This window comes from Uloborus diversus, chromosome 3 (assembly GCF_026930045.1).
Source record: "Uloborus diversus isolate 005 chromosome 3, Udiv.v.3.1, whole genome shotgun sequence".
Lineage (NCBI taxonomy): Eukaryota > Metazoa > Arthropoda > Arachnida > Araneae > Uloboridae > Uloborus > Uloborus diversus.
The window spans coordinates 190,302,540-190,446,718 of NC_072733.1; the positions used below are offsets into that span (position 1 = coordinate 190,302,540).

Consider the following 144,179-nt stretch of genomic DNA (forward strand, 5'->3'; position numbering starts at 1 on the left):
ACAACAAAAAATTTATTAAGTCGTTATCAATGTAACTAAAGGGCTACGTATACGCTACAGTAATTTGACGATGGAAGGTAGAGCGCAGTAACGATAAATTTTTCACTTTTCTTTTTCTTTTTGCATTTTTGCCATGTATTTCACTTTAGCTTTATTGTGCAAGCTTGCTTATTTGGTTTCCGCTGGAAAAAGAAAAAAAAAGCAAAAGAAAAAAAAAAGTCCCAACATTTCCCTGTTAGCTTGGAATCCAAATATTGCTCTTTACCTTCCCAGTAATATACATTGAGTCATTTGAAGAAGATTATGTAATTATTACTTTGAATCAATGTTTTAAGCAGGTTTGTTCAGTTGATCCATTTTAAACTAGTTTGATTATACTACAACTTATCAACTTGTAGTTTGCAACTAATCTGTTTCTTTTTGATTACTTATTAAAGATCGTATTCCAGAGTTTACATTTTTTTTCTCGATCAGTTCGCAAATTAACAGAAAGCAGGTTTGAAAAATTTGAGTTAATAACATAACATTTGTATAAAGAGCAGTAAAAAATTGGAGAGGGCTATGCATTAGCTCGAATTAACCAATAATTCTCCTTATCCAAGTTTGAATTAGAAAGAGTACACTACATGTTTTTACCCTTTGTGTTTAAAGCCTCTCTTTCCATCTTTAAGTTAGCATTTTCATTCTTTTCTTACAGAATAAGCATTAAAATTAGTTTTCTTCATATAGAAATATGTTGAGGTCGTTATGTTATGTTGATTGTCGCAGTGTCTCCGAAAATACATAAAACAATAATAGTAAAGTATAGAATTAAAAAATTAGAATAGAGAGGGACGGGACCACTGGATTTATGCCTAAAATAAAGTTTCTAATTTCTTTTTCTTCCACCAACTGGAATAATCATAGCGCCATAATTGCTACTTTAAATAATTGTTGCTGCAGGGTTGTGAAAAATTAATTTCAGAAACGACTGTTTTATATCGCTAAAAATAAATAACAACACTTGTTTTTCAATGGAAGTTTTCAATCTCAATCAAGAACATTAATACCATTGATTCGTGTTTTGAATGGGAATTTGAGTCAAAATGAAATAGTTAAGATTATTTACAAAATGGTGAACACCTCTAAGAGCAAGGCCACACCCCCTAAATACTACAAAGAACCACCAAGAGCGAGACCTCACCCAAAAAAGCGAAATTCCCGTTAAAATACCCCCCTAAAAATTTCCACAGCCCAGTCTGTGCCCCCCCCCCCCCACCCTTAAGTGGACACTCCTAACTAACATTTTTGTCAATGAACAAATTAGATTTTTTTAAAGTTACATAAAGTTACGTTATATAAAGAAATAATAACTCATTTTGTAATTAATCTTGCAATGAAAGATTATTGTTCATTTCTGGCAGTAAATTTGTAAAGAAATGTGGGACAAAATGAAATAGCGGGACAAAGTGAAGTGGTGAAATATTTACTTAGAGATCCTATATACTAATAGAGATTGGACAACGGCCTCGTCGATCTCCGCCATGTTTAGTCCAAGTGTTGTGAATGTTTGTGAATTTTTAGCTTTTCCACGGAATATAGGGCATGAAATTTTTAAAGAACAGACTGATTTTTTTCTCCTCGTATTTTCATTAAGCGGAATGAGCACCAAAAGTCTGACAATTCGGCACCAATCGTTTCGCATCGTCATAGGGCGTACAAAGATTTTTTTTTTCCCAAAAATTTGTTCATAAAGTTAGAAAACAAGCAGATATTTGTGATCTGCACATTGCATTTCATAATATCATAACTAGTTTCCAACTTTTCCGATGCAATTTACAGTGATATTTGGGGCAAAAGATGCATTACGGTCTACGGCGAGTGAGCGTCTTTGGACATAAGATGGCCGCCGTTCCGAAGTTGTCCAATCTCTCCGTATTTAGGATCTCTATATTTACTCTGCTTTTAGCGCCACCTATGTGATAATATTTTAGCTATGTAGTTGCATATATAGTCTATTCCAGTCAAGAAAAGAATACCACCAAAGATTAAAGTATATAGTAATGCAGGGAATTTAAAATAAATTGTTCCTCGTATTGTAATATTTTGTTGTAAATCAAAAATTGTTTTTGTTATCATAAAACGACAAAGTTCTTGTTCTTAACACTTTAATAATTAATAGAGAGCTTCTAATTTTCGGCTTAATATTTCTTATTTAATATTAAGCTTATTTGTACTTCAAATATTTTGTGCGATTAATCAAGTACATGCGAGGCAAAGTGGATGGGGCAAAGTGAAATATTTCACTTCATTTACTCATTCAATCATTTACTAAATCACTTTGGTATTTATTTATCAATTAATACCTTTACATTCCTTCATTTCGTAATTCACTTATATTTATTCATTCATTCACTAGTTTTCTTATTCATTCACTCTTTTATACGCTCAATTATTTTTCGTAATTAATTAAATTATTCGTTTATTGTTTCATTATTTTTCATTGTATCTTTCAATCCTTTATTTACTGATTCATTTGATCAAAAATATTTTATTTTTTACTTTGCCTCATGTAATATATATATATATATATATATATATATATATATATATATATATATATATATATATATATATATATATATATATATATATATATATATGTATAATTTCCATTTTTTTAAGGCTCAAATTTACTGCCAAAAATAACAAATACTGTTTCAATGCAAGTTTTATTTCTAATACATTGTTCTTACTTTACATACTACAGTTTTAAAAACAAATTTCCAATTTGTTTATTTTTAAAAATTCAGTCATCTTAACTATCTCACTTTGCCCCACATTCCCCTACTTAAAAAAATCACTTGGCCTCCTGCATGGGGTAAAGGGAAAGGCAAAATAATTTTGGAATGAAATATATTTTCTATCTGATAGTCAAAAACATTTTTCTGTGAATAAATAAATAAAATAAATGAATAAATAAATAGATAATGAAGCATTAAAGGAACAAATTAATTAATTAATGTATGACAAAATCAAAGGATGAATAAAATAGTGAATGAATTTGAAAATAAGTAAATTGATGCAATGAATTAATAAATAAACAATTTCACTTTGCCTCATTCACTTTGGCACGTGTGCACTTGACAAATTGTATAAAACATTGAAAATCAAAGCATGCCGAATTTATACTATACATAAATGGCTATATGTGGGTAGGTGTGTGTATGTTCTTCATACAAATCTACAATTTCCGTTGGTTCTGTGCCAAATTTGGCAGACATCCTCTAACGTTCAGGAAAGGCGTTTCCCCTGCTATGGGGGGGGGGGGGCGAAAATCCTCCTTGCCTGGCAACTCATGAAACGGAATATTTACGCTTTTTAATGACAATGACTGAACTTTTGGAATTCCAAAAAAATCCAAAGAGAAACTGAATACACTATTATTCCTAAATGTATTCATTACTATTTTTCTTTTGTTTAAGCCTGATAGTTGAGCATGCGTCACTTGGACACCAGACAATGCCGGTAGTATTAACTAAATAAATACACAACACTGGACATACGTCTCATTTACTATTCAAAGTGTTAATTGTAAAAACTTTATCCTTTTATAATAACAAAAATTATTTTTGATAAGTCACAAAGTAGAACAATATGGGTGTCAAATTTTAAAAACGACTTGTATGCCTTACCTACTAACATTGCAATTTATTATTATTATTTTTTAACCTAAATCAACCACATGTTTGAGAACCAAGTAAAAATACTGCTAGATTAGTGGCGCCAGTTTGTGATCTGAAAATTTTGGGTTGCCGTTTCCAAAAATTTTGGGCTGGCAACAATTTTAAAATTGAAAAATTATTGAGAAGAAAAAAAAGGGGGGGGGGGGGGAGTTCGAGCTTCTCCGTTGCTTCAGAAAATTTTACTTGAGTCTACTATCACATTGGATGGTACTTCAAGCAGTGAAAATAATTTCACCATTTCATTTTGTCTCTCTATTTCATTTTAACCCATATTCAATTTCATCTAATAATACTACTTTTATAAAGTAACAGGCAAGTCTAAAATATAGTATGCTTCTAGTAATAGGCACTTTATTTAAATGGTGTGCAAAGGGAGGGATGTGAGAGTATGGCACAGGGAGACCCCATTGATCCCTTTTAATAACTGAGATTGAATAATTATGCTTCATTATGCTATTTTATGATAAAACATAATTTACTGCAAAGTTGTCCCGCGAAAAATTTTAGGTAGGAGAGGGATATTTCTCATTTAATAGAAAAATGTTATTTAAGCAATAAAATAGAATTAAATGTCATAACTAGAATATATTAATATGTACTAGCGGTAACCGCACGGCTTTGCCCGTAGTAAAAAATTAAAAGGTCATTTGGTTCGCCTGTATATTTACAAACAACGGATGATGAATTTCTCGCCAAGATTCTATATTAATTCGCTCGTCCATGTTATGGTAATTATCTCGGCTATGCTATGGTAATTCTCTCGGTATTGCTGCAGAGGAAATAAATCCACCAATGGTGGCTTAAATTTGGAATAGAAAAAGTAGAAAAACCGATTTTTTGAAAAATCGCTTCTAGGTGCATCCTCCAATGCTACTAACTAATTTTGTGCTAAATTTCATGAAAATCGGTTGAACGGTCTTGGCGCTATGCCTGAAACAGACATCCAGATATACAGACTTAAAGCTTTATTATTAGCAAAGATTATATAATAGAATATATTATTTAACCTAAAATAAATATTCTATTTTATTTTAATTAAATGAGAGAAATATAATTTATCAATATTACATAAATAATACATTGTCATTTTATATGATATTTTTAAAAAAATTCATTCGTGTATTTTAACTTTCAAATGCATGTCCCATCCCTCCATTATTTAAAGGAGGTAGTGAACGTTTTTATTGTAATTTTAATTATTTCTTAAAAATTAATATTCAGTAGTTATTAATTTTGTGATTTTTAAAAATGTTAAAAAAAAGCTTAATTTGCTATTCAGAAATTTATGATGCTGTAGCAGTATATATAGTTTGCAAGAAATATTTTTGTTCAAATTGCCTTATCCCTCCCTACACTCCCCTGAAAAAAAATATTCAGAGAAAGGAATAATCAAGCAGATAATGTTTTGGAGCATGTCATTTTTTAGACTGAGATCTTCTCGTGTGGTTGAGCTCATGCGCATAATTTAACGATGTTTATCCAAAGTGTAAAAGGAAGCTCTCAAATTCCTCAGCAGACACTGCCCGATTTTATGACGTGACGGAATGAAATTAACCCTCGATCGTTTGGAACTAGATTCAGAGGAAAAGAAAAAACAAATACTCTTGCTTTGATTGGGCAATTTACTATTATCATTTGAAGGTATCAGTGATTTACTTTTTACATTTATGTTCATGACAGTATTTTTTTTTCAATTGGGAGTAGTGTTTTAAATTTTTTAGAGAAGCATTATTACAATGCCTACTTGAATCACAGACGAAAAAACAAGGGTCTGATGAATTCAGCTATGCATCATGATTCGGATGAACTTAATGTAATGCTAATTTATATGAGTGTATAGTTTTATTCATAAGTTTTCGGGTCTTTGTTCCTTACTCAAGCACGGTGCATTAGTAGGGAAGTTAGTTTAAATACCACAGGTTTGTTTAGCTTTTTACATTTTGGGGGAGTCCTTTGAGCTTAACCGTTTTCTCGATGGAACCTCTAGATCAAAGAGCAGAAAAAATAGAATATCAAAGCTTTATATTTATCTCATTTACGAAATTATAATTGAATTTTTACTTTATCGGAACACAAAGATCGTAATACGATAATGAATAATATGGTAGCAAATGTTTCTTTTAAAAATGATAAATTAATAAAAAGAAAATGTGTTTTAACGGCTTGTTGGAATTGTTTTTTTTAATAAAGTATTTAAACATCTAGCGTAATGTTACTTCATCTACAAATAACATCTTTAAATTTAATATTACAAGCAAACCATTTTTGAGAATTACATCTGTTATACAAATTTCAATTTTACTAAAATTTTGATGCTTTGATTAGGTGAATAGTGATCCGTCGCGGAACTTCTGTCAAAAGAACCCTAAGGATTCGCGGTTCCCAGGCTGAACCTCTGGAGTACCAGAAGAGACATAAGTTTCAGGGTTGAAATTTCCATGTATAACCAATCTTTATTTTTCGTCAATCTAAATTTTCCCTGAAATCATATAGTTTATTTTATCAGAAATATCAAGAAGGAACCCTACCCTAACATTTTGAAGAATGCGTATAGACTTCACAGTTTTGTATTTAAATCGAGAAAATCACGGAAAATTCTGTATAGAATCTCGATGATAGTTTATCAACGTGCAGAAAGACCACATCATCCCATCGTTTTTTAAAGTTAAAATACGGGCTTCGAGCCCGGAAGAATCTAATTTCGATTTGATGGCGTAACGTTTCGGACTATCTTACAGTAGCGTAACTAAATGCCAAGCTCAACAATTGATAATATAAAAAATAAATCTATTTTATTAATTGTAGGTCCAATCGTGTAAAGAGACGATACTCGAAATACATTTAAACAGATATAGGTGATTTTCTCAACAAGTTAACTTTCGCCGATGACAAGGATAAAAAATTCATCTTATTATAAGTTGACAGTTGTTAATTTTTATATAAAGACAAGAAATTGAAGTACGCAAATTAATGAGCAGCCACGAAACAAATTTCAAAGTTTGAATTTCATCACAGATTTAAATTTAAATTACGTTTGAAAATGTCAATACTGTCCCCTAACTTAAATGCTTTGAAAGCTCAAGATGGTGGTTTTTTAACTTTTACGTAATTAGTTAATGAGGAAAAAAGAAACAAAATACATCATTTGAAATATTATTTCATAATTTTTTAAAGACTACTTTTAAAAAAAAACATGATGTGCAGAATTTTGGGAAAATATTTCTATTTTTCATAAGAATTCTTAATTTTTTAATTTGTTACACGGCAAACATTTATTCATGACTATGTTTTGAAATTGCCTCAAGTAGGAACACATTTAAAAAATAAATACACAGTATTTTTACAAAAGAAAAAAAAAATTGGTAATGCAACTTTTGTGTGCGGGAACAGAAATTACAAAAAATGGTCAGAAATGACAATAAACTGGGTAAAAATTTTAAAGTTTATTTTCCTGTGTTTCAAGTCATTATATTATTTAGTATATTGCAAATTAGCTTTACATTTGTATTTTATCTAAATTTTTTTTTCGTATAGGAACAGGTGAAACTTGGCTGGAAGGCATAATTATATAGCACCCAATTTCGTTTTTAGGAATGTCTAATTAAAAACATAACTATGTTCTTATTTTGTTACTACTTGAAATTTGACAAAAGAAATTAAAAACTACATAATCAAATTAATCAAGCGCGCTAAAAGCATTCTAAATCGTTAGGTACTTTCACCTAAAACTACCTTTGAAATAGTGGACACATATAGCAAAATAATAATTTTAGTTCAACAGGTGAAAAAATTTTCATTTCATTAATTTTATTCATATTTTATGAAAGTATGTTATTAACCAATTGGTAAACCAATATATTTTTGGTTACTTTCAATTTCTTGGAATATAACCAGGGGGGCAGAAATGATATTGAATCAGGTCACACATGGAGTTTTAAAGATAAAACAAGGCTCGCAGAAGCTAGAAGATGTGTTTATTCATTTATATAGTCGCTTTTCTACAGATAAGAGCGTTCTTTAAACACTAAAAGTTATTTTATAAACTATTCTAGACACCTGAAGAACTTTATTACTTTTGTTTTCTACTTGAGGAGCATTTACACAAAACCTGGGGATACATACAAAATGATGTGGATGACAAAATATATAAATATTGTGAAGAATATAAATATGACACATTCAAGTAGATAGTTATTCTATAACATAATGCGTATGTATTAATTTTTATAATACTGTCATAATATAGTGAATTCGCTCCAATTTGACAAATGTGTGTAGAGGATAGGGGTCACAAATGACATTTCACCTATATTTTATTTATTTTTAATTAAATTTAAATGCCAAATGTGACTGAGACATATTGTTGATACTCTTTGTGAGTATTTCAAGTAAAATATGCCATTAAATTATGAAATTGAATATTTAATTGAAAAATACAGGATTAGCACACAAAAGTTAATGAATTGAAAAAACAACCCATGTATTGCTCCAACCATTTATTCCTTCATTTTGTTAACTCCAACACAAAAAGTAGTATTTTTCACACTTGTTCTAGAATTACATTCGAACTAAAGCTAATTATTTGTATTCTAATTTTAAAAAAGATAATTTTTAAACGGTATTTAGACTACACTGAAAAAAAAAGTGTTTGCAGTGTAAAAACTTGATGGAAAAACTTACTTTCTAATCACAACACTTGACCCCCATATCAATATAACAGCTCTAAAAAAAATATTTCTAGAATAAGCCTCCTCTAATCTTTTAAAAGCGAAAATAAAAGAAACTAAAAGCGTCATTACCATTTAAAAGAAAAAAAACTTTTTCCAATTTCACGAAATGTAAAAAAGGTTGCAAAAGAAAAATAGCGAACTGTAAATGATTTTTCGAAAAGTGGGGTTTTTTTACAGCAGTTAAGTGCAATTTTCATGCAGAAAACCTACATCAATAGATAAGAAGTACCCCTTGACGAGTTTTCCCCACTTGGGGTGAATGGAAACAACTGAGCTTGTCATTTTTCCTGTCCTTTCAGAAGATTTAAATTTTGATATAAATTACGCTTTTGTGTTAATTTTTTTCCTAAATTTAATATGTAGTAGGGGAGTATGGGGTAAAGTGAAATAGTAGGTCATGTATTTCTTCATTCATTAATTTTCTTATTCATTCACTCTATTAGTCACTAATTTATTTTTCTTCATACATAAATTGTTTTATTTATTTGATTATTCGTTTATTGTTTTATTATCTTCTCATTTATTATGTCAGCATTTATTTTCTGATTCATTTGATTTTTTTTTAAATAATCCAATGGAAAATTATTCATTAGAAAATATATTTAACTTTTTACAACGGGGATCATGGACGAATTGTTTCAAAATAAATTATGAGTCTTGAACAAAATCATTGGACATACCACGTGCATTATTTTATTTTATTGAAATAGGTTTCTTCAACATTTTTTTGAAATAATAACCCTTGACATGTGATATGAATCTCACAAAATGCGTTAGGTAGAAAAAGGTATTCATGACTAGTTTTTTAAGGGTTAGTTTTGTAGTTATTAATGAAAACTGAGCAAGATATAAGTACTTATACAGAACTGTATAAGTCCAGCGAAAAAAAATCATAAACAATGTGTCTGTTTTAATTGTTGCTGTATTGTTTCTCGTAATATTTCTCCAAGCAAGTTATTCTTAATTTCACATAATACAGGTTTTAAAATTTTAAGATTTGCATATTTTTTAGCCAACTTTCCTTGAAAAGATCTTTACAAAATAATAAAAATAATAAGAACATGAAAGAAGACTTCATGTACCACAGAATTATCGCTAAAAAAATAAATCTAGCGAGTGTCTGAGAGTACCTAGAGTAGGGTGTCCCCAAAAAAAAGAAAGTCCGTTTTTCAAGTCGCACACCCTCTTATACTTTTCCTTTGTGAAAAAAATTTCATACAATTTAACAACGGTAACCCGTGGTGAACAATTTAACAACGGTAACCCGTGGTGACTTGCGTCTAAAGAGTGAACCAGCAATTATGCACTTAGTCGAATAAAAAAAAATTTTTTTTGGTTGCCCCTATTGCCTCACATGTATCACGAAAGAATTTTCGAAATTTTCGTTGGTATACCGCGCCAGGACTAAAATTTAAATTTCTTCAAAAAAATGATTTTTGTCTGTGCATTTTTTTTAATGTAAGGTAAAAATCGCGCTGAAAACTACAAATAATGAAGTACGTAATTAGTGTCAGACAGAAGTTTTTGCTATCATGCAGTATTTAAGTCACTCACATAGTACTCATAAATATGAATTTTTCAAGTTTGTTTTTTCTTTAAACACATTATTTTTTTTATCATTATTCATTTGCAGATGTTGATTTGAAAATGTGTTCGCTAACAATATTTGAATTTAAAAATATTTATTTAAATTTATGTGCACCTTTTTAAAAGATAAATTTTAAAAAAATCAGTAAGATAAATTTTAAAAAATTAGTAAGATAAATTTTAAAAAATCAGTTTTTTGAAGAAAATTCTAAATTTTAAGAAGATTGAAGACAATTCTAAGAATTTTTTTTTTTTTTTGTATTTGGGTAAATGGTTTTTGTTGTACGTTTCAGGATACAGGGGTCAGTTTTTATCAACTTAAACTTTCGAATTCTCAAGAAAAGTTGATTTTTTTTCAATTAGATCTTGTACACTTGTACTGGTTGACATTTCCAGACCCAAACCGGCACGTGTTGCCGTTGTTCAAAGTACACGAATTGTTTTTTTTGGAATAGTTTTGGTATAAAAGGAAAAAAAAGAGAATATGCGAAAAAAAAATCGGCTTTCATTTTTTTTTTTTTGGTTTGTGTGGTGGTGGGGGGGGGAGGGAGACATTCTTCCCCGCATGTACCACAAAAACATTTACTCAAGGTCAAAAAATATTTAGGTTATCCAGCAGGAAGAATAAAATAAATCTTCTTTAAAAAAATGTTTTAGTTATTTAGAAAATAATTATGTAAATTTAGCTAAATATGAATTTGCAAATAGGTAGTTTAAAAAATGTGTTTAAAATGAAAAATTTAAACTAAACTTGAAAAAATTCTCATTTTTGAGTACTATGTGGAAGTCTTAATACTGCATGAAAGCAAAACTTTCAATTTAACGCTAATTACCTGTTTAATGTGTATATTTTTCCGCTTGATAACTCCTTAAAATTTATCTTGCATTTTCTTATAATTTTTTTCTTTCAATTTGGCCTAGTATACAAGGGCTGGTTCACTTTATAGACGCAAGCAGTTCTTAATATTCAATGATTTTTTTTTTACAATTGTTTTGACATAAAAAAATATAACGGTGTGTGACTTGAAAAATTGACTCACTTTTTTGGGACAATAACGTAGAGTGAAACTGAATGTTTAAAATGATGTTTTCAAAAAGTTACTTGTATTTTTATTTCTATGCAATATTTAGTTTGAAGTTCACCCCTCCCTTTTGATTCTTTTTAAACTTTAAATAATTTAGAACATTTCTGAAATTATTTTAACTAAGTAATGCTTTCAAAGCAGTAGGGGTAAGGGAGCACATGCAAAAGTTGTTCTTTATTTCTTTATTTCTCAAAAAATACTATCAATTCTTCAGAGCAAAAACGTCCCCGCGATTTTTTGGGATTAAATATATATATATATATATATATATATATATATATATATATATATATATATATATATATATGTATATTTCTTTTTGCTTCATGCTGTTTTGAAAAACTGTCTTCAATTGGTCACATCTGCCCCTAAAAGGGGGCACACATGAACACGATTTAAAACTGCAGGAGAAGCATCATTTTTCAACGAAAAACTCTTTAATATAAAACGCATATACCAGTTACATTGGAGGGCTTGTAACCTATACTGTGACAAGTTAAATTGTAAATTAACTATGTAATTATGAAACAAAAAATTATTTTAATTTCAGTTTTTAATTTAATGAAAATATTTTGTCTTATTATTTTATAACACTAAATTGTTCACCAACTGTTTAGAAACAAAAAAAAGTTAAAAAATAGCAAAAATAAATAATAACTTAGTATTAATTACGTTATTCAACAACAAATTTACAAACGGATTGTAGAAAAATAATATTTATAAATATTTCCACATTTTTTAAAACATTTATAATACCCTACGCTAACATTAATATTACTAAGAGGATATGGGAACAGTTTACAAGTGCCTCATCATCTACCTTAGAATTAACTTGCAAAAACAAGGAATTTTTAATTTAGTTAAAAAAAATTAATTTAGTGAAAAACTTTAAACATTGTCATAAATTCACTTTAATGTTCACCTTATGGTTTGCAATGATTAAGTTTAGCTGATTAGTTAGTTTAAAATAAAGTTAGTTGACAAAGACAGTGATAAAATTACATACAACAGCTTCTAAAACAAAGAAGTTTTCACCACAAAAACAAAAAATGGCTCATTGCTCTAAACGTTTGTCTAAAAGGTAGAACTGGTACTGTCATTGCTTGAAAAATTTTCAAGATTTTTTTGCTTGAAGTTATCTCAGTAGCCATACTATTTACATATGGCCGCTTGAGTTATATATGCAATTAGCCCCAAAAAAGCAAAGGAAGTGATTACTCGTTTTTACATGTGCCCCCCCCCCCCTTTCCCCTGCTTTAAATACTTGAACTATGCATTTAATTAATTTTCTTATTTAGTTTTTGTTTTTGAACGTGTTATTTTTTAGTATATACTTACGTAATTTTTATTTTAGCTTTGAATAAGTAGAAATTTGGTAACAAGCTCTACAAAAGCATTTATTATGCGTATGCTTATAGTTTTAGTTATTTACTTCAATTTCTTGACTCAAAGGTTTAGAGGTGTGCAGAATGCCACAAGCACAAGATAAACAAAAAGTTCATGAAATTTAAACGATATCTCGAAAGCGATGTGCCACAAAGGCCGAATTCTTCGATTTTTTTTCTCTCCAGTTTATTTTGATTTCTGTCCCGTTTTATAATTGCTCTCCCTGGACACAAAAATTGCTCCATAAATCACAATGTTTTCATCAAAAAAAGAAAAAAAAATGCGTTTGCTTACAAAATGTGGTCCGATAAAAGGTAATATAAAAACGCAAGTCAAAAAATAATTTTTAGCTTACAAAACGAAAATTCATGAGAAAAATTGAAATAGTATATTTTGTCAAAACTCGTTAGATAATCTTCTTTTTAAAAATTATAATTACAATTTTAACAACTATTATTTGAAATGATGTGTTTTTGGCTTTTTTTACTTTTTTTTATTAATAATTACTTGAAAAATAATTAAATAATTTGTTTATGAGTTTTCGAAACACTTAAGTTCAGGGACATTACATTTTCCCCAAAACGTTTAAATCAAAATACTCTGACTAAATTTTTATTTATATCCTTTTTTATTGCTGACCATTTATTTGTCTACTTAAAATATATGATCTTCATATAAAAGTTAACAGCCATAGGTTAATTATGAGATGAATTTCTCCTACTAGCCATTGGCAAAAGTTAAAGTTGTTTTTTTTTTCAAACTCACTCAAATATCTAATTTAAAGCATTTTCATAAAAAAATAATTTTGGAACACAATGATTGATTTGCTACCAAACAAAAACAGGAATTTACAACAAAACAGATAAGTTATATCTGGATACAACAAACTTCAAGGAACCTTAAATTTTGTTCGTTGTAAAGTATGAACCAGTACTTGTGTACGAGGCCGAATTGAAAAAATAAAAACACTTTTTGTAAATTCGAAATTTTAAGTAGATAAAAACTGGCGTTTATCTTTCCACAAGTAACGAGAAAACATTTAAAAAATATATTCAAATTGAAAAAAATGGGTATTCAGCAGGAACCCTAAAATTTATACTTTTCTTTCAAAAAATTAAATTTTATATTAATCTTTTAAAAACTTAGATTTATTAATTTAAATAAAATATCAAACATTTTTAGCGGACACATTTTCAAATAAACATTTTCAACTGAGTAGTAAAAAAAATAGTGTATTTAAAATAAAAAGTTTAACTTAAAAAAATCTTCTATTGAACGCTTATTACCTACTTTATTAGTTATATTTTTCAGCTCATTCATTTCTTTAAATTTACCTTACATTCTTAAAAAAGTATGTATAGAAGAAAATCAATTTTTGAGGAAAGATTAACAAAAATAAACATTCAGGCATAACATTCAGGCATATATAACAAACATTCAGGCATAGTGCAGTATACCTAAATATTTTTTCGTTTGGATAAACGTTTTTTTTTTTTTTTTTTTTTTTTTGTACATATGGGGCTAAAGGGGCAACGTTTTATCTAAATGTTGTTTAATATTCTAAACTGCTTAAACAATATTTAGCAGAACTTTTCTAATTCACTTCAACAATATTAATTAACGGGATCTCAGTAACATTAGTTAACAGCGGAAAAAAATAATTAAAAATGCTAAATAAATAAATAATAAAATCGAATACATATTTAACTAATTAATAGTTTCCAACCGAAAATTTTAAATGCTTATCTAAAATTTAACATAGATCTTATCAAAAATTAACTGTTCGTAATTTGTTCCCTTTGTCCAAAATGTGACAAAAAATGCAAAATAACATTACCAAATAAAAAAAAAAAAAAAACAAATATTTTTAAATATAGTTAAAGACATTACAGTGCCTTATTAAGAAATTACTATCCAGTGAAATTGTTTTTATTTTTCTGGTCATAAAAAAAATAAAAATAAAATAAAATATGAAGTTCAAAATCATTAGCGAACACATTTCCACGTCAATATTTGCAAATAAATAATTAAATTGTTTTAATTCAAAATGGAAAATTTAAAACTTGAAAAAATCCACATTTGCACTATGCACTATGTGGAAGGCCTAAATATTCCATGAAAGCAAGAACCTCTATTTAACGCTAATTACCTACTTTACTGTTTATATTGTTCAGCTCGATAATTTCTTAAAATTTACCGTACATTAAAAAAAAAATATTTGTGGGAAAAAAGTATTTTTTTTTTGTTTTGCAAAAAATGATAAATTTTAGGTCAAGTTCGGTATATCTACATATTTTTTTCATTTGTATAAATGTTTTTTTGGTACTTGTGAGGTTAAAGGGTATCAACGTGTTGTTTAATATTCTAAACTAATCAAACAATATTTAGCAGAACTTTTCTACTTCTCTTCAACAATATTAGTTAACGGGATCTCAGTAGCATTAGTTAAAATCAAAGATAAAAATTAATAAATAAAAATTATGAATAAATAAATAAAAAATAAAATCTAATAAATATTAAAGTAATTAATGGTTTTCAACCGAAATTTTTAAATCCTCATCTAAGATTTAATATTGATCTTATCAAAAAGTAACTTTTCGTATTTTGTTCCCTTTGTTCAAAACGTGATAAAAATGGAAAATAACATTACCAAATAATTGAAACAAACTGAATATTTTTAGGTATAGTTAAAGAAATGACTGTGCCTTCTGAAGAAATTACTGCCCGGTGAAATTGTTTTTATTTTTTTGGTAATTTAAAAAAAACTAATAAATTTAACTAAAATATGAAGTTCCAAATTATTAGCGAACACATTTCCACGTCAATATTTGCAAATAAATAATTTTTTTTAAATTTAAAAAATGGAAATTTTAAAAGTAAAACGCTAAATTTTTGAGCACTATGTGGAAGAACTAAATATTGCATTAAAGCAAGAACCTCTGTTTAACGGTAATTACCTACTTTACTGTTTATATTGTTCAGATCGATAATTTCTTAAAATTACCTTACATTTAAAAAAAAGTCTTTATGGGAAAAAAGTATTTTTTTTTAAATAAAAAATGATAAATTTTAGGCCAAGTGCGGGATATCTAAATATTTTTTTTATTTGGATAAATGTTTTTTTGGTACTTGTGGGGTTAAAGGGGAAACGTTTTATTAATATATTGTTTAATATTCTAAACTAATCAAACAATATTTAGTAGAACTTTTCTACTTCTCTTCAACAATATTAGTTAACGGGATCTCAGTAGCATTAGTTAAAGTCAAAAATAAAAATTAATAAATAAAAATTATGAATAAATAAATAAAAATCAAAATCTAATAAATATTGAAGTAATTAATAGTTTTCAACCGAAATTTTTAAATCCTCATCTAAGATTTAATATTGATCTTATCAAAAAGTAACTTTTCGTATTTTGTTCCCTTTGTTCAAATCGTGACAAAAAATGCAAGATAACATTACCAAAGAATTAAAACAATTGAATATTTTAAAATAAGATTAAAAAAATTACAGTGCCTTATTAAAAAATTACTGCCCGGTGAAATTGTTTTCATTTTTCTGGTCATCAAAAAAAAAAGAAGTAAAACTAATAAATTTAACTAAAATATGAAGTGCAAAATTGTAAGCGGACACATTTCCAAGTCAGTATTTGCAAATAAAGAAATATTTTTTTTTAAATTTAAAATAGAAAATTTAACTAAAACTTGAAATAATTTTGAAATTTTGCGGAGCAGTTTGGTATTTTGTATAAAAATCAATATAAAAAATCAGACCGCTTATTTATTTTAATTTTTATTTGTTTATTTATTTATTTATTTTATCTTTGATAATCATTTCAAGTACTAGAACAAAAAACAGCTTTAAACACTATGTCATGCTTTGAGTATAAGCATCTTTAATTTCCCATATGTACATGGCTGTCATAATAAACTAGCAAAATATAATACTTTAATTTTGTTAAAATCTGTGATAAGCCTGGCTAATAAAGACCAAAGGAAAAATGTGGAGCAAAGTATCTTTTTTTGTGGAGCTACGGATTTTCGCTATTTTTACGGAGCAACTCCGCAAAATGCGGAGCAGTTGGCAACCCTGATTTAACGTTTATTACCTACTTTATTGTTTATATTTTTCAGCTTGATATTTTTTAAAAATTTTCCCTACATTAAAAAAAATATGTCTACGAAAATACATTTTTTGAGGAAAATTAAAAAATTTAGGCCCAATGTCTAAACTACTTAAACAACATTTAGCTGAACTTTTCTACTTCACTTCAACAATATTAATTAACGGAATCTCAGTAGCATTAGTTAACAGCAAAATAAAATATATAGATAAGTAAATAAAAATAATAAATAAATATATAATAAAATCTAATATATGTTTAACTAATTAATGGTTTTCAACCGAAATTCTTAAATGCTTATCTAAGATTTAAAAATGATCTTATCTCAAAAATTAACTCTTCTTATTTTGCTCCCTGTTGTTCAAAATGTGACAAAAATTGCAAAATAACATTACTAAATAATTCAAACAAACTGAAAATTTTAAGATACAGATAAAGAAATTACAGTGACTTATTAAGAAATTACTGCTCGGTGAAACTTTTTATTTTTCTAGTCATTAAAAAAAATACATATAAATTTAACTAAAATATAAAGTGCAAAATTATTAGCGAACACATTTACAAATTAGTATTTGCAAATAAAAAAAATATTAATTTTTATTTAAAATGGAAAATGTAACTTAAACTTGAAAAAAAAATCCAAATTTTTGAGTACTATGTGGAAGATTTTTGCATGAAAGCAAAAACCTCTATTCAACGCTAATTACCTCTTTATTGTTTATATTTTTCAGCTTGATAATATCTTAAAATGTACGTAACACTTTTTTAAAAATATATAGAAAAAACTCAATATTAAAAAAAAAAAAAATCATATTTTGGGCCTAGTGCAGGATGTTTAATTTACATTAATGTTTTTGACACACTTGTGGGATTTCGGGACAACATTTTATCAACATATAATTTCGAGTCTCTAACGTAAGGGTTTTTTTTTTCTTTGTATTACCAGTGTTCAAACTATTTAAACTTTGTTTTCAATTGTTTTGACATTTTAGTGATCTTCTCTAGACTGCCCAAGAAAATAAATAGACGATAAATAACAACAAAATGATCTAAAGGAGAATATTTCAAGTTCCCCCTTTATCGCAGACAGTAGCGTACCAAGGGGTTGGCAAGAATGGCTCTCGCCAGGGGTGCAGCAGCCAGGGGAGGGGGCGGCACTTCGACTGATTAAAAAAAAAAGATTTTCTTTAATTAAAAAAAATATAATTATATAAGTAGAAAAATACATTCATTTATAAAAATAAAAAACTCGCAAGAAAAAGAGCTAGAGGAAAATGAAATAATCCTTTATTCTCAAAAAAAAAAAGAAAAAAAGAAAGAAAATGAGGAATTTTAGGGGCGTGAAATTCTATTCCGATTCTTTGAGTTAGCTTAAGCCTTAAAACCAGGGAGCGGTGAGGGAAAGCGTTCTATGCAGGATGATTCCATTTCTTTTTTTCAGAAAGGAGGCGACATTTTGTCGTGTATAATTTTTCTTAGTCAAAGTATTTATTACCATTGTAATAAATAATGTAAGCGAGTCTTATTTTAACAAAATATTGGGAGGCCATAATTGGCGAATATATAGAACTTGTATTTTGACTGTATGTAACTGGTCGTGTTTTTTAGTCAATTTCAGATTTGTAATGCTTTTTGTATTTACTGTGTTTTCCTAATTATAATAGCATTTTTTAAATATTTTGATTTTTTTCAAAAAGAATAAGGTTTCTTTCTGTCTTTTAGTATTACTTAAATTATGTTTATTGCTCATTCTCCTAGTATTTTGAAACAAATTCTATTAAAAGTTAAAGCTGTTTTGTAAAAAATAATAAATATGTACATTGCTACAATAAACGAAACTGAAAAATGTTGATTAGCATTAGGCTCAAGAACGTATATTATTTATATTGATTAACGTATTGAAAATATTATTGGTTTTATTGAACTTATGTGAAATTTTGGGGGAGAATTAAAATTTTTGAGAAGGGGAAAATTATCAAGTTGCAGAATGAAATTACATCAATACCGAATGATAAAATTTGAGCATGCGCACATAAAAATAACATCTGGCAGCGAAGGAACATTGGGCATAATTTGAAAACAATTTAAAAAAAACTAATAAGAAGAATGTTAAAGTTGAAATACTGTCTCCTAATTTGTCAAATCAATAAATCAAATGTCTCCCTCCCCGAAAAAAATGGGGGAGGGGGGAGGTCACAGTTACCTCCGTTGACTTTTCATCGGGGTGACCCTGGGGAGGGGGGACAATTTCTTAAGCTCGCCAAGGGCGCTAGAGATCCCGTAGGTACGCTACTGATTGTAGAAGCTTAAAAACAGTTAAAGAATTTTATTTTTCCGAACTTTAGCAAAAATGGCAACACTATGGTGTTTATTTAGCTAATTTTATTCCATATTAAAAATCAGTATCTGGGGCCGACGATTTCAAATGTCAAAGTTAAAATTGATTTTCCCTTACTAAAAGTGCTTACAATAAATTTTTAGCTATAAATTCAGAATAAAATTGTTTGGTAATGTCTCTAGGTTGCCCAGACAAATAAATAGACGTTAAATACCAAAACAATAATCAAAAGGGGAAAGCTTCAAATCCCTCATTATCGGAGAAGTCTAAAAGCAGTTGAAGTATTTGTTCACATTTAAGCAAAATGGGATCAATGCAAATATTTAATTTAAAATTGATTTTCTCTTACTTAAATTTATGAAATCTTCTAATTTCATGTAAACCGATTTCCACGTTAACTGTACTTTAAGTAAACAAGACAAAGTTTTTGTTTATTTGACTCAAATAATACAGGAACCAAAATGCATTTGTACAAAAATTCACGCATAAGCATTTATATTTACAGTTTAAGAAGAAACTTTTATTAAGTCAAACAAACTAGTATCAAACACAATATTTACCAAAATGGAATAATAAATTTTATTACTTGTATACATTCTTTAAAAAAAGTTTTTTTACAGATTTTTGTTTCAATTTTTTGAAGAACATCTTTTAACAAAAATTTCTATCCCTTTTGATCAGTTTTACACCTGCGAGAGATTCTCTTGCTGCTTAGTTGGCAGCGCCACTTCCACTTCGTTTAGTCATTCAAATTTGGACTAAAGGATCAGCATCTTCTTCGTCGCCTTTTTCGTTTTCTCTAACATTTTTCTTTTGGCATTCCATAATTATATCTTCACCAACGTTAAGGTTTCGTCATCAATTTTTACATATTATTCAAACATGTAGGTCCCTTCAGCAGCCTCTTTGATAATTGAGAATTTTTTTTCTTCATTCAGTTCTTCTTCGAGAGTTTCCTCCATTCCTTGAAACCCTCCATGACAGACGAAAGCAATTGCGTATTAAAGAACGAATCAGCATCTTCTTCTTCGCCTTTTTCAATTTCTCTAATACTTTTCTTTTGGGATTCCATAACTATAACTTCAATGTCATTACATCCAACGTTAAGGATTCGTCATCAATTTTTACATATCATTCAAACAAGTAGGTCTCTTTAGCAGCCTCTTCGATAACTGAGAAATTTGTTTCTTCATCTAGCTCTTCTTCGAGTGTTTCTTCCATTCTTTCAAACCTTCCATGACAGACGAAAGCAATTTGCATATTGCAGAACGGATCAGCATCTTCTTCGTCACCCTTTTCGATTTCTCTAATGTTTTTCTTTTGGGATTCCATAACTATCATATCTTCGTCATTACATCCATCGTTAAGGCTTCGTTTCAATTTTTACATATTATTCAAACAAGTGTGTCTCTTTAGCAGCCTCTTCGACAACAGAGAAAGTTGTTTCTTCCTCTAGCTCTTCTTCGAAAGTTTCCACCATTCCTTCAAACCCTCCATGACAGACGAAAGCGGTTGCGTACTGAAGAACGTTTAACTCTTCCCCATGCACTTTTCAAGTACCACGTGACAGCTTATAGATCGACAGAAGGTTCACGGTTACTGTTAAAACAGTCGATGGCTTTTTAGACCATTTCTCCACGATTGTGCATGTTAAAAAAATTTTAACACGACCCTTTTTTTTTCTTCATAAGCGGGATTTTGTTTAAATGATCTTCACCTTAAACGATTAATTCAAAACGAATTTTAAGCTTTATCTGGCGCTGAATGGAATTTATTTTGCGTTAAGCAAGTTCGCTGCATTCTCGAAATGCCGAAAAAGTATTTTGTTGGCACGCTCTTGTAATACCCTGCTATTGCGACATAGCTACGTAGTTACTTTTTCCTATATTGTTCTCAGCTGCTTAATGCTATCAGTCCCGATCTGATCACATTAAGCGGCAACTAACTATAAACAACCTTCTAAATGAATCAGAAAAAGGGTCGGCCTTGCTGAGCCGGCAACCGGAAATTTGGTGCGATCATCTCCGATCATAAGCGTGGGGGAGAGAGGGAAGTGCAAAAGCGTTATTATCAAAATGCCGAAAAAGTGTTTTGTTGGCCAGCTTTGCGTGCGATAAGACTTGCCGGCACGCTTCACTGGCTGCCTGCTCTTAAGAACCTGTCCTAGGGTCTTTGCACCTCACCTCACCACGTGATGCTCATGAAATGAGGGACCCGGAAAACCTTCAATTGCGCCGGCGCTTCAGTTTGCCGGCTTCCAAAACACACGAATATTTGAGAAGAAGAACGGCATAAAATATGCCAACTTCACTTCCGATTTTCCCACGATTCATGACGGCGTTAGATGTACAGTGGAATCTCGATTATCCGAAACGTTTTTAACCGCAAACTCGTTTAACCGAAGTCAGTTTCCATGAATTTCACTTTTGATAAGTAAACAATATCACCTCGAGGTCACCAGATGTGACCATCTGTATTGTAGGAACCGAACTACATTTGAGGCAGTGAGAAGCAAAGGGATGAAAGTACCAAAATTAAAAATTTGAAGATAACCAGTACAAATGGTAGATGAGCCTCTCTGTTTTGGAACAGGAGGTAGCACTAGTATCCTTTGAAGATACTTCTATACAGCATGATTTAGAAAAACTTTTCAATAAAAGCCTACCTAGGACCGGTACTTTAAATTTGTTTTACTCAAAACTTTAAAATGTCCACTTACGCCCCTTTGCTTTTCACTGCCTCATTTGTGTATTTTTATCACCCCCCTCCCCCTTCAAGCCCATTAGTCAATTTCTTGAACAGAAAATAATCCGGATTTTAAAAATACTTTAACATTCTAAAGCGTTTGAATGAAAAAGTTAACTATTGCTGCATTGAGTATTTGTTTCATCATTACGTATACATGTTTAAAATCGAAGAATAGAAATGAAATTAACTGCATTATTGACAGTACTATAACAATTAAAGTTTACGATTTAAGTTTTATTTCTTAGTAAGTTTTAACTGCGTTTTTTTGGCTTTTGTGATATTTTTTGAGCACATTTATAGCTTAAAATTATTGCAATATACAGTGAACTCTCGATAACTCGAAGTCATAATGGGACGGATTAAAAATTTCGAAAAAACGGCAGTTCAAGCTTTTGGAACTTCCTTTCCCAACCTTTTCAAAGATAATTTTTATTTTCCTTTTCAGGAATAGTGCATAATAGATAGACTATAACATTCATTGCTTAAGTAAAATTAATAGTTAGTATTACAAAAAATAGCTTTACAGAGAATACATTTAATTTGATTAATTCGAAAAAATAAATTGTTTTTCTACCGTTCACATTTTTTTAAATGGCATCTTAAAACTGTATTAAGTTTCTAAACACAATTCGACTTATTTACATTCTCCAAATTTCAAGGGATTCACACGTTGTTACATTTTTTTTTTTTTTTTCAATATTTAAGTATTCCTTTATTTCCTTTCACCTCACATCACCAAAGATTTCAAAGTGATCGCATACGTCAGTCACCCGAATTTCGTTATCATAGCTGTTTATAAAACATCAGTTCTTAAAGTTGTTTTAGCTACCGTTCCTGTCAATGGCTCAATGTTTTTTCTTTTGACTTCAGTTCGCATTGCCTTGAAATGTCGTTTTGTCCTCAAAGCACGACTTTTTTATTCATGCAGAAAAAAAGGATTATTATTATAATTTTTTTTTTTAATTTTTTTGCCAAAATTTTAAGTCTTTGAAAATTTAAATTAATTAACAGTAATAAAATTTTAGCACTGACAATCGGCTACTTTTCACGCAATATTGAAACACTGAGTACAATAAGGAGCACTATTATAAATTAATTATCCCCCCTTACATAAGCCTATTAAGCAATGAAATGTGTAAGAGGAAAAAATAACTTTTTTTTTCTTTTTATGGTTGAATTTATAAGCATAAAATGAAAACGAAACTTTCGCAAAAACTTCGACTTAAAAGGAATAAATTTGAGACATACGGACAACTTTGCATTGAAAACACTAAACTATTTTGTGACCGAATAAAAACCTCGAGATAAAGGAATATTCAGGTTATAAGGCTTCGAGTTATAAAGAACTGACTGTAATTTAACAAATCACATTCAGTAGGTAGTTATTTTGCAAATATGTAAGTGTCTAGAAGCATAATAAAAACTTCTATGGGGTCTTAACAGCCATTTTAAGTGTGATTCTTTTATCCAGAAATTTCGATTTACCGAAGGTTGTCCGGTTCTGATCACTTCGGTTAATCGATGTTATACGTTATAACAATTTCTTAAGATGAAACGCTGAACTCTTGTAATGCATTATAATTTGATATATGGTAAAACAACCAGTAGTTAACTCTGTACTTGTAGTTGATTAGTAGGGGAATGTGGGGTAAAGTGAAATAGTTAAGATAATTGAGCTTTTTCAAAATGAACAAATTGAAAACATGTTTTGAAAGTTACAGTACATAAAGAAAGAACACTGTATTTTATAATAAAAGTTGCATTGAAATGTTATTTTTAATTTTTGGCAATAAAATTTTGCCTTCAAAAACAAGTTTTTTTTTGTATGGGGCAAAGTGAAAAATTAAATATACTTTTGTAATGAACTATTTTCTATTCGATTGTGAAAAATATTCTTGAACAAAGAAATGAGCAAATAAAAGGAAAATTAATTAAATAAAAAGAATTTGAAACAATAAACTAATAAATTAATACATGAGGAAAAATAAATGAGTTAATAAACTAGGAAAGAATTCAGAAAATTAATGAATGAATTAAAAAGTGAATTATTAAATGATTGAATGTAAACGAAATGAACTATTTAACTTTGCCCTTTATGCACTTGACTTATGTGGTCGTTTCCAAAATTTTAAAAATATTTTTTTTCTGAAAAAGCATGCTTAAAAACATAGAATCTGACCAGTTTTTAAATAATTTGACTATTTTTTGAAAATTATTAATCGGTGCGCTTTCATTGTTTACATTTCTGCCGATGACATCACAAATGATGAAATACCATTCAATGTTGACATTTACAGAACACAATATTTAATTCGCATCTTTACTTACATGTGTTGGCAACGATATGGATGATAGCAAGCGTGGAGCGCAATAAAAATGCGCCTTAGAACATCATTTGTGATGTCATAATGACCGCGCCTTATTTTCAAAATCGGACATTAAAAAAATAAATAAATAAAAATTAAGCGTTGGGAAAATGAAAATTTTTTCTCGCTCCAGGTTATTTTTATTTTTTAAAAAAATTATATTAATAGGTGCCCTTTCGTTGTTTACGTTTCTTCCGATGACATCAGAAATGATTTAATGCCATTCACTGTTGCCATTCAAAAAACACAATATTTAATTCGCATCTTTACTCACATGTGTTGGCAACGATATGGTTGATAGCAAGCGTAGAGCGCAATACAAATGCGCCTAAGTACATTATTTGTGACGTCATAAAGACCAAGCCTTATTTTCAAAATCGGACATTTAAAGAAAAAATAATTAAAAATTAAGCGTTGGGAAAATGAAAATTTTTTCTTGCTCCATGTTATTTTAAATTTTAAAAAATTATTTTAATCGGTGCGATTTCATTGTTTACGTTTCTGCCGATGACATCAGAAATGATGCAATGCCATTCACGGTTGCCATTCAAAAAACACAATATTTAATTCGTATCTTTACTCATATGTGTTGGCAACGACATTCATTGTTTACATTTCTACCGATGACATCAGCAATGATGCAATGCCATTCACTGTTGCCACTCAAAAAACACAATATTTAATTCGCATCTTTACTCACATGGGTTGGCAACGACAGGATTGATAGCAAGCGTAGAGCGCAATAAAAATGCACCTAAGTGCATCATTTGTGACGTCATAAAGACCACGCCTTATTTTCAAAATCGGACATTTTTTAAAAAAATTATTAAAAATTAAGCGTTGGGAAAATGAAAGTTTTTTTTCGCTTCATGTAATTTTTTTTTGCTTATTCTATCAATTTCAGTGACTAAAAGTGGTACTTTTGACTGAAGGAAACAACCACATTGTGAAAAATATTAAAAACACAAATATTACTAGGCAAGTGGTGCGAAAAGCGGAGTAAATATTTCAACATTTCACTTTTACCTACATTCTCCTACCTTATAAAGAATAAACCCAACGGTAAACATTGCAAAAATTTTAAAATCATTTTATAATTTTAATTAAAAAAGATTGTTCTTTGTTTTGTGCCTCTTTAATAAAATTATAAAATGATCTTTTATATTCTAAAATGCTTAACTTTTGTCAAAAATAAAAACATTCCCCAATTTTTTAATAAAACATATTTTTTCATAAAACTAGCAAAATGCTCCGTGCCACTTAGAGCGAATTTTAAAATAATAGAAGCACACAATATAAGTATGAGAAACAGTGAAATTCGGTTACAACGAAATATCCGTTTCAGCGAAATGAATTTTCAGTCTCTCTTAAATTGCTATTCCATTGCATGAATCCCATTAAAGCGAAATTTCCGTTTCAACAAATAAAATTTACGATCCCTTGAATTTCTTTGTAGCGGAATTTCACTGCATTCACAAATTAAATGAAGAAAGTGAATCCTAATTATATAAATACGTTTTTCTCTTAGGTTGTTTCGAAATATAATATAGTACAGCGTTTCTCAACCTTTTTTGACCCGCGGACCGGCTAAACCATTTGAAAAATTGTAGCGGTGATTTTATTTAAATAAATAATAATAAAACCGAATTACAGACAGTTTAAATTTTTGCTTTTTTTACAATAAATAAATAAATCTTTGCTTGGTATTAAAGAACTGACATAAAAAATATTCAGATGGAAAGATAAGTAATTATCATGACAAATAATCATGAGTAAATTAGCATTTGAGAGTAATCATTGAAAATGATTGCAATACATTACAAATTTCACATAAAAAAATGTCGTATAGAATTTTTCTCTTTTTTTTTTGAGTAAGTACATTTTCTTAACTAGGACTAGCAAAAATCTCTGTGGACCGGTCAAGTTTTTAACGCGCTCCACCGGTTGAGAATCGCTGATATAGTGTGTATTAAACTTTCAGCTTTTGGCCCACTCCGCCGGCAAATTTTTGAAACGACAGGCTTTGTGATAACAGGATGAAATGATATTCAAATTTTTCTTTCATTAATCCAAAAACAAATTAAACACTAACTTAGGGTCATTCCACGGTATTTTGGACATTTATGTAGAGTCCGGAACATGATTTTTTTTGCTATAACTTTTTAATTTATTGTTTGATTAGCACATTATTTTATTTTGAGTTTGTCCTACCAACAAACAAACTCAAATTAAAATAATTTGCAAATCAAACTAATTTAAATAGTTGTGGCAAAAAAAGTGTCATGTTACGGACTGGACATTTTTCCGAAATACCGTGAAAAAGCCCTTTAATAAAATCGTTATTAAAAGAGAAAAATATATCTCACCTGTTAATGAATCGGAACGATATTGCTCACTTTAACAACTATATTATCAACTATTCAACTCACATATAAGAAATGATATTGACTTTCTTTTCCCTTTCTTCTGAACGTTAAACTTCCTTTGAACTTGACATCAAAAGCAATGTAGCGAAATGAATGTCAATAAAATCTGAATGAAAATGATTCCCTTAAATCAACAAGTTTTGAAATACTCACGATGAAATAGTTTGAGGAAACAGAAGACAGACGCGCTATTCCGGTGCCATCCATCAATATCCCCGTCAACAGGAATGATGAGCATTAATAATTAAGTCGTAAAATTCGCAAATTTCCGTTCCAGGTGATTTTCTTTGAAATGATTTTCTTCACAAACGCTGTCGAATCATCCATTGCGCGAGGGAGTCGAACCGTTTGGAGCGATTTCAGAGCTGAACGCATGGGAGAGTCGCAAAAACTTACCTAAAACTCCGCAGAAAAGCACGAGGATGAGAGGATTCAGAAAACCCATCTTGACGCTTCGGGAGCAACGGAGCGACTGAGCTCAGACTGGCGATGGACGCAAGTGGAAGGGGGGCTACCGGTCACGTGACTTGTAAGAAGTTGCTCTCGGAGAAGGTAGTGTTCACCCCTTTCCCGCCAACTTCCCCCCTTTTTTATACGGGAACATTGTGAACGCCATTTTGGTGCACGAAACGGAGAGATGAAGGTAATTGACGGGTTTGCTGTAAAAAAAGGAGGAAGCCCCAATTTCAATGTTTTCAAAAGGTCTGCACCAGAGCAACATCAATTTCGTTTTTCATTTTTATACAGGGTGCGGGAAAGAAAAAAAAAACCTCGGACAAAGTGTGCACCATAGAATGGAAGTAAACGAATTCCTTTTTAATGATTGTCTTTATTTATTTTTGACTCTCATTTTAATTAGAAAATAATTTTAAAACTATATCCTAGTTTATGTATTGTTTTTTGGTTTTATGACAATTTCAAGCAAAAGACCTGCTATTTTAAAGTTGTATAACCAAGGAGAACGACAGTTCGTTTGCTTGTTGTGCCTCGGTAAACAACATTTGATGCAATATGCCGATTCAAGTAGCTTGAAAATGATAGCTGACGTCCAGGAAGTGTACAAAAACGAACTCCGAACATTTCCGTTAATCGCCAGGGCAGCAAAAAGTAAGTTATTGCATGGAAATCCTCGGATTTCCGTGCGAGAAGTCGTTCGTGTAACGGGAATATGTGACCGATCAGTGCGGCAAAAGGCAAAAACAAAGTTCGGATGGAAGCTTTACAAGGTCAAAAAAGTTCAGCCTTTTGCTGAAGAAAGTAAATTCGTATGACTCTAAAGACGCTAAAGCTTGAAACAGGCCGCAAGTCCGCTCTGGAAGAGATACCTTTCACTGATGAGCAGCTCTTTACCGTTCAACCAACTCATTATACCCAGAACGATAAGATTTGTTCAGTAGACACTTAAAGCATCTTAGCAAAGGTTGAACATCGCTAAAATCCGAAGTCAGGCTTGATCTGTGATCAAGAGCCGTCTAGGTCCCTCAAGAAGGCGCATACCTTGACTCCTAAAGGGGGCAAAAATAAATAAATAAATAAAATAAAAAAGTAAAGAAATGAAAAAATTAAATAAATAAAATTAAATAAAATATAACAAAGTAAAATAAATAAATAACAGAAAAACGGGGGAAAAAAACCCGGTGACAATACAAAGGCGCACAAGTTCAAAACCGCAATAAAAAAAAAGATGGCGCAGAGGTTTGAAGGCGCAGCATAAAGAAAAAAAAAAAAAACCCCGAAGGCACACAAGTTTGAGGGCGGAAAAAAACCTAAGGCACACAGGTTTGAGGGAGCATAGAAAAAAAAACGGAGGCGTATACGTTCGAGGACGTGAATAAAGTGGAATAAAATAGAATTAAAAAAAAAGGGTCAGAAGCGGGGGGGGGGGGGGACAAGACGCACATGCTCGAGGGCGTAAAAGAAATTCGAAAGAGCTCATGTTTAAAGGGACAAAAGAGAAGAAGATAGCACAGGTAAAAAGACGAAGGTGCTCAGGATCAAGGGCGCAAAAAACAACAGACTGCGCACAGGTTTGACGACGCAAAAAAAAAAAAAAATACGTACAGGATCGAGGGCCAAAAAAAGGCACTCAGGTTCAAGGGCACAAAAAAAGGGGGGGGCGCATCGCAAGAAAAACTCGCAGTCGCAGTTCTGAGGGACCAAAAAAAAAAAGCGAAGATGCCAGAAAAAAAACAACCGAAAGCGCGTAGAGAGCGTTCGAGGGTGCACATGCGGGAGGGCGTATCGGCCGATGGTCCGGCTGGCCAGTCCGCCGCTGTCAGTGTTGGAATTAGCACCTTCGCAAAAAACTCTGGTTCTCGTGGATGATGGCGGTAAAATGAATCAAAAAGTAACAGAGGGACATTTTAGAAACTGTTGTACTTCTATGGGCCTAATAGTGTAATATTCCAATAGGCTCCATCGAGTTTCCTAAAATTGGTACCATAGATAAAGAGTAAAAGTTATTGACAAAACGTGGAAGTAAGAGTTTCTACGTCTTTCACGTGAACTAATCAGGGTTGTTTGGGACTGAAAGGTACCTAAAAATAAGTAATTTACCCTCATCGAGTTTCTTTATCATAAATGAAGAGTAAAAGATGGAAATAAAACGCTTAAGTAAGTTTGCCTACCTTTTTCGGGTCGCTAATCATGGTTGTCAGGGCATACCTTATTTTAACGTTTTTTTTTTTTTTTACAGCTTTTACTCTTTATTTATGACAACAATTTTGGAAAGTTGATAAGGGTAAATTACTCATTTTGGGGCACTTTTTAGCCTCTAGTAACCCTGCTTAGGGACCAAAAAAAGGTAGACAACATTACTTTAGCGTTTTATTTACAGTTTTACCTCTTCATTTATTACAACAATTTCCGAAAACTCGATGAGGGGTTAATTATCTCCCTCATTGAAAACTTTTCCTTACCGTCGTTAAAATAAAGCAAATTTATTACAGACTGCTGCTGTAGTGCATAAAGTTATAGCTCAAGGGGCATAAAACAAAATAGTATGATTGTAAGCTAAAAGATACTTTGAGAACGCAAAAAAAAAAAAAAAAAAATTGAGGGCACAATAATCCGAACGCGCAAAAAAAAAAAACACCGAAAGCACGCACGTTTGAGAGCGCAAATAAAATTTAAAAAGAAAGGTCAAGAGAAGAGGGAGCAAAGAAAAAAGAGGAAAAATAAAAGGCGCGCAGGTTTGAGGGCACACACACACAAAATGTGCCAAGGTTTGAGGGCGCAAGAAACAAAAGAGAACGAAGTCACGCAGGTTAGAGGGCGGGAGAAAAAACGAAGGTGCACAGGTTCAATGGCGAAAAAAAAAAAAAAGAAAAAATCCGGTGGCACACAGATTTGAAAACTGCAAAAAAAAACGAACACCCTTGCACAAGTTCGAGGGTGTAAAAAAATTGCACCCAGGTTTACGGTCGCAAAAAAAAAAAAAAAAAGAAAGAAAGAAAGAAAAAAAAAATCAAGTCACACAGGTTTTAGGGCGCAAAATAAAGGGAGGGGAGAAGGTGCACAGAGGGCGTTCGAGAGCGCAAAGGAGGAGGGCGCATCGGCCAACGAGCCGATGATCCGACGGGTTAGTCCGCTCCTGGAACTATGCCATTAAATACATAAACTTTGGACATCTCAGACGTTCTTATGTAGCTGATGGATCTGTTTTATTTAGCCTTGATGTATTTTTGATTACTTTTCTCTGTTGTATTTTCATTTAAAATTCCTTTCGTAAGACTACTTTGAAAAACTGCTAGATCTGTTTTTGTGCCTTGCAAATTCAGTAAAATATTAACAAAGCCTTTGAGCTTAAGTAAGTACATCATAATTCTGTAGAAATAGCTCCTATTTCCTTGTATTTAATAGAGAAGGATATCAGGTATGAAAAGTTACAAACAATGTATACACATGGGTTTCAAGTTCTACAAGTTTTATGTTGATATATATGGGCGTAAGAGGTATTTTTGAAATATTTTTACAGTAATGAAAAAACTGGTGTTTTTTTGAGCAATCACGAATTGCTTATTGCTCTCATTTGACTGTTTTGAACTCCTATGATTTTATTCCCCACCCCCGCCGCCTTCTTTTGCAGCACCACCGTCGACCGGCCCCTCCCGATGCTGCTCCTCTAGCAAAAACCGTCTCCAGGTTACGTCGATATCCTACACACCTACACACACACACACACGCATAGTTACATTCACGCATGCCTACACAAATGAATGCCTTCACACTGGCTCATACATATACACGACCGCCTACGTACACAAACACACCACGAACGCCTGCACACACGCGCACATACACACACAAACGCACGCGAACATACACGCACACGCCTACACAAAGACACACGTATATATACACACACGCACTTGCCTACACAAAGACACACGCCTACATACCACACACTCGTGATTGCGAAAAACATACTTTGAATTTAAAATGGGAAAAATTCAAACTTTCTTTCTTTTTTTTTTTTTGTTTTGTTTTGTTTTTGTCCCTAAATTGGACGCAGCGGCTACAGCTCTCTTAGCAAGAAGGGAAAAAGTATGTTCATTCCAGACCCATGCTAGATGAATGAAAACATTTTTTAATTTTCTACAAGGGGTTAATAGAAGAAAACAAAAATGGGAATCGCTGAGAGAAAGAGAGAGATCTGGAATGACTCCACTTGTTTTCGAGTGAAAAGAGCTCCTTTATGTAACTCTTAAAGCTCTTCAGTCACTAAAGATGCTATTTACATTGATTCGACACAGACGTAACTTCAATACATTTATTATTATTATTCTCCTAACCAAATCCTAACACTACTTTTTTCAAATTAGTTGAACCATTGATAGTAAAACATTTGCCATTCCTGTTTTGAAAGAGTTCTCTTTACTTTAATAAAAATGTGCTCATCAGGCTTACATAAGCAAGGAAAAACCTATTCCAATGTCTGTCTAGATGCGCATATGGACCAAAAATGGCTTCTCCAAGAACTGACACTTAAGAAATCGCACTTCGCGCCTTTTGAACACCCATGATGAATTTGAAGAGAAAAGAAATTTGTCTCATCTGAGGATTGTGGCTGTAAATCCTGTTCTTCACTTTTTCTCCTTGTGGAGGCGTTTTTTTGCTACCGTTGCCGCATCTGCCAGAAAAGAAAAAGGTAGCGGGTTTCAGTAATTATTATTTTTCATTAGGCTAAAACCGGTGTTTTCACTCTCTTTGTCTGTAATTTAAATTTTCTCCGTTATTCCAAATCTAACTTCAATCAGAGCCGACTTTAGCGCGAACCCGCCCCTTTGCAGATTGAAAATCTGCCGCCGCCGTCCCCCTATAAAAGAAGAAAGAAAATTTCCGTTACTGAAAAACCGCAAAAATAGTGTTCCCGAAGTTTAAACTTCAAAAGCTTATGAAGAAATGATTCCGCTTTGCATTCAGGGAATGTCCGGATGGGAGGTCAGAGTAACCTCCCAAAAAATTCCGTATTCGATAAATTTTGCTGACGATTTGACAAATTTGGAGATAATATAGCACAACATTGAAATCCCTTTTTTCTTAAAAATATTTCTGATTTTTTAATGACGCCTGATGTGCCTTCCCATTAAATGTTATGAACATGTATGTATGATAAGCGTTCATGCTCGTATTTATTACAATTTTTGAATACTAATAATACAAAAGAGAAAATAAACGTCAATCACTCAAGAAACCACAATTGAGGTAGTGAGAAGGAAAGGAATGCAAGTGGCAAAATTAAAAATTTGGAGATAACCAGTACACATGGTAGGTGAACCTCTCCTCTGTCTTGGGGCAAGAGATAGTACTAGTAGCCCTGGTAGTTGCTGCTATACAGCATGATTTAGAAAAAAATTCAATAAAAGCCTACCTAGGATGTTTAAACGCGTTTTGCTCAAAACTTGAACATGTCCACTTACATCCCTTTGCTTCTCACTGCCTCAATTGAATAAATTTTACTAGTGCACTAAATATGTTAATCAAGCTTCAATTTTGTTGCCGTTTCTTGTCAATGACACCTGCTTTTCTTTATCGACGCCCGCTTTTCATCCATACACGTATTGTTTTACACTAATATACCTCCGTGCTTAAAAAATATTTCCATTTTCACTAGATGTGTGAAAGAAAACATTATTAAATTACAAGAAAAGGATGTCGCAATGGGAAATGAAAGAATGTTAATATTTCACTTTCAAGAATAATAATTAAAAAAAAAAAGTAAGGTTAAAGCAAACTTTTCCGCCCCTGAAAACTTACTGCCCTAGGCATTTGCCTACTCCGCCTAGTGGGAACTTGTGGCGCAAACCGCATATTACATTTTATTATGTATAACCTGAAATTCTCTCTTCTAATATGTAACAAGTTTTTCATAGAATTTACTAAAGCACGTTTAGAAAGGTTTTCCTATTGAAAAAAACTACAGTGAACACTTATGCACCACCACTTTTACGCACCATTTTTGTTTACACCAGCGATTTTCATCCTGGAGGGTGCGAAAGAATTTGAAGGGAAGTGTGAATGTGCAACAAATAATTTTAAAAAATCCAACTATAATTTACTCAATTTTGTGTTCATACCATGGGTGGGCTGGCCCGCCGGGCCATTGACCCGCGGACCAATTTTTTTTGCCCCTTCAGTTTTTTAATTATTTTTTTTTATTTTTATTTAATTTTATTATTATTATTATTGTTATTATATTTTTTGCGCCTTTTTGGGAGTCAAGGTTGGCGCCCTCGTGGGGAACCCAGTCCACCCCTGGCCCATACATTAATTGTTTTAACATTATCGCGCATTTTATTAAAGAATATTTCTTAAGTTACCCCTGATTTTTTCCACGACTTTCCGTAGTTTCCGCTCATTCTGTTGGAAAATAATGACAATTATCACTCTTTATGAATCATTCTGAAATTAAATATTTCACTTATGTACCCAAATTTTATCGTAAACTTTTTTCCTTAAAATGAAAAAAAAAAAAAAAAGATCGAATTGATCTTATCAATTTACATCATATGTAACATCTTGCGAATGATGGTCATTTTCCCCGAATTTATTCAACTTTAAAAGAATTCACAGAATTCCGAACCGCCGGCCGTTGAGGATTGAACACACGACACCTGGTGGACAAAACCAGTGATCTACTACTGAGCTATGATGGATCATCTGCACTAACAAACGTTAACTCGCCCGACCAATAGAACGCTTTTTTTATGTTTTTTTTTTCTTTTTTTTTCAGTTCCCTCCGGCCGCTACAACGTCCCATAAAAAGCACAGCTTCATTTTTTTTTTTTTACGCATCCCGCTATTACTTTTAAGGGAAATAAATTGTAATTAGTTAAGGTAATCTGACCAGTGAATGGACAAACACTAGCGAGTTAACAGCCGGTTATTTTTTTTATAGGAATTCATAAGTTTTGTCTTGGATGAATTGGTAAAAGTAAGTGCATTTAAAACAATTCCAAAAAGGAAAAGACTAAAAAACTATTTTTTTTTTTTTTTTTTTTTTTTGTCCACTGGTTAGAAACGTTCATTTACTGGACTGAAGCACCACTTTTCATTTTATCCCAGAAATACTTAAAACAAAGTCGTAAAAGTTTTCTCTGCTCTTTCAAAGATAATTGAACATATAAATATAAATGTTTTTTAATGTCAGTAAAAAAGGCTACAGCTTTTAATCTTACTATGTCTTACTGAAAATAAAATTGTGCCTAAATGCTCATTATAGGTCAGACTACTCTATGTTAAATTTTTTGCTTTCTTTGTATTTATATTTACTATTTTTATGCTATGCATTGATACTTTCATATCTGCCATTTCTGTCTCTACCGGTTGAAGGGCATCATGGCTGTTAAGGGATAAGAAAAAAAAAAGTCGTTGCTAGTGGGGCAAAATGCCACAAAGGACTGCAAAACACTTTTAGAAAGAATAATGTGAAAAAACTGTTACTTAAAACCCAGAGTAGAAAAAAGGAGAGAGAGAGATGTTTGTGTGTGTGTACTATAATAATATATTAGTAATAATAATAAAGAAATGCTGAGGGGAATTCAGGCTAGGAAATATTAGACTAGAAATGCTCTATTGAGGCTGTGAATTACTACGAGTTATTGAGTGGAAATGCTGTTACATATCTATTCTACTATTAAAATAATGATTATAGTAATAATAAAGAAATGTATATAAAAATACTTAGAATAAAAGAACTCTCGGTTAGTAAGGTTTCTACATCCAAGTTGAAATGCCTGGTTCCCAGAGGTGTGAACAGAAGTTTAATCAAACACAAATGACTTTTACGGTCCCCCCTCCACATTGTTTACCCCTAAGTCCCTATATATATTTCACATCTCATTTAAAAAATATTGGGCTTCATGCTCGAGACCGGGTCAACAGGTGTCCCTTCTCTCCCCCCCCCTGTGCACGCTCCAGCTGGTAAAGGACCCACTATAAACATTCCAAAAACAACATTTTTCAAGAAGAAGAAGCGGATTAGTGAATCTTATTTGGGCAACAAATGCGTTTCCATTTCTTCTACCAATGTTTACATGATAAGGAAGATAAGAAGGGCTTAAAAAATTCAGCTTTCTTTTTGGAACTTACAAATCTGAACCAGAATTAATATAACATAATATTGGCGAAACGAAATGCATTAAAAGATATATAGTATATCAAAAAGAGTAGGCTAGTTGTAGCGAACTAGCCATTATCAATGCTTTTAAAAGCTGTGCTCGTCTGTTTGTGTTCGTGTCTGTAACCCTATACCCTCCAGACTGTCAATGTCTATCAGGTCAATACTGGTACCTTTGGGATCCAGGATATCCATGGGAAGCCATTTCACCCTGTCTCAGCCCTCTCAACCTTAAGGGACCGGAGAAATGAATTAATAAAAATACCAATACAATCATCAAATCCCCCGCCGCAAGTGATGAAAGGGGGTTAATGAGAGAAATGAGCAGGGGGGTGGTTCCCCTATTAAATAAATAAATAATGTGTTCCTTCGAATCATTCATGTTCTTACGGCAATTTATGTTGCGTTTTAGAGTTTTGAATAGCCTTTTTCACTTCTTTCTCAGTTATGAGCTTTTTCCGTTGGGCCGGCTCATAAGGGCGAGTTCACTGTAGTTATGAATGCTTTACACGTATATATTAAACAATCAATAAGGTTCAAAGTTCGTTTTTCTGTTTAAAAACTTTCGCATTATTTCGAATTAAAAGATTTGTGTAACTTGTGTATTTTATTCTTTGTAATATTTACTTTTAATATTTTTATTTAACCTTTCGAGAATTCAAATACCTTCAATTTATTTCATAATTTTATGTATCAATATATTTTAAGTTGTAACTAACCCAGGTATGGTAAAAGAAAAACAAACTCGATTTTTTTCAGACGAAATTTAGTTGAGGAATGTGGAACAAAGGGAAGTTAAATTACCTTTTTCAAAATAAAAAGAATGGAATTTTGTTTTGAAAATTACAGTACATCAGCATGAAGAATATTTTACTAGGAAACTTATATTGAAATATTACTTTTCCTTCTTGGCAGTAAACTTATACCTTCAAAGAAAAGAGAGAGAGAGAGAGAGAGAGAGAGAGACAAAGCTGCAAGTTTTTATGCTACACCATATATACGGGGGGGAAAGTGAAACATAAAATAATTTTCCAATGAAATATTTTCTATTTGATTATTGAAAATATTGAAAATAGATATTGAAAATATTTTCTATTTGAATATTGAAAATATTTCGCTTCAAAAGAATGAATAAATGAATTAATAATATTTACTAATAATAAAGCTGAAAGTATCTCTGTCCGGATCTCTCTCTGTCTGGATCTCTGTGACGCGCATAGCGTCTAGACCGTTCGGCCGATTTTTATGAAATTTGGCACAAAATTAGTTTGTAGCATGGAGATGTTAGTTGGCATGGAACCTCGAAGCGATTTTTCGAAAATTCGATTTTGTTCTTTTCTATTCCAATTTTAAGATCATTTTACCGAGCAAATTATCATAACGTTGACGAGTAAATTACTAAATTATCATAACGTAGAACCGTAACATGGGCGACCAAATTAACATAGCAAATTGGCCAGAAATTCATCATCCATTAATTGTAAATATACAGATGAACCAAATGACCTTTTCCTTTTCTATTACCTGCAAAGCCGTGCGGGTACCACTAGTGAAACTATAAAAAGAGAAACAAATAACTTAATTAATATAAGAAAAAAATGAATTAGTGAATTTAATAGTGACTGAATGAAAAAAATGAGTAAATTTATTAAATGAAGGGACGCAAATTTACAAATACATACGTCAGTGATATAATAAAGGAATGATTAAGTAAACGAAATGATCTATTTCCCTTTGTCCCTGTGAACTTGACAAAGTGCATTAAATATTTAAAACCCAAAACATGCCTAAAATTAGTTATATAAGTAAATGATGAAGTTGAACATTATTGAGGGGGGAAAATGCTAAGATAAGATTCATTTAGTAAAACGTAAGGAAAAACGCTTAAGTAACTAAGTAGAAAATAACGACTTATAATCATATATTAAAACATAGAATTTTATCAATAATGTGAAAATTTATAAATGCAAAAACTAATATCCATGAAATAAAGCTTAGCAATAAATGTAAAAGTATTAAACATGGAATGATAGAACTTAGACTTGCATATAATATATTTCAAATTGCAAGTAATTTGAGAAGCTGTTTACGTTATAGTTTCTCGCACCTGTTTTCGTCTCTTTCTATTTGTTTATTATCTGTGAATTTCTAGGTTTTCCTCTTAAATTTGTTTTTGTGTACTTGGTGAGTCACTCTCGCCACAAAATACTCTCAATAGTCAATGATCTCTTCCGTTTCACATTATCAAATTGTTTTGGTAAGTGAATAATACTTTTCAGCTATTAAATGTTTTTTGAATCTTGCGGGAAAAATAGATGACGCCTCGAAATTCGGTAAACAATGAAATCCTAGAGATAAGCATTTCCATATGAACCTGTTTGAACTCTGATGAATTTTTAAAACATAATAAAGAATTGGAATGTTGCGTTTAGGCACGTGTTGAAGATCGCTGAAGAAAAAACTTAATTATAAGTATTTCAGAAAATCCGCACACCTAATACAACACCGCCACAAGTCAAAAATTGTCGATTTTGAGTTTTATATTATACGTAGGCTGTTCAATAAGTGATACGACTAATTTTACTGCCGCGAAATCACTCATCAGATTGTTAATTTCTGTGGCAAGGAAAATGTTTGCTGTCTGTATTAACAAAAGGAACCGATAGTTGGCGTGTACAGACTCGTGTTCTTGAGTATCACGTGATTGAGTTGAAGCCTGTTGTTGGAACAAAGTTATGCGATTTAATGTTTAGTGATTTTTGTCTGTTTCCTCAACTTAAGAAACCATTACGAGGCAAATATTTTGAAAGCAACAAAGCATGTCTAAACTCTGCGGAGGCGATATTGAATAAGCTCTTACAAACTTAACGTTCACAAGTATTTAACAAGTGGACAGAACGTTGAAATAAATGCATTTAGTCCCGCAGAAGTTATTCTTTAAAAAACCATGTAAATTATGACGATTAAAGTTGTTTTGTATTTTTTATAAATTTAGTCATTACTTATTGAACAGCCCTCGTACATGTCCCGGTGCATTTTTTTTAGTTCTATTAAAATGCAAGACAGCCACAAACGAAAAAAAACCCTTATTCTTGAGATGTGTCAGTGAGTTACTAACTATAAGCTAAGGCGCATTACATTTAAATTGATTTTTCCCGAAAAGTAGGTTTTGCTAATGTGGCAGTGTTGTACTAGATGTGCGAATTAGGTTCAATTGTAAGAGATTTGCATTTAAGAGCATTTTTACGAAGTAAAGAATATGATAAGGAATGTTTGAAGGTGTACGGCGTATTTGGAGACCCCGATGAGAAAACCCTATGAGATATACCCTATGAGAAAAACCCTGGTTGTAAAATAGTCAGAGTACTTTTTATCAAGTAAAGCACGTTCATAAGTAACATTCCATTTTTTATTGCTTTTAAATTAAAAAAAGAAAAATTCAGCATGGAAATTACTTACGCATTTGCCTATGCCTGACATGAGAGAAACTTACCGGCAAACACTTTTTATACCATTTTCTTAAAAATAACTATGACCTTATTCCCTGCTTCCTAGTCACCCTTCTCCCCCCCCCCCACACACAACGGAAATTGCAAAAATAAATTGCACTACACCTATTATTAGTTTTCGGCAAAAAAAAAAAAGAATTAAAATAAAAACAAATTTAAAAAATTAAAAATGAATTTTAAAAAAAAGCAAACATTTTTTTTGCCAGTTTTTCGCAAAACAATTCTTGCCTTCAGGGGTTGAAGGGCATTGAAAGTTTTTTTATGAATCTGAAAAATATTTATTAGAAAAACAGAAACCTCATATACTTGATATACAGGCGACACAAATATATATATATATATTTTTTAATTATACAACTTGAAAATATGAGCAAATATGTCCGCGTAAAACAAAACAAAATAACGAAGTCAAATTTTTAACCGTGTACTAAAATCAAATCTGCAAAAAAATAATCCACGTAATATATGAGAGTCCTTCTTTCCCTTTATTTCCCTTTTTATTTCCCTTTCTCTTCTACTCGTCGAAGTTACACTTTGTGCTATCAGCAGTAGCTCACAAGCCCGTTTTTCTCTCAGTTCTTCTCCTTCTGCGAAGAAAAAATAAAAATTTTGCTTTAAGCAATGGAACAGTTTCTTTCGTTCAAAATTTCCTAAAACATTCAGTTTGCCTTCAAATTTCTTTCGTTTTGCATTAGTTCTAGATCCTCACTTTTTTTGAGCGGAAAAGAGGAAAAAGCAGATCTTGTAAACTTCTAGCCCTGACCAGATTAGTGCATGGATATACAAAAGCACTTATTGCTGATTCAACTACAGCTTCCAAGTTCAGCCCGCACCCGCGGGTATCAGAGATGTTTACGAGCAGCATGGACAATATTTAGCTGTTGACTTTACGAACAAAATAATTTTCTGACGAAAATATCATATCTCCTGGACATTTTTGTAACCAAGGACAGCACAAAAACCTAGTAGTGTCCTAGCTGATCCCGGGCGCCTGGTAAGCCTACATTTGAACCACTTACAAAAAAAAAAAAAAAAAAAAATAAAGCTGTTTCCTATTATGTCATTTTTTATCCCTTAAAGTTTAAATAATTATGAAAATTATTGAATGAGTGTTTTTCTTCAATGAATTTTCCGATTTTCTTTTATTTCTATCTTGTATTCATTTAAAACTTTTGGTTTAAAACAATGCCTTTCTTCTTTAACATATTATGAGTGTTTCAAGTTTGATATGCTTCTTTAGTAAGTCAAGAATAGTTTTTCTCAAATAAAATCTTGCCTTTTGTAGCTTTCCTCTTTTTATGTTCTTAATTGTCAGTCGATAATTTTAGATTCTTAATTGCAGTTATGATCTCTTTAAAAGTGAATGCCCCCGCTTTTGCAGCATTGCATTATTTAAAGCCACCAGAAAGAGAAAAATCTTCATAAGTTTCATTATAAAACTCATTTGCATGTTCTTATCATCGTTCTAAAATTCCTTATTTATGAGTAGGAATTACAGTATTGTGATACCCGTAAGAGTTTCTTTCCCCTAAGAAATGCTATTTGTGTGAAGCTTCATTGAAGAGTAACTAAACTAAAAGAAAAACGAATTGCAAATGTAGAAGAAGAAAATAAACTGCGAAGCATACCTGGTTTTGTAAATAGAACTAACGATTGAAGGTGGAGATGGAAATGAAAATACAAAACTATACAGAATCTGGCATATCAACGCCTCTCTTATTTGGAGAGGGCGCTTTGTGAGTTGTGGTGAGAACACGGTGGCACAGATGGTATCCGCAGTTAGCGGTCATTGATTTCTATGTTCTCCATTTGCGTTAGTCGCAATGACGTGGTGCGGTGAGCATCGTCGCGTGCTGAGGAGGGTAACTACTTTGTGTACTACTCAGCGAGCATTTCGCATTCGATTCCAACTTGGCCAACATGATCCCGTTTGGAAAGAAAAACTATCTACCTCGTAAAGATTATTGTGCAGGATTTTTCTTACACTCTTATCAGACAATTGCAGGGCAGCTGCATGTTTGAGTGCAGAACGCTTTGGAGATTCCTTTATGGACACCCTCACATGCGCCCCGTTTTTAAGTGTTGTTACGGTTTGTGGTAGTCTAGGCGTTTTTGTTTTTAGGGAAGTACTTGCGACTCTAAAATTTGATAAATAAATAAATTTCTATCTGGAGCGTGCCGGTGCCATGTTGAAACAAAATACAAAGTGCTCGTTGGCTAATAATTACAGAAACGTCCATATGAGAACAGTTCCCCACAGCACAGAATAATGATCACCGTACCACGCCATTACGCTACTACTGCAAATGGTGCGTATATGTTGCCATCATTCAATATTATTTGCGCCACCGTCTGTCGATTACAACTCAAGCTGGACCCAATAAAGAGCCTGCTGTTAAAAAAAAAAAAAAAAACTCAAATGTTATAGCGTGATTTATCAAAAACCTGACATTTTCCAATCACACTTTTTTAAAAATAAAAATGCTTTAAAAAATCTGAAAAAAATTACTTTTTGTTAGATCTTATTAAGAGAAAAATAGATTAATTCCCTTCAGCTATGCTACACTCCTCAAAAGAGGGGGTCAAAATTTCCAACACCAGGAGAGTGACAAAATGAGTTTCATCAATGGGTTATGAAAAATTTAACTAGAGTGAGAGGAATAAATCTTGCCTAAATCAAAAAGTGTTTTTTTCCCCTTTTTATAGGTTTTTCCATATTATTCAATATGAAAAGCTTACACTCTGAATAACGGACAGTTGTTTAATTTTTTTTTTTTTTTTAGTAGTTACTCTAAAATTCTAAACCACTAAATAAATAACAACAACCACATTAAGTTCCATTGTTTGCTATTTCAAATTATCTTATTTCTAGAAGTATTTTATTACCTATAGGAAGTTGTTCTCTATTTTATCCAAGTCAAAAACTTCAAGCAACTTCCCTTATCTATTCGAGCAACATTTAAATTAAAAAATGTATAACCAACAAATCTCTTTTTGAAAAATTCTTCTGAAATAAATAAATCAATAGATAGAAAAAAATTAAATAACTAAATAAATAAATAGAGTTTTTCTATTGGCTACATTTTTTATTTATCGTTTGCCACATTCACCTTTTTTTAAATTATAATCTTATTTTCTAATTAATGTACTTTTCTAACTAATGTATTGGAAATAAATTCTTCTATTCTGCTGGATGTATTACCGGTGCTTTATAAATAAAATCAGAAGACTGACTTTTTTTTTGCGTCAGGAGAGGGACATTTTTTTTAATACAAGGCCTGTTACGTAGACTCAGAATTATAATGAAAGTAAATAATGTTATTTTTCTATTCTAACCTCTTAATTCAGTTACACACTACAAGTATTATTAAATTTTATCTATTATTTAAATTAGAAAGGTTTTCCAGGAAAGTGACAGCTAAAATGTTACACACCCCATTTTGGAACTTCAAAGTTTTAATAAGTATAGTCAGGCAAATCATATTAACGAAATACAAGGAATCCAACAAAATCGTGAGAATAAATAGTGTTGTACTACAGCAGATTAAAAATTCCTTTTTTTTTAATCTATAAAAGTTGAACTCATTTCTAGGCCAGAAGAATGACATGAAAACTTGGGGAAAAACTTGAAAATGATGTACCATGATTATTTAAATAATTAAATAAGTTTAAAGAATATTATTAAACGGCATTAAAACCTGTATAATTTAGCACTGCAAATTGATTTTGTGGAATGTTGATAAACAATGTTAAAATAATTTATATACATTTGAGAAACGGATTGCGAGACGCCAGGAGAATGACTTTTTTGGCTGTTCAAAAATTTTCTTATGAAAAAATAAACTTGTTATTTTGTTAATAAGAATGGAATAACATCGAAAAATTTATTTCTAACTATTAATAAAAAGCAAAAACTTTCTAAATCAAACAATTTTTGTGTTATGCTTCCCGGACGTGATATTGTTATTGTTTGGAGAATCACCCATATCATTAAAACTTGCTGCAAGAATGATAGATTACTTTAGTTAGACTAAAAGCAAGAAATTTTCACTTCTGTCATTTTTTTCTTGCTAATGCATAGTAATCTAGTAACTGACAAACAGCCTGTCATTAGTGTTGTGTACTTCCATTTTCACTCGCTCTAGATGAAGAAAATTGATCTGTATATTACTGGAGTTTTTCACTTGGTTTGTTTTATAGGTTTTTGAAATCAATAAATATTCCATAATCATGAGAAACAGATAGTGATGGTTATCTTTAACCGAAACGTGGATGAAGAGGTGTTTCGAAAAAAAAAAAAACATTTGTCAGTCAAGATTTTCAAAATATTGTAAACTGAATGCCCCATTGAGAGTAAAAGTGCATTATTTATGATTGATGAAGTGATAAAATTAGAAATAAAATTGCTCGTTATAGTTTTTTTTCTCCCAACTAAGCGTCTTTTCAAGAATGTTTAATTAACCAATAAAATAACTTTTCAGCCCTAGCGTCAATTGTTTTAATAATTTTTGGCTCTCAATGAATTGAAAAACCCTTTTTTTTTTTTTTTTGAGGTAGTATTTTTTTTTTTTTTTACAATGAATGGCGATTACCAAAATTTGTATACTGCTATTTCCCACCATAATCTTTGGAATTCTTGAACTTTGTTACAATTAATGTAAAAAAAAAATAATTTAGGTTTCATTTAAAGGTGGGTACGTTTCAACAAGATGTTGAAAACCTATTGCTAAAAGTGAAATTCTTATGTAAAAACAAAACAATGAAAAAAAAATGCATAAAATAAACTCCATTTTCAGGGCCCAAAATTTTTTATTTGAAAGATTTTTGAAAGGAAACCACACCATCATGTTTTGTTTCAATATTCGAGGCTCAATTCGGTAAATTCATTGCTCTTAAAAGGTAGTAGTTAAACCTACGAAAAGTGTAAAATAATTGTATATCTCTTGAAACAATACGTGATTGTAAGATCATTTTTATGGAGACTGATGGAGAAGATATTATTATTATTGATGGTAGTGTCATTGTCGGATCTATGGTGGAACAGGTCAGGCAGCAACTTCCGAGGGGTGGAAAATTTATCCAATTCTATATGTTTTTTGTTGAAACTCCATTAAAAAAAAAATCTGCTTAATAAAAGTTGCCTATATCGAAGCTGGTTTTGAGTTAACGTAATCGCGTTGTTTGAGTCAAAAATACCAAGTAATATAATTTAAGGGTAGTCGGTACCTTGTATGTGCGTAATGTTAAACTACTGAAATTTATGCACCCCTTTCTCAGAAAGTGTTCATGATAGAAATTTACAGTATGTTCAGTGTTTTCAAGAGATATCAAAGAGTCTACTGAAGTGAAATTTTAAGGCAATTTTATTTATTTCATAATTTATTAAGTTTTAACTAATAGTCACTTTTTAAAGGGAAAAAAAGAGACCGTTTTTGACAGTAAAAACAGCCGTTTAGGAAAAAGTGTCAGTTCTAAAGGTAAAATTTCATTTCAGTTTTATTCTGAACGCATAAAGAAAATGATGGAAAAATTTCAAATAAATATGTAAAGTAGTTTTTCAGAAAAAAAGAGCATGCTTTTTTTTAATTTGACATTTTGAAAAAACAGCATTTGAAATTAAAAATGTACGTACATTTTAATGCATCTCTGTCCCATTTATATTTAAATTTAGTTACTTTTAACCTACACAAAAACATGATTTCGGTGTTGCTTGAAGGCTCTTAATTTTAATATTTTAAATGGTTAAAAATTGAAAAAATATTATTTTTTGGGTTTTAGGGTACCAACTCCCCCTAAACTGACAAATTTTTAAGTTTTTTTTTTTTTTTTACTTTTTCCTTTAATGCATTGAAATGACCAAAAATCCCAAAGTGAAGAAATTCCTCTTGACACATTTTAAAAACCGAATTTCGAAGGAGATAGTCATATTAACTGTAAACCAGATTTTTGCGTTGATCATCTAACTCCTACTAAAATTTCAAAGAATTTGTATACGTCTTCTTTTAAGTAACGTTTACTTCATTTCGTTTCAATTATGTCTGAATTACGGCTTATTCCTTTCTGTGTGTGAACTTGATTCACATTGGGTATGGTTGATACATTTTGGAAAAAATATTAAGATTTTTTCATTATATGGAAAAAAATGTAACAAAGGTGTTGAAGTCATCAATTGGTAGAAAGATGGTAATAGCGTGAAATTTTATTTTGATGCATAACTTTAGAAGCAAAGATAAAAAAAATAATTTGAATTTTGACATCTTTTGAATTCAAATTATGTTTTTCGCAATCACGAGTGTGTGTATGTAGGCGTGTGTGTTTGAGTGTGGGGGGTATGTGTGTTTGTGTCTGTGTGCTGGCATGAATTAGTGGGTAGTTGTATGTGTGTGTGTATATGTTTGTGTATGTGTAGGTGTTTGTATGTATGCGTGTGTGTATGTGTTTGTGTGTGTGTATGTGTGCGTGTGTAGTTATGTATGTATGCGCGTGTGTGTAGGATATGGATACAACCTGGAGACGGCTTTCGCTATAGGAGCAGCATCGTGAGGAGCCTGTCGACGGTCATGGTGCGGCGGTTGGCGGTGGGAAAATAAAATGATAGAGGACGCCAAAAACAGTCAAATAAAAGCAATAAGCAATCGTGATTGCTCAAAAATCAAAATGTAAAGTGTGTTACCTGGTCTCCACTACATTAATTGCAAGAATGTGCATTAATTCTGAAGTAAATGCATCTACTTATTTACATTTTAAAATTACTTATGCTATTATCGATCTAGTATCTTCGGAAAACAGATCATGGCGCTATTTTTTTTCATTACATTTTTCATTCCTTTTTATTAACAACCTTCCGTTAATTGTGCTCTTTTTGAAACGGTTGGTCACGCTGTACCTATGAGGTGTTAACGACTTTTATAGAGCTAAGTTAAATAAATATTACTTTTAAAAATTCATTGTTACATATTAAGATCAACTGATTTATAATTAGTAAAATTAATGACTCTCCGTAGAATGAAAAGTGCAGTAGGATGCACCTGTGTCTGGTGCACGCGGCGACTAACGGAAGGTTAATGGATTTACTGCCGTTAACGTTGGGCGTAAAGATTTTGAACCTGTTTTCTGCACTTTGTGCATTCCATCCTCTTCGTTTATTACATTATTTTTTCTTAAATGACATTCCCTGTATCTTACGACAGTACAATGAATGCAAACTAAAGTCAGTCATACAAAAATTGAAATATATTAGTGATTATTATGATTGACATGTGGAATAAAAGAGATTTGCTTATATACTTTAATTAACTATCAATTTCCGTCGAACAACAACAGCACTTGCTTTAAACGCTGATAAAAAATACAAAAAAAAAAAAAACTGATGATTGACATGATTGGTAAGAGTATAATCGCTACTTTCATCAGAAATAACTAATTCAATGCCTTGAGTGAAATACACGATTGAGAGTATAACTTTTAGTGATTGCTTTGTTAATGAATCTGCAACATAATGGCCTCTTCTTCAAGATAACTACAGATGATAGCAGTCTTAAAACACGCCCATGACTCAATTCGTCATTATTTTTTCCATACATGAATGCTAAAGCGTCTATTTTGGTTCAGATGCTTTGCGAATACTATGTTACATATTGACTTGATTAGCTTAAGAGACTGTAAGAGCCAACATAACTTTTGGATGTAGCATTGCTCTTTTTTGCGATTAAAATACATTTTTTCTTCTTAAACTCATTTATCATAGTTGAACCTATAACCGTAGATGCTATACCTCTTTGTTTTTCTGTGCATTTTTCCTGTCACACTAAATTTCTTCGAAATTGCTTTCTTTGTATCTGAACCAAAAATCAAGTCAACCTATCATGGAATTAATATAATTGGAAATGTTTTCATTATTTACGAATTTGTGTCCGTGACTTAGAACCAAATGGGATTTTTTGATGCGGCAAAAGCTAAAACTCCGTGATTTTCTTTACAAAAATCTTTCAGTAGATACCGACTGTCAGAGAAAATTAGCCAAAAAAAAAAGCAAGGACAATTTCGTTTTTTTTTATATGGTGGTTTTCATCTGCCAAAAGCCGGATAAAATTTGTGAAACTCCTTAGTGTGAACTTGGAATTCGTACTGAGCACAATTATATTTTTTGCTCAAAACATTCAGATTATTCGAAATATTTCTATCTTATGCTGAAACGTTTAGGCATTTAATGTGTATCAAAATTGAAAATGCATCCATATTAACGAAATTATGTAAGGTATAGTCCAGGTCAATCCAGGCAGGGGGGTTACCATCAGTCTCAGAAGATTTTGGAATTTAACATTTGTTAAAATTCATCAAGTACTTTACAGGATTATATTTGTTTTTTCTCAAAAAGGATTCTTGACTGGAGATACAACCCGTCAAAATCGGCAATCTGGGCACCATTTCTCAAGACAAAAATTTAACATTACTTGATCTACAGGACAGTGCATAATTTTGTTGATATTTTTAAAGATATTAATTATTTCTTTAGAAATGTGTGTTTAATTTTCCTTTGTAGAGCGTTTTGGGAAAAATTAAATAAATAAATTTTTGAACTTTTTTCAAAAACGCTAATTGCATTTTTTTTACAGTTAATTAGTATAACTGAGTACTAAATTCTTTGAAAACGAGAGCTTTCACTTTTGAGTTTAATATGATTTAGAGACATTTGAAAAAAGGAGGGCTTTTGTGGAACGGTAAATGTAAAGGTATACTTGCAAATTCTAAATTCTGTTTTGTAACAAGTATCTATTAGACACTTTTAATTTTGTTGTATCGCCACATTTTCATTCTTAGTTGCCATACCATCCACGAACTTTGTTTTTGTGAAGCAAGAAGAGAGGCTTTTTGCACTACGCTTGTAATTTTCGACAGCTCCTACTTCTTACAGAAAAGTTTCCGCACTGAAGTTTCGGTCTGCTAATCGGCATATGAGCGCCTTCTTGTTTTCATTAAAAACAGAACTTGTGAGTGAAGCGGCAACAAAAATGATAATGGTGCTACAAAAATAATTAAAAGTGTCGACTGGTCATTTGCTACTTGCTACTAAATAAAATTTTAAAATTTCAAGTCGACCTTGACACGTACAGTTTCTAGAAAACTCTCTCTCTCTCTCTTTTTTCAAATGCCTCTAAAACTTGTTAAACTCAAAAGTAGAAGCTTCCATCTTCAGGCAAGGTACTAATTAATGGTACTAATCAACAGAATTTTTTTAAATTGACGTTTATGACAAAAAATTCGAAACTTGATTTAATGTTTTTTTTTTATTTTGTTTTTGTTTTTCAAAGCACTGTATCAAGAAAAAATAAACAAAATTTTCAAATGGTGCAAATAGTTTTAAAGAAAAAATATTGTTTTTAAAATAAAAATAAACCTCGGTAAACTGTCTTGAACTGTATATGTATAAAGCAGCACATAAACCTAGGAAAAGCAATTTAAAAATTGTATCTAAATTCGTAAGTAAGAAATGGTTGCCAGGTTGCCATCTTTGGCAGACTTTAATCAAAAATATGCATATAACCCACTTTTTTTATGAACTGTGAATATTTAGTTTCGTAAATACATAGTTCCGGAGGGAACTTAAATTCAGAACTCTCCGAGACTATGAAGGTTAAATTTTTTCATTTAATTCTTGAATTGACATAGACTAAGTCTTAAAAATTAAAGAATGAAAAGGAAGTATTAGGAAAACAATTAAAGAAAAAAGAGAAAGAATACCTAATTTTTTCGGGAAATATTTTTTGAGGTTACACCTATGTAACAAACTGGTTTTGTGGCAAATTTAATGAAAATTTACTGCTGTTTCGGGGGAAAAATATTTTAAGCATGATTTTAAACGATACTTATAAGAGTTGCCAACTTTAGAGGAACATTTTGAGGGTCAATTAAAAATTTTTCGGAGCAGTTCGGTATTTTGTATAAAAACCGATAAAAATAACTAAAACCACTTATCTAAAACTGTTTAAGAGCTTTAATAATCATTTAAGCACTGGTATTAAAATAATTATTTTTAAACTAATAAAACAGCTTTAACCACTATTTCAATCTCTGAGCATAAGTACTTTTAATTTCCCATATTTACAAGTTTTTTATGAGAAATAGCAAAAATAAAGCTTGAAAATGTTTGGAAGGGAATTGCGGAGCAAAACAACTTCGTTGCGGAGCCGCCGAGTTTCGCCATTTTGCGGAGCAATTGGCAACTGAGACAACAATAAAAAGAAAAAAAAGAGGAAATTTTGTTCGTTAAAGAAGCTAACAAAAACTACCAAACTGTCTGAAAGCAAAAATAAATTTACAATTCTAACTTAAAAACCAAAACGCCAGAGAGAACGTTGTAAAAGTAATGAGCATGGTTTCATAAAATTTGATTTATTGATTCATCTGTTCAAACCATCGAAACTCTTCAAAATATGAGTCTGACTGCATCAATACACAATCTCAATTTCCATGAATAGAATGCACTCTGGAAGTCTAAAATTTAAAAATATCAAATAAAGTGCAAATATGTACGCAAAAATAATACGTAAATGGGAATGGATTAGGAGAAGAACAATGAAAAAAGTTCTTGCTATGTTTTCCAGCATTTTTTTACGAGTTATTTTTACATTCTGTAACTATGGACCATGGGAATGATTGATACATGTAAGAGAAGTCAGTACAACTCATTCGGTCTCTCATTGCAGGGGAAAATTGGAATTTATATTTTATTTGATTAAGGGAGCACTGCAACCTGCTAAAAAGACCTGCTAGAAGAAAATATTATGTGCCACTTCAACATTGAAAAATAAAAGCAAAATCGAAAGAAAGACAGAAAGAAAAGATAAATGTTTTGCGGATCTTAAAGATAAGATCAAAATTTTCGAAATTATCTTTATGTTGTTCTAATATGGCGTTTTGGAAATCTATTAGTAGAACAACAAAAGATTAATTTTACGGATTTGCTTTCTTTTTCAAATGTATTCTTTATTTTATTCTTTTTTTAAAATTTCTCTGGCAGTAGTGCCCAAGAACGATAACTTACAGACCTGAATAACGTGCTTATGTAAGCCATATGAACGGTTTTCCAATCTTAGTATTCATACCACATCAAAGCGTCATCAGGGTTGACCTTCTAACATATGTGACATGCTAAGTGATTTACCTCTTCGGAAGCTCGTTCACCTTTTTTTCATTAATTTTCTGATTGGGAATTGCATCTTTATTAACGTTTCTGTGTTCATTTATTTGAGACCAGTTTAAGGAAGTACTTATTTTATAAACAAGTAATGCTTCCGCAATACTATCGCACTGGAAATGTTTTATTCGTTGCATTCAATTAAACATTTTTTTTGTCTTAAACCTTAAGACCATCATGCTGCCATGGTCTGGTAAACAACAGTATTTACAGAAACCAATTTTTGTGATTGTTGAAGAAACGTGTTTTTTGTTTCGCCACAAACAGTAGCAAAATGTTGGATTTGACGTTTCGTGCTTTGCTTTCGTTTCGACGTCGTTTTCGTGCTTTGCTTTCAGCGGAATGTAAATAAGCAAGTTTGTATAATTAAACCAAAGTGAAACAGAAGACAAAAATGCAAAAAAAAAAAATGTAAAACGAGAAAGATTTGCAGATACTGCTGCTTACCTGGCGAAATCAGCATGGGATATATGTCTTCAAAGTTCAGGCTTATTTTATACATTATTAAATAATAATGATTTATAAAATATACTTTTATAAATATTTTTAAATAATTTAATTATTAATAATTATTTTCTAATTTTTAAAATGAAATTTAGACATCACAATCTCTGTATTAGCAAAAAAAAAAAAAAGATATTGCTGAAAATATATATATTTTTTTTGTTGTTTGAAAATGACGCGAGCTTCAATTTTCTACTTCAGAGATTATAATCTTTAAAAGGGTATAGAATGCTAAGATGATGATAAATTTTTTATAGTATTTTTGCTAAAATTATTTCTTAATGAAGAAATTAAAGAAATTTTTTTTGTTTTGTCCGTGCCTTAATAAACTGTAATGATCAGTCTGTCTTGTAGGTACTTGAGTACTTTCCTTTTCTACCATTACTACTGTCATCTCGTTATTTTTTTCCTAGTTTCATTATCAACGTAGTTGCAATAGAACATGCATTATTTTGAGGCTTTCTAATTTTTGATGCTTTGTTTAAACTGGTGCGAAAGAGTCAGCTACTTTTTTTCATGCCTTTAAGTTAATGTATAACCAAGCAGCATTTTCTTTCTTTAATTTTTTTTCTTTTTGTTTAAATAACATAGCTGCTGAGAAGATGTTATTATTATTATTTTTATAGGGATTAATTAGTCAAAATCTTTACGATTTCTAACGCATGGAGAGACAAAAATGTCTATGATTTCAAAAAGTTCACAATGTGAATGTTTAATACCTATAATTATTCTTGATAGTTTCGTCCTTTTTTTTAAACAATCTTTTTGCTCGCCGGTATTGATAGCAGTAAAAGCACTCTTTTATATCTACTACCGCTTGGAAAAGCTAAATGCTAAGGAGATGTGGAAAAAAAAACAAAATTTGTACTTTTGAGTAGCTATTGCACGAAAAAGTATATTGATGAAGACTTAAAAATAAAAAAAAATATTATCGAAATCAAATAATATATTCCACTCCAGGAACGAGTCTGAATATTCGAAAAAACGGAACAATTTCATCGTTTCTTTATAATTTTCTCCCAATTTTGCTTCTATATATATTATAGATTTTAACGACGTTACTATCCGTTTTTCCGACAAAAAAAAAAAAAGCTATGAGAGTATAGTTTTTACTTTTATGTCTTCTTTGTATGCTGTATTCGTTAAAAGTGTGCTCGACTGCATTTCAAGAACATAATTTTGAAGTTGTTTGCAGATTTACAAAATTGCCTCTAGTATTTCTTTTTTCAAATGCTGTATTATCAAAATTAATATATGACAGAGTATTATGGCTGTATGAGACCAGATAGAACACCCTATTTAAATTATTTATTTTGGAAAGAGTCTAAGTCACATTTTCAAAATTTATACCATACATAAAACAACTCTTTATGTGGGTGGCTCCTTCTTGAATAAACATGTTTTTTGACGTTCATAAAAATGAATGAAATTGAATTCGAAACTTGCCTTTTTTAAACCAAATACCACTCCTGTCCCCAATATATATTATTTTCCCAGGCAGTTATTTGGACAAAAAATGTGACTTTTTAAACCAAAGGATTCATTTTAGTAGATGACTATGCCTAGAATGCGTGGAAAGCCGCTGAAATATTTTTGTAAACTGTAGTTAATTCTAAGAATGAAATCACTTAAAACATATCAGTAAGAATGAAACACAGATTAACAACACGCGATATAAATAATGGTACTTTTATTAAAATTAACACTTTACATTCATGAAATACATATGTTCCAGGCTTTAATACAAGTTGTGTTCAACTTTCCTTGAAAATAAAAACATACAAGAAGAAGTGTTGCTTTTTATTCCAAGCAACATATCACACCCATGGTGTTTTGTATTGCACCGGTTAGAGTACCATTAACTAAAACGTCATCATACACTTCAAATGTCACCAATACCCTACCCCATTGTCCTACCCAGCACCCCTCTTAAGCAATGCAAATATACACTGATGTGTGATTCCTAGGAAAAAATGCACAAAAAATTGTCCAACATGCGTTTCCACAGCGCATAGGACACGCAGCCCAAGTTAGAGAATTCTTATGTCTTCGCGTCAAGCGTAGTTGTAAGAATTACTCAAGAAAAGCGATGTGTTCACTGATGCTTTCAGTTCAGAAGAAAAATGCGCCGTTTTTCTTACAAATGGATGAAAGATTGTTCGAGTTCTGGGATTGCGCTGTTTCACAAACCTCAGCCGACTATTTTCTCTTAAAAAAATCTCGGTTGAGTCGCAAAACGAGAGGTGGTTGTGGCTGGCAATCTCTTGGATCGCATCTCATCACGCCTCCAGCTTCACAACGGCATTGCATGCATGGGCCGCTCGACGGACGGACGAGCTGATGGATTCTGTAGATGACCCCCTCGATTTCACAGCCTGAAAAAAAATTGAAAATTATTAAGGTTTGAAGGACAATAATGTCTAAAGAAATCACTTTAAGTATAATGCGTTTAGTAACGAAAACAGCTCCACCCATTAATTTTAATTTATTTACAGCTTACCCGCCACAAAGTGGTTTAAAATGAATCCCTCTCAGTCTGAACCTGACTACCGAACAGGCCGACTAGGCTTGGGCCTATGGCCCCTTCTTAAAGAGAATAAAAGAATTGTGCATGACATTACAACTAGACAAAAAATACATGTATTTAAAAAAATAATAAAAAAATAATAATATTGTTTCAGGAGATTTTATTTCATTTCAGCAGTCAAACAAAAATTACGAGTATGCCTTCCAAGCTAAACACAATCAGAGAGCTGCTCTGTATCTCCCATGATCCTATCACAGAGGCTTTGCATGTAGTCATTTTTTGCACTTTTTTCGTTAATGTTGTATCGACATCTTGTTGACTGCAAAGAAGAAAAGTTTTATTTTCGTTTAATATTTGGTAATTTTTGTAGTTTTTTCGCAGAAAAATTGTTTAGATCATTGTATAATCAACCGAAGAGAATTTAATACCATTTAATCGTTCAACGACAACTTATTGAAACATTTCAAGTTAAATAAAAATGTTAATGGGTCATTCTTCAAAAAGTGTTACTTTTCTGTCACACGCTTTTTACAGTAAAAACGTTAAAGAACAATTTATTTAACAATGATTTTAAATTTCATAAAAAAATATACCTATTTCAACCTGCCAACAGTATTTTAATAATAATTTTTATTTTAGTATATTTTTGGTTCACAACATGTGAATTCTCATCTCCGTGGCATGTCACACACCCTTGTGTGACTGTCTATGTTTCTTAACAACTTGTTCAATTAAAAGTATTTACTTATTCATTTATTATTCCTTTCACAAGTGTCTCAAATTCAAATTGTTTAAGTATATTTAATTTTTTTAATATTGTGTTTTAGTTCGTTTTAGTAGGACAAGGAGTCATGTCCCATAAAAAATTCTCTCCTCCGTTACATAAACACAAAATGCCATTCCTCATCAACACGTGACAGTAATGACATTTATTTTTTTTCCATGATACAAGGGAGCCCCCTTGTTTATTTTCAGCCATAGTTGAAGTTGTGAGATTTTTGTCGAAATACAAGAACATAGATTTTGTTTTAAAAACTTTGTAAAGTTATTCTGACTTCTCATCTCCGTGAACTTGAATTTCAGAGATATAAATTAATGTAAAAAAAGAAGTGAACATGTTTTCATATGCTTTACATGTGCAGATTGAAGCAACGAAGCAAAAACAAAATCCCTGAAAAATGTATCTATTACGCCTATACAATTAATGGAAAATTTATCACCTCCGTGAATCTCACCTCCGTGACAGACCTTATGAATGTCATTATTTCTGAGGTGAAAATAAATGATAGAGGGGAAATACATCATTCTTAGGCATTCTACTAAAATTATAAATTGCCAGTATTTCCTCAAATTTTCAATTTTTTAACATACATTTGAAACTACTAATCATGCCGTACTTTACTTAAGAGAGCTTAATATTATATTTCCGCTAATCATTAAAATAGCTGATTTTTTGACCAATTAACAAAATTACTACTTTGATATTAAATTGGTCTCGATTTTTAAAGATTGAAAGTTTTTTCATTTTTTTTTAATTCCATGAACAGGGCATTTTTTTTTATGAGTAAAATAATTGGAACTTAACTAGGACATTCTTTACGGTAACTTCTAATAAGGAATATTAAAGTGCGAGAAAAATGAAAAGTATCTCTTGAAAGAAAATGGATCTCTCTTGAAAAATAAAAGAGTTCGCAGGTCTGCAAGTTAATAATGTAGTTCATTCGAGGGGAGAGAGGGAGAGAGAGAAATAATGAAAATTTGAAAATATTTGAGCCGCATTATTTTGTAATATACCATGACCATATTTTGCATCTGAAAGGTAAGAGGCGCCGAGTCTTTTTTTTTTCAGAACCTTGGTTTGAACTCATTTTTTTCGCAACTTTTTTTGCTCTATTCAGATGTATAAACTTTTCATATTTTGATAGATGAATTTTCATTTCATATGCCAATAAGTGACAAAGCATCAGTACAAATTAATAATCGCAAAACAAAAACTTTTAACTTATCTCTTGGTTAATTTTGTTTTAGTGGCTTTGCGCCATTTATCTCCGAGGTACAGACATAAAAAACTATGATTATAAATACCTGTGGCTGAGGGCGTTTTCTGCAACATGTAACTAAGTCTAGATCTAGGGATCGCTTCAAACGGAGAGGTAGAATTAAAGTACTTTTCTTGAACAGCTGAAAAGAAAATTGCAATAAAATGAATATTAATGCAAAACGTCTTTCTTCAATTACTTTTCTACACAAGAAATTAAATCAGAATAAGATAATTAAATATTCCCTCAAAAGGGTTCAAAGCATTTTTTAAAATGTAGGTTAATGTTTGGTAATTCAAGGATAAAACTAAATCAATTCTCCTTTTCTAAACACTTGACATCTTTTCAAACCAACAAAAACCCAAGTTTTAATAAAGTGTGGGACTTCTGTGTAACTTCAGGAGTTAAGTATGGATTCAGGAAAATTTGAATTTTTGAATTGTGTTTTATCGCTGCTCTATAAAGAAGAACGGCGTTTTCTGTGGCTTAGTCAAATGTGACTTGAGAAGTCACGACTTCAACATGTTTTCGTTACAGTATTTTACGCTCATGAAGTAATAAAATATTTTTATTAATGAGGGACTAAGCCAAATAAATCATAAAAATACCAACGTAATTTTAAAAGCGTGAAATTTCATATATTAGATTTGTAGGTTCTTCAATTCAGACCTCAACTGTGGACATTTACACTTAAAAGCATTAAACTGAAACGTAGTTCTTTTTTTTGGTACCGTTTGTTTACATATGAGGCAGTGAGAAACAAAGAGATGTAAGTGGCAAAATTAAAAATTTGGAGATAACCTGCACAAATGGTAGGTGAACCTTTCCTCTGTCTTGGGGCAAGAGATAGTACTAGTAGCCCTGGTGGGTGCTGCTGTACAGCATGATTAAGGAAACCTTTCAATGAAAGTCTACCTAGGATCTTATCTTTAAACGCATTTTACTCAAAACTTGAAAATGTCCACTTACAACCCTTTGCTTCTCACTGTCTCATATGTCCATATCTCACGCTTATCATTATAATTATAAGATATTTTTTTTTTTTTGTTAACTGTAAAACTGCTGAAGCTGCTGTTGTTTTAAAAGTTTTCGCAAAGCTTTGGTAGAAACTATAATATTACTTTTTTTGCCTGATCTCGCTTCTCGCAGTCTTTTAAAAATCCCTCTTCCCTCCAAAAAAAATAATAGTATGTAGTAGGGTTTAGTCTTTAATGCTGGATTCACGGCCTAAAGCAACAAAAGTAAACATTTTACAGCACTCAGGGTTTGTGCCTATGTTCAAATGTGTTCGCAGGAAGAAGCAGGGATGTGAAGGCAGTGAGTAATTCCAGAGACAACGAAGCGAAATTTTTGTTCACCTTTTCTTTTGCTTAAAGGAAAACTCAATTGCATACTATGACTTTTTCTTGTACAAATGACAGAAATATATTTATTTTGCGCAACAGTGTAGTAAATGGAAGATGTGCTGCTTTTCTGAATTATTTTGTCCCACCCAACCCTGCCGATTGTATTACCACTTAAACATTTTTCTCCAACCATTTTAGTTCTAAAAATATTAGTGACTACGCCTCTCTGATCCGGAACACACTCGTAGCTTAAAAACCAAGGTTTCGAAGTCAGACTCGGAGTCGTAGAGTCGGAGTCCGATTGGTTTTGGAGTTGAGGAGTCGAAGGCTCTAAAATTTCAGGATTCGTTTAAACATATTGATGTTTGCTTGAACTTGGTGAAGACCAGTCCGCTAAGAGGCCGATGCGCCCTCCTGCCTGTGCACCTTCGAACAACCTCTACGCCCCTTCTTTTTTTTTGCCTATGGCGATTCGTTTTTTTTCTTTTTGTGCCCTCAAGCCTGTGCGACTTCGTTTTTCATTTTGCGCCCTTGAACCTAAGCGCTTTTTTTTTGGCCCTCAAACCTGTGTGCCTTCATTTTTTGCGCCCTCAAACCTATGCGCCCACGGTTGTTTTTTGCGCCCTTGATCCTGAGCGCCTTTGTTTTATTCTTGATCACTCAAATCTGAGTGCTTTCGGTGTTTTCTACCCTCAAACCTGTGCACTTTTTTTTTTCTGCGACCTCGAAAGTTTTAACTTTATTTTATGTGTGCCCTGGAACGTGTGCGCCTTAGTTTTTTTTTAAAAACAATCACGGTTGCTTATTGTTCTCAGTTGACAGTCCTTGACGTTACGCTGATTGATTTTATTTTCCCCCCGCCTTCCTCTGCAGCACTCCCTCCCACACGTCCTCTGCAGGCGCGGCTCCTCTGGTCCCCCGGAATTTGCTTCGTCTGGTCGGTGGTGTGCACACACGCACGCTCGTACACATACACACACGCCTACGTGCATACACACAGGTTTACACACACACAACTATACACACGTAACCGCCCAGGAGGAGGAGCAGGCTTGAGGGGAAAGGAGCCGTTTTTAGAAACAATAACTCCAATGAGTAGGTTCCTGTCGCAACTCATGATTGCGAAACACATTTGAATTCGGAATTTCAGAATTCAAATTCATTCTTTTTTTTTTTTTTTTGCACCCTGCACACCTGTGTGATCTTTTCTCTTTTGCACCTTTTAACCCGAGCTATTTCCTTTTTTCTTTTGCGCCCTCGAGAAAGTGCGTCTTGTCCGCCCCCCCCCCTTCCGCTCGTGATCCTTTTCGTTTTAAATTTATTTTATTTTACTTTATTAGCGTCCTCGAAAGTGTGAGCCTCCTTTTTTTTTATTCTCCCTCAAACCTGTGCGCCTTCGGTTTCTTTTCTTTATGCGCCCTCAATCCTTTGTGCTGTCGTGTTTTTTTTTTTTTTTTTTTTTTGAGCCCTTTAGGAGCCAAGGTTGGCGCCCTCTTGGGGGACCCAGTCCGCCCCTGACTGAGGGGGGGGCGGGGCTTGCTCCAATGGAGACGGTCGATTATTCCAGAAGAACTCTATGTGTTGAGTTAAATTATGTAACGCGTAATATTTGTTGAAAAATATTATACGGAAGAAAAATAAAAGCAAAATAATATTGTTTTTATGGAGCATTAACTGTGCTATTGTAAGGCTCCCTATGCACCATTAGCACTACTGCGAGTTTTGGAGAGGGGTTCTATTCCAGGGGATGGGTATTTGGGAGCGATATTTGAAATTTAAATTAGAAAAAAAGGATTTTTGAACTCGTTCGTAAAAGGAAATATGCCATTCCTTCCTAGGAATACAAAAGTACTTATTATATTCAAGGCGTTTAATATCCAAACAAGCTCATTCCATGAATTTTCAAAAAAAAAAAAAAAAAAAAATCTGTGAAATTTGGTGTTACTTTTTTTAATACTATCGTGCTACAAAGTGATTTGGAATGGATACTGCTTAGCTCTTCCATAACGTGACTGCAGTCAAAAATTGAAGTTAACTCGCTTTCAATCGATATAATAACCAGTAATAAGATTCTGTATTGCAATATAATAGAGCATTTAATTCATCTTGATGAGCTTCAACTTCGAGAAACTCCATTCTGCAGAAACTGCGGTCAACGATATTCTTTGCTACGGTCATAAAAATTATACCTGTCACCCTTAATCTAACATAAATGTTAGGGTAGACTTCTGATAATAGTGGCGCACTCATGGGGGGATCTAAGGGGCTTAAGCAGGGGCGGACTGTGTCCGCCAAAAGAGCGCCAATCTTGACCACCCAATGGAGCAAAAAAAGAAAAAAGAAAAACTCCGAAGGTGCGCACAGGTTTGTGGGTGTAAAAAAAAAAATTGAATTTTGACATTTTTGAATTCAAATTATGTTTTTCGCAATGTTCAAAAGAGTCTTGAACTAGGTCAAGCTTTTGTTAAAGCCGTAAAAAAGTAGAAAAAAGTCCGTTGAAATAATACAAGTCAGTCCCGGGACCTGGGCGGCTGCCAGATTTTCCCGCCCCTGGAGCCGCCCATGAAACCAAGAGCTTGCCAGGAACAGTCTACCAGATAATAGACTGATCCAGATGATAGACCCAATAACAAGAAAAAAGAGGTTAAAACTGGAAGTGGGAAAAGGGAGTAACTTTTTCAAAAACAGTAGTAGGTTTTTTATGGTAGTTACTCTGGAGAAGAAAAAAAAACGCTTTCTGAATCATTATGCGAAACACTTCCAGCAAAACAGCAGTCGAATAGTTCCTGAAGAGCTCAAAATCCGAAGTTAAAGTTTTAAAAACGTGCGTAATTCGAAAAACTTCTTAAAGTTAGGGTCCTCTTTAAGGCAAAGGCCTCTAAAAAGTCCAGGGGGCTCCACCCCCTGCTCGTATAGCTCGACAACCCCCGTTCGCCAGCCACGCTCAATGCCGCTTACGGCTGGTGAAAATTGAGGATTTTAATGCTTTTCAGTGTAGCAGGACATCTCTGGATATAATCAGGACTGGATGTCCGACCCATTATCTCCGGCCCTGAAGTTCTAAAAGAACCAGACAGGGTGGGATAGCTTCCCCTGAATGTCCTGTATTTAACTGTATCAGTATTGACCTGGTAGCGTTGTCAGTTTAGAGGAGATATGGTTACAGATGCACAGACAAAACCCCTCAGGTTTCAATAGAATTAATTCTTTTCAAGTGAATTCACAAACAGTCTCTGGTATGCAAGCTAATAATTCAATTTCAGAAAAGTAAATAACGCTATATGTTGAACAAAGGATTAAAGCCTCTCAGATTGCACTCAAAATAAAAAAAAAATAAATTAAAAAAAAAAACTAATAATAATGCCCGTCTCCATTCCAGCCCATTTCCATAAGATAAACAATAGACTATTATTCCAGCCAGGCTTTTGGAGGAAATACAATTATTTTCAAAACAAATTCTTTTTTACTTGGCGGACAGGATGTTCAATAATTATATGGTACTGAAAGCAATATGGACAACCTAGACTAATGTCTGAGGGACTAAATCTATTTTCCTTTCTTTTTGTGCGCTCCCACGGTTGCATAAAAGTTATCAATCAATGTCATTGCCAACCCCTTTTCTCGCATTCAAAGTGTATCTGCGGGTAGGGGGGGGGGTTGTAATTCTCCGCCTTCGAAAAGCGAAAAACACATATCGACTTCGATAACAAAAAAAGAATTTGATTAAAAATGGTGACGAAAAACCTGCTTTGAAAACTGAGTTAGTTGATCTGTAAGGAATGCTATTACTGCATTTGAATAAAACTAAAAACAAAAAATAAAACTGCTCAACCAACGATATGTTTTCCATAACTTCTTTGTTTCCTATGCTTGGAGCATACATTTTCATTTCTGCAAGTCTTAACTTTCAATTGTAAAAATGAAATCAAATTCATCTGTGGTGAAGAGTTGTGTTAGATTTGTTACAGATTTTTTTCCCGAGGCATGAAAAGTCTTAATACAAAAATATGTTCGAGAAATCGTTAAGCAAAAAATAAAAAAGAAATAAAATACGTTATGATCTATCTAGAATTTGAAAAAACAATTGATTTGATGGTCAAAAACGTGCATTACATAATTTTGATAATAATATAAGATTTTTTGTTTACATTCTGTGAAATAGTGGGCAGGGGTGGCTCCAGGGCCGTGCGGTCCGTGGCCCCCGCGACTAGGGGGCCGCGTTCTAACTTGTATTCAAAAACTTTTTTCCCGATTTTTTTACGTCTTTTTAGAACAAGTTTGACTTAGTTGAAAGCTCTCTTGAACGTGGGGCCGCATTATAAATTCAAAACAAAGACGAACAGTGTCCGTCGAAAGCCGGCAGGCCCCTTCACAACTGCACTAATACTGCTCTAATGTGCACCCCCGCAACCCCCAATTGTCAGGCCACAAGTTTCTGCCCTAATAGCACAACGTGTCACTGCTAAGTCACAGCGACTCCACTGCGAGTCACAAACGTCGCAGTCACAAAGTGACCGAATTGTGACGTATAACAAAAGTCACATTGTGACACATTTGCGATATTTTTCATGTGACTACATTACAATGTCACTGTAATAACCGAATTGTGACCGGTCCCGATGTATCTTTGTGCAGAAGTAGTATTGTGACTTTATTGTGCCTTGATAAAATTTTTTTTTTTACTCACTGAAGACGGTAAATTTATCATTCTCTCATTTACATAATCAATCAAAACCCAAAATTTAAGTGTTCTAATAACTTTCCAGCAGAACAGTGACAAAATGGGACCCATTTGTGACTGTTGCGAGACGTTATCTTCACGTAACTGTTCTCTCACGGTGACGTCACAATTAAACCCCTGATTTTTTTACCTATATTTTGTGATAACTTTCTGTTTTTATTTTCTGGTTTTTTTTCTCGAAGGTTTATTTACTTACTCATTAATAATTACAATATTTAGGGGAGTGTGAGGAAGAATTGGACTGCGGGAGAAATGGGACAGCAGAAATTATAAGTCGAAAAAGAGCGTGAAAAATTACTTCTATCTTGTCCAGTAGATGTTGCAGATGCAGAAAGGAGAATCAAGCGAGAGTCTAAAGCTGCTACATATATCAGACTAGCTAGAAATTTGTTTTTCTCATTTCTCGACTTATTAATGCAACTGTCTCATTCCTCCTGACTTCCCACCTTTCTACCGAATTTGTCTCTAAATTAACATAATGATGTTAGCAATCCTGGATTTACCTATAAGCTAAACAAGTTATAGCTTAGAGAAACCAGCTTTGTTGGGGGCCTCCAACTTCCGAAAAACTACGTGATTCGTTCCAAAAAAAAAAAAAAAAAAAAAAGAAAAAAAAAAATGAAAAGTTTGAAAAATATATATACTTTTCATTTTCAAGTGCTCGCAAACCTTGGACATTTGGAAACTGTAGTTAAACCTTGAATTTTAAAATTTCTAGCGAATGGATCCCAAATTCAGTATTTAGGAAATTCTTCTGTTATTGCTTGCTTTTATGTTTCTTCTACTACATATGGCTAATCTGTTTAGTACAAGAAAAACAATATTGCTCTCCCTCTATTCTTTTTCGTTTTCCATGCTACTTGTATTCGAAAAAATCTTGTTCTGAGGAGAAATCTACAGTGTTTGAAAAAAAAATTAAAGCAGAAGTTTTTTACAAGTTTAGAAAAATTCGATAAAACGATACAATCAAGTAGTAAAGTATTAAGGACCAGAAATGCAAATTAAGTGCTTTAAATAAATTTAATTGTTCTAGAGTCCTTGATAATAATTAAATAATTATTTGAGTTAACTTAAAAAGTGCTTCAATTTTATTTCTTATCTAGTGTAAATGGTAAATTGTTTGAATGACAAGAATGTTACTCTCTCGTTACCTATTTTCTAAATCTCTACCACGTTTCTTTTAAGAATGTTAGGTATTTTTTTACTAGCGATCATTTTGTTTGTCGTTGGGTTAGAGAGATGAACAAAAATCAACTTTTCCAAAAGTCGAGGTGAGCAAGTGATGATGCGTTGTCTTTTCTCATCTCTGTCGATCAATGCCGACAATTTGTCGAACGAAAGAAAAATCTTTATTTTGCATTTTCTTCATTTGCAAAAGAATGAAACTTATAAAAAGTTTCGGTTTGCCTATTTTCTCCTGACATTTTGTAGTTTGAATTATACTTTATAAGGTCTCAAAACGTAGAATTTTGTATCTAGTTTTCAAAATTTTTCCCGGGGGGGGGGGGGAGAAACCCCCAGACCACCTCTAACTAAGGAAATTCTACTTTGCATTTAAGGTGGTCCTTGAAAAACTCTCCTGATACTCCCTTCCTCCAAGGTCAATGATAAAATTTATACATGTCGGGATTATATCGAGAAAAAAAGTCTAGTTAGTTTTAATTAGGTATAATTAGGATTAAATTACATTAATATACATTTGTTTTATTTATAAATTAACAGGGGTGCACCCCAGGTAAAAGGCATGACTGAAACTGAGTCGTTGAAATCTTTAAGAGCCTACCTACTTCATGGGATTTTTTTCTCTTTTTGAGGGTTCTCGTTTGTAGTAGGCTGGGGGGAGACAATACTCTTGCGGTGGAATCCCTATAATTAATAGCCATTAATATTTTTTAAATGGGGGCTCAGCAAAAAGTCTTTGCCCAGGACCCCGCAAAACCTAGGGCCGCCACTAATAGTGGGGTGACGGTGTCGCCCCTTAAGTGTTTCAGGGGTGGCCGATCCCACATGTACGCTACTCTTTTTTACTTAAGGTTGCTCTTAAAACTAAATACCTGTTCAGCATTCCCAATACTTTAGCCACTTTTAACAAAAATGTAATTTCAGAATGAGCCAAGTTTAACTGAAAAGTCACTTACGGCAGTGAAATCTTGGACAGCAAAATCCTCGGATAGGAGTTGCAAAGCATCCGTGGATAGGTGGAGGGCACGTTTGCTGGAGGCAAATAATTTCGCCTCGGAAACAAAAGCAGAATTCGCAAGGGTCTGCTCGCGGCACCTCTTCTGCCGAATGGTACACATCGCCGTTGTATAAGCATACTAAAAAAAAATAGAACATTAATCTTCTGAAATAAGATAGAACAGTATTAGACCTTCATTTCAATAAAACTCAATGTTGTCAATGTCCATCCTTAATTGTGCAGTTCGTACGTTTTTCTGTAAAGAAGGAAATAAATACTGTATTCAGTGACTCGGTGGAAGCACCTACTAAGTACATCGTGTCGTACTGATCAGCAGTGACTAAAATTAGTTCTTAAGGTGTGTTACAGTAACTCATTCCAGATGAGATAAATAATTATTTCATTTTGATTAAACTCCTACATTGTTCCTTTTTTCAACCCAAGAGGTCCCATATGAGCTTAATTCATGATAAATCTGAGAATTAGGGAGGTAAGGAAGAGTCAATTTTTCAGAAACTGTTCTGTTTTGCTGTGCAATACAAAACATTTCCTAAAACAATGTCTTCTCTGAGTTTGTGGCTGAGAACGCCTCGAAAGTAAGATTTAATAATCAGGCTATTAATCACGCATTAATTCTCAACTTGAACTTGTCAATATACGAAGACATTTCAAACTTTGACATAAGTTTTAGGTGTAAGGTTGCTGCTGGGCCCTTATTAGTCTGACACCAATCTGATTGAAAATTTAATAATTATTTGAAAAAGAATGGTCGCTATTTCATCAGAGTCTAGTCCGCAGCATAAAGAGTCAATTCAGACGCACAGTCCACTTTCGTCTAAGCTCAGAACAACTGTTTGAAACTGACACCTAGGAATAGTAATCAATCGAGTCGTATATAGTTTCAATGCAAGTGAAAGCTTTTTTTTTCGTTGACTGAGTATGTGACAACCCTTAAAGAAGAGAAATTACACACTGAGTCGCTGATGCAGTATCAACAGATTAAAGTGTACGGCCAAATACAGAGTTCTGTAAATATCTTTCTACTGTACAGCCCGGTTGGAGATTTTGTATGACGCCGGTACTCGCATCTTCTATACTAATAATATAAAATTGAAGAGTTTGTTTGTTTGAACGCGCTAATCTGAGGAACTGCTGGTTTGAATTGAAAAAATATTTTTGTGTTGAATAACCCATTTATTGAGGAAGGCTATAGGCTATATAACATCACACTATGACTAATAGGAGTAAAGCAGCAACGAATTGAAATTAAATCAATAATGATCATGATGCGTTTTTTCTGGCATCAATAGACTCGAACTTTTGTAGCCAGAAAAACTCAGTCGGTAAAGTGCTCGACCAGCAACCCCAGGGTATCGAGTTCGAACCCGGCTGGGGGTTGAAGATTTTAAGCATTTATTGCCCGGCTCATTTTAAAATTAATTAATTAATAAATTAAGGGTTTTCAATGATTTTTTATTGAAAAACTTTTTTCTCGATTTGCTTATTTAACGGAAAATATCGAAGTAGATAAGGGTGTGTAATTTTTTACACCCCTTATCATAGCGTGATGTACTTAATATAATTTTTTAATCCATTGTTGTCTTATTAACGCGGGTGAAACTGCGGGGCACAGCTAAAAGTAAATAAATGAAACTATAAATTGTTTCTCAATATTATTACTGACCCAGACAACGCTGATTATGTTTGCTAGTCATGTATGAAAGCAAGCAAGCTTCAAAGGAACAATCACTCGGCAGCTAAAATTGGGAAGGACAAGAAAAGGAAAATGAACAAGAATTTTGGGAAAACGTATCTACTAAGATTGATTACTTAAAATATTAGAGTCATAATTGCCTATCAGAGACCTGGACTGTCAACACCAAAGAACGATCCAGAGTTCAAGCCTTAGAAACGAAATTTTCTGAGGACTAAAGATTGTGCACAGGAATTGATCAATTAAATGGAAGAGACATATGGGACGAAAAGAGGACGACCGACCAGGGACGATCCAGTTCCTCCAAGAGGGCGCCAACTTTGACTCCCAAAGGGCGCAAAAAAAGAAGAAAAAATTAAATTGAAATTAAATAAAAATAAACAAAAGCGCACAAGTTTTAGGGGAAAAAAGGAGCAAAAAAGAAAGAAAAGTGAAAACGCACACGTTCGAGGACGCACATCAAGTGAAATAAAACTAAAAGAAAAAACCAATTCGAAGGTGCGCTGGCTCGAGGATGCAAAAGAAAAACCTAAGAAGCTCAGGTTTGAGAGTGCAAAAAAAAAAAAACGAAGTTGCTCAGGTTCAAGGGCGCATAGGTAAAGAAAAGGCGCACAGGTTCGAGGGCGCCAAAACAAAAAAAAAAGGTGCATTGATGTGAGGGCAGAAAAAGAAAAAACGAAGGCACAAAGGTTTGAGGGAACAAAAAAAAAAAAAAAAACGAAGGTGTAAAGGTTTGAAGGTCCAATGGGGAGGCAAAGGTGCACAGGTTAAAGTGTACGAAAAGAAAGAAAGGGGGAAAGAAACAAAGGTGCACACTTTCCAGGGCGCAAATAAAATATAATGGGAAAAAACGTTGGTGGGGAGAGGTTGCAAAAAAAAAAAAAAAAAAAAAAGAAAGAAAAACAGAAAGCGCATAGGCTCAAAGGAACAACAAAAAAAAAAAAAAAAAAAAAAAAAAACCACATAGGTCTCGAAAGAGAAAGAAAAAAAAAAGCAAGTCGCATAGGTTTGAGAGAGCAAAAAAAAAAAAAAGATAGAAACGAAGGAGCAGAGAGGTCGTTCGAGGGCGCATAGGCGGGAGGGTGCATCGACCCGCTGGCCAAGGGGGCCAACAGACCAGTCAGATCGAGGCAGACCAATTTTACGGTTGATTATTTGACTATGCAGTTCGTTGTTGTTGTTTTTTTTCTTTATTTTTTTTTTGTATATATTGGGACCACACATTGACTCATCTCTATTTTCAGACCTTATAACCAACGCAAGGTCAGAAAACGGCGATGAGAAAGCTGGCATTCATTTTTTTAGTGGCACCACTATCGTCGTTTTGTCGTTACTATTTCGAGAATTTTGACGTCCACTTTCCCATCAGATGATGGTACCCAAACTCTTCCGATGCGAAATCGCACTAGGAATTTAATTAAACTGAGATTGGCCGATGACCAAAAAGGCAGTCGCAGAATCATTATCATTTCGTATAATCATGTGATAAGGACGCTGACGATTTTTTGCATCTTAAAAATCCAGCGATTGGAGCCGGGTTCGAATCCGGGGCCTTGGGAGTTAAGAGGCTAGCGCCTAACCACTATGATGCTCTGTCAGGGCACTGTTGAATGTACGCATACTCCTCCCTAAATAGTTATTTTTTAAGGGGGATGCATGAGCATACTGGCACAGAGATTTTGAAGCACATAATGCTGCTCCTATTTAATATTTATTTTAAAGAAATGAATGAAATATTAAATACTTACGCCCCTCATCTGCCATTTCTGGAATCTCTGGTTGCGCCCCTACAAAACGAAAACAATCTTTATTTTTCTTTTGATAGTTTAAATACGACTATATACAACTATCAAATTATCAAACACAGTTGTGAATATTGACAAAGGGGACATAGAATCGTAAATGTATATCTGGATTTTAACAACTAACATACTTAACTTCTTTCATGGACGTTTCGTCTCTGTTTTTTAGAACAAGATGCACCACTGGGGATGAACTTTGGTTTAAAATGTAGTGCTCTTGAATCAGGTTTAAAAAATCTTACATCCTGTAGACATTAGTTTTCTTTCAAATTTGCTTTGTAACGTGGTATTTGAATCACGAAAAAAACATCACATCAATAAGTGACATAGCCATACGCTACCAACGATCGGCAACATAAATTTACTGACGATCGTCTTTCCAAGTTCAGTGAACGCCAAAATCGACTTGGAGCGGGGAAGAGGGGAGGGGGCGAAGTGATAGCCTTTCAGGATTGTCTTGAGTACGCAGTTAAGTTGAGGACATCAAAACAGATGCTGATTAAATGCTTTAAATTGCAAAAAAAAAAGTTATGTGAGCACTCAAGTCACATCAAAAGAATTTTGGACAGTAAAACATTTTCTTTAAAACTTTAACTTTTTCTTTTAAATTTAATAAAATACTGTCAGTTTTTATAAGAAAATTAAAATCATTGAAGTACGATATGTATTTTGAGCGTGCCGAAAATATAGTTAAAGAAATGACTGACCTTTTACTTTCCGAACATTTCCAAATATTCCCGAACATAGTCCCAAGCAACAAATCTTCATATTGATCCATTAAAAAAAGCTGTATTTGTTATTTATTTAAAAATTTCACTGCTGAAGAAATGTTAGTATTAACTGTTTCTAACAGTACAACTGACACAAATTTATAAAACAAATGTTAAACAAAAGTTGAACTTCTATTTAAAATGAATTTGATTTTTTCCGAAATTTTAAACTTTTTAAGTTCGATACTAGAGTCACAGTTTTTATTATTCCTTAAAACACTCATTTCAACTGTATACTATTCAAATAATAACAAAGAAACTTAGTATGAATTTACAGTTAGAGATAAACTTTTACATAGGTGTTTTATGAATTTTTCAACAAAATTATATGTAAAACCGTATTCAAAGCAATGTTTACTTAATTTTTTTAAGCATTCATATCAGCGTAAGATGTTAACCCATAAAAAGTTTTCTGGGTATTTTTTTAAGGATAAGAGACATTTAAGATTGTTGAAGTTGTAGTGATTATAACAAGGCAAGAAAAATTTTCAAATAGCTTTTGATTTATCAGTTGAACCTATGTTTCCCATATTCCCATATGATACTCTGATAAACAAACAGGATTCAAAATGTTCTCGTCATCTACTGTAAATCGACTCGAGATCATCAGGTTGCTGACTTTTGAGCTAAGCTAATATAGGAATGTTATGTACTCCTGTATATGTACGCTAGTGATTAATCGTCAAAATGTTTACTAATTTTTTTTACTACTATTAAAATCTTGATTTAGTTAGAATTTAATTTTCTGTGATTCCATGTTTTCGTTTTGATCTTGAAAAAGTTTTCATACATACAAATTTTCATTATTAAAGTTCTGTTTTTTTTTCTTTAAATAAAAAATATAAAGATGTCACTTAAAATTATCTTTAATCATTAAAATAAATCCTTCACTAATGTAATAAAATTAAATTTACTGCAACAAAGATTTTAGCTGTAATATAGGAAAGCAAACATAAGAGATAGCTTTTGATGCTTTTGCTTGAGTATACTCATAAAAAAACAATTGCCTCAAATTGCAACTTTTCTGGAAGCAGTTTATTTGCAATGAGAACTGTGGTAATAAAAACGCAAACTACACGTGTATTCTTCCATATCACTAAAAGTAAAGCTAAAAATAGTATATATACGACCAAGAAACATCATATTCTTTCATAGCTAATGAATGTTTTTTTTTAAATCTAGATAATGATAAGAGTAGAAAATATTTACCAAGTTTTGTAGGAGGATGTTCTGACGTGGTAGGGACATCAACTGATGTAATTGTAGGACTAGAGGGTCGTACAGTAGTTCGAGCTTCTATTAAGGTACTGAGATATGGATGAGTCGTCAGCAAAGCGGATAATTTCGATGAAGAATCTCCAAGCTGTATTGTATCAGAGTTCTTTGAATATCCTTCTGTTGTATACAGCGTTGCCGTTGTAGGCAAAATTATTTTATCCTGGGTGACATTTTCTACTTTTGGTTCTTCAAAAACAATATGACTGTCATTTTTACTAGCGGTAGGACTAGTATTTTCTTTTTCTTGGCTATTATTCTCCGGTATTATGTTGACTGATTCCTCGTCTTCATCAGTACCAACAGAAAATTGAGATCCTCCGCTTGTATCCATTGTTGTTTCTGTGTTTTCAAAGGATGTTAATTTCGGTTCTTCAAAAATTTTATGATTGTCATTTGTACTAGCAGTAGGACTGGTATTTCCTTTTTCTTGGCCATTATTCTCCGATATTATGTTCACTGATTCCTCGTCTTCATCAGTACCAACAGAAAATTGAGATCCTCCGCTTGTATCCAGTGTTGTTTCTGTGTTTTCAAAGGATGTTAATTTCGGTTCTTCAAAAATCTTATGACTGTCATTTGTACTAGCAGCAGAACTAGCGTTTTCTTTATCTTGGTCGTTACTGTTCATTATTATGTTTGTTGATTCCTCACTTAAGTCATTAATTTCGTCTACGGAAGTTGAGTGTACGTTTTTCTGGTCAATTAAGACACCAAGCCTCTCAGTTTCTAATATTTCATTCGAACTCTCCTCTGTAGAATCTGAATACTTCTCTGTTGTACTAAGAATACTTTTCGGGTCAGTAAACGATGTAGGGTAATCAGAAGTGAAATGTTGTGAGACAGAAGTTGAATGTGGGAGTTCAGTAATTATTTCAGTAGTGATATTTTCAGTTAAACCACTTGTATTTTCTTTATCATCTGAAATACTCGACAAGCCGACATTTTGATTTTCATGATGCGATTCCTCTTTTTCTGGAAGAGTGAAAATCTTGTTTGTAATTAGTGCGGCATCTGTTTGCAGCTCTTCTTCTTTTTCTTTATTTTCAGTTGGAGGAAAACTTGATGATTGCTGTGTTACATCAGATGAGCTCAAATCTGTTGGGATCTTTTCAGAAACGGCAGCGGTACCGGTTGAAGTTTTCATCGTTGAACTGAACTCCTCAATATGATGTTGGTCCGTTACAAGAGAAGGCTCTTCTGACAGTTCCGTTGTCTGAAGAGTTTCTTTCTTTTTGTTTTCTGACGAGGCCTTAATTTCTGTCATAGTACTGATTTTGTCGGTATATGATTCCGTAAAATATACTGTACTCGAAACCGAAGGCGTCGTGTATTCGGTTTTCTTCATGCTGTCCTGCTCTTTCTCTGGTTCTTCACTTGTTTCCTCAAATCCTGTAGATGACGGTAAAAGTGGTTCCCTTTCGGTAGAAAAATCATTTTCTTCAATTGTCTGAGTAAACGAATGAAGGTTATATATGCCATCAGAAGTGTTTTCGAGTGAAGAAGAGTTTGCTTTTGTAGTAAGCATAGTAAACGAATGCTGATCACTTTCATCGGAATCCGGAATGGTAAACTGTTCAATAATTAAGCTACTGGAATTTAATTTCATTTCAGCAGCATTTGATGAATAGTTAGAGTCATAATCAAGAGATCCGTCATCCGTTAATGGATTTTGGAACTGAAGACTAGTCGTTTCAACTGTATTGTCATAAGAATCCGTCTGTAACTCTTTTAACCCTCCTGTAGGGGATGCAACTGTACTTTCCCCGTTAATATCTTCTGCAGTCGATGATACAAATGGCTGTTGTATTTTCTCTGAAACAGTGATAAGGGAAGAAACACTTCCAAGGTGTAAATCGGCTGCAGTTATTTCACTATCCTCCAAATCGTTTGCTTTTTCAGGAGTAGTGTTCTCTTCAATTGATTCCTCTGGTTTACTGGGATGATGAGTGTTTTCATCAGTAAACGAATACGTTGAGTTATGTGTGAGGTATGTAGCCGTTGAAATAGCTTGCTGTTCCTTCAAATTATCCTTACTATCCACACTAATGGAAGAGATTGGATCATGCGTTGTAATTTCACTATTAATGGTTGATGAGGACAAAGATTCGGGAGCAGCATGTTCATGTGGTGAAACTTCTAACCGATTAGTATTTTCCATTAACAAGTTTTCAGGCTGTATGGCAGACCCCTGAGCAGTCAAAATATCTCCTTCTGGTACTTTTATAAGAGCAGGTTCAGGAACGGTTTCGAAACTTTGTGAACTCGTTTGCCTAACTGGAGTAGAAAGGTCCTTTTCAACATCTCTTGAGTTACTGTCGTCATTATGGGCCTGAATGCTAGGAATAGTTGTACTCTCAGATATACTTGTTACAGTAAATTGTGTTTCTGTTGATTCGATGTTTTCTGTCGTAGATACTTTTAAGGAAATAGCTTCACTATCGGCTTTTTGTGTTGTATCTGTAACTGTTACTTTTTCTGCAGACAAATCAATTACTTTATGAGGATCAACTTTTTCCTCTTCTGTGAACTGCGTATTGTTAATTATTTCTGTAGAAGGTAATTTTTGTTCCGTTGTCGACTTCAACTCAAAAGGATTCAATTCCGTTGATGTAGTTAAATGTTCTTCATTGCTCTGAAATGGAGTTATAGTGATAGCAAAAAGATTTTCATTGCTTTCCATTCCATACTTCTGATCATTTTCTTCATGTGAAGCTGCCGGTGTTTTGATTTCTATCATTTCTGAAATAGTGTTATTGATCTGTATAACATAAATATCACTAGCATTTGGAGCATTCCCATGACCAAGTTTTGTAAACGCGGAAGGTCCAACATTTAAAACAATTTCATTGTGAGTACCTGTTTTGCTTCCGATTAATGGGTTCTCAGTAACGATATGAGATGATTCTGTTGCAGTGTCTTCATCAGCGATGACTGTAGCTATTGAGTCTATCTCAGTGTAACGTTTATCGTCTGATAAATTTGTTTCCTCTGAAGTGGATATATCTTGAATGCTATTCGCTAAAGTTGTGGTATGTACGACTTCTTGTTTCTCTGTGGACTCCGAAAAACTCGGAGATGATTCCGATGTAACATCGTTACCAGCGTTAATTGTAGTAATTTTGTCCAATTCATTGTAATTTTTATCTTCAAACAAATTGATTTCTTCTGGAACGGATGTGTTTTTGATTTTCAACCCTGAAGTTGGGTGTACTACATATTGCTTTTCTGTTGACTTGTCAAGAAAACTGTGAGATGGTGCTAATGTAACATCTTCATATGTTTCATCTATAGTGATTTCGTCTACTTTAGTGAAATGTTTATCTTCTGATGGACTGGTTTCTTCTGGAATGGATGTGCTTTGAACGTTCATTACTGAAGTTGACGGTTGTTTGATTTCATTTGTTACAGTTGATTTTTCAGTAAAAGTATGAGATGATTCTGATGTAACATCTTTATGAAAGATAGCTGTAGTGAGTTCTTCTTCCGTGTATGGTTTATCTTTCGATAAATTGATTCCTTCTTTAATAGATGTATCTTGAATGCTTATCACGGAAGTTGTCGAATGTGTGACTTCTTGTGTTACTGTTGACATATCAGAAAAACTCTGAGATGATTCTGATGTAACCTCTTCATGTGAGATATCTGTAAAGATTTCTTCTCTTTCAGTGTAAGGTTTATCTTTCGGTAAAATGATTTCTTTTTTGACTGTTGTGTCTTGAATGTTTATAACTGAAGTTGTCGGGTGTGAGACTTCTTCTGTTTCTGTTGACTTGTCGGCAAAACTATGAGCTGATGCTAATGTATCATCTTCATGTGTGATAAATGTAGTGATTTCACCTACATCAGTGAAATGTTTATCTCCTGATAGACTTGTTTTTTCTGGAGAGAATGTGTTTTGAACGTTCATTTCTGAAGTAGTCTGATGTGTGACCTCAGGAGTTTCTGTTGATTTTTCAGAAAAACTATGAGATGATTCTGATGTAACATCCTCTTCATATATAACTGTACTGATTTCAGTGTAATGTTTCTTTTCTGATAAATTAATTTCTTCTTCAACAGAAGTGTCATGAATGTTCACTACTGAAGTTGGCGGGTTCGCGACTGTATGATATGATTCTGACGTAACATCTTTGTGAGCAATAACTGTTGCAATTTTGTCTGCTTCATTGTTATTTTCATCTTCTGATAGATCGATTATTTCTGGAACGGGTGTTGTTTGAATGTTCACTACTGAAGTTGTTGGGTGCGCAACTTCTTGTATTTCCGTTGACTTGTCAGAAAATTTATGTGGTGATTCTGATGAAAGATCTTCATGAACGATAGCTGTGCTGATTTCATGTACTTCAGTGTAATGTTTATCTACCGATTGGCTGATTCCTCCTGGAATGGATGAGTGTTGGATACTAACCTCCGAAGTTATCGGGTGTGTCATTTCTTGTGTTTCTGTCGACTTCTCAGAAAAACTATGAGTTGATTCTGATTCTTTATCAGCAATAACTGTAACGTGTTTATCTACTTCAGTAAAATGACCATCTTCATTTACGACGAAGACTTCATCAACTTCTGGTTTAAAAACCTTTTCGTCTGAGGATGAGCTTAGCAATTCATCATGATCGGAAGTATCAATGATTTTGTGCGGATGTTCTTCTGCTATTGCTATTTTAATCTCATCAGTTACTTCTTGAGTTAAAACTGGCGTAGTTTCTGTTGGTATTGGGGTTGGAAACCTTAATTCTTCCACCGCAGCTGCTTCAGGAGGACTAGTCTCAGGTTTGTTGGAAACTAATACACCTGGTATTGAAACTTCTGCGTCTTGATCCGAATCTATTTTTAGAGTTACAGTAGCTGATTGCGGGACCTCATTTGTAATCACAGAATGACTCACTACGTTTTCTACGGTTACATCTTCAACATCAACAGATTGTGTAGAATGCTTGTCTTCAGAATTTTTCGTGGATGCTTCACCTGTAGTCTCTGTTATACTATTGGATAAAAAAGTAGTTTCATGAGTTTTGGACTCTGTTGTAAATTTGATCTTCTCTTCATCTTTTTGATGTTCGACTATCAGAGTCGAATAAGAGTCATTCATTGAAGGATTTATTTGATGAATAGTTGCATCTAATATAACTTTTGTTGTTGTATCTAGTACATTTTCATTTTTGTCCAAATCTTTTGATGGTATATCACTGCTGGAAAGTATTATATTTTGTGGTGGGTTTGTTGAAAATGTATTTTGAAATTCATCTGTGTCTAAAATATTTGCAGTATTTTCAAATTGAATACTAACTTGAGTTGGTTTCTCTGTATAAGAAAAAGTTTCGGATTTCGAGTCTGTAGCTGTCGTAATAGGTGATGAAGCGTCAGTAAATTGCTTCAAGTTATCATCTACTTGTTCCTTGTGTGGTTGTTCCAGTATGTCTATGGATGATTTGTCATCCCCTTTTAAAAAATCATTTAAATATGTGGAAAAGTTTGACGTTTCTTGAACGTTATTATCAAGTTCTTGAATTTCTTTGTTTGGGGAAAGAGTTGTCACCGATGTACCAGTTGAAAAGTATTCTGCTTTCGTTGTTTCTTTTCCAAACAAAAATGCATTTTCTTGTTCGCTTGTAAATGAGCTTGTTGCCGTCGAAGACGTTTCAGAAAATTCAACATTCATGACTTCAACTGTTGTTTTAGTGCCTGTATCCAATATTTGTTTTTCATCATCAGGTTTGGCTGAAAAGCAAAAAAGCGAACTTCATTATAAATCAAATATATTTTTTGTTCCGCAAAACATGCATTGCACAAAAAGAAAAGATTTTTACTGACCCTTTTGAAGGCTCTAAAATGTTACGAATACTTTAGTCAGAAGATGCAATGCAAAAGATTTTAATATTTTTATTTCTGTACTTCCACTATTTAACAGCTTAAATAGGAATAACTTTACGAGTAAATTTTAACTTATATCTCATCTAATTCATTTGAATTTTTCAACCAATAATTTCACAAAGCATATTTTAATATAAAAGTTAAATGTAACAAAACTGATGAGTGAGGATAATAAATTGAAATTTCATTCACTCACTTGAAATCAACCTTGTTAGAAGATAAATATGTAAAAAGCTTAAAAATATTTTGATCTGCCAGTTTTCCAACTGCATTTTCAATTTTGTAAAATAGTATCTAAGTTCAGATAAATAACTCATCAAGGTTGTATTAAAGATAAGTAGGGGAAAACGGAGACATGTGAACATGGTATGTTGTACAAGGATAACGTCAAACAAAAAATCTTTAAAATTTTTCAAGTAATAGCAGTACCAGTCCTACTCCTTGTCCAAACTTTTGGAGCAACGATCCAGTTTATAATCCTGTTGCGACAGCTTTTTTGTTTTAGCATATGCTGATATAATTTTATTACTGTCTTCTTCACGTGAAAATATATTTTAAACTAACTAATAAGCTAAACTCAATCATTGTAAACCATTGGGGGAGGGTGACCCACAGCGGGTAGGTTTTCGAAGAACGCTCGAAAATTGTAGTTTTTGGATTTTAATCGCAACAATTTCGGTTTTATTTCCTAGCAGTGTTCTTGAACTTCAAAATAAAAAGTATTATTTCAAACCCAATATTTATTTATTATCAAACTTAAGATATATGTGAAAAACCCATTTTGCCCAACAATTGAGCCCAAAGCAAGTAAGCTTAACTCATTGTGGTTTGGAACATTTTTTAATCAAATATGAAGTTATAATGATTAAGGGGGTCCGGGACACAAAAATGGTCAAATTTTACAATTTTTTTTTATCATGTAAAACATTACTCCGTGTTTTTCTGATTAAGAGGAGGTTTGAATCTTGTTTCTATATTAAATAGAACGAAAGATATAATTATTTTTGTTTCATGCACCTAACTAATGTGTACTTAACTTTAAAACTTTAAACGCGTTTTTCTCCATGATGCAATTTTTCCCGATTTCTTGCATTCAAACTCTTATAAGTCAGGAACCGATAAAGTAATGAAACTTGGAGCATATCTTTTTCAAACAGTTTACTTTAAATTTTATTCGTCAAATTTGAAAAAAAAAAAACGTTTATTGCAAAAATTACGATTTTTTTTTAAAAAAGTATCTTTGAATTTTTCGAAATTTTTCTTCAAATATTTTTTATTTTTTATTGAATCAATATTTTTAAAATCGCCGAATAAAAATTAAAGCTTAGATATTTGTGCGTATTTCATTGAAAAAAAATTGAAAATTGTTTAATTATATTTTGAGTTATAGCAATTTAAAGCAACCCCATTTTTTATAAAAAAACTAATTAAATTTAAATAAAATTTTTTCTTTTTTTCATATTTATGTTATGATTTTGCTTATTAAATAAGGAAAAACATATTAAATAAATGGTGAATCAGTGCAAAAAATTTTAAAACTCTAAAGTATATAATTAAAAAAATTTCAAAATGTGTCCCGGACCCCCTTAAAATAGTTGACTAGCTACCTGCCATTATATAAAAAAATATAAAACAGTTGTACTTATCCAATCTAAAGTCAGTTATTTTGTTTATAAAACATAGAGAAATAGCAGAGTTAATTAACAGACTAATTAATTGCCAACCTAAAAAATAACTTTTTAAAGTTATAGTTATCCTATTGAAAGAGAAAATCTAAGTCAGCACACGAGTCAAGAAATTTTAAAGAAATATATGATTAAATCCTATACCCGCTTTGCCCGACCCGCTTTACCCAAAGGCACGTTTTTTATTTCAACATTTATAATATTAAATTAATAATTAAAAAAAGGACTGACCATGGATAATTTATAAGTGGATAGTGTCAGAATAAGTTAATATTATTCAAAATAAAAACAATACGCTGGTCTTCACCTAATCGCATATTACAAAATTTCATTTTTTTAATGTATCATTTTTTAAAGCCTGATTGGGCCAAGCCGCTTCACTGCTGCTTCCCTGGGGCTGATAATAACTCGGGGTGTTCGGGTAAACACATCATACGTAAACACACTATGGGAGGGCATACGAATTCCTACCCGCTTTGGGCGACCTACCCAATTTGAGCCACCCTCCCCTATATGAGCATTAGAGTAAATTTATAGCAATGTTTAAATTTTGTAATTAAATTAAAAATTCTTCTTTTTTTAAAATTAGTTCTAAGGTAGATGACGGGGCACTTGTGAACACAACATGTAGGTGCACATGTGAACAGTTCCCATATCGTCTCTGTAATATGATTATTAATGTAGGTTTATTATAAGTGTTAAAAATGGTGTAAAGATTTATAATCATCATTTTGCAACAATTCTTATTACATTATTATCAATTACTTATTTATTTTATTATTTTGTATTTTTCAAATTATTTTGTTACGAAACAAATGGCAAATAATTTAGTGGTATCTAATATTTACTGGGAAAACAAGACAAAATATTTTCATTTAATTAAAAACTGAAGTTTAAAATAAATTTTAAAATTCATCATCATATTCTGTATGAAGCTTAAACGCTTTACATAATAAAACATATTATGGTCGTTCCATGTCAAGTGATCAAAAATTTGGGAAATTTTTTCCCTCACATTTTTGTATTTCTTTGAAATTTGGCTCATAGATGGCCCTTTGAGGTAATCAAAGTCTAAATTTTTAGATTTTTATCTCTTTTATTTTTTATTTATGAGACTGATTTTTAAAAAAACCCTCTCTTTTCATGGATGTTGAACATGAAATGGATCATAACTCAGCACCAAATAAAGATAGAAGGTGTTGGTAAAAAGCAATTTAAAGTACATTAGTTGCTGTTTAATATGATATGCATCATGACTAATTTTAAAATAATTTTCATTTTTAAAAAATAAAATTTTAATTTGAAATTTTAATTTTTCAGAAAACATTGATTTTTTTTAATTTTCAAAAATGTTTGTTCATTTTATCTTGGTATGTGCAAAATTTCAAGTTGTTATCTTAATGGGGTGATATTTTTATGAATTTTTGAATAAAATTTGACTGAAGTAATAATGATATTGTTCAGATTCTATTCAGTTAAATATGGGGTTCTCTTACTGGGAAGGAGGGTGGGGGGTCTAGTGAGAAGTAAGTAAACATTACTGTGCTTAGCATGAAGTTGTAGATTGGTAACTCGATTGGTTTTCAATCTAGTGCATATGTGCCCCAAGCTTGTTCACATGTGTCTCCTTATAGGGGCACATGTGAACCATTTAAGACATTTTTTAAAAATTCCATAAAGTAAAAAATATTTTTAAAAAATCTGAGAAAAATTACAGGGCACAAAGAAAAGACTATTCAATCATGAGGACACTTTTGCTGTGAGAAATTTATAATATTTTCAGAGAAATTAAGAAATGAAACAAAATGCTCACATGTGTGCCCCTCTTTCCCCTTCATTTAATGAACAAGTTTAAAAGAGGTGATTCAGCTATTTCGTATGAAATTGAGAAACAGCTTAGGAATAGTTAAATAACACAATATCATAACAATATGTTGAACACACAATTACAATTAAATAGTTATAGAATTAAAGCATAACATTTCTTTTAAGTTAACTGTATGCGTATATTTGCTTTTAAGGTTTTATGATGTTACATTAGTGAAAAATTAATTATTGACTGATAAAACCAAAGTGGTATATTTAAAAGTGACTATTTGAATTGAGGCATTTAAAATTCATAACATTTGTGCTTTAAAACCTCTGAGACGAGTTCGTTTTATTAGCTGTCAATAACATTTTTTTTCTGACTGGGGGACAACTTTTAGCAATACTATGTTTTCAAATAAGTCGTAGCTATGAAAAAAAAAATAACTTGAGCATATTTTTTTTTAACTATGATGTGTAACACATTCAATACTTATACTAAGCCCTATTGCTTCGTACAATCCAAAACCCTTGCAGCAATAACTCTTAGAAGATCGTCGTAGGTGGTATTTTTTAAATGTTTGCCATGAACTACACCATCGCGAGGATAATTCTCAGATAATAATCCGATAACTTTTTTCAGCGGCGGGACCAGTAACCATGTCATGGGCAATGCGCTGTGAGTACTACTATTGTGCTGATAAACAGCAAACCTTCTATTTGAAAACTTCATTTGAGTAAATATTTTGAACTAAGTTAGAACTAAGTAAAAAACATTTTTTCTCTGAACTGTGGCATGCTACATCCCTCATTATCAAAATTTTATTTCAAAAAAAAAAAAAAAAAATTAATTAATGAAAATTTTAAAGTGAAGTTCCTTTACATTATTTTTTGGCACATGATTCCAAACTTTTGAATATAGTGATATTTTTTTTAAGAGGTTTTGTTTGATAGCTTACTAGAAATATTAAAACGAACTTTGGTCAAAGCAGAGAGAGAGAGAGATAATTTTTTTCAATAAAATTTTGTGTAGAGATCAAAAGTTGTGTAGGTCAAGGTTTTAAGTAATTGAATTGTTTAGTAGTCCCTTTTGCACTAAACAATGCTGTACAGTTTTTCGATGACTGTCTATCGGCAAATGGTTGAACCAACGCATGGTTGAATCTGGACTTTTTCCACTTTCGCATGAAGTAGAACAATGTTAAAAATAATTTGTGATGGTGTAAATACAAATTATAAAAAAATTGACTTAGTCTCAACTTTTGCTTTTCAACAGCTCAAATATGAACGTAATACACAAAAACTACTTCATGGTGAACAAATAATCTTGCATTTTTCCAGCCATCGAATTTTTTGAATCTTTGCCAAGTTACTAAATGAATATGGCCGTTAAATGTTCACGTTTGAGACATATTGGTTTATAAAAAGTGCATACCTGTTTCAGGAGTTGATTGAGTAGTCGTAATCTCATCTTTTGAAGTGGGTGTAAACGTTACTGCAACATCATCATGCAGATCTACCGAAAGTACTTTTTCTGTGATGATTTCTTCATCAGAAGCTTCACTGGTGTCAATAGAAGATTCGGAACTTGCTTTCTCTTCATCAAATGATGTAAGGTCTTTTAATCCAAGATCATTGGCTTCAGTGGGTTTAGGAACGGTTGTCGTCTCAAAATATTTCATTGTGGTACTTGAACTTGCTTGGACGCTGGCTGTTATGTCTCCTGAATTTTGTGTCGAATGCGTGTCATAGTTTTCTGTTGCTGAAGAGGGAAAAGGTGATGATTCTTTTTCCGAAATGTTTTTCTCACCAGCTGCTTCATTAGTGTGCGTGGGAGGTTCGGAAGCTGCACTTTCTTCATCAGAGGATGGATGGTCTTTCACATTGGGATGAATGTCACCTGAGAGTGTAGGAGAGGTTGCCGTATCAATGTAAGTTGTAGTACTTGAACCTGTCTTGATGGTAGATAATTCATCTTCTGGTTTTTGAGTTGATGGCCCATCAAATTCTTCTGTTGTTGAAGAAGGAAAAGTAGATGCTTGTTTTTCTGTTATAATTTTCTTATCATAATCTTCACTGGTGTCAATTGAAAGTTCAGAATCCGATGCTTTTTCATCAAGTGATGTAAGGTTTTTTAATTCATAATCAATGGCCTCTGAGGGCTTAGGAACGGTTGTCGTCTCAAAATATTTTATTGTAGTACTTGAAATTGCTTGGACGCTGGCTGTTATGTCTTCTGAATTTTGTGTCGAATGTGCATCATAGTTTTCTGTTGTTGAAGGGGGGAAAGTAAATGCTTCTTTTTCTGAAATGTTTTTCTCACCAGCTGCTTCATTAGTGTGCGTGGGATGTTCGGAAGCTGCACTTTCTTCCTCAGAGGATAGATGGTCTTTTAAACTGATATGAATATCATCTGAGATTATAGAAGAAGTGGTCATGTCAATGTAAGTTGTAGTACTTGAAACTGTTTTGACGGTGGATGATTCATCTTCTAATTTTTGAGTTGAAGTGCCATCAAATTTTTCTGTTGTTGTAGAGGGAAAATTATATGATTCTTGTTCTGAAATGTTTGTCTCACTTGCGGCTTCATCAGTGTGCGCGGAAGGTTTGGAAGCAGTACTTTCTTCATCAAAGGATGGATGGTCGTTCACATTGAGATGAATGTCACCTGAGAGTATCGGAGAAGTTGTCGTGTCAATGTCAGTTGTAGTACTTGAAACTGTTTTGATGGTAGATGATTCATCTTCTGGTTTTTGAGTTGATGTCCCGTCAAATTCTTCTGTTGTTGAAGCGGGAAAAGTAGATGATTCCTTTTCTGAAGTGCTTTTCTCACCAGCTGCTTCATTAGGGTGCGTGGGATGTTTGTAAGTTGTACTTTCTTCATCAGAGGATGGATGGTCTTCTGTAATGAAATCAATTTTATCTGAGAGTACAGGAGGCACAGTCGTATCAACCTTATAAATTGTAGTACTTGAAGTTGTCAGGACGCTGGATGTTTCATTTTCTGTAAAAATATTTTTTTTAGTTATAAACGTTCGAAGTGTGAGCCTTTTGCTGCATGACAGAATAGCTAATTAGTAATGCAGTTGTCGCAAGAATATGTTGCGAAAAATATCTATCTAAATTCGCTTCTTTAATATTTCAGGTGTCAAGATAAGATATTCTAACTTAAAAAAAAACAATATAGGTAGAACAGACACATGAGATTATACACTACCATGGAAAGGTAAAGCACTATGTGTTCTGGAATGAATTTTTGAGGAAGTTGAAGAAATTCGTGTTGGATATCTATCTAACAATAATGCAATGTTATAATTTGACGTTTCTTTGTGATTTATTTTCAGCAGAAACCAAATACGTTAGATAAACCACAAAAAATACAAAATCAATAAATAAATCAAAAGTTGCGCTTTACCTTTCCACGGCAGTGTACATTAAACATGAAACAAAAATGCAAAAGTCACAAATTGCTAAGTAAACTTCCTATAATTTTATGATTGATATTTGTTTTCGAATAGAAGATAGTATTAGCGGTAGTAAATTTCATTATATTGTGTTAAGTGTTGTGTGTGTTTTAGAGCAACCAGCGATTATATTTCAGTTTTATGCTTTTATTTTTATTTTATTGTTTTTTCATATGAGGCAGTGAGAAGCAAAGGGATGTAAGTGGACATTTTCAAGTTTTGAGTAAAACGCGGTTAAAGATAACATCCTAAGTAGGCTTTCATTGAATTTTTTTTCTAAATCATGCCGTATAGCAGGAACCACCCTGGCTACTAGTACCATCTCTTGCCCCAAGACAGAGGAGAGGTTCCCCTACCATGTGTACTGGTTATCTCCAAATTTTTAAATTTTCCACTTACATCCCTTTGCTTCTCATTGCCTCATATGATGTTTGAATACTGTTAGTCTTTCCCTAACTCAATTTAGCGTTTGTCCTATGGCAAATTGCGTAATTACTTTGGAACCTTTAATGTAATATTCGCTTTTAAACAGCATATCTTTAAGTATAATATAACAAATATGAATTACTGCGGGGAAGAGCGATCTTCGTCAACTACACACATTTTCAGAATCACCCTTTTTACTTCCTTTTACAAAAAAGGAAGTATTGTAATCGTGAAAAAAATTTCACTCAAAAATGGGCCTTAATTTCCATTTTGCTCGCTCCCGAATGAAAATTGATTTTTTTTTTACATGCCTAATACGGATACATGCCTAAGAACGTATAGACACCTGAAGAATCCATTTTGACGATCCCCGAGTTAATTACAACGAGTTTTCTCGTGACGTCCTTATGTACGTATTTATGAGCGTATGTGTGTATGTGCCTCGCATAATTCAAGAAAGGTATGTCCTAGAAGGTGAAATTTGGTACATAGACTTCAAGTGGAGCCTAGTTGTGCACCTTTTCTTTTGGTTGCATTCGGATGTTCCAAAGAGGGCCTTTTACACATTTTTAGTTTAAATCATTGTTAATTTCAATGTAAACTCAAGCGGTGCAATAATTTGGCCAACACTTGGCCATATATCGCCAAGCGTTTTGTCGCCAAATTGGCGACGAATTTTGCGTATTTTTTTTTTTTTAAATCTGGTTTCAATTTGGCCATATTTAAAGAGTTAACCATTGAATCACATTAAAACTGCCAATATTGGGAAAATTTATCTGTAAAAAAGGCTTCGGTTCACAACAGACTTGGAATGAAAGTATTTAAAGTGTTTTATTTTTGCTCACTCCGAGGCAGACAGCTTTAAATTGGAGTGAAAGGAAGTCATGGGATGTGTCATCATGTGTCACATCAGCTCTTTTTTTTTAATTTGGAGTCTCTAATATTTTTCTTGTTATAACTCAGTGACTATGATATTTTTTGTCTGAATGATATAATAGCTAAATACTCTCTGTGATAATCAACCATTTCCCCATGGTGAACTGAGTTTGACAGAAAACGGACTTTGGACCTTTCTTCCTCGTGTCTTTTCATATGTTTTTGTTGTTAAGTTGGCTGTTTAATAGTGTGATATCACACAATTTCTGATTTGTTTCTTTTACCAAAACCTAAAATGTACTTCCTCGTAATTTATTATTTGAATGCTTCAAGCCACTGGAGAAGGTGAATGAGTATCCAGGTATTTTTTTATTTGGCAAAAGGAAATGTAGTAGCATTTTTGATGACTAAGAAGTATGAACTTCTCTCTCTTAAAAAGACACTGTACAACCTCATGTATCACAACAGGTTCATGCATCAAGTTTTTCACATGATTTAAATGACTGTGAACACATCACAGTCATATATGAGTCGTTTAGTATCAAAACCAGCTCAAGCCATGACTTTCCAAAAGTTACTTTTTTTTCGTAATTTCATATTTCATGGTGGATATTACTATGCTCCAAGGCTTTGGAACTCATTTAGTTCATGAAGTGAAAAACTGACTTTCTTTGAAAAACAGCTTGATCCGTAATTTTTTATTTTTTTTTTCTGTCTTTCACGTAAAATTAAAGAAAAAAAATGGTTTTGATTCTAAACGCCTCATATGTAAAAAATAGGATTTCAAGAACGTAATGCAACACCTATATCCTCCACAAAGTTAAATGCAGAATAAAGCAATGTGTTCTTCTAATTTTCGAATGCAAAGAGAAGAAATTAAAATAAAATTAGTATTACAGACTTACCACAAACATATTCTGGGCAGCATTTTGTTGCGTCGATAATCTTTTGGCAGTTGTCAGGTGTCTCAGGTTTTTGCTCACAGATAACATCAGTACACAAAATGACGCTGTTGATGCAGTGACAGTCAATCTTGCAAGGATCCCTTGATGCGAAAGGTTGCCCATTTTGATAGACGATGCCTCCAATGCGACACACACCTGCAAAAATAAAAACATTTTCATTAATTTTTCAAGTATAGTAATCGCCTTTATTGACTGCCAAAAATGTAGGCATGGCTTTACGTCTTGTGATGTAATTTCCCAACTTAAAATTTTGTGGTTGGTTCTACTGAAAGTTTTGGCGCAAAAGCCCTAATAGCATCCCCCCCGCCCTACTGCGCCTAAAATGTTATGACGTACTTCAAAGTTTATCAAAATTAGGATATCATTTTAATGCGATATGAATATGAGAAATGTAGTTTCAGTTGGTGTAAATGAAAACATTCAGGTAAACTTCGATCGGTCGAAGTTGCAGATAATACGAAAACAAATCGAGTCACCGAAAATTTGGCTGGTCGAATACGAAAACAAACTATAGATTAAAATAAAGTACACCAAAACCTGTTTTTTGTGCGGTATATTAAAATTTTAATCAAGATTGGGATTCAATTGCTGAAATTATTTTTTAAACGAGTGCGAGGTAGTATCTTCAAGTGACGACATAGGCACCTCGATGGGAAATCCCTGTGACCTCCCAAATATTTCCTCATTAGGAAAGTTTTGTCTGAGTACTTGGCAAAAATTATCACTACCTTACGTTTAAAATTCACAATTTTGTAAGTTATTAGGTTATTTTCTATGTGAGACTTTTTTACACGGTTACTATCCACCGAATAAAAGAATATTTTTTAACTATGTTGAGAGAACAACTTTTTAAAGCTACTCGTGAAGTTTCGAACAATATTTTTTTGCGATTTTTTTTATGCAGTCCCTATCCACCGCATAAAAACAGGCTTGGGTGTACTACCACTGAAACTCATTATATTCATAATCAAAGCAAACGAGTGTTAGGATAATGTATCAAAGATAATATATATCTGACATGATTAATATATAATATAATTATATGAATTCAAGAGTTTGAGAGGTTAGAAAACAAATTTACCCTTTTTCGCAAAATATGACAATTTTTGCTCCCCCCTCAAAAAAAATTATTACTTTTTTTTTTTCAAATCTGTAATCAAACGTTTCTTTTGAGCATAAATTTGTCCTTTCAATGAAAAGTTCTCGGATACTTTTAAGGCATCAAAGATGGATTTGGGAACATTCGAATGAAAATCTATAAAAGATGCAATACATTTGTTGCTCTTCTTGCATCGTAAGTTTTTCTTTCACCGTCAATCAAAATGCTTCTCTTTTTTAAAATTGTTAAAAGTACTTGGAGGCACACAAGACTTCAATTTCCTTCTGTGCTAAGCAAGAATCGAATAGGGTAACGGCAGCAGTAACAGACATGCTTAAGACATCGCTCTGAGGTTAACTCAATTTTCAGAGCCTTCTAATGTATTTTGACTTTTAAGCATTTTTTTTCCTCATGCAACTACATCTGATTTAACGTTTGACGCTTCTTGATCCTCTAAGTTAGTTTATTCTATTTTTATATGCTCAATTTCGAAAAAGGTCCAACCCCTCCCCCCCCCCCCCGTAACAGATACCGAAAGATCAGATAGAGATCAGGCACCGATCTAATGATACACAGTAGCAGATAGGATGAGGAAAAAATGAGTAATAAGACAAAATCCCCTTTTTCTCTTCAAAATGTGCAAAAGTTTTTTTTTTTTTAAAGAACTAAAGCCCTATTAAATTCAAATGAACATGTAACCCCAGCTGTCCTCGTGGTTGTGGTTCATAACCTTCCACCACTGCTTTTTAAGTATCAACTGGCTATTAAAATTCAAAACTGATAGCACTAGATGGTTGCTCCGCATTCATGAGCCACAGAAACATCAGTTTTACGCGCCTAAAAGACTTATTATTTAAATCAAAACTTATGACTGTTTGTTGTTGATTTGTCCCTTGTTTGTTACTGATGACTTTACCCTAGAACTTTTTCTTTTAACTTAAAGTTTTTAATTTTCTCTTAGCCATGTTAAAAGTTCTATCCCAAACGTTCAGAATCAATGAAACAGCATCAAAATACTCGCTTTCTATTAGAGCGAAAGAAAAAAGAGCAGTCCTTGAAAAACCCAAAGCATCGAAGAAAATTGAAAAATTCCTAAAATAACCCCACCGTCGAGCTCCCCCCCCTCCCTCCAAATTTTTCGCAAAAAATCACCGCCGCCTTTTAATTATTTTCATCTTGGGTGGTACAAAATCAAAGCCCCGTGTGCAGGTGTTCTTTTCGACAAAATGAAATAAAGCAAACAATGACTTGGTGCAAAAAGAAGGGGAAAAAAATCTTGCTGACTTATGCGCAAATTCAGAAATTAATTTCATCCAAGACGCATTTTAATGCAATGCAATGCAATAGCACAAGTTTCTTTGTTTTTGATCATGTTATTTCGAGAGCAAAGAAAAGAAACATTTCGACTTTTGTGTGGAGTAATGTTAGTAAAGAAAATTTAACGGGATCATATATTCACTTCGGCTAGTGGAAGTTTTTGGCTGATCGAATTGCGACTTTATAGGAAGTTCCACTGTAATTTCAATGTTTCATCTTTAGATTCTTCCTTTGTATTTAGAAGAATTGAGAGATAAAACTTTGTGCATTGTGTCCAAGACTTTAGATTTAACTGAGTACGAATAATTTTAATTAATGACTGTTAGCGAATGGAATCATGTTTACATTTATTCCAGTGCACTTTCATTTTCCGCAGAATCTAGGGGTAAATGGGAACAGTACTTTGTTTTGAGATAGATGTTGGGGGGTAATTAATCACACCACACCCAATATGTTTAGAAGATTTAAAAAGTTCTACAAAAACGATTCTCAGTATACGGCACATAGATCGCAGGCGATTCGTTATGTAATCTCGACCCCCCCCCCTTAAATGTAATCCCACATCATTTAAAAGGAAAACCCTTAAAAATGTAATAAGTTTTACGCGAAGCTGACATAAAACACAAACGTAATATTTACATCACAATTTAATCGGCGAAAAATGGGAAAAAGAAAAATGTTATTTTCATTTACCCTAGAGTGCAGTATATATGGGGTGAATGGAAACACCCGAATTGTACATCAAAAATAATAGAGAAGGGTAAATTCATACCAAAATTATAACCTTCCGTAAGACAAATACAAAAAACTATTTGAAACCTAAGAGCAAGAATTAGTAAATAGTGAGAGAAAGTCCAGTCATTGGCTTAGCAAAAGCTAAGACCTAAAGACACGTGACTCAACAACGACGAATAGTTGACACGTTTTGCGTGAAACTAGCGAAATAAACCTGATTTCTTCCAATACTTTGCTTTAAAATCCATCACGTGACTTGGGGACTTTGCTTCACGATGAAAGGTCTTCTCTCCCTCCATTTTATCTCTTCTCGATTGTTGAAACAAGTTTCTTCGCATTTGCAGACTTGCTGTTGTGGTAATATCAGAAAAATACAGGGTGGGGCATGGGAACTTCCTTTTTTGAATTTGGAGCGCAAAAATGGTGGAGCATCACAGAGTGATGGGGACAAACTTAACGGAAAGATCTGAATGGGAAGTTTTGCTGCAACATGTTTTCAGTTGCCATCATGCTTTGGTCGAGACAGCATCATCGCGCTTTTACTGTGGAGGCGTATTTTTCTAACAGCTTCTCGATCGGAATGAGGGCTCAAGCCGGCCTTCACACTCGCCTGATTTTGCCCCCTGTGACTATTTCCTGTGGGTTTATCTGATGTCACGGGTTTATAATGATCGTCCACGAACCCTGGAGGACCTGAAGAACCGCATTCGAGCCGAAGCTGCCAATATACAGTGAAACCTGCGTAAGTTGACCACTTGCGGTGCACTACTTAAGTGGCCAATTTAAGCAGGTAGTCAACTTATAGAGGTTGAATCATATGATAAGATCTAATTTTGTGCCTGAAAATAGCGGTCAACTTAGACAGGTGGTCAACTTACAAGGGTGGTCAACTTTACAGGTTTTACTGTACCGGTCGACATGCTCCAGAGTTGACCAAAATTTCTGAGTTCGACTGTGTGTGTGTGAGTGAATCAGTGTATTGACAATCGAGGGTAACACTTACAGGATATTGTTTTCAAAACAGAATAAAGCATTATCTCCAATTACGTGCGATAGGAAAAAGATGATAATAGTAAAGAATTTTTAGGCATGTATTTTTTTTTTAATTTCATTTTCAAAAAAGGAAGTTCTCGCGCCTCGCCCTATACAACTTTCCCAGGTTCATCTTCAAATAATAATGACTTCTGAACACAATTGGTTGGAAACATGCGAAACTCTCAGAATGTCTTCCTTATGAAAGTTTAGTTTCAAAATCACCTCAAGATGTGGTAATCGAGTTTTTGATATTTAACCTAACTGGCCCTACTTGTTTTAAATTGCTTATCCTTAAACATTTATCTCGATGAGAAGCATGTCAACGCTCGATAACTAACGTTATAGTAAAGCAAGAAGTTTTATACGCATTAACTTCACGCTCTCTTCAGTTTGATGTTACTTTTGAATCTAATAAAACATTCATTGTGAGTGCGTTTCTTTTATCTTTTTTAATATAATAGTTGCTGCTTAGACCACTTTCTTCCAAAAAAAAAAAAACTTATTGCACTAAAGAACCTTTTTTAAGATAAATCACATTTGACTGAAATAAACGGAATTAATTTTTGGCTAACTTTCTGTTTCTAGCAGGTACGGAAACATCGAATCTATGATAGGGAGAAACAATATTTCATAGCATACTGCGTTGGTTATGTAAGTTCAGTCGTAACTGAGTTATCTGTGTATCGTCAAAGCACAAAGCAATTGATTACAAAGTGGCTCCATTTTTTCCAAATATTTTAAGAGTGCAGCCGCTTTAGTGATGAAAAAATTCTAAGCATTTTTTACATACGTGATTTAAGTCGGAGTTTATGAATCGGAATTCAATCGGAAAAAATTAGCATTGCATTAGAATTTATAAATATTTTCAGAGTGCAGCATTCCTATTTAGTGTGGTATACTCACACGAATAATTAAGTTGAAAAGAGTTCAAAAATGCTATGCATTAGTAGTTCTCCCTCTATAGTTTGATCAGGCAGTAAATTCATCATCATCAATCATTTTTATTTATGCTATATGAAATAGGCAACTAAGTTTGACAAGCTAGTCAAATATTTAGTCTCTCCACTTCGAACGCTATTAAAAATTTTTACGACATGCTCATCCCCTTGCTCACTTCGTCGCAAACCTCCGTTCCCCACCTGCGGCGGTTGCGTCACAATCAACGGCGGTCACCAAACCCCCAGCTTCGACATGTTTCGGAAGCTCTACTCCCTTACTACTTGTGAATTTTGGAGAATTTTTTTTTTTGCCTAGTTCTAAAGATTTTGATGGAAGAGTTTTCAATCAATCTCTCTCTCGCAAATAACGGTTTAGATGGATGAAACTGAGCGGAATGGCTTTCCCTGGATGTCCTGTATCCAACGGTACTTGTTTTGGCTAGGAAGACATTGAATCTGAAGGAGATGGGTTACAAAAAGAAAGATGCTCACATATTTTAATACGATTGAAGTAGTATTAATGGACTAGTATTAATGGTGAATGCATTTTTACTAGTTGGATCCAATTTTTGTATCATAAGTTTTTGCTTTCTCTACCTCTGTACATATGCTAAATTAAAATGCAAATAATAAAGTAAATAATTTATTTTAAAAAACTTTAAATAAGATTCTGCTGTTTGATATTCGGTAACAAAAAAAAAAAAAAAAGAAAAGAAAAAAAACGAAATATAGCATGCTTAATTGAAATGTAATTTCAGGATTGAAGCCCACCAGGAAACAAAGTTGAGTCATTATTCTTAAATATTTATCAGTTTTTACTAGGGAGCTCTACACCCTGTTCCTTTAGCTCGCCAACCCCCGTTCACCGCCTGCGGCGAGTGACAATTGATGGTTTTAATACTTGTTTTGCTGTATGTCCTGTTGACTGCTTTTATTATTTCTTATCTCTGGCCTTTTAACGTTTAGAGGTGTGAGACAGGGCTGAATAGCTTTCCCTGGATGTCCTGTATGCCAACGGTGCTAGTATTGTGCTGGTGGACATGGACAGTTCGGAGGAGATAGGGTTACACACAAACGAGCACAGGTTTTAATAATATAGACTAGCTGCGTGCCCGGCGTTGCACGGGCTACTTAAAAAACGAAAGAGATGTCCAATTGATGTTTTTGTATTACTCTGACATCTGTTTCTAAAGCGCTAAAGAGTAAATAAATACGCGTAATGCAAGGTTTGCAAAACACCAGTAGAGCATATTTTTGGCAAAAATCTCTTTAACGTTATTCATAGTTATCAATGATACAAGTTATGAGTATTTTCAATTAGCACAAAAGATGAAAATATATGCATTATCAACTATAATCTGTGCTCACATTAAAATGAATTACATCTGATAGACTATATCTGATGTACAATTATAATCAGCTTTTTACATAGAATGACACATACTTACTTTTTGGTTGATTACGTGAAAATAAAGCTCCAAGAATAAATAACTACCAATAAGCATTAATTTAATGCCAAGTCATCAGATTCCAATTTAGTTTTAGTTAAAATCCTTAAAAACAATCTTTTTTTGTTCAAATCTGTTTCACAAAGAAATCCAAACAATCTTAATTTAAAATGTTCTTTTAACGATATAAACTGTATTTTAAAAATAGAAACAGGAAGGAAAAAGAGAGTTATTACAATTCGAAAACTCACCCATGTGACGGGAAAAAGTCCAACAAAATAAACATAATTAGTCGCACATCCTAAGTGTACCAAAATATGAGGCCGGTGAATGATAAACTTAAACTACAATCAATAAACATAGCTAAAGAAACAACTTTCATATGCTGAAAAGAGTTAAGAACGTTGAATGTAAAAAATAAAAAAAGGACAGACGATAAAATAAAGGCTTTGTCCGAATAGGGCAACCAATTTTAAACTAATTTAAAATGAAATTCTAGATGGAAACGTTGTTTTAAGATTTGGACGGCAGCCCAAAAAAAATCTCTTTTAAAACAATTATTAGAATTTTACTTGCTCACGCATATGCAAAATGGCAACAGGAAAGAAATAAAAATTCCTGAAGAACGTTATGTTAATTAACGTTTTAATTAATATCTCCGCTAATTAAAGTCGCACAATTACGAGATTGGTCCTATTGTTTTCTTTGGAAAATTCCAAATTGATCGGTATCTCGTTTGACTCTCGATTCGCAGCGGTTCTCGAGAAGATCGATCTTCAGACAGACAGACGGACGCGAACAAATTTTAATATTATAGTGGATTGTTTCTTCTCGGTTACGTTTTTATTTTACTTATTTATTTAAATTTGAATCACTTGAATAAAATTGCATAAAAACACATCTGAAATGGTTGTGCTTTTGATTTAATGATTTTGTAATTTTTTTCTTTTAAATTCAAAATGGCTTTCATTTCTTTCCTGGGTTTGGAATGGTCAACTCAGCTGTTCATTCCTTCAGTGAGTCGATAAAAGGAGTACCAAGTACGCTTAGGTACTAAACCTTGGGGTTCCGCGTTCCACTGACCTCCTAACCAGTACATCTGCCTTGTACCCCAGAGCACTTGATCAGAAAAACTGAGATAAGCACAGTAGGTTTTGGCCCTCATGTGCTGTTGCACCACTGGGTTTGGTTTGGTTTTTAGCCTTTTGGCCTTCATTTCTTGCCACCATGTCAGGGTTATCAAACAATCATAAATTTTTAAATGGTTAAAAAATTTAACAACTTTAAAATGTGATATTAAGGGAACTTTGGCAAATTCTGCGCATGAGGGTAATTCTGAGCTCCTGCTTGCCCGTGCTTCCTAAATCCCCCCCCCCCTCCCATTGGTTTTGTGCATAATTATATCATCTGCAAAGAAGCTTAAAAACTTACATTGAAGCAGAAGACGGTGTTATGCTTGTTTGACTCGTCTAGATGTGGGATTACATTTTGTCGCTCGTTTCTTATAACATTCCGCTTGTTAAAATAAAATGTAATATGCAAAAAATTTTCCTTTTGTTTCTGTAATTTCAATTACTTATTGGCGTTGTATGATTTGTTTTGCCCCCCCCCCCTCTCTTTGTAGCTCAAAATGACGGGCCAGTCAATGAGAGCAGTTTATAACTGGTGTAAGGTTGAATGGATAAATGAGATTAAATTTATGATTTGTTTCAGGACTTTGGCAAAAATACTAAGGTGAAGAAAGCAGATCCTATTTCAATGAAATAGAATCACTCAATAAGAACTAACCAAATGATTTTTAATGTTAAAAAAGCGTTTTCAATATGAGAAAAAGACTACAGTGTTAAGTCTGGCATTCATTAGTTAATGATTGCTATTATATTTCATTTTCGTATGTTTTCTTCTAAACCGGTGAAGAGCGCAGAAATGTCCGATTGATCAAGATAATGCAAAAACTGCAAAATGCAACTTTTTAGCTTTTGTCTTCTAAACTTATGCTAAAGAACGCAATTGCTCAGATGCTTTGTGTAGCAAGTTTTGGATCTTGTGTTTCACGTGTTAAAAAAAGTCGAACAAGTTGTGGTTATATTTAAGGCATTACAGCTTTGTGAAATTAAGTGTGCAGAATTCGCCCACTTTTCCTTATGTAATATAATAATTCTTTCTTATAATATGATTTCGTTACATTCTAAACTTTTTTATATCATAGAAAAGGGGGAAAAATGCTATTGCTATGAAGGGTCCCATTTTTACAAGTTTTTTTAATTTATTTTTCATTTATTTCAGCAGCAATGAGAGTAAACACAGTTTCCTCATTTCTGAGAGAATATTATTACAAAGACTAAAAATCAATAGATGAAAGACAACAGGGCGATAACTTCGAATCTGAAGCCAACAACTTGTGATGAAAATTTCTCCTTCCTCCTATGCATATTAAGTTGTGCTCGATGAAGCCAAGTCAATTGAAAGTAAGTGTTCTTAATACATCTAGTACATTTGTGATGCGTTTCTAGCCTTGAAGACTACCGAACTGAAGAAGGGTGCCTTTAATGGAGGGGGCAAAAACAGAAAACCCCTTGGAGTCTTTAAAAATGTTCTAAACAAGTGTTGGGCAATCAGAAGAACCCGAACTTTATATAAATTTTAGACACCATGTACACGAAGTACGAAAAATCAAAAAATTCTGGTTGAAGATTATCTTTCAAAATTCCAATTTCGACATATTTTCTGAAGTTCTAAATTCCATTACCGGGGGGGGGGGTTAATTTCCCCTGAATTCGAGTACCGTGTCTTACAAATGCTTTCTCCTCCGAACTTTTAAATTGCACTTTACAGAAGTTCATGCTAATCATTGGCACTGAAAGGTCAAATGACTTACGAAACATATCAAATCATAAAAACGCGCCTTTTCATGGTTCGCAGACCCATCATTTTCTGCATATCTTTATGCATGTATTATTCTTTAAAAAATTAAGCGTATTTGCCCAAAAAAGGATAATATACAGAGTCAGTAGCGAACCAAGGGGTTGATAGGAGTGGCTCTCGCCAGGGGCGTAGCAGCCAGGGAGCGACATTTCTACTGATAAAAGAAAAAATGATTTTCTATTTACTTCTTTATTTTTTAATGATCATATTAGTAGAAAAATGCTTAAAGAAATAAAAATAAAAATAAGAAAGGGAAGTTTACCTGTGGCGTGAAATTTTATTCCGATTCACGGAGTTAGCTAAATACTTATACACACAATTTGTATATCAGAGAGCGGTTGGTGGAGGGCGTTCTATGTTGGATGATTCCATTTTTTTCGGCGGGGGGGGGGGGAGCGACATTTTGTCGTGTATGGTTTAAAGTGTATAGTTTTTCTTAGACTAAGTATTTATTATCATAAATAATTTTAGCGTAAAACGTCTTAATTGAACAAATATTGGGAGGCTTTAATTAGCGAATATGTACAGGGTGTTCCGTTTTAACCTGCAAGACCTTTATTTTCGCAACCGTTAATCCTAGATGTATACTTCCAATTGCAAAAATGTTCAGAATCAGATGCAGGGTTAAGATATTGAAAGTTGGAAGTAAAAATAAGTCAAAAAATACAAAATTTAACTTTTTATACGGGGCCCAGGTCCCCTAACTTATATTTAAGGAAATAATCTCCATTAAAAAATAATTCCAACACAAAAAGGTTGAAATTAGTTCGATCAATATTCACCGAGATATGAAACGCAGCGTTTTGTGACTTACACCACTCTTCACTTGCCGTCAATAACACCTTTTTGGAGGAAATCTAGCGGTTAACAAGTGTTTAAAATAATATGTGTGCAAAGAGTGGTTTTTGAAATTGTTCGAGGTTTTGTAGTGTGTTTTTGCGTGTCACGTCATAACATTACAACATTTGCATTTGTTTTTGAATAGCAATGAAAATTATTCTTATTTTGATTTTCTTACTTTGACGACGTGTCATTCTTCTGAAAGGGCGATGAACTGTTATAATAAAACTTTTTCTGATCTAATTAAGCTGTACTATAATATTATTCCATTTCAATTTCAGCGCCGCCTTTTGGTCAAAAATGTAAAAAAAAAATCCATTTATAAGCAAAATTCCAAATATGTTTCTGATCATTTCTGCGCTAGTCAATTGTTCTATTGTAAATAGTTCAATAATTTTAACGTTTGAAAAAGTTTGCTGACTTTGGAATCAGTCTGTAAATGTCAATGTTGACTTTCAGTCGGTGAATCCTCATAAGTAGTTACACAAAGATTATACTAGTTAGAGACTGTTATACAAAGACGACCAGTTATACAAAGATTACTGGTCGCAATGCTCCTGGTTTCCTTCTTACTTGTTTTATTTTTCAATTGCAAGTGAGACTTATTTGCTTGGCGAAATAACTGAAGCATATTTTTTTTCGTATAAAAGGACAGCATACTACATAAAGCATGTCTGTATTAATAAAAATTATAAAACCTCTTCATAATATTTTATGTAGAATTGTGATAATGCTTGAACCTCAAAACTCATTATGATTCTATTTTTCAAGTGCACTTACCTTCTCCCGGAATAGGTAACACAGCAGGTCGCTTTTTTGAATAGTTCGATGTAAAATTTCGAGTTGCTCCTTTTTGTTCTCCTGGTATATGTCCAGCTGGCGGCCACCTTAAAGAATACTTTGTTTCGGTTTTCCCAGGTGTGCCCTTTGAAGGAAAAGTTTTCTTTGCACTATAATCCATCTCTGATAATTTTCCTCCAGACTCGGAATTTCTGGTAGCTTCACTTTTTGCAGGATCCTGTTGCATGGGACGGCCATGGCTATGAGATGGAAATAACGGAAATGCTGGAGTAGGGGCTAATTCACCCATTTCTTCGTGTGCTGGCTGATCGTAATTCTTCTTAGATTGAGCAACTTTAACTCCAAATCGATTCGTTGGCGTGCGTACTGTTGAAACAGAACTTAGCAATAGCAAGGAACTCTCAGTGGGTTCGTTTAGATCTGGAGAAATGACATCTGCATTTTGAGGTGATTCTTCTCCGTCTTTTTCCACAGCAGAAAATGCCAATTCAACAGACGATGATGGTACTTCTTCTGAAGTTGTAGTGTGCTTGTCTTTTATTTCAAGTAATTGGGTAGCTTTTGGGGTAGGTGTGGTTAAAATTTTCGCATCATTCATTTTCACTTCCGTAACTGGAAGTACAGTTGAAACGTCTACGGGAGAACTTTTTGTAGCATCCAAAACACTCATTGATGTAGCATTCTCTGAAAAAAGAAAATATGTAAAAATGATCAGTAAAATAATTTGAAATAAATAGTTCATAACAAAATTCTTCAAGGAAATTGAAAATCGTATTTCATTTTCGTAATTGAGTAAAATGTATATATATATATATATATATATATATATATATATATATATATATATATATATATATATATATATATATATATATATATAGTACAGCAAGCAAAAGAGTAATTCAGCAATTAGCCATGTAACCGCGTAAGGATATTCCGTAAAAGTTTTTACACAAGTAATATTCTGACCGCCTTGTCTAGTGGTCAGAGAAGTCTGACTGCGATGGGGAGGTCTCGGGTTCGAATCCCGGTTCGGGCAGCGATGTACTTTTACTCTGCTGTCGTTGTTCTTTCTTAGTATAAATGTGTTGTTGCGCTGTAAATGGTTGTCTACCCTATAAACCGGTCTTTATGGCGTGGGTGTACTGTTGGAGTCGGACTTCACACCAAATTACTATACAGTTGGAAAAGTGAAGTAGCGCACCCCAAATTGTCAGCCTACCTGGCACGCAACAACAACACAAGAAATTTTGATTTACTGCAACTTAAAAAACTAGCGTTTTGAAGAAAAAAATACCTGGAAGCTGGTTTCTTCGTAATTAAAATTGAATATCGTATTTTCAGATTTTTTGCTTTTGGTTTGAATAGTTTAGCTTTAAAAAATTAATGCTAGAAAATGTTCTATCAAAATATTCTGTGCTTTCAACCTCTCACTTAGCCTTTAGACCATCTGTTGCAGTAAATTGTTTTTAGGGGCGCATATTACGTTATAGCGAAAATATGAATGTTAAATACCATTTCGTTCTCAATGTTAAAATAATTAACATTTTAGGACATTTGAAATTTTTTGCATGCCTTTGAAGAATTATTGACTGAAGCTGTCGTTAAAACGGAGATGACCTCTTAAAACACTGTGCAGTAAATAACTTAGCAACAGCTGTATATTTAAATCAATATCATTTGATAGAGTTACACCCTTTTTGCAATCTAAATGATTACTTATGAATCGTTAATGCATAAGAAGATACTTTAATGAGTGAAATGATTGCACGAAAAAGGTAAGAGGAGTCGATATCCTAAATCTTCAAAAAAAAAAGGGTTTTTTTCAGTTTTTATCAGTTCAAAATATTTAAATCAAGAGCATTCAAGTGACACCTAATTCAAATCTCTACGTAGATTTAAAGTAAGTCAAATTAAATATTCATGAGGCAGTGATGTATTAAAATGAACGTAAAATTATACTATCTCAAACGCCATTTTCACTAATCATCGATTTTAAAGACTCATGTTCCTTTTGCTAGAAAATTACTTTGCACATTATTTTGAAATTTTCTCCGCATTTTATTTAAATGTTTATAGTAATACTGAAGCGAAATTTTTCCTTTAGGACTCACACGTTTTCGTATACAGTTGTTTTTATGGTCAAAAACGGTCTTTTTTTTTTCATTTAAGAAGCAGCTATTGCTTAATATTTAATAAATTATGAAAAAAAAAATCCCTAAAATTTCACTTCGGTAGACTCTTGTATATCTCTTGAAATACTTTGAAAATTGCAAGTTTTTAATATTAAAAATTTTTCAGATAAAGGTACACAAAATTTAGTAATTTAAGGGGTCCGGGACACAAAAATCATCAAATTTTGCATTTTTAAAATCATTTTAAAAACTTTCCATTTTTTCTTTTTAAAAGGACGTTTGAATCTTGTTTCTATCTTAATTAGAAGGAAAAATATAATTATTTTTGTTGCATGCACTTAACTAATATTATTTGTAACTTTAAAACTTTAAACGCTTCCTTCTAAATGATGCAGTTTTTATCGATTTTTTTTGCATTCAAACTCTTATAAGTCGAGAACTGATAAAGATAAAGTAATGAAATTTAGAGCATATATTTTTCAAATAGTTTACTTTGATTTTTATTCGGCGAATTTGAAAAAAAAAACCCTTACTGCAAAAAATGTGATTTCTTTAAAAAAAAAAGTATCTACGAATTTTTTGAAATTTTTCTTCAAATATTTTTTCTTTTTTATTGAATTAATATTTTTGAAATCGCCGAAGAAAAATTAAAGCTTATATATTTGTGCATAATTTCATGAAAAAAATTTGAAAATTGACTAAGAATATTTTGAGTTTTAGCGATTTAAAGCAAGCCAATTTTTTAAAAGAAAATTAGTTAAATTTAAATAAGAAATGTATATTTTTTAATATTTATGTAATGATTTTGCTTATTAAATAGATGGTGAATCAGTGCAAAAAATTTCAAACCTCTAAATTGTTTAATAATTTTTTTTCTCAAAATGTGTCCCGGTCCCTCTTAACACTTTCCGTATACAGAGTTAACCGACTTCCCTTAAGTTGAAATTAAGGAATTGCCCTCCTAGAAGACATAGTAAAAATAAATGCAGAGGGGGGAGGGTTGTTAAAATGCCCCCAAACTCTAAAAGTGGTGGGTACCTGAAATTAGAGCTGTGAATCACATAACTATTGTTCTGTTAAACGAAGAATGGTTTTTTAATTAATGAAATATATAATACAAAGCAAAATGAAATGGTAAAATATTTTCACAGTTTGGATCGGCACCTTTCTATCAATATTTTAGCCATGCTGTTAAAAAAAGTTAAACCCAGTCAAGCAATAAATTGTTCTAAAGTTCAAAGAAATTATAAATTTAATTTTCAAAATTTGTTACCCATATTGTAATGTTTTTGGGTTGGGCCCAATTTTTTCTCATAAAATGATAAGATTTTGTAATTAACATTTTAAGTAATTATTGAGACCTGATGACGTCCAGTGCTGCAGTTTTTTAGTTAATACAATGCATGTTTGGATTTTAAATGGCTAATACAGTTGAAGGGCTCGGGGTGAATTTTTCAGTAGGGCAGGCCAATTTCAACTCATAAAATATATTTGTAGAATTTTTCAAAGCCAGTGTTCCTTCTATATTCTGAAATACTAAAACCAGAATGTTTTTATCTTAAATGACATAATCCATTGCCATATTTATTTCAATTTTAGTTATGAGAGACAAAAATTTTGATCGAAAAGTCACTCCTTGTGGCTAATCACATTTCTGCTCCGAGCCCTTCAATTGTATTAGTTCACTAGGGTCAAAGTTAATAGTTCATTTCATTAGCCTATTCATTAATTCTCATTACATCACTTACTTATTCTTTTGCCAATAAATTCATTTGCATTCTTTCCTTTATAAATTCACTTATTTATTCATTCATTCACTTATTTTCTTTAAATATAATTATTTCTTTATTGATGATTAATGTTTGGTGCTATTTCGTTTCATTAAAATGGTTGAGCAATTTAGAATTAGAATTTTTCATTTATTTCCTAATATTGAGCATTATGGTAAATATATCGACCATTTCCCCCACCCATGCACCTAAAATGCCCATTTGTATTTAACAATTATAAGTGAAATATACTTTAAAAAACTTTTTGTACTGAAGCGTAAGAGTTGATCTGCCTTCTAGTAGCTTTTATAAATTGTTTAATTTAGTTCTTTCTTTCAAAAAAGAAATAAAATAAATAAATAAATTTTAAAAATATAATAGAATCCCCTAGAGAGGATTCATTTTGCCTGACCTTGCCCTATAATTCAAGAAAAAATTATTAAACGTATCGTTTCTAATTTTTTTCTTTGTACATACATGTCTTACGAAAGTGTTCTATTTTTCTAAATAAATGAAAAATTATCAATTAAATCACTGACTAGAAAATATTTGTAAATAATTAAAATTGAGAACTGGGATAGTACCCTTGTGAGAATGAATTCATTTCGAGTAAAAATTTGTTTAATTTGAAGATTACTATAGTTTAAGCTTAAAAGCGAATGCAAAAATATTTATTTAATACTCTTCTGCTTAGAAATATCCTAGCTACGTAAATCAGCTTCAAGGTGCCCCAGAAAAAATGAACACTCTTGCTTGTCGCACTGTGAGCTCACGTCCCGAACTTAACTGAAATGTTCTTCCAAACTTATTACATACTTATTTATTTTTCAAAATTTTATCTATGTGTGTAAAAATGTCAAGGTTATACAATCATTAGTTAAAAGAGAAGTGGAATTAAATCTAAATGTTGGAAGTGTCGTAAAATTTCTTTAGTTTCATTTCTTGGCAACGATTAAATTAAATTGCCGCGCACATGCTCGCTTTTATTGTTCAGTTGATTTCAACAGTTTTAAAAAGGTTAAGCATCTCTTAATTTAATGACTCATGTTTTAGCGCCTACTGATTTCAAAGCTCATAGATAAGCAAAAAGGTTCTTTTAAAATGTTATTGAAAATATTCAAATGAGTTTTTTTAGCAGTAATGTTTAGCAGTTTTAAAAATATGCATTTCATAATAAAAGTTTTTTACTATCTTAACTGACCTGTTGGGCATTTGTATCTATCCGGGCAACATTGACCAGGTTTCGGTTCTAGTGGCTGGCATTTTGGCCCAGGAACTTGACACTCTTCAATGGCACATACTAATTCATTTCTCATGCAGTAACAGTGTTCACACGGATTAGTGGTTGAATTAATGGCAGCTCCATCCTCTACCATAGTTCCATCATCTAATAAACATCCACCTTCATAGGAAAAAGGAAATATTATTATATTCAGAAGAATGTAATAATGGAACATGAACTACTGAAAAACACTTCTGCCCGTTTTCCTTTTTTTTTTTTTTTGAAGAAGTCTTACGCTTGTTGCTTATTGATGTTCTCAATGCTCTATAATAGAAAAGTAACTGATAATTACTGAAAGTCGTTTTCTTGTGGACTTAATTTAAGTTTGCATAAGCAAATAAAAAGTGACAACCTGATAGAATTCATCATTTTTCGAGCAATTAGATATTACAAAATATATATTTTTTAATACAGTAAGTTTCTGGGTTGCCATGGTTTTTCTTTTAATTTAGATATAAAGTTTTTATGGATTTTATTTTGTTTATCTGATTGTATGTGTGACTTCTATATTTGATATGAGTTGAAAAAATCTCTTAATCAAGATTTTTTTTGACTTTTACAGTTTTGTTCCTCGTTAAGCGGCAGGGAATAAAAACATTTACCTCTAAATCTAAGTTTGTAAATGTATCACAAATTAAAAAATATATAAAACGCGCATATTAGCTAAAACTTTAATCGCAATGAACAAGGTAAAATACTGCTTTTCAGTAGTGTTTCCCCTTTGTGAAACAAATCTTCTAAGGAAAAAAAGAAAGAAACTTTATTTTCAGCCATTTAGAAGACTGACAGTCTTTGGGAGAATGTGCACACTAGTTTTTTCGAGAGATGTTTTAATATTATTTTGGTTATTTTATGATAAATGCCCTTAAGATACATATACATTTAGTCGTGAAAACGGGATCTGAAATGTCGTCGGTTTGTCTGGATTTCGCAGAATGTGAGAATTATAGCTACGGGACAATCTATGTAAGTGACATTTCGCTGATAAATGTTATTTTCAATTTTAAAAAATATTTTAATTTTATGAAAGTTCAATATTGGAAATGCAGAGCTAAAGAACTATAAAAGTATTCAAAAATAATGTTTTTTACAAAATGACACAAAATTAAAACATAAGCATACAACATACTCTTTCTCACTTTTGTACAATTTCCCATACACCAGTGTATAATATTTTGATACTTGCCTGCCAGATCCTCTAGTGTTACACCTGGGGGAGCCGTAGTTGATTCTTCGTATGCTAAAAAAAAAGAGAGAGTTGTAAAAAGATGATATAAGATTTTTTAGAAATAACTTAATATAATTGAAGGGTTCGGAGCCAGAATGTGATATGCCACATGATGTGAATTTTCAGCAGGCCAATTTCCAACTTATAAAAAATATTCATAGAATTTTTCAAAGGTATTATACATTCTACATTCTGCAATACTAAACCCAGATATGCTTCTCTCCAAATGACATAATCCACTGTCATGTTTATTTTAATTTTAGTTATGAGAAACACAAATTTTGATCGAAAAGTCATTCTTTGTGGCTTGTCATATTTCTGCCCCTAGCCCTTCAATCAAAGGCAGAGTCACTGATGTAGAGAACTCACTGCAATTGTATCTACAGGGGCAGCACTGTCCTTCTGTATATATAGGCGAACATCCTTCTACGTGAAGCTCACATTGCTGAACAACGCAAGTACTGCTATTACGGATACAATAGCAGATTTCGCACGGGTTCAAAGGATCTACAGGTAGACGGGAGCCCTCCGAAAAGTATCTACCATTCAAGTAGCAGCCTGAAAATTAAATCAATGAATAAATTTTGCAAGAAACTGGAAAGGACTTTTACATGATTTTGGACTACATTGAAACACAAATTTTACATCAGACGAATCTACATTTTCCCCGCATTTAACGTTTTTTCATCGGATCACACATCAGTTTTATTGCTATGTATTTCCCTTATTTTATGCTTTTTTTAAACCCAGTCCCTTAAGAAACGTAAAATCGGGGTTTAACTGTACTTATTTTCACATAGTTATCATGAAAGAAGGCTTGGTTAATTACTTTTAGTTAATTTTTCCGTTAACGTATCCCGTATTTACTGTATAAAGACTTATTGATTCAATAGCTTGTTTTTGTTGCTATATTGTATTTATGTACTTCCGAAACAGCTAAAACATGCTAAAAATGATACAGAAACTTCCTCTATATGGGGATTCAATGGAAAGTATTCCAGTCAAGCATAGAGGATCGGCAGCTTTTATGTAAAACTATTTATATTTGTAAATTTTAATAAATGTGCAAAATTCACTTTAGGAATAAAATTCAGCATTGCTATCATTTTTTTTTCCTAATTGTGACTTTTTTTTTCTGGTTAAATTTTTTTTTTTCTCAAAAAAGCTATGAGCAGAGCAAAGGCACGTTTAGAGGGATGTGAAATAGGTGGCTAATATCGAATCAGAAATTAAAAATGAAAAATCTGAACTACATTTAGTAGGAAACACGGTTTGATAAAATAGCAAAAATAATTGTAAACACTTGAAACAAAAAGTTCTGCTTTTTTTTTAATTGAAGGAGTATCTTGAGTCTTTGGCATCTCATATATTTGCTTTAAAACTTCTTTTTCCCTTTTGGCTATTTCCTAACAGATTCAAAGTTTTTATTTATTAACTTTTTTAAATGCAGAATATGTTATAGCAAAACACGAGCAAGGTTTTCTCTGTATGCCGAAGCCCTTAACAGTTTTAGGGTATTCTATTATATATTTTAAACCTGATACGCCATCTTCAAACAAAACTATGTTCAGGTAGGAGAGACTAACTATAGAGTAACTATATAAGCTTGAAAGTAGTAACACTGCTTGAAAAACTACTGTTCTTTTAGTACGTACGTCTTTTAGTTTCAACGTTAAAATTAAATACTGCACAATGTGCATGAGTCTTATTTATTTGTCTTTTATGGTCAAGCAAAGTTATACTAAATGTATGAGCTGAATGTATTTTGATCATAATATGCAAAAATGTTTTCATATTTCAAATTCCAAATTTAATGACGTCAGGCTGGCGAACTAAAAACCCACTCAGGCAAATATGCCTTTTGAATTGAAAATCAATTGAATATTACTAACCACTACCTCCTTGGCTTTCTTCGAGTGCCTGATAAGAATCCCCACAATTCTTTTCCTCCACCACTGTAAGATAAAAGAGAAATTATTTATTTCTGACCGATCAGATTTCAAAATAAAATATATGGTAAGAAATGTTAAGTAATAAAAAAGAAAAAAATGGTGTTTGTTTTTCTTTTGCAGTATTTTGATTGCTTTTATACCGGAGCAATCAAAAGGATTACATTATTTGCACCAGACTGTTATCAAATTGCTCAGAAAAACAAACATAAAGGAAAATGTATACTCATATGTCAAACAGGTAGATCCACTTTTATAAACGCTTTTAATTATATTTAAAAATATATGATGTAGTAAAATATGGACAGGGCAAGCCTTTCGGGAATATGTCTGTCAAGGAATGTTTGTCAAGAAAAAAAATAATAATCGCAGGCTGTGTTAAGTCCTTTAAGACAAACAATATATAAAATAGAATAGTTGGCTATAATCCATTCAAAGTACCAGAAAAGAAAAAAATTAAAAAACACGTGCAATAAAAGCTGATAATCACGATAGACGGTATTTTTGCTTTGCTGTTAAAATAACATTTCTTCAGATTTTTTTTCTGGTTATTTTTTATATTTACATTTCACACGTCTGTGAAAATCGTGAGAAATGTTTTTACTAATGGGCACAATTTTGTACCTTAATAATTTCATTATTTACGTAAACTTCTTTTCCCTTTTGAAATTCTCTGTCTTTGTGAATAATTGAAAATAACTGAAGGGTTCGTAATGTAATTCTTCGAAATCCGATTGTGACCACAAGCTTCATTTTACATATCATTTGTCTTAATTAAAACAATCTCTCTTTTGTTTGTTCTTTATTAATTTACGATACGAGTAGTAGGTACAGGTGCATTTGGATAAAGCGAAAAATTTGAATATGAATTGGAGAATTATCCCTGGAAGCAAGATCATTTTTAAACATACTAGCATGCATACAAAATGGTTTCCACTGTCGATTTCCTCCGTTGCCCATGAAAGATAATATATGTCGAAAACAGATTTTTATACTTGTAACTAAAATTGAAAAAATAGTTAACTAATTTTTATTGAAAACAAAATACAGGCTGGGAATGGAAAAACTTTTTAAATGTTTCATTTCACGAATAAATATGATAGGTGCAAAATTTTAAATGGAGCAGCAGTTTCAGTTACCATTTCCTGTTTATGGGAAATTAAAACTTTGCGGTAAAATTGGTATGAAGTTTATAAATACAGTTTGTGAAGTTGACTGGTGGTCAACTCTGCAAACTTAATGATCAGCTCAGCAATGTCTCTAATCACTGAGTTATACATCGTTTCAGAAAAGACAACACAAAGATACAAATTACGAAGATCTCAAACTACTACCCAAAGAATACAAAGATGAAACCTAACTCTGAGTTTTATTGGAGAAGTAACTGTTCTAAAAACAGTTTTACAGTAGCAGATTTCCAGCAGCAGAGGCTAAAGTCATAAGATGATCAACACACAAAATTCTGTGCCGAACAATGTACAATTTAATAAGCTAGCAATAAAAGACCAGGCAGCTAAGACACAAAAGAAAAAATATTCCCTTGGGGGAGCAAAAGATCTAGACTATTACAGAGGCACATTTTTTTCCTCTTTATCCAGCGCCTAAAAACTAATAAAGCGAAACGATTTTCGAATGCATGCTCTACAGCAAAAACAACCTTAAAATCCCTATAGCAAAATGGGGAGAAAAGTGCTATTACAATGTAGCAAAAATCAACTCCGTTCGTTTTCTGCGGTATGTGGGTTAAAAATGAGCTGACCCACCAACATATACTTAATTCCAACATTGACTGGTAGTTAAAAATATTTTAGAAGACCAGCGAGCAATTTTGAAACTTGATACGTCTCCACCTGGAAAAAGTGAAGGTTAAAGTAGTTGTTCAGCCAAACATCTTTTCATCCTGAAAATTTGGTACGGTAGCTGCTCACAGATAACAGAGAGCATACCAGATGTTGAGCATTATAAAAATCAATTTTTGCCAGAAATAAAAACAAAAGATCATTTATAATGTGTTTCAAAGCAAAGGGTTTATTTGAACTTATTAACCAGCAGCGTCTTGGACGTTTTTAAAATCAGTTTTAATACACGTCTCATGCACTGAAATTGAAACCATGATAAGTTTGAAAAGCAGACTAATGACCAAAATACCCGTGCCATACTCGAGCTGTCGAAAGGCTCAATTGTCTGTGAGTGAGGATTAAAAATTACTAGGGAAGAGAACGGGTACGGCTACATAATGAATAGGAAAAAAATCAAGAAACCATATTTAACATTAAAATAACCGGTTATTCAACGTTTTAAAGCAGAAAAAATTGCATTTTTTGTGCTTCAAACTGTTGGATAACCGATTATTTTAATTTTCAGCACAAAGGTATTTATTCGATACATATTTAACATATTAATATTTGAGATGATTACATATTTTGAAATTAATAAATAATCACTAATTTCCATTTTAATTCTTCATGTACAATGTTGAAGCAATGAGTAATTATAATTTATATTTTATTCTCTTAGTATTCTGACAAATTTGCAAACATTTTTAACCGACAATTCTAACATACTTCATAAACATATGAAATTTTCTGTGCTCGTGGGAAGCCAAATGACATGTAACAGAGTATAATGCGTAACTCAGTACACACATCATACAATTTTCGCACACCACGCTAAAAGTGAACTCATTTTTTTTTCTTCTTTTCTCTCTTTTTTTTTTGGATGTATGAATTAATACATAAAATTCTACGCATCGATGTTTAGCTATTTTTGGAGTTTTAAGGGCACCAGAGAGTAAAAATGAATTTCAATTTAAAAAAAAAAAAGAATTATCTACTCGAAACACAGTTTTCCCACCCTGCGCCATGTAGGACTTTAAGAAAGAAAACAGTTCCTCTACTATCCGCTCCACACATGGAGAAAAATGCGATGGCATGATGATAAAGGATGAATAGACGGAAGATTTCTCACTCTGGTATGTTCTGCTCAAATATCAGCCAGCATTCCAAATACTAAAAACGTTTGGTTTTGACAATATTTTTTCAAATTTCAATAAAAGCATTTTTAGCATCTTGAAGCATCCCATTGATCAGACATAGGTAATTATACTCTTAATGAAATAAGGTTTCCGACGCACATTTTTCTTACTGGAGTTAGTAACAACAGTAACACTTATATACCGATATTAACCAACGCAAAATCTGTCTAAGCCACATTTAAAAGTTATGCACTGGAAAATAGAACTTACCTTTATACTTACCATTACATTCACTAGAGAACAGAACTTATTGTATATTCATTAATGATTGAACTTACTTGACATTTACCAGATAATAGAACCTATTTCTAGTCACTAGATGTCAAAACTTACTTTACAGTTACTAGATGAAAAACTTACTTTATAGTCAATAGATGACTGAACATAAACCACTGTTTTATTTTAGACTTTCATAGCCTTTTCAGAGCAGGTGTACATTTTTTTTCTTTTTTGTATCTCAATTATAACATTCTGGATTGTTGCTTTGAAACTCTCAGAAATCAGCTCTCTTAAACAGTTGCTACTTTTGTGAATACTTTCCTTATTTAAGGTTCTTATTTAAAGCTGTTCTTAATTTTGTTTGGACATATGCTGAGTACATACAATCTGAAAACACTGTATACAGTGTGAAGTCATTTGTCATTGTGTAAAGAACAGATTACAATATACTGCGGTTTAATTTCTTGTCAGGACATGTATATCAGAACTTTTTTGTTAAAAAATATGCAAATTCGAAGTGCACTTTCGCAATAAAAAAAAAATTTAATGAAATGATGTCTCAATACTTTCAGAGCTGCTGATCTTAAATTTACTTACTGAACACAAACATTCAGATCTTTTTAATTGTTTTTTTATTGAAATATTAAACTGCTGATAACATGCTCTTGTTGCTACGTCATGCTAGTTCAAGTAGTTTAAAGTGATATTTCTTGCTTATGATTTGTAAATCTTTGCATTTATTAGTTTTTATGCAAATTTGAAGCGTTTTTCGTCATCAGACTTTACTTCATTGGCTATCAATAAAAATATTAGCCTCTCTTTTTATTTCCTTTTCCTTTTTTTAAATTCATTTTAAGTTTCAAATGGCTTACCATAATTTTAAAAATTGAACTATATTCTCAACATACTTAAGTAAATTAGTTTCTCAAATTAAAGTAAAAATATCACATGAATAAAATAAATTATCTAATAAATATCAAATAATTACAGTATCAAAATATACTTAAAATATCGGAAAATTGGCATTTAAAAATAATTGTTTTGATATAGTATTTAAATGAGTAAAAAAAATAATCAAAGGTGTAAAAGAACAACTATGGATAGATTGAGTTACTCGTTAAACTCACTAAATTAACCATAACCCGCTTAAAATACTGAAGTAACAAGAAGTAAAAAAAAAAAAAAGTTTCATCGATCATAATGCAGAAGAAATTGCTTTACCAGTACCACTGTAGTAATAATGTTCTTTGTGTTAAAATCTAAATGGCCTCGTTCATAAATTACTTGATATAAGTAAGAATAAATTAGATGACCAATTGTACTTCAAATAACTTAATAGTTCAGTTTAAAAATATCTCAAAAGAGTGCCTGCAGATTTCAAAAAAATATTTATTTATTGATTTATTAAAACAGCTCTTTAGATTACAGCATACCTCTTTACAAATCTTCAACAAAATAAAACATTTCTTACAAAAAAAGTGAAAAGTACCTTAAAAATTCAATGTCATTAAAACACGTATGTTTCAAAAAACATTTTAACCGAGTCACTGATTTAACATCATATTTTCGTATTGATAATGTGGTTTTAAGTATGTACAGACAAAGTACAATGAAATGTAGCCCAAGATTTTTTAAAAAGTCTTGTTTTGCGCCATTTGAACAAAAATGTGTTATGTATAATAGCCGAAAGAAAATTCATGGAATTATAAAATTGAAGGAATATAATAAAATACGAGTTATGTATTCGCCTCATAATTAAAATCACTAAAAATTTGTACACCTGGAATATACAAAGTATTGTTTTATCATTTATGCTTTTAAATGATATATATATTTCTTAGAGATATACTTTCGGGTAAAAGAAGTTTGCTGGAAGAGGTGAATTCTGTTTAATACTTTTCCAAGGTGAATATGAAGTGACGAAATTTTAAAGAACAAAGTCAATAATGATTGGCAAAGTAAAACGTTTGGTTCTGCAAAAACTACTCGATGAATTGAAATAAAACTCCAAAATTAGTCGATTTGCAAATAGAAAATGGAAAGAAACGATTCATGACAAGTTTGAGAAAAACAATCCTTTCTACTTTATTTTATTCTCCAGCAGAAACGATTCATGACAAGTTGGAGAAAAACAATCATTGCTCCTTTATTTTATTTTCCAGCTCTCTATTCTGAGTTCTCTAAATATACAATTTCCAACTTATTGTTTTTTTCTATAAACAAGCGGTCAATCGCTTTTTCACGAAGATTACGGGGTGATTGTTTTTCACTTAAAAGCCGGTTTTGAAAATGGAAATTTAAAATAGAAAGTCATTAAACTATGAAAATGTCATTAAAGTATGGAAATGTCATTAAAATATAGAATCATTTTCTCGCTTAAACAGCATTGTATAGAATTCCGAAGGGAAAAATGGATGAGTGAATTCTACTTTTGGGTGAGTTGAGGTTTGTGGAACCTTATGTATGCAAATTTTCTTCAGATAAAAGTGTGTAGCACCAAAATTAACAAAACCTATAGGAAGACTAAAATCCTCTAATAAATTAGAATTTTGCATGAATGCAATGGAAAAATAAATGAATATTATAAATAATTTTTCCGCAATAAAAGTAGCACATGAACCTCGTGAATATATTGACTGGTTACAGGAAAAGTGGCGTCAGTCAAACATTTTGAAAATTGAGTTAAGCATGGGTTTGAGTCCCGCTTTAGCTCCTGTAATAAGTATATCAATTGCGAAAAAAAGTAATAAAAGTTATTGCTAACTAAGAGCGAACGAAAAATGTCCACCATCGAAACTGCGATTCAGGTAAGAATGAGTGATGTAAATCAGTTTTCATGCCGCTGATTGGACAAGCAGACATAAAATTTTCTGTTAAGGAGAAAAAACTCCCTCTTAGCACCCCTTGCCTGCATTTATCTTTTTTTTTCAGCAAATCAATCTTCATTTTAGAATGGCAGTTGTGAAAGTCATTCAATCAAGAAACAAGTAACTTTAAATCAAGTTACAAGTAACTTTTCAAAAAAGCTGATGCATAATGAGAAGTACTTATTCTTAAAAATACAAGTCCTCCCTCCTGAAATTACAATTTACTCAGAGGCTGTTTTTTTCTCTTTCTTTTTCTTTTTTTCTATGCAGATGAATTTTACAAAACCTGTATTAACTCTTAACTCTGCTGTGATGACCTACGCCACTCCCATTTCGATATATCACACCCATCAAGAAAAGTGGCACAACTCAAAATTTGGGGAAAACGTTATTGATTTAAAATCAAAATTTAATTATCTTTCTTGCCACAAAACTCACACAAAGTGAACTGACGTGACTGGAGCGTGGAGGCGCAAAAACGATGTAACTAATAGTGACATATCATTAAAATTTCATAACTTAGAAGAACATTTTTCGAACATTAAATACGCACTATCAATTTAGACAACAAAAACTGACCAGTAAACATCAAACTATACATCATGATAGCACATCGTAATATTTAGGACAAAATCGCTTAAAACTACTGTTACGTAAAACGTTGGTTTTCTCCAATGCTGTTTCTAGTTTTCGGAGAGAGGGGGGGTTGTTCCGTCACATGCCTTGCCGGGGAGTGATAAATATTTCTAATCGCTCTTAATTTCAAAGCCTTGAAATAATCTGTAAAAAACTATTTAGTTTTAAAATTTAGTTCAATAATTGAAATGTAAAACTGCTCTCAATTCTATGTATTTCAAAAGATTAACGAGTGCAGTTTGAAACAATCATTGTTTAAATTGCTTTTTGTGTTTTATTATTAGTTTATTGTGCTTTATTACATTTTTTAAACGCGAATAGTTTGCTATATGTTATTGACTTTTAGACCTTATCGAACTGCACTGTACGACTAGTAGCTGTTGAACGGGCATCTAACTCGTTCGTCCTGGACATAGCGAATTAGTGTTTTTTCTGTTCCATGCAGATATTCAGAAAAGAAAAAAAAAAGAAAAACTTCATTACACAAATTTATTTTTATCGCTGATTTCATGGATTTCTAAAACCCTTCTTTTAACTAAGAGAATAACATAAAATAAAAGTTTAAACTTTTAACCAGTAGGTTGCGGTGTCCAATAGACACTGTTCATAGTTTATTGTCTGAAACAATACAATAAAACTTTCTACACTTTTTGGTGTCTTGATCATATGGTTATAGTTAACCATCTGACTACTCAATTTCCATAACGAAGTTGCTTAAGATAAGCATATTTCTTAAACATGAAAAAACAATATGAAATATGTGTACTAAATTAAATTGTGTTAGAAATTACGTTTAGTTTCATAAATCTTATAAGGTTCAAGAAAAGTTTTACTTCACATTCTTCTCGCAAAATTTGAGTTTCATTGCGTTTTTTCCCAATGTTTTGAGCAAACACTGCACACCTTTTGTTTTTTTAATGGAGAGGATGTGGCTTTCAAAATGAGCAAGAGGTCAGTGTAAATACCACGTGATCAGAAGATGAGCATACATTCGAAAAATTAATAATGCGCGGAATAATGTATGTATTGTAGGTAGGTAAAAATTGACACACATGCTTGAAATGATATGCAGTTTTATTGTTAACAGGGTTGCCAGACGTCCCGGATTTCAAGGAACAGTCCCGGGTTTTGAAAAATTGTTCCGTGTCCCGGGGAACTTCCATACGAGACGGCTTTCGTCTCGTATTCTAACTATTAACAATATTTTACAGAACGAGACATTATTTTAAGGGGAAAAAATAAAGTAAAACAAAAAATGTGAAAAAAAGAGCAATCTGAAAAATATGTAGCAGCAAACGCAAAAATTATTTTCGTTTTCGGATTTTGTTTTGGCGGTAGACTATGAGGAGCTGAATGATTGCTTCTCCTATGATCATTGACTAATATTGGAAACATGTCTCTGCGCATGCGGCGTCAATCGCAATGAAAACGCAAAAATGTCGAAAAAACGACTCGCAATAAATGTTTTATACTTTGATCGGCGACATTTTGTAAGGTTTAATGCTTTGTTACGATTGAATTTTTCAGATTTATCATGAAGAGACATTCTGCTTTGGAAAGCACCCCTTAAAAATACACCATATCCAGTAATTGCCCTCAACCTCAAAAATATCCCCCCACCCTTTTCACTTCTAGAAGCCTATCCCGTATTTATTGTTCTTAAACCTGGCAACCCTGATTGCATATGCATAATATTTTTACGCAGGGTGGCGCTCCACCCCATACTACTACAATGTGAAAAATCTCTCGCGCCCGTCGTTTGGTAATGATCGCGTGTTGAGCCACCGTGGGCCAATATTAAGGAGCCGGAGCCCGTGTGCAAAGACATAATGTGCCGCACCTCTAGAGATTTTTTTAATATTTTGGCTAATACTTAACCTTGACTTTCTAAACTCATTCTGTAATAATAAAAAGTAAAACATTGATAAAAAAAAAATACAAATGAAATTTGTAGGGCAGATTATGAGAGCGGCAAAATTCTTTAACAAAATAATAAACAAACAAAAGTATTACCTTTGAATTAAAAACACACATTTCATTGTAAGAAGCGAAGAACAACCTCATTTACTATGAAAATAAAATCTAATGGGGGAAAAAAGGGTTGAAACATAAACCTCATGAAGCGAAAAGTAAATAAATCAGTCTTTCTACAAAGACTACCAAATAGGTATCCATGAAATAAATTTTCCGACTTTGTGAGAGGCAAATTAGTTAATAATTTTTTTTAGTGTTATGGCCAAATCCGATAGAGCAGCGACGCTCAACCGATGAAAAAAAAACGGACCGGTCCCCGAAGATTTTTGCTCGTCCACGTTAAAAAAAAATGGTCCTTACCCAAAAAAAGAGAACACCTTAATAATAAAAATAATATCCTATGCGACATCTTTTACTTGAATTTTGTGATTAATTTTGTATTTTTTTATGATTTTTCAGCAATGTCTACTGTAAAGTTTTATTTATAGATTTATTAATTGATTTTTTGTTGTTATTCTAGTTTGCAAAAAAAGAAAAAAACCTCAGTCACAATTTACATGTTTTAACCGCCCGCAAATGGGAGGGGGTTTTTTGGGGAGAGGGGGCGGTACAAGAAAAAGAAGAAAGAAAAGAAGAAGAAAAAAAACATCGCCGTTCCGCGATTATTTTTTCTAAAGCTCTTTCCCGTCCGCTGGTCAAAAAAGGCTGTGATACACGTATTATTTCTCAAGTAATTTTTAGGAACGTTTAGTTTACTGAAACACCTTTCCAGATTAAGTATCTTGTCGCTAGATCAAAATTTGGAAACTAGGAATGAAATCACTTTACACTAGGTTTTCGTACGAAGGAAAACAGGTATTGTTTAAACGCGTTGCAAAACCATAGACACAAAAATCACTTTTTTCCTTTTTTTGGTTCTCTAAATTGTATTATCAAATTGAAAACATTTAATTTCCTCAAATGCATATACATTTAAGCATCCTATGTTCTAGGTAATTTTAAACATCTTATATATTTTCGTAAAAGCAACTTTCGCAAAAATCACTTCTGAAACGTCTTTGGTAAGTGCAAACCATATTGCACCGACAGTGCGCTGGTGAGAAAAACAAAAAACAAAAAACCTTTTCTGTTGCGGTATTGCCCGCTCTGTTACGAATTTTGCTACCAAATGCACGATATTACGAAACCACAATAGAGCTAGGACCTGCCTGGTATCAGAAGAGAAAAAGAACACCTAGCTTTCGAGACCTCCCATAGAGTTAATGAATATTCCGAATGATTATTTTTCTTAAATTTTCGCAAATTGAAAAAGGGATAAAAAATTAATTCATTTTTGTTTAAACAACTGTTGTTTCTTTTTCTTCCGAAGATTTCCCTTGTGAAAGAGTGAAAAATTCGATTAAATGTTAAAATGATATCGTGTACATCTTAACCTTCAACCGAACTGGTTGTACAGACAAAACAGAAATGAGCACTTAAATTATTGTAGGTTTTTTAACGCAATTTGAATGAAATTTTTTCGCATAAATTTAGTACTGATTTTTAAAAAGAATGACAGGCAGAATTTCATACAATATACTTTTAAAATCAGCAATGCTTTTACAACTGCGAATTGCAATTGTGCTTTTTCGCTAAACCACTTGTTAGTAATAAACATAAATATCCTTTCTATGAGTGCAATAAGCTCGGGCCAACGTAAAATAAATTTGAATAATTGTGCATGACTTAATTTTTTGGTTTGAAAATACTTAAACATCTCCATCCAGAGACTTTTGGTTAAAGCATTTAGTGTTCCGTTCTGTCACTCCAAACAGCTGAACGTTTCAGTATGTGGGAGGACCTCGGGACAGGATACCTGAAAAATGGGGCAGTCCCGTTCAGAACGGTACGTATGGTCACCTTACTAATGACTCATTGCTCATGGTGGCTTGATCGGTAAGGCGTCGAACTCGTAATTGAAGGGTCACGGGTTCGATGATAGTAGGCCAAAGAAGCCTCCGTGTTCGTTAATGACACAGTAAATCATCGTAGTCATCAAGTCCTCCAAGTGAATCAATACTTGTAGAAGTTCTGGACCAGTGATTGCTCGGCTTCTGGTGTGGATCGATAAAACAGAACTATATTCAGGGTCCCATCCTACCAGTAAAACCACAAACAGTGGTAGATCGGGGACCCTGGATTGTGATATGATACTAATAACCCAAAGAAACTCCTTTCTCAGAACAGTAGATTTATTAATTGGTATTTTTCGTAAATTTCGTATTTGAATGATATTAAATAAACGCGTCATCTTGAATCTTTCCCACTGTGGTAAGGCAATAAGAAACTCGACGGATTTTGACATATGATTATGTAAATGTATAGACAATCAAGTTAAAAAGGCATAAAGTATGAGTAAATATTGAATACACGTGTTTCGATGTTCAAAGCACCCTTTTTGACCCAAGAAGTAAAGTATTTACATCGATGCATTTGTAAAAAAAAAATATAAGCTTATAGATGGAAAGATATCTGACTATACCCTTGCTCTTGATAATGTTTACGTCATTTTGGAAATTTGGGACAATACGGGAGGGTTATTGGCTCCGAGTTAAGATAATTTACTTTCGTATTTAACGCCTTCCACCTTGAGCGCCTTTCTCTTTCTTGCGCCCTCGGTCATTTTACGCCATTGATCTTATACGCCTTCTGTTTTTTTTTTTTTTTTTTTTTTTGCCTTCAAATCTCAGCACCTTCGATTTTTATTTTTATTCTTTTTTCGCCCTCAAGCCTGAGCTTATTTGGTTCTTTTTTCTGCGCCCCGAGCGCGTGCGCCTTATTTTTATTTCCCCGGCCCTCGAACCTTTTTTTTAAATTTTATTTTATTTTACTTTATTTGAGTCCTCGAACGCTTGCGCCTCCGTTTTTCTTTTGCCTTATTTATTTATCTTTTTTTTTTTTTTTTTTTTTTTTTTTTTGAGCCTTGGAATCTGCTCGCCTTTGTTTCCTTTTGTGGCCTCAAATCCGTGCGTTTTCTGTTTTTTTTTTTTTTTTTATTTTTATTTTTTTATGCAGTTTGTTAGTCAAAGTTGGTGCCCTCTTTGGGGACCCAGTCTGCCCCTGAGCATGTTAGTCAATTTTTACATATTTACATACATTATTCCGTGTGTTATTAATTTTTCAAATGTACGTACGTATACTCATTTTCTGAACACCTGGTACTTCAGAAAAAGCACTATTGACATTTAAACGATGAAAAAAGCGGAATATGATATTTAAATTACTTTATGCACTTGGTAATTGCGGTAGTAACAAATTTTGTTGCCAATACGTTGCCCGTAGAAATAGCGGGATACGAAGCGAGAGGGTTAATCTGCGCGTAAAGAGTTGCGATAATTGCAAAAGAGTTTTTTAGGACTTTTGGACTTGAAGCCCCAGATCGTAGCTTCAAAGTAGTGTCACGTCCACCATCTTGGGGCTAAATGCCGTTTTTTTTTTTTTTTTTTTTTTATAAATATGTCTGCTAAGTAGTGTGCTTTGCTTCTTGATTGTGATTTCATTTAACTCCATGTCAATCTACAATCAGGGGTGGACTGGGTCCCTCAAGAGGGTGCCAACCTTGGGGAAAATGGCGCAAAAAAAAAAAGGGTTGAAAAAAGGAAAAAAAATAGGTGCAAAAAAAAAGAAAAGAAAAGAAAAAAAGAAAGAAAGAGAGAAAGGGAAAATTAAAAGCTAGGGGACATTCAACAACTAGAAAAAAAGGGGGGCGGGCCAGTCCGCCCCTGTCTAAAATCATGAAGAACCACAATCAAGAAGAAACACGCTACTTCATCATAACAGACATAGAAAGAAAGCGTCATTTAGCCCCAAGATGGCGGATGTGTCACTACTTAAGCTACGATCTAGGGCTTTAGTTTGACTTACCTTCCGGGCACCAAATTTTTGGGCAACAATCCTCCTTATTTCTCTCAATAATACATTCTTTTCCGATGGGCTTCATGAAAGGGCAAATACGCAAGTAGCACATTAGCATATTATTCAGACATGTGCAGTTCAGGCATGGCTCGTTCGTGTCAATTGTTTCACCATTACCATAATGTTGGCTTAAATAATGACATCCTGAAAAGAGACAAAAGTTTTAAAACATATCATTTCAAAGAATCTGTTCTTCACGTAAAGATAATAAATGTACCTTTGTCCTTAATAGCACCAGGGGCACTTTGTCCAGGGGAACCTTGCATCGGAGCTGTAAGTACAAAATAAAAAGTTTTACTGTAGGATTTGAAAAATTAAGGTAATTACATTTTTCTCTATCAAATTGACAACCTTAAGATTAATTTGAACTTTGTCACTGAGAAAACGCTGAGATAATGAAATAATTTATGCAGCGGAGGATTTTTTATTGAAACACAGTTATATTTATAAAGCTTTCATTATAGCAAGTTTCATTAAACAACCAATCAGGTGATGTGAAAATAGGTCCCCACCCCCCTTTGAAGTAGACAGATGCTTAGCACCTTAATTCAGTGTAAAAGAGTTGCCCATAAATGTTGTCCCACTTTTTAAGCATATTCGACCGTCCTCTTTGCCCCTTTTTTTTCACTTCACCTTACTCCCTCCTCTCGCCACATGTCCCGTACATAGCACATCGTTCCATTTTTTTTTCCAATCAAAATGTGTTACGTCACATTCCATGTTACCCCATCCCTCTTCCTCGCCACAATTTTATGAATCCTCCCCATCCCCCTCAAAGCATGACATCGTTTGAGGCAGTGCGAAGCAAAGAGATCTAAGTTCTAAAATTAAAAATTTGGAGATAACTACAACCAGTACAAATGGCAGATGACCCTCTCTTCTGTTTTGGTGCAAGAGATAGTACTAGTTGCCCTGGTAGGTGCTGCTGTATAACATGATTTAGAAAAAAAAATTCAATAAAAGCCTATCTAGGATCGCAATTGTAAACGCGTTTTACTCAGAACTTGAAATCTCCACTTAAGATCCCTTTTCTTCTCACTGCCTCATTTGTGGACGACCCCTAAGACTGTCAATCTCAGCTGAGAATTTTTGAACTGAATAAGCAAACTATGAAAGGATTATGCAAAAGCTGCCTCATTGCGAGTCAGAACAAATATAATTGCATCATAAAGCAAATTTGATACGTTCTTTTACATGCTTAGTTTTTGTGCTTAGAAAATGAAGCTATTATAGTACGCAATGGTTGCTTTTGGTTAGTGTACATCAGTCATAATAGTTGTATACAAAAGGCTCCCAAAAGTGTTCGTACAGATTGAAATTTTGTACTGAAACCAAAATTACGTAAATTCGACTAAGACGTTCAATTTTTTTTTCACACCATTCCTATGCCATTATGAATAAAATCCAGTAGTTTTTTTTTTTTTTTCAAAATATTGCCAGATTTTGTTTTTAAAATTTGTCAAAAAACGAAGAAAGAAAAAATACGCCACAAAAGTCATCGTACACTGAAATATTTTCGAATAAATTCATGATTAAAATTATCATATGTCGTTTTTTATTATTTTTGTATCATGACACTCTAGGGTCCTTTGGCTTGATTTTTTAAAATTTATTCCCTAATGTTCTGTTTATTATTTTAAAATGGCTGTTTTGCATAAAAAACAACAAACACGATACGAAATTTGATTTTTTTCCCCCTAACAGTAACCATAAATTGCTTTGAAATGTCTCTAAATTAGTTAATGTATGCCATTCTATAGTGAAGTGCTTGATACAATGCTTTAAAGACAAGAATCGGATCGAAAACAAGGTAAGAAAAGGTCAACTGGCAAAGTTAACAAAGCGTGATCGGAGATTTACAGTTTAAAAAATTATGAAAACTACACATTTGAGTGCTGAGAAAGTAACTGCAGAATTGAATGAAACATTTTACGTTTAATTTTCACCTAAAATTGATCGCCAAATTCTCTGATTAGCTGAATTAAATGGGACCTCTTCCCGCAGAAATTTTCTTGTTCGTGCGAAAAACATTAAGCTTACGCTTTCCGTCGTAAAATCAATGATAAATAAGCTCAAAACGTTTTGGAACAATTTCTTACTTATAGATGAAAATAAATTCAACATTTTGGGTTAAATTGCTATATAATTGCAAATTGAAGAAAAAATAATGAAGTTAATCTTAAGAACTTAGATCAGTTAATCAGGACGGTGAACGTGTTCTTGTGTGAGGGTGCATATCAGCATCAGGACTTGGAAGTTTGGAATTTTTTAATGAAATAATGAATCATGCTGTTCATTTAAATATTTTTAAAAACAATTTCAAACTATTGATTATCGGAAAAGTTTGATTATCGGAAACAACTTTGTTTTTTTATCAAGATAACGATAAGAACGCACACAGTTTTCAACATTTGCGTCTAGTGCCTCAACAATTGTCCTAAAGTTTAGAAAATACCCCTTCAGTCTCCAAGTTTGAACTTAATGTAACATATTTAGAGATATCTGTAGACTAGATTACGAAAATACGGCGCTGAAACGAGACTAGAGCTAGAAACAGTAAGACTCGAAGTGTGGTTGAACACTTACTCAGAAATTACGCAAAAAAAAAAAAAAAAAAAAAAAAGAAAAGAAAAAAAAAAGAAAGAAAGAAAAAAGAATGAAATCAATTCCCAGACGTTTAAAAGGTTGATACTGCATGATATTCTACTAAATAATAGCTTAATAAAAAGTTAGATTATTCAATAATATATAGACATTTTTTAAAGTGCACGAAGACTTTTGTGAGATAAAATTTGCGTCCCTTTTTGGTTTTTGATTTTTTGAAAAATAAGCTTTAATATTTTTTTAAAAAGTTTATGTAGTTTTGTTGAAAATTGATCAGAAATCTTATAATTAAATACCTATTCCGAAATACTAATTCTAATCAATGGATAGGGTCCTATTTCATTGAATGTCGTAGGTGTACGAACACTTTTGGGAGCCACTGTAGATATATAATAAGTTAATTTAAAAATTCTTTAATTTAAACTATATATTATTTTTAGCTAATACCGAAAATACCGGTATTTCGAAATTGCGAAATTGCTCGAAATACCGGTATTCGGTGTACCGGTATTGCAATCACTAGTCACAAGAAATGTTCCGATCGATTTTTCGAATTGATTTACCTTCTTCCCACAATGTTTCAAAATTGAAGCTTCAAAAACGAAATTGCAAAAAACACGATGTTATCTTATCAGGCCCGTCAGGCTACCACGTCTGCGCCCCGTCCTTAAAGGGCCCAATGGCGCACGAAATTGAAATAAAAACTAGCACTAAGACTTATTAAAACTGCAAATATACACTGCTGGTCTCTGAGGCCCTACAGATTTTGTTGCAGGGGGTCCAAAAATTTATAGATCCTGGCCTGGATGTTATTTAAAAAAGGGGAATTTTAAGCTCTCTCGTGAACGTGAAAGTTTTTCGAAATCGAAGTGAAAATCGAAGTGAAGATATGAAGCATACGTTTGCGTTTGGTGCCTCAAAAATTGTCCTTAAGCATAGAAATATTTCCCAAATCGCCAGATTTTAATTTAATGGAACATATTTGGAGATATCTGGTGGCTAGATTACGAAAATACACCATTGAAACGAAAAGTGAACTAGAAACACTAAGATTCGAAGTGCGGCTGAACGCTTACTCAGAAATTGCACAAAAAAAAAGAAAGAAAAAACAATAAAATATATTCCCAGACGTTTAAAAGCTGTTGTTGATACTGCATGATATTCTACTAAATAATAACTTAGTAAAAAGTTAGATTATTTACTAAATTTTTCACATTTTTTCAAAATGTACGAAGACTTTTGTGACATTAAGTTTCTGGCACTGTTTGACTATTGATTTCTTAAAAATAAAGTTTTATTATGTTATTAAAAATTTTCATGTAGTTTTGTTTAAAATATGTCATAGATCTTAGAATTAAATACTCATTCCAAAATATTAATTTTAATGAAATGCACCATTATCCATTCGTTAAAAATCGTAAGCGTACGAACACTTTTGGGAGCCACTAGTTGTCCCGAAATACCTATCAAGAACCTAAGTAGAAGACATGAGTTAATTTTTATACGGGGAATGTTATAACATTCAAATACAAAGTAAACGACGGATGGAAAACTTGATTTTCTCATGCTAGATACAGCTTTCATTCCTGTGTTTTCTTTACAGATGCAAGAAGGGCTAGCAATCAGCAGGAGAGGTTATGTACATGAAAACATTAATTTTGTCTTCATTAGTAATTTTTTTGAAAACTGTATTTGATTGCATGTGACGAAACTCCTGGAATTACTATTGCAATATCCTTTGTAACAGAAAGCAGTGTACAATTAATGCAAATAATTACGCATTTAAAACTTCTGTACAACTTTAACGCATCAGTTACACGGATTAAACAATAAAATGGTGCCATATAGGCCAAGTAATTACTGCGGAGCAAGTTGTTATACCGTAACAATATGCAGAAAATAAAAACATTTCCAAAAACTGGGAGGAAAAAGTGATCCGTTAGCAGACACCTATGGTGATTGCTATTTCAGTAGATGTACCAGAGAAAAACGCTTTGAAATTGAAATTAGGAAAACGGCAAACACGAAGAGGAAACTATCACTTATTTGAATGGAGGAAAAAGATGCATAACCAATCCCAATATATTGGCTGTCGCTAAAATCTCAAAATATCAACTGTCGATAAAAATTACAAAATTATAACAAATATTCATTATATATGTAAAGATACACGACTTACTATTATTGGTTGAAATAGTTAATGTTATAGTTTATCCTGGTTAGTATAACAACACATCCCATTAAGTTTGAAGTTGTTTTGTTACAAACTGCATGAATGTACATAACACAGGTGGCGCATTAGCGGATAAAAGAATGAAAAATTATATATATATTCAATGGAAGATTCTCTGAAACTGGTGTTCCTAAAATCGTAAGTGTTCGTAAATTAAAGGTTAGTAAAATCGAGTGCACACTTCAGTTCTTCAAAGTTTAATGAGCAAAAAAAAAAGCATTCTCCCATTCTCCTTTAGCTGATCTCCGATTACTACATTTGCTACAAATCACCTGCGTTACCAGCGTGAATGATGTTTATTACTCCTAGGGGCAAGTTGTTTTGTTACAAAACTACACGAATGTGCATAACACAGTTGACGCATCAACGGAGAAAAGAATCAAAAATTATTATGGTCCAATGGAAGGTTCTTTGGAACTAACGAGTAGTTCGTAAAATCGTGAGTGTTCGTAAATTAAAGGTTCGTAAAATCGAGTGCACACAGATTTTCAAATTTTAATAAGTAAAAGAAAAAATTCTTCCATGCCCCTTTAGCTGATCATCGATTACTTCATTTGCTACAAATCACCTACGTTACTAGCGTAAATGATGTTTATTACTCGTAGGAGCAATTGCTAGGTCCTGCATGAGTCGCTGCTATAAATGTAGCGTTTTACGGATCTGGCCGAACAATATCCTGTTTTGGAAACGTGATGAGAATGAGAAGCACGGAACCGAACAAGAAAATTGAAGGTAAACAAACATTCTCGGCAGTGTAAAAAGGAATTTTCGGCCCTACAAAACCATGTTTTATTAACTGCGCTCATATCTAGTAGTAGCCTAAAGTCTTGAAAGAGTGCAGTTAAAATTCTTTCTTGGACGTGTAGTTTTTTTCACGAAATTGAGGAGTAAATTTAGAAAGTGAAAACGCACGACCGGCGGAATAAGAGATAAGGAAGGAACAGATCAGAGCGTGAGAGGGGTAGTGGTTCAAGTGCAAAAACGTCAGATTTCTTTGGAGCGCTCTTGGGTTTTTGCGGACTTACCCCAGCTCTACTGAAAGCTTTGAATCTCATAAACCGACTGTTAATAGAATTTGGTAGCAACAAATTCATTAATTGTTTGTCAAATTTATGACAGAAAATTAGAAGTAGTGTCCTTTAAAAGTTTTGATTTTTTTTTTTTTTTTTTTTTTTTTTTTTGAATACATTTAAAAAGTTTCAGACTGAGTCCATGGATAGATCGGCAAATAGTGTTGACATTCTTTTGCTATTTTTACTAGAATTTTTCTTTAAAATGTTATAACTAAAGTTTTATGACAGCGACATAGTTCTCTTTAAAATTTAAAGGATCAAGTTTTTCAGAAAATGCATCTAACATTAGGGTGTCAAAGAGTATAATTTCGCAAAGTTTTATGAAAACTTAAGATGAACAGGTGTTGTCAGTCCTTGTTGATTAGACAAAGGAATGACAACGGTAAAACAGTTTCCTAATGATTGTGTATTTGCTGATGAATAATCCTTGTTGATAAATAAGTAGTACAAATAACACTGCACGGAAAAAAAAAACTCTTCAAATTGCTTCTGACATAATTCTTGATAGTTCTTTCGAAAAATGACCCCTTGAATACAAATATGACTCCCGTTTTCCTCCATCAATTCCCATTTTTGGAAATTACGCCTCCATCTTTTTTTCAGTTCTCAATAGTTTCATTGCCATTATTTTTGTTTCGAGGGAAAAGGAGCATTATATTAGCTATTAACACTCTTCTGACGGGCTAGAAAGGTGAAACGGTCATAAGTCTGTACACAAGTCTGAGCAAGTTGAGAAATTTAAATCACCAAAATCAATCTTTTATCTAGAGGTTTGTTTTGCAATTTCTTAACTTATTTTTCAGCGTAAAACCCGAGTATATGACCCATTCCCATGAGCCCTATGTTCGAAAAAAATTTTACGTTGTAAAAAAGAAAAAAATATATTGGAACCATCGCATGCTGCATAGTCAGAGTCGCATCGCATCTTCAGTAAAGAACCTTCCAGAATTATTCAACTTAGATTCCCTGATATAATTATGATAAAAAATGAATTTAGGTGTTCTTATAAAGTAGTATTAATGTATATATTTATGTTTCTTGCATATCACCGGCTCCATTGTTTATTATTCTTTGATATAGTGCAAAACAGTGGAAGCAGTGTATCCACAGAAAGGTCAACATACATTAATGTTAAAATTTTATAAGCATACTTAAGTTCATTTTAATTATAATTATAAGTTGAATAAAACGCGAAGGTTTTTTTTTTTTTTTTTTTTTACTGAAGCTCTACAATGTGACTCTGACTATACAACATGCGGTGCTTCCAATACTTTATTTAATTTTTTATTTAATTTTGTTTTTATTTTTACAACGTGAATTTTTTTTCGGACTTCAGGTTCATAGGAGTGAATACTGTACTCTGGTTTTAGGCCTAAAATAAGTTAAAAAATGGTAAAATAAACCCTTAGGGGAAAAAAAACAATTTTGATGATTCCAGAAATGTTTTAAGGGGAATACCATATGAGCCCCCCAACTTGCTCCAAATATTCATGCTGTTGAACTTTGCACCTCTCTAGTCCCTCAGAAGAATGTTAATGGCTAACATAATTCTCCACTCCCCTAAAAATAAAAATGTCTATGAATTTCTCTAAAACTGGAAAGAATTGGGACTCGTTATTTTCAAAAGGTGGGACTTGATGGGAGAAAATAGTGGGCAAATTTAGATACGATGGCTACGATGTGTAATTTAAGTGGTGACATCTAGGAAACAATTAATACTTTTGCTCATCATTACTTTTGAAGTTGTATAAAGCATGCTATCTAATGCAGTCATCGCGTGGGAAAATACCTTATGGGTGACATTTCTCGGTGAAACTTGTGAAAACAAGTGCATTTACTTGACCTTGATTGGAGGAAACAAAAAAGACGGAATGCCCATAGAACGAGAACTGGATGAAATACTTCTTTTACAGTAGTTATTCAACATGGCAAACAAAGAAACTGGGCATTGACATTTGGCGGAGCTGCGAAATCTGCAGTTTTAGAAACGGCTATCAATTTAGTTTGAAAGAGCATCTTTGCGCCTGAGTGAACGGAAAAGTGAGGAAGTTAATGGTTCCGACAACACAGGGCTTTTCTGCAAGAAGGGAAAGTAATGCTTCCGAAAAGAAAAAGAAAAAAAAGCGAAAAGTTCTTAACCCGTATTTTAATTTCAAATTTCTTGCTTCGACGGAATAAAAATAGTTAAGTTGTCCTTATGATAAAAATGCTATTTAAATTATGTATGGTATTACTTTTTACATTAATCAAAAATAAATAAAAATAAACATAACATTTTAATTTTTTAAAATAATGTATTGTAATAAAATGGGTGCACCATATTAGACCATGTAGACCAATAAGGGCCTCCCGCTCCCCCCATTTCTTGATGTAGGATAGCAAAATTTCGTTAGATCGTGATTTTATCGTCATCAGAAAGCGTAACTGATGATAACGCTTTATCCACAAGCAGTTTGTTATCAACACGCAAAAGTGCAGCAAAGATTATTTCAAAAGAGTCTTGTTCAAAACTGCCTGATATTATTTTACAGTAAGTTTTGTTTCTTTATGTTCAAATGCAGTTTACTATCAAAAAAAAAAAAAAAGATTGCATCTCAATAAGGCCATTATTGGCATAATTAGGACTCCAGTGAATTCATTAAGGTCCCGAAGGATCGAGTAGAAGATATGATCCTGTGCTGCATATGCTGCACATATATGCACGAACTATGCGCAGGACAGATCGAAACACTCAGAAAAAAAAAATACGACTTAGCATTGTTCCGAATGTAACAGCGAGTGATTGTTCCTTTCCATTGAAGTGAATATGGTATTTTTGATAATATTTTTGAGTTATCAAAATATGTTTTTACATTCACAATAATGATTTTTTCAATTGTTTTAGTTTGATTGTAATTTTTTGGCGTTTTTCTGAACTGGCCTTATTGGGGACTCGCGTTCCGACAAAGACAATCCAAATCTTCTTTCTTTTTGAAAACGGCTGAAAAACATAACTGGAACTTACATTTTTACTTGCAATTATTAGTTTTTCTTTTTTTCTTTACGAGAGTCGTTCATTAAGAAAAGCGACAAAAATGGCAAAAGCGAACAGTTTTTTCACTCATTCTGCATTGTAAAAAGCTAGAAAGGAGCTGTAAATTTCACAAATTAGTTTGACTTGCTATGCACAATCATTCTGTAGATTTTCGTAAAATTGCGACTTAAATTCACAAAGATATAAATGTTTCTTTCAAGAATACCAATTTTCTTCGCATGTTTTCATTCATAGCAGGCGGAGTTTTCTAACAAATTTTACCAAGCTTTAAGAGAACTTGGCAGCATGCAAGAAAACTTTGCACGGACATTTTAAATAAAAATAATATAATTTTTTTTGAAGATATTAACATTCAAAGGAATTTATTTTTCACTGCACATGCGCGATTGATATCGATATGCAAACTTCATAATTTTGTACGACCAATCAACATAATGAAAATATAAAATTTCTCATTCTACTTAAATTTTAAAAACTCCAGGTTTTATCGACACAATATAGAAAAATATTATTGTTGTCGTATCAATAATCACTATGAAGTTTTACAGCACAAAAAAAGGAAATAAATCGCAGGGCACCGGTGGGAACCGAACTCGCGACCTCCAGCTTTCGCCAAGAAACTTTTCCCTCGGAGTCATGGAGGCAACAGAGAAATCTCTTAAAGGAAGAGCTATGATTTTTATTTTGTAATTAAACTGACGCTAAACATATCCTTTTCAGGATTTTCAGTAATTGTTCAAATTACAAACTGATAGCAAACTGAATTCGGCAGCAGACGTGGGGTCATTGCTGTAGCTGGGATAAAGATTTGAGAAAATTCTGATTTTTCCTTTAATGATATAGAAATATTTTTTTCCCCAACTAGGAAAAAAAATGTTTTTAATGTTGTTTCAAATTTAGTATTTTTGATAAAATAAATGAAAAGGAATATGAAAGCAAATTTTCACGAAAAAAATAGACGAGAAACGCATCAGGCAAAATTTGTTTTCAATTGTTACGTAATTAATTGCAAGTGAGGAAAATAATCTTAATGTGTACTTAAACTGCAAGTTCTTCAAGGTTGCTTTTGTAACCCGGAACAGTGAAAATCTGAAAAATAGGTAATTTTGTGACGTAACAGGTTTTTTTCCCGATCAGTGACCCTTCAACTTTCGGATTGCTTCGGATTATAAGAATTAACCCTGGACATCATATATCAAATAGAAAGTTTTTTCTTTGTGAGTGAAGAAATAATGCTTGATTTCGAAAGAAAATAATCGATCATATAAAAAATATTTATATCACCCTACCACGTGTTGTTCATTTTCCATTTCAAAGATTTGTAGGAAAATAGTCAAAGCTTCATTTGTATTTGCAGAATAGAGCAGTAAATTCTCCGGTAATTCTTTATTTCACCAAAGATATTAATTATAGCAATTGTGTTGAAATAAAAATAAATTATTAATTCCACCAACATTATTATAGAAATGAAATATTACATATATTTCCAGCCAAGAAATCGTATAGTTATACTATACGCATTTGGGTACTACTACCAATATTATTATCGAGTTAGGAAATAGAGTGTGTCCTAATATTCACAAAATAGTAGTGTCTGCATCCAGTATAAAAATAGTACAGTTAATATACTTGAAATAACGGCTTCAACTAAAAAGTTGCTTTGAAATGGCTGTGTCATTGTGGTCAGGGGAACTTTTGTTTGAAGTTTTGAACTAAGCACGTGACTAGTTTGAAGTTAACTCCCGTATTTGTCGCGGAATATATCTTCGTTACTTATGCAAATGCCTATTGTACTTAGCTAGGTAAAACGAAAATAACTGTTTCCCCCTCCCCCTTTTTCAAATTAAATAGACATTTTCAGGACCTGCTCATGCTGAACTTTTGACCAGGGCCTGAATCTTGGTTCACCTGAGCCTCCCTAAATCGACATCGTGACTTCTTGTTGGGTCATTTGATTTTTAATTATAATTTATTTATTGATTTTTATTTTTATTTTTATTTATTTACTTTTTTTGATAATGATTGATGTAAGAAAGCAAGAAGTAGTTGGATATAAGCAAAACAATGCTTTTGAGTTTCTGTGTAAAACGTAAGAGAAATGTTAGAAATTTACGGAGTACGATTTTTTGAACGGAATGTTTTGTCATAATCATATTAGTGACGACTTATTGATTTTAAAAATATTTCTGAACGTATCAAATTTGAAAATCCTAAAGTGCCATGAATAACACTATTCGGAAGAGCAAAGGTTACAAATAGTAGCGTTACTTCTGGGGAGTGGAAGCTCACAAGGGGTGATACCGCCTGACGGGTTTCCCGCACCCCCAAACATGAGTTTGACGTAAATACTTCAATTCTGAAATTTTACCCAATATTTAAACTATCTTTAATCGATGAAACAGAGAATCATCAGAAGGGGGGAGGGGGGCATTTGCGCTTGGTGCGCAAATGCCCCCCTTGCGTCTGAAGTGTCGGAGGGTAATTAAGAGTTTGTGAAAAATATAAATGTTTATAGCAGAAAAATCTCCAAATATTTTAAATTATATTTAATCTATCAAATACAGCGTAAATGCGGTGAGGGGAAAACATTTGCGCCGAGTCACGCTCCTCTGAGGGACGCCGAGATGGATTCAAGAGTTTGTGAGCAATTTAACTCCTTAATTCTGAAAAATAATATTGAAAATTGTATTTTACCCAGATACGTTACGTTTTTGATTTTTTTCCCCCTTTTTGACAAAATTATTATTTATTCAGATAAAAAGATACGTGTTTGTCGATGGAGTTAGAAACCTGGAGACAGGGTTTCATAACTGCTTTATTTATTTATTCTTATTTTTAAAACCCTTGGGAATACTTGGAACTGTGGGATGTGATGAGAAGTCAGGGGCTGACCGGATCTCCCCAAGAGGGCGCCAACCTTAATTCCGAAAGGGAGCAATGAAAAGAAAAAGGTGCATGCTTTAGCGAACGCAAATAAGGTAAAATAAAAATAATAATTTCGAAAAAAATATACGCTTGCAGGGATAAAAGAAGGCGCACAGGTTCGAGGGCACGAAAGAAAAAATGAAGGAGCTCAGATTTGAGGATTCAAAAAAAAAAAAAAAAAAAAGGAGCCCTCCCCCCCCCCCCCCCCTACAAAGGCGCTCAGGTTCAAGATAAAAAAATTAAAAAAAGAAAGAAAAAAGAAAGTCCCACAGATTTGAGAGAGCAATAAAAAAAAAAGACTTCAGTTTTGAGGGCAAAAAACTAAGGGAAAAAATAAATTGCACAGGTTTGAGAGAATAATAATAATAGTAGAGCAAACAGGCTTGAGGACGCAAAAAAGAGGGGGGGGGGGAACGATGTCGCATACGTTCGAGGACACGAGTAGAAAAGGTTCGAGGGCGCAAAAAAAAAAAAAAAAAAAAAACTATGCACTCAGGTTTGATAGCACAAAGAAAAGAAGGTGCACAGGTTCGAGGGCCTAAAAAAACGAAGGCGCACAGGTGCAAGCGAGCAAAATAAAAAATAAAGAAAGGAAGAAACAAAGAAAGAAAGAAACAAAGAAAGAAGGAAACAAAGTCACACAAGTTTGACGGCGCAAAAAAAAAAAAAAAGAAAGAAAGAAAGAAAGAAAAAACCGAAGGCACACAAATTTGTGGGCGCAAAAAAATTATAAAAAAAAGATTTTTGAAAAAGGTACGCTGACGGGGATAAAAGAAGGCGCGCAGGTTCGAGGGAGCGAAAGAAAAACCGAAACAGCACAGGTTTAAGGACGCAAAAAACAAAAAAAAAAAAGGTCACACAGGTTTGGGGGTATAAAAAAATTAAAGAAAGACATCAAAAAACAAAGCCCCGCAGGTTTGAGAGAGCAAAAATAAAAAAAAAAAGCTGAGGCGCAGAGGTTTGAGGGCGAAAAATAAAGGGAAAAAATAATAAGTTGCACAGATTTGAGTGAGTAAAAAAAACACACATACACAGATTTGAGGACGCAAAAAAAGGGGGGGGGGGGGAACGAATACGCACACGTTCGAAGACACAAATAAAATAGGTTTGAGGGGCGCAAAAAAACTAGGCTATCAGGTTTGATAGCACAAAAAAAAAAATGTCACACTAGCTAGAGAAGCAAAAAAAAAAAAAGTGTTTAAAATCAATAACGCAAAAAATCTGACGGCGCAAAAAAGAAAGAAAGAAAGAAAGAAAGAAGCAAAGTCACACAAGTTTGACGGCGCAAAAAAAAAAAAAATGCGCTCAGGGGCGCAAAAAATAAATTAATTAAAATTAATAAAAATAAATAAAAGAAGGCGCACAGAGAGAGAGAGAGGGCGTTCGAGGCGCAGAGATGGGAGGGCGCATCGGCTCGTGGGCCGATATACCGGTTGGCCAGTCGGCCCCTGTGAGAAATGCGTTTGTTCGCATGCGTGACGAAACTTCGTTCTTCTGTTTCAAGCTGGATATGAAACGTAACGAGCTTATTTTATAATTTAGAAAATTTAAACATTTTTTCCTAATGCTGAAAACCAGATATTATCAAATTCATGGGGAAAATAAGGTTAAACTTGGAATAGAAAACGAAGAAAATTAAGTTTTCGAAAAAACGTTTCAAATTGTGTGGTTCAAAAAAAACGTTTTTTGAGCTAGATTCCAGGACACTCCCTATTTTTTGTAGACTAATAGTATTATGCTGTAAAAGTTTTAGCTTCTTACTCAAATTTTAAGAGGGTGCTCAATGACCCCTCAATTTAACATTAGCCGTAGCATGGAAAATTATACAAATTAAGAAACATTTAATTTCTCCAGTTTTTTTTTTTTTTTTTTTTGTTTTTTTTTTTTTTGTAAATAATTATTTTATTGGAATGTATATGCGAACTACTAGTGTATATTATAATATGTGAAGCATTTTTTTTTCAGTTCAATGTATTTTTTAATCTCCCACCCCATACTAATGAAGTTTGGGGGAGGGAATTGAGCACCCTCTTTCAGTTGAAATAGGAAGCTAAAACTCCTCCAATCCAGTACATTACTACCCAGTCTGAAAATATTGAGAGGTGTCCCGTTATCCAGGATAAACTTTTTTTTTACATGTATTTTTGAACCACACCTTAGTGCCATTCCCCATGCTTCAAACTAATTTCGTGCAAAATTTCATTAAAATCGATCGAACAGTGTTTTCCCTACGCAGGTAAAAGACAAACATCCAGACACCCATCCAAACTTTCCGCTTTGTTATTAGTAAAGACAACCGTACATTAATTTTTCTTTATGAACGTGCTTTTTAACTTTGCCTCTCCCTTCATCCCTCCTCCAAGGCGTCCACCGAACATTTCATCATTTCTTTGATGCGTTGGAAGAGGCAAATAATGAAAAACAATGATCAGTAATAGCATTCCGCAATATTTTTTCTTTTTTCATTTGAAATTTCAAACTTTTTTTTTTTTTTTAGTGAAAAAGAACCCCCCACGTCGATAGATTCATTACGCATCGCAGAAATCGAATTTTGAAATAGATTAGATTCTGGATTTTTTTGTGTGCTTAGCTTTGATTAGATATTAGAATGTGAGAAAGAAGTTTTGTCGATAAATATTTGAAACCACCCACGATGTGTGTAACTGTAATATTCAAAACCACCCACGATGTGTGTAACTGTAATATTCAAAACTACCTACGATGTGCAACTGTAAAGAGTTTCAACTAGCGATGAGTTCATTTACGATTCATTTGTTCAAATACTTAAATTAGCTGCATCAATTTTTTGCCTTAATTGTTCGTAGATATTTTTTATATAATATTTTAATGTTATGATACTTTATATGAGATTTTTTTTAATCTATAGAAGTCTATATATATAAGAAAAAAAGTTCATTTCAAAAAGTAAAGTAAATTTTTACTTAGAGCATCTTTCTTAATGTTTCAGCTCTCTTTAATTATTACTTTTTTATTCCAGCAATCGATATTTTCATTTTTTTTTTTACATCACAAATTTTGATTTTACATTTAAATTTTTTTGGCTCCCTTACTTAACAATATGACCCAATTGGCAATAACTTGAAAGTGAAAATATTTCTTTATCATTAGCATTTGAGTGTTTCTTTTAGAACATAGGTAATAGTATTGTCAACTAGAGGACCCGACAGACGTTGTTCTGTTCAAACTTTGTAAATTGAAAAGTTAAAAATTTCAATAAACTATCAAGTGTTTGAACCGTTCTGTTGAAAAAAATAAGTAAAAAAAAATGGTTTAAGCTGCTATATGGTGTCAGAATGCGCATACTTATTACAACTTAATTTATCTTATGCCCACTGAGCAGTTATTTTGATAACTATTTTTTCTCCCGTACCTTGGGTTTGTTCCTTCAGCCATACTCAAAGGATAAAAAGCGTCCTCAGATATTAAGTGTAAAAATCTAACTACCCATCTAGAACAAACGGGAAATCTCGCTGCAACATCCCCAATATGAAAAAGAATAAAACAATCGAAAGGATATCGTTTAGAAAAATTATAAAGGTAAAAATAGTTTTCTGAATAAGCGAAAATCACTCATCCCTCCCCCCTCCCGATGCTCGGCCCCCCCTATTGATTTGCACCCCAGGAAATACATTTAGTTTAACTATTTTTAATGATCAAAAAAATTCACACATCGGAAAATCAGTACACTTAAGGTGTTTTCAACTAGTTCTGCCATCTATTGGTAAGTTGGGAAGACACAACCAGATTTTTTTTTCAGAAAGGAGCAATTCTTCATCTATCAAAGTTAGAAGAAAACAAAACAAAACAAAACAAAATGTGTGCCTGTGTGTACGTTTTTATCTTTATATGCTTGAATTTAAAGAGCGTTCAGTGGAGGAAGTTATTCTATTTTGTTAAAAAAAGATAAGCTACTGAATACAGAAAATGCATTTTATGTATGCGATTAATTAGTTATCTCTTTCTCTCTCTCTCTCTCTCTCATATATATATATATATATATATATATATATATATATATATATATATATATATATATATATATCTGTGTGTGCGTGTGTGTGTATGTGCGTGTGCGTGTGTATGTGTGTATTTCTAAATACAGGGTTAGCATAGAAAAATATCCGGGTTTCAAAAATGTATATATCATAAACTATTACACTTACCTCTATAAATGATGCATAAAAAAAGATAAACTGTGAAAGTTTTTTTGAGCGTACGTAACAACAAAAAGGTGCACGTTCCGCACTAGCGCAGCTAGAAATTTCTTCTGGTGAGGGTTTTTTGATCACACCAGTCTTTACACGTGTATTAACTACTGTATTAGGATTGGCAACAATGTTAAAACCAAGTCCTCCGGGGGAGGACTGTTTTCAAATCCCCCCCCCCCCTTCCTACTTCGCTGCGCCACTGGATTGGCCGTGCCCCCCTCCCCCAAAAGGATAAATTAATTTAACAATGCAGTAAATTAATTATCAATAATAATTATTTATTATTAATTAATTTACTTCTCTATAGCAAATTTAATTTATTTATTTTTATAGTTAGTTAAAAAGAACACAAAGCATATTTTGAAAAGAAAAAAAATATTGTTTGCTAAAGAAGTAGTATTGGAGTCAGAGGCCAGAGTGGCAGAATACTTTTAACTCACTAGTGTCGAATTCAAGGGAAAGTAATATCAGAATTCGTCCATTAGTTCTTCTTTGATAGAACGAACAATTGACATTTTTTGAGAAAAGTGTAGGCGTGCCTACAAGAGTCATTTCGATCCAGGAAACTATTTGCAAAGAAAAAAAATGAATTTCTTTCTCAGCTTATAAAAAATGCAAAATGAAGGAAATATGGTAGTTTCTTGGAAAAAACCATGATATTAATGGAAACGGCATGGTGGTATCAATATGATATCTAAATTGTATCATGGCTTTAAAAACAAATCAGGAACTGCTTTGAAACTTACTCAAAAATAGTTTCTGAATTCTTCAATAAAACAAATGTTATGAAGATATGATTTTCTGAATCATATAATATTTTGTAGGAAAAAAGAAATTAATTTATAAAAACTTTAAAGAAGGTATCTGTTTTTTTAAAGAACCTTAGCCTCGTGTTATAATCATTATGACACTATTTCTAATTTAAATCGTTTATTGTATAGCATCAGCATCTCGGTGAGATTATGTTGGGTTTAGTATTTAATTGATTTGAAACATTGAAGATATTTTACGTCCACATTCAAAGTATATTAGTGCATAATATTTATGTATTTTAGGTAGATTCTTTGGCTGGAAGGGATCTTTAAAAAAAAAAAAAAAACATTTAAAAAATAAGTCAAGTAAACTTTGTTGTAAAAGAGTGTATATGTGGGGGATGGGTATTCAGTTTCCCGGGCCCCCTCCAACAGAATTTTCTGTATCCGTCCCTGGCCGTGCAAGTGATGATGATTTCTCCTTTATGAGTTGGCCAGCCAGATAGATCCTCAAACCTGACCCCATGTGATTTTTTTTATGCGGTTTTGTCAAAGACAGTGTTTTTACATCACCATTGCCTGCAACAAAGCAAAAATTGAATCTTGGTTTTAATTGGTTGCCAATCCTACTACAGTAGTTAATATACGTGTTATTACTGTTGTGACCAAAAAATCCATTCCAGAAGGAATTTTTGGCTGCCCTTAGTGCGGAACGTGCACGTTTAGGTAGTTAAGTACGTTCAAAAAAAAAAAAAAAAAAACTATCACAATTTATCTTTATTTTATTTTATTTATTTATTTATTTATTTTTTTTTTTTTGTATCATTTATCGTGGTAAGGGAAATAGTTAATGAGATATGAATTTTGAAAACGGGGATATTCTTATGTGCTAACCCTATATATATATATATATATATATATATATATATATATATATATATAGGAATAAAAGACCAATTGCTCTTTAAGTTTTTTCACATAAAAAGTACGTTCCACCTGTCACTTTCCAATAAAAATTAAGTCTGCTACTCCTTTAGGGGACGAGCAACAAATTGAGGGAACAAAAAAAAAGTTTTTGATCATTTTTCATTGTAAATAGCTGAGGATAAGCTATACATTTCAGAAATAAGTTAAAAAACTATCAAAAATTTATTTTTATATTTTCGGGAAAGTATCTCTTATACCGACGGAGATATAAGCATTTTTTTCAAAAATGCAAAAATGTTTTGAAGGTTTTCGGCTGGTATCACGCAATTTTCCGTCCAACTTTATTAAACTTTCAGAATATTTGAAAACATATTAAAGAAACTTAATAATAAAGTTTGAAGTTGAAATATTGAGCATTTAATGAAATATAAACGTTTAAAGCAATTTTTCACTGTGCATGCGCGAAATGTAGCAATTTATAGCTTTCGTAATCCAAAGCTCACATATATCCTACAACTCATAAAGAAAAATACTTTTCAAAAACTTTAAAATTTAAAAAGTTATCAGCGATCTAATGAGCCGAATTTCTATGATTCTTGGATAGTCGACGCATCGTGATGGATCGTTCGCAAGTTAGCAACATTTGCTTGAAATCGGTCAGTGCCGTCCTGCAGGCCTGCCTGTTCTGGGGAAATTTTTATCATTTCTCAAGAGTTCACAAAACATTCTTCTTTTCCTCTTTTATTTACGCATAACATAAACTTATGAAGTCCTACCTATATTGCGTGGCCCTAAAGGATTATGCATGCAATTATTCGCACAATTATATGCATATTATAATTCTTAACTGTTCTATCCTTTCACTGAAGATTTTTTTTTTTTTTTTTGAGCAATCACGATTGCTTATTGTTCTCATTTGACTCTTTTGGCGTGCTATCATTTTATTTTCCCACCAGCACCCTCTGCCAGCACCACCGTCGACCGGTTCCTCACGATGCTGCTCCTATAGCGAAAACCGGCTCCAGGTTGCGTCCATATCCTACACACACACGCATACACACACGCGCGTACACACACAGCACTGCATACACAACATGCACACACATGCTTACATACACACACACGCACGCACCCACACACGCACATGCGCCTACACAAACAAACACGCGCATACACACGCACGCTCGTGATTGCGAAAAACATAATTTGAATTCCAGATGCCAAAAATTCAAATTATTATTATTATTTTTTTAATTTTGTAAAAAACTCCTTGGGGAGTCAAAACTTTATTGATAGTCTAACCCAGAACAAACCCCCCGAGTTATCTTTCAGTCACGCTAATATATTGTTTGTATTTCATATACATAAAAATTAATACATAAAAAATTAAGATAACATTTTTTTCATTCAGCGGTGGATAGAGTGCTACCAGTAACTATTACTTCAATGATTTAAAATTCCTTTTCTTTATACTTTAAAAGGCCATTCGTTTAACTTAAACTGATCAAATAAGCAACATAAACCGCTGATGATTCAATTCTTACCTGAGACGGACAAATGCAGAAATCCTAACAGGATGAAGATAATTATTTCCGTCATCAAATTCATAGTCCTACAAAAAAAGGAAGAAAATAAGAAAATATTTTTATTATATCTGTAAGTAATGAAGAAAAGAAACTCAGGAATAACTTAAACCTTCCAGCAGGCGCGGTGTCTATATCAACGTGAATTGTCGTATGTATTTTTTAGATACACACTATCCCATACATATTCATTTTTGGTATATCTCGAAGCTAGCCCTGTGAGTGTAGTGCGCTATTTACGATTTGAGATAATTTAATCATTAATTGAGTTTAGTGTTTAAAATATGAGAGATATGTGAGATTGTTTGAGTACGTTCTAGTTACATTCGATTTTTTATTTTTTTTTTAATTTTTTTTTTCAAATTTTGACTTTATTTTTTTTCTGTGGAACTTATTTGAAACGTATTCCCTAATGCTTGATTTTCATTTTCCGCGTCTAAAAATGCTTTTGACACTTTGGCCTCTTGTAGGCAGAACGTGGGAATGTCCATGTCCATTGATTCAATAAACCAAGCCACTATCTTGAGAAAAGTATGGAACGAAATCTTTCCTTTTTCTGGACCTCTGAATCACAAGAACGAGTAAAAATAATAAATTCCACCAAATAAATTCTTCGGATGTAGTCTAGAGGCTGAGAATTCGGAAGGTTCTTAGTAAGTATCTAAATCTTTGACTACATCACTCCACTCAATTCCAGCTGGGAAAAAGTTGGGGCTCACTGCCTGTTTGGAACACCGTGATAATCCTCAACAAAAGGCTCACCTTCGTCACTAGAATCTTCATGGATATCTAATAGTTTCTCAGTAGCTTTAGAGATGGGATATTTCTGACCTCTGAGAAGCAGAACGGGGGGGGGGGGCGCTGGAGCTGGACGCCGATGAAAGGTTTGGATAGTATATTTATTTCTTATTTTCAAATTACATGAATAGAAGCAACAGTCGTTACTGTGATTATTTGGGGCTCTCCAGATGATAGGTATTATTCCAATAGCCTATTAGAAGCAGCTATTGGTTTGTGATCACTTTTTAGATTGCAAGCCTGTGGAGTTTATAATGTTGTTGCATTTTAGTACAATCTTAAGTTAAATTTTAACAACGAATGATTTGAAGGTGGGACACATAATATTCTCCTTGTTCCAAACAGAAATATTTTTGAACCCATCATAAATTTTTTATGTACATACACATGATACATAATTACACCCAAACGGAAGATGTACACAAGGTTGGCAGTTTTAAGATTCGCACCGGCTCGGAGAACTTGAAGATCCGAACTATCTGCGCGTTTGAGCAAACTACGATATGGTTAACAAATGAAAAGTTTTAGTTTGGATTAAAGATTCTTACTGTAACCCCGTAGTAAAATTTGTCCAAAAAATATTTTAAGAAATAAACTTAATAAAAAAAGAACTGCCTGCATGATAGAGCGACATTAGATTAATCGTAAAATTTAATTTGAATCGCCGTAAAGAAATGCTTAAAAATAAAATGCTGATACAGGTACATACTACTTATGGAATTTGACCTAAAAAATACAGTACAAATCTTTATGAACTGAAATTGAGCTCAGACTTTTTTTTCATTAGAAATTATAGTTTTTTTTTCATCCCCTACCATCCTTCCGAGAAAAAGTCTGCAGACTTTCTCAAGAATCTGCGACTTAAGTCGCAGTGTCGCGCTGTTTCTATCATCTGGGTAATGTAGATGCTGACATGAAATCTCTGTCGCTTTAATTTCTTTGTGATACATATTATCAGCATCATAGCATAAATGACTTTATTGCAAAATGTGGTTACTTTAGATTCCTTAAAAAATTCTATGCATAATAGACATTAATTTAAGTCCGCACAAAATATATTATTTAACGAATGGAATTAATTGCATGATTATTTATTTAAAAATGATAAAATTATTAATTTAATGAGGCTAGAATGAATTTCTATTATTGTTTGCGAAACATACGATCTACGATTGGACGAATGTTCGGCAATCCGCCTTCCGAAAACTGAAAGTTCTGAAACTCATCCTACAGCATCCGAGATTTGCGCCGGTTAGGGGAAATTTTGGTGCTGGCATCTAGTAGAATATTTGCAGTTTAAATCGCAAATCGATTTCCACTCTTGGAATGGAGGACCAGAAATGTTTAGATTTTGAACGGCCGCTTGTCAAACGTGTTGTCTTCACGTCATTAAAAGATCTCATAACAAACGCTTCGAATTTAATTTTTAATGCTATGATTTTTCCCATTTACGGGTTTGTTTGACTACCAATACTAGAGCTTAATTTAGAACAAAAAAAATGTGGGAGCCCTATAGTCTTAAGAACTTATTTTAATACAAAAATCGTCAGAATTCCGTCTAAAACGTAAATTTGAAACGATTAATTTCAAATATTGTACTCATTGATATCAATGTTTTGTTATATAGCGGTGACCAGGAGGCCAAAAAAAAAGAAAAAGGAAAATTGGATGTATTCGAGATTCCCAAACTTAGCGATCTAATTATCATACATCACGTACAAAAAATATTTTTTTTTTAGATTCGAACGAATATTTAAGTTAAAAAAACTACAAGATTTGTATATTTGTTGTTTTTTTAAGACAAAAGTAAATTCAAAGCATTTCAAAAGTTATTTTATTAAAATAAAAGTAAAAAACTGCAGTTTGGTTGAAATGCAGTGAATTCAAATGAATAGAAAATGCTTATAATTTTTGTTCATTGAATAAAAAAAATAAAGACAAAACCTTTCTTGAGATTTTGTCTTCTTCAGTGGTCTCAAATTTAAAACAAAGATTACTTCACCTTTTATTTTTTTTGGAAAACTAGGAAAAGCGCGTTATATCCGAATGATCGACGTAACGAGGTGCGATACAGTGAGAGATTACTGTTTAAACTATAGCAAAATTTGAAAACAAATTTCACTCACTATGTTTTGAGCATTCAACATAGCTTATTGCTTTCACTACGTTTTTCATTTTATTATCTTTGTGATAGGTTGAGTGTGACAGCTAAGTATCAAAAGTTCAGAATTGTTTAGGGAACTTTTAAATTCCTGTTTCATTTTTATAGGACTAGTTTACAGCTATATTAACTTAAAAGCCAATTACCATTTTTTCTAAACTTTTGTGGTGATACGATATTCATATGTTAGAATCTTGATATCGAGCAAATGAGCGGTAATTGTTCGTAAGTTAGGAGATAGGAGAAGTAGAGTTATCGGTATTTTCGAGTGTATTCGAAATACATTTTCATGTTTAAAACATCAACTAACTCTATTTTGTTTTTTGGCTAAATATTTCCAGCAATATATAATTCAAGTACGCGAGGATAGATAGTAAGGGAAACAAATACTCAGCGAGAGAGCGGGTTTATCATTTAAAAGTTTTCGTTTAAAAGATCGGGCCGCTAATCGATCGGAGTTATTCACTCACTAATCGACTGGATGAGAGTAGCGTGGTAGCTTGGTGACTTTGGCGATAAACAATAGAGTTGCGGGATTATTTTACATTTTAAAGCTATGTAGTAGTGTAATTTAATGTCTTTTTGTTTATTTTGCAAAATATTTCAAATTGCAAAGAATTGTTTTTGGTTTTTAAAGGGTGTTCAGGCATTTTATGTACTGGGTAGTTATTTTTTTACACTAAATATGTGAAGAAGATTTTTATCCTTTCAGTGTGGCTGAAGGAACAAACCATGCAATATATGAAGATCTTTCAGGTTAATAAAACAACTGTTCAATGGGCATTAGATAAATCAAGAAATCAAGTAGTAATAAATGCACGCATTGTGGCACAAAGTATCTTAAAAACATTTTCCTTTTGCATATTTTTTTTAACAAAATGGTCCGAACACGTGATAGTTTATTGCAGTTTTTTTACTTTTGATTGTGCTATAGTTTACTTTGAGATTTTACATACGTATTTTTACAACCAATATTATTGCATGCAATGTAGCAATGTTTTTAGTTATAATTTTAATGTATGTGTGAGTGTTATTAATATTTTTTAGCTATTGTATTCACAAAGTATTGTTTTTTACCTATTATTCCGACTACCCACGGTGTTCGCTTATCCGCGGTTACCATGCCATCCTGTTCCGCGGATAATCGGGATTTTATTACTGTAGTATAGAGTACTGCATAAGAATTCTTTGTATGACTTATAAAATGAAAAAAAAAATCGTCCTTTATGAAGAAGAACAATTTATAATTGCAAGTTCAATCTATTCTATATTAGGAACTAGCATAACTAATACATGAATGATTTGTAAAGTTAAATACAATGAGAATAATTTAAACGAATTGAGGCCTATAACATGCAATGGATTCGCACTAAGATGAAATGACGTTGGGAGAAATGGAAGCGTGACGAAGAGAAAATGAAGAGCCAGGCTAAATAGCTGGGATGAATTTTCTCCTTCATTTGGAAGTTGAATCATCTCGCACTCGCTTTTCAGTGTTCTTTATAAAAAATAAAGATCAAAGTTAGCGGTCGCCACTCACCACGTGGGGACTTAATTCAAAAAGGTGGCACCTGAAATTGTTAGTAATATTCGCTACCCCGATCGCCACTCTCCCTATTCCTCCCTTAGAACAGGACAAGGGCGGATTCAGGGGAGGGTCAAAGAGTCAACCCTGTGGCTTGAATTTTATTGTGATTATTACTAAACTTCATTTTTTTAGATAAAAAAAAAGTACATGGAATTTCTGTTTCAATTTTTTTGCTAGGTTCTGTAAGGTATTTCTTCTCAGCGTGTCACAATTCAAAGCATTGACTGGGTTCGTACCCTGAGCTATTGATATTTTGAGTTTATTTTCAAAAGAACAACATGTTCAAAGCTTACGGTAACGTTTCCAGGTTGCTTGCTTAAAGAAATATGACTTTTGATGAAAATCTGAGGGAATATGATCCACATGGCGCATGTTGAGCCATTGAAAACATTTAGAAGGGAGTGGGGATTTGAAAGGGATTGGAACCCATTTGGAGGAAGGGGGCAACTCTGTAGCATATATGCGATGTTTTTTGATGTTGGAGGTACAACGCTAACCGTTGAAACTTGATCCCCTTTATAAAAACTTCTGGATCCACCCCTGGAGCAGAAATTAGTAACTGCATTATAGTGAATATGAAAGAAATGTCGACATTGTGGTGTGGTAGTGGTTGGACAAATCATTCTCCTGCTTTAGCATCTTTTTGAAAATTACAAGTACTACGTATAAATACTAGCTCCTTGCGATTATTGTTAACTTTATATTTTCTTCTAGTTTAGATCTAATATGATGCATGAAAAGAGACCTTGTATTAACTTTTTTCTGAAAATATCAGTTTTGAGCAAAGAACAAGCCGACTATTCGGAAACTATTCGATTAGTCTAAACGATCTATCAAACTATTACTCATAAAGCAAAGAACGTTAATTTATTTTGGTAACATTATTCTAACGTTCTAGATTATCCTTTACGACATCTCAATAAAGCATAAAATTTAATGACTATTTTCAATACGACTAGCAGCAGAAAAACGATTTTTAAAGATCGTGGAATCGTTTTCGAAGGCAATTAATATCTTCATCTCTCATACCTAATAACCTCTTAACGATCGATTGAATTTGAAACTATTACTATGTTTCTATCATTATGAAGTAATTCTAGCACTGGCGCTATTTCGATGTTTGATATGTTTATTTTTTTCCTGGGGAATTGAACGTGTTTTTAGCTGAGTGTGAAGCTGCATAATATGTACATTATGATGGTGCAAATATGGGCACACTTAGATTATGCTGGGGCTGAAAGAACCTGTAATGTTTGTCATTTCTACAAATGATAGTTTTTTTTCCTATAAAAATAATATTTTATACTTATAAAAACAATCACTACCATTTTGCATAGTTTTTTCCTGCTTAAAAGTTTTATTTTGGTGACTTTTTTTGAAGAGGGCCCGTACTTACATTCTATTTTTTCTTGTTCATTTTTAAAACTTTCTTGTAAATCGTCGATTTTGAAAGATAATCATTGATATTAATAATTGTTTTGCCGTTTCGCATTTAGGATACTTGTTATAAATGTTAATAAAAGACAAAAAGTTTGAATTTTTCGCATTGAAAAAAACTTTAAATCAGAAACGAAAGAGGGTGTCCATATTTGCAGCTTTGCTTTTTTTTTTCTTCATTATGTTAGTTGTAAATGACAACAGCTAAAGTTACCTTGTATTCGGTGCTTCTACTCTATGAGTTCAGTTAAGAAAAATATTCGAACAAAACGTAGAATTTGGATCATAAAGGATAAAAAAAAAACCATTCACATTTGAAAAAACAGGAAATGTTTCAGTGACAATTATTATTAAAAACTTCAAATTGGTGGGGGCGGGGGAAGCTGATTAATACTCTATGTTCAAAAGGATATTCACTGGCGACTTTTTTTTTTTTGACTTAAATGAAAAAAGGTAAAATAAATTTTAAAAATAAATTAGTAATATTTTAAATAAATTACTATTTTAAATAAAATACGTTGTTGTATGTGGAAGATTAAGCTCTAGTTATGCTCTAACAAAAAAAAAAAAAAAAAAAAAAAAGCGAAAGCGAAGTGTTTCTTTTACTTTTTGAACTTGTAACATCCGTCAATTCGTCACTTGCCTCTGCCCACGCCTCACGGCTACAAGGGTTCGCTATTGAATTCTTCCAACATCCACCTCCTTCCCCCATTCTGTCTCCACTGAAATGATGTGAGACAAAGGTAAACTTTTTTACTTAGCTCATATTCGTGTACTTTTAAGTTGCGGGCATCTTTTCCGCGTTGGGAGAAATAGTTTTCAAGATTTTTTCCCCCTTTGTCTTTTTAGTTAAATATAAAACGAGTTCACTTTTTTGGTAAAATAATAAATTAATGGCAAACATCATATCGGAATAGTTTTTAATGCGCCAAAATTTACTTTCAAAAAATTTATTCTATTCGAACAGTTCAAACAAAATCAAGAGAGATCTCATGCTTGCAAACGTAATACAGACTTCAAAATGCTCAATGCGGAGGCAAATAATTTTCATTAAGCAAATTTTCTTACTGATTCTGTACATACATGAGTAAAACAATGATTTAAATTTTTTTACCCATGTATGTAAAATACGATATCTGGAATTTATGCCAATTAGTTAATGTAAACTTAATGTTTTTTTTTCTTTTGAAAAATAATTACTGTCAGAAATATTTACTAAACAAATTACAAGTATCCTTGTGCGTAAAACATGTGACCGCAGTCAATCTCACATCATTGTCTTTAATTTTAAGTATTTTATGCTTTTTTCTTTTTGCAACTAATAAATAAAAAGAATCGAAATACATATATATTCTTTTAGAATTGTCGCAATTTTAGCGTAATTAAACAAGTGTAAAATAATTACTGAAATATAATTTGGCCATTTGGCTACTGTATTTCATAAATCCCTTTTCCCTTAAAAGCAAAAATAAAAATAAGTAAGTGAGAAAAACCCCGCCCACTTGAAATTCAGGCCGGGCCATAACATTTTATCACTTGGGGTTGTGGGAAAAACGTTCTACATTTTCATCTGAAAAAAATAACTTCGAAAGGTAGTAAAAAAAAGAAAAACAAGCTAAAATTGAGGCAATTATAAAAATATATATGTTTTTCTAAATTTTATAACCTATTAGCTGCAAAAAAAAAAAAGGAAAGTAGAAAATATTCAAAGTGAAAGACAACGTGCGACTATGCGGTAGCATGTTTTACGCAAAAGATGCAGCAAACGATATATAACTTTGGCAGCCCTATTGCGATCCTCCGATATGGCATCCCCCATTAAGATACAGTTGTCAATGACAGTTGTGAAAGTTGACATTCAGTTTCCCACCGGATGGAAGCATATAGGTTCTAATGTTGCGAAACTATAATTGGAATTTATATCAGTCGAGAATGCCTGAGCCAGATCGGCACTCAAGGGGTTTTTAACATGTAGCATAATCATGCAACTCGGGCTATAACGATTTTCTGCATCTCGGAAATCCACAGACTGAACATTTGTACCTCGGATTTAGAGCCCATAACAAAAAGAACACGAGGCTAATGCCTAACCACTCTGGAAACAAACAAACGGACATATTATGCAAAAAAAAAAAAAAAAAAAAAATCGTTAAAATCAAAGTCTTACCTGGAATTTTCGATATATTCGATCAAAAGAAATTTGGCCGTCCGCTCTAATCCGGTTAATGTATTCCAACAGAATCCGGATTTTTCATGAACAGAAGGCGCTCTCTAAATTTTGGCTATCATTGCATTGCTGGGTTATGAATCCTGTAAAAAATGCATTTTTAATGAAATCTACGTCCAAGAAAGGCAAAAGCACAAAACTAAAGTAAGATATACACATGGCAAGCAATGCGGCAACCCATTTTAGGAGTAGACTTAAAGATTACATTTCTAATTCAAATACCTATCCTGACGTTGTTTTAAAGCTTTATCATGCGTTAGTAACAAGACTTAGATTCTTTTTGAGGTAAGTTAACGCCCTAAGCCAGAGATAAGTCATAAATACTTAAATACACCGCCAGCTCAGTTATTCCATCCGAGGACTGCAGTTTCGTGCTTTTTAGCACTCATCAGCCCGGAATAGGAACTAACTGAGCAAGAGGCAAAAACCTCTTAAGGGAGCCAACAGAGCCAAACAAACTGGTAGCTGGTGTAGAATTAGCACACCAGATGAGTGATCGCAGTAATGGTGCGGTTCAACTCAAAGATTGATGGCAAAGCATGGTATTTAATTCTACATTAGCTACCAGTTTGTTTGGCTCTCTTGTCTG

At 32.6% G+C, this 144,179-nt stretch overlaps 2 protein-coding genes across 2 annotated transcripts; both read right to left on the reverse strand.

Annotated features, from left to right (window-relative positions):
* Positions 1–52,544: 52,544 nt before the first annotated feature.
* LOC129219100 (mucin-2-like) lies at positions 52,545–95,642 on the reverse strand. The gene is made up of 7 exons (XM_054853420.1): positions 94,952–95,642; positions 83,775–83,969; positions 79,539–81,107; positions 68,673–73,991; positions 63,137–63,316; positions 54,958–55,053; positions 52,545–52,720 (listed from the first exon to the last, which is right to left on the reverse strand). Exons 1-7 carry the CDS (start codon positions 95,640–95,642, stop codon positions 52,545–52,547), a joined length of 8,226 nt encoding a protein of 2,741 aa, XP_054709395.1.
* A 6,054-nt stretch (positions 95,643–101,696) lies between these two features.
* Positions 101,697–116,077, reverse strand: LOC129219101 (von Willebrand factor C and EGF domain-containing protein-like). The gene is made up of 3 exons (XM_054853421.1): positions 115,969–116,077; positions 103,279–103,341; positions 101,697–101,944 (listed from the first exon to the last, which is right to left on the reverse strand). Exons 1-3 carry the CDS (start codon positions 116,075–116,077, stop codon positions 101,697–101,699), a joined length of 420 nt encoding a protein of 139 aa, XP_054709396.1.
* Positions 116,078–144,179: the final 28,102 nt, after the last annotated feature.

Excerpts from the sequence above, each read along its gene's own strand:
- LOC129219101 (XM_054853421.1), bottom strand. The coding sequence starts at position 116,077 with ATGCTAATGTGCTACTTGCGTATTTGCCCTTTCATGAAGCCCATCGGA. Across the intron at positions 103,342-115,968 it reads AAAAATTTGGTGCCCGGAAG|TGGTGGAGGAAAAGAATTGT; the intron begins GTAAGTCAAACT and ends TTTATCTTACAG. Across the intron at positions 101,945-103,278 it reads AGAAAGCCAAGGAGGTAGTG|GCTGCTACTTGAATGGTAGA; the intron begins GTTAGTAATATT and ends TTTAATTTTCAG.
- LOC129219100 (XM_054853420.1), bottom strand. The coding sequence starts at position 95,642 with ATGAGTGTTTTGGATGCTACAAAAAGTTCTCCCGTAGACGTTTCAACT. Across the intron at positions 81,108-83,774 it reads CTGCCCAGAATATGTTTGTG|AAAATGAAACATCCAGCGTC; the intron begins GTAAGTCTGTAA and ends ATATTTTTACAG. Across the intron at positions 63,317-68,672 it reads ACATCCTCCTACAAAACTTG|TATGCTTATACAACGGCGAT; the intron begins GTAAATATTTTC and ends ATTTTTTTTTAG.